Here is a 144179-nt window from a genome sequence, read left to right as displayed (position 1 = left end):
GCTAAGCCATGGGGCCGGCCCAAGAGAAACAGAAACTTAATTTTGTATGTATAGGAGCCCCAAATATATGAGGCTCAAAGAAGTGACCAAAGCAGGCAGCTTTTATACTTGTTAGACAAAGAAACAATAAATTTGTGAAAAACTGACAGGACAAAGACGTTGGGGCTTGGGGTAGTAAATTAATGAGGAAGTAACGAGATTTGTTTATATAGCCTTCTCGGCCTTGTATTCCCAATCTCTGGTGATAAGAGTGCCTTCTACCCTCCTGTCATGGGGAGGATACCTTCACATGGGAGATGTACTTCCTGCTTTCAGGGAGACGAATGAGGGTCAGAGTGTCCATCTTGTACTGGCTGTTTCTCAGTTAACTTTAATTCAAAATAATCAATATGCCAAAGTGGTATATTTTGGGGTGGCGTATTCTGCTCCCCTTCAGAAGGAAGGAAGGAAAGGAGGGAAGGAGGGAGAAGGAAGAGGAAGAAGGGAGGGAAGGAGGGATATGGGGTAGAATCCACAGGGTTTGAAGCCTGAACGGAGGTTAGTCAAATGCTGAGGATGAGGAAGAGCACCCCAGCAGAGAAACAGTAGCACAGGAGGCCAGGAGCAGCCGTGAGTCCTGGAAACAACGCCATTTAAAACTCCCGGTCACCTTTGCTCTAGCTCTACCGTAACTTGATTTCTCATATCACTGGTCCTGTGAAAGGGCCATCTAAGGGAACAGGAAAGGTGAATTCCCAAGGATAATTAGGGTATCAACCACAGAGTAATTTACTCAGTCCCTCGGGGTAGTTGCTTAGCATACACTGATTTCCCCAGCCTGATCCTCAGGGGTGGTTTCCACACCTGCAAAGCTACAGAACTGACCTAAGACCTTGGTGGCTCTAAAAGGGTCATGGTGCCTTGGGGACCCTACCTAGGTGTGGCTGGCCTCCATCTCAGATACCTCTGACCTCTTCCGTTTCAATGTAACAGGAGTCACGTCCAGAGAATTCCCTGAGAACACTCAGTACAATGCACTGCAGGGCCCAAAAGGAACAAGGTGTCCTTCCCAGGTAAGATTCGCTCCCTGCCCAGCAAAGACCCAGCCAATATCAGGGTTCCAGAATCTATTTTTGCTGCGAGGTAAACTCATCCTAGTAAACTGAAAGTCCCATGTCCTGGGAACTCCCTCCATCTCAAGCAAACCGGGACAGTTGGTTATCTGTCAGACAGGTTCTTCCTTTACAATGGGCCTCTTATCCTACTGTTCCCCAGACCTCACCTGGGCCTGCTCCAGAGTGTCTTCTGCCTCAAGCCCACCAGTCAGAATATGCAGATTGGCTCCTTCTGGGTCAGAAGAGGTGACAGCATGGGCTGGGTGGGTCACTGGGGACAGGGTTAGGATCAGAGGAGACCAGGAGATTGAGGAGAAGGGGTTCCCAAGGAACCTCAGCTGTTGGAGTTGGATCAAAGACTCTGGTCTTTTATCTAGAGTCTGTATGTGTTTCTGTGCATACAGTGAGGATTAAACAGTACCTGGTATCAGGAAAAGCTTTCAACATTTACAACGTTTGGAGATAAAGAAGAACTACTAAAGGGAAGCCTGCTTTAAACCCTATTTTCAAGTGGGCAGAATGTGAGTTATTAAAATATAAATAATAAAGAGGAGAGTAAAACTTCATTGGTCAGTATAAAGCAGCTGTAATAATTGTAGTAATTTATATCTAATTACCATGTGGCATAGTGATTACGAGGCATTATTGTGTCAAGTAAATCATACACTAAGATCTTTGTGATTAGGGTACTAAATTCTGCTCAGTCATGTGTGCTCTGGTATTTAGTTTTAAACCATTAAAGATAATTTAGGTTGGCCTAGTCTTGAGTTTTTTGCTGCAGGGAATACAGGGAGTTAAAAGGCAGGCGAACTTGTTACATTTGGTTTTGGAAGGACCAATCTAAAGATACTTTTTAAAAAAAAATTAGTGCCATCTTTATTTATAAAAGAATTCTCAGAAAAACTCAAAGCGCTTTGCAGATTTTAATCTAATTAATCCTTACTATGACCCCAGGAGGGAGTTCTTACACAATGGCCGTCATTGTTTAAAGCCACCAGTTGTCAGAGGCCACAAAAGAGTCACTTTGTCTGCAGTTGCTTCTCTGTCCTGGCTTTATTCATAAAATTTATAATGTTCTTTAAAATAAGTCTAGTATAAATATAAACTGACTATTAGTGTCTTAATAATCTCCATTCCTGGTGAGACACATTAATCTCACCACTAAGAATTTCTTAGAAATGACTTTATACACCAGCTTAAAGAAATAGAAATGTTTGTTAGAGGGGCATTCAAAGTTCTGGATGAACTCTCTACGATTAAAATATTTTCATATATTAATCCACACGTATTTACAGGGCTCCTGCTATGAGTTAGGTGCTATGAACACAAAGACAGCTTAGGATAGAAATAAAGTCGTCATAATAGTAATGTGTATGGTGGTGATCTAGAGGTCTGAGTCAGAACAAGTCGTTAATAAACCAGGGACTGGAGTTGCGCAATGCTAAGAAGGGACAGATACAAGAGGAGGATGCTTGACCACCAACATTTGCCTATACCCTTGGTTTGCATTTGGTTCAGGTGGCATGGTATTTATCTATTTATTTATGTATGTATGTATGTATGTATGTAACATTGGTTATAACATTATATAAATTTCAGGGACACATCATTATATTTCGATTTCTGTGTAGATTACACCATGTTCATCACCCAAAGACTAATTACCATCCATCAGGCATGGTCTTTAATAGCTCTCTTTAGTATGTGGGTAAGAGAATGCTTTCACATACAAAATCTCATTGGATATGAAATAGGTAGCACAAATATTATTTCCCACTTTTCACAGATAAGAAAATGAGCTCCACAATAGTAAAGCTGCTGGGATCATAGTGGATGGATGGTAAAATTAGAAGCTGAAGCAGGTTCTCCAAGTTCTCATGTGAGCTCTTGTCTAAGATGAAGCATTCCCAAAGCACTTCCAAAGTCCACTTTCCACCCTCATCTTCAAACTCGCCAAGTCCAGCCGCCACCTCTAGACTCTAGTGCCGGAGTGCTTATTCCTTAAACTCTGCCCCACGTGGGACCTCCTATTCCTCTGCACATCAGCCAGACATGGTTAGAGAAATCCACAGGAATGTTTATTTTAAAAACAAAGGGAAGACAAATACAAAGGTGTGAAAACAATGCAATTAATCGAGCGCAGGTTTCAGCTCACAGTTTGTTTTGCCCGGCAGGGTAGATGGCCAGAGATCCTCTCCTCTATCCCCTCGCTGTCCAAGTAGGCAACTTACCTGACCTTGGGTATGTCTCTTATCTATTTTGGGTCCTTCCTCTCCTCCCCTGGGGGGGTGTTAAAATGAATCTCCAGCCTCTCTGTTAGCAGAGTATTCATAGAAGGAAGAAGTGATTACACTCACCAGAGTTGTGTATCACATCACTAACCCTCGCCCGTCCACATCCAACAGCTTTCATCCCTTCCTGAAAAAATAAGGGAAGATATTCCAAAAGCATCCTACAGCAACCTCCTACAGCCACATACTCCAACGGAGAAAGGAGTTCTCAGGATGGGGAATATGCAGCATTTGAATCTGTCAACTAAGTAGCACCTTTTCCCGTATTTTGATTTAAACAACTTTCCCACTTTTTTTCCTTCACTTCCAAGGGGGATTTCACAGGATGATACGGAGGTCCCAAGGTGCTGGCAAATCTTTGATATGTGAAACAGGGGTCTCTCCTAGCACACCTCAAGGAGCTGGATGCATTTGTGCAATTCATTCCACTTGTGTGCAGAAAGAAACCAAGGGGACAGTGTAGAGTAATGGTTAAGAGCTGGAGCTCTGAAATCAAACTGCTCTGGAATGGAGTTCCTGCTCTCTTTGCCAGCTGTAGGACCCTGGCCAAGATAGTTACCCTCCCTGAGACTCCATGTCTTCATTTACTTAAAAAATAATAGCTGGCGTTGATTGAGCACACACTCTGTGCTAGGAACTATCTGTGCTAATTTTACACGATTTACATGCATTTTCGCATTTAATCCTTACCACAGCCCTGTGAAGTGGGGACTATTATCATCCCCATTTTATAGGTAAGAAAATTGAAGCACAAAGAGGTTAAATAGTTTGCCAGAGATTGTATGACTGTAAACGAAAACAGGATTCAAACACAGGCAGTCTTCCTCCAAGACCCATGCTTTGAATCGCTACCTTCTTCATAGTGATGTTGTAAGGATTAAACGAGCTCATGAAAGTCAGGTCCCCTGCATAGTGCCTGGCACTTCAACAAGCTTTAGGTAAATGTTAGCTGTAGCATTATTTTTAGCATTGTCATCTGTTCCAAGAGATATCTGGGCCAGGTTTTAACATAGGATATTTTGTGTCTAGTCCAGTTAACTGCCCCAAGGCATGTGTTTTGCAATTGACCTGAAAGGCCTCTGCTCCTACCTAAACAATCTGTGTACTATGGGTTACCTGGTTAAGAGATGGGCTAAATGGCTGGCAATCTGCCCATGTAAAAAAGTTCTTCATACTGGAAAGAAGTATGAAGTGTCTTATAAAAGAATGGCATACTGAGCAATAGCTAGCTGAACTGTAGGCAGTACCCAGATGATAAATGGATTATGTTTCAAAAGTTCATTTGTCTATTGTTATAAACTCTGAATCCATAGAAATAAGGTTGCAAATGGTGGTTACATTCCAAGACTATTCACAGAAGTCTATTTATTTAGCCCATTTTAAAGCTCAATGACAGAAATCAACCCTCTAGCCCAAGGGCAGGCCTAGGCACAAGAGCCCATGTGATAAAAGCAGTAGAAAAGTGTCTTTCCTGGTACAGAGGAAAGTTGATCTAGAGTGTATTTGTTATCTCTTGCTGTGTAAGAAATTGTCCCAAAACTTACCATATTAAGACAATAAACATTATTATCTCACAGTTTCTGTGGGTCATCTGGGAATAGCTTAGCTGGGTGGTTCTGCTCAGGATTTCTCATGAGGTCAAGGTCACCTCACCTAGGCTGCAGTCATTTGAATGCTTAACTGGGGCTGGAGATCCACTTTCAACATGACTCACTCACATGGCTATTGGCAGCAGGCCTCAGTTCTTCATCACATGGGCCCCACCATGTGGCTGCTTGAGTTCCTCATGACGTGGTAGCTCCGGCTTTTCCCAGTGCAAGTGATCCATGAGTGACAACAAGAAGGCAGCTGCAATGCCTTTTATGACCTACTCTTATAGGTCATACACTGTCACTTCTGTCATAGTCTATTCATTATAGGCCATATGCTATTCATTAGGAGCAGCTCACACTCAATAGGAGGGGGAATTAAGCGCCACCTCTTGATGGGAACTGTATCACAGAATTTGTGGACATATCTTAAAATCACCATATAGTTTTTGTTGTCCTCTCATCACTCTCTCCAGGTACCCAGTGACACAAAATAATAAAAATAAATCGAGATTCAGAACTGCAGTCCTTCCCAACAAAGCTTACTGTGAATACCCAAAACAATCCATGCTCTTGCCTCAACTTTTCTTGAAAACATCTATCCTCTTTCCTTAAATGGAATCTTATATGAAGAATTTATACTAAAGAGAGAGCAATCATATTCCCAAAATCTTTGCTTTATTCACTAGTATTTTTCATTAGTAAAATTTCAGGCAGTATAACAAACCGAAATGAAAAACAACAAACAACCTACTGGCAAACCAGGTGGATTAAAATATTTGAGGTTAGGAAAGCAACCCTCAGTAAGCTCTCTCTTTTCAGCTGATAATGACCTGAGTGCCCTGGTTACTGAATATTCTGGGTCTTGAGAACCATGGGATCCCTGATCTAGGTTTCCTAACCTGACTTCCCTGGCTGCAGCTCTGTAGGAATATGGTGGGCATTCAAAAGTGAGGGACTGCCCTGGAGTCCAAAAGCAATTGGTGCTCTAGTACCTGAGGTGTGCAAGATTCTCAAGTGATATCTTAATCTTCAGAGGAAAATGATGTTTCGTATGACTTTTTATTATATTCTTTTTGTGTTTTTTAACTTGAAATTTGGTAATCCACGTAGACTGTTGTCAAAATACAACATTTATATAAATTGGATAAATAGGAGTTTGCAGGCAATTCAACTCCAAGTATGAGCTAGGGACTTGATCTATGAGTTCTCCTGAGTGGTGTTGTTTTAAATCTCATTTGAGTCTTAAACCCATTAGAGAATATGATGAAAGCTAAAGAACTTATTCAAGAAAACACATATACCCACAAAATTTTGCACATAAATTTAAGGCCTCCTGAATCCCCTAAAACCTATCCAGGGAATCTGGATTAAGAATCTCTAAGACTTTCACGGGAGAAGGGGTGGGGGGAAGCTTACTGCCATTCCATTTTGCCATTAAAATTTAGATCCTAATCAGAAGCTACTATTCAGAACTTAATTCTTTTTAAATTTTTTGTGCTTGTTGTTGCTGTTAGCACCAAAGGCCAGAAAAGAAACCTCTAGTAGATTTTCTGTGGTTGCGGTTAGTGCATATCGTAAATACCTTGGAGGCAAAAGGAACGTGGCAGTGAGCACAAAAAGGAAACACATTTGCTGAAAAACAATAGTAATTATAAAGCAGGACACAGAACTGCTGAGGACCATAAGCCCTGCCCTCTCCAAGTGGACCTGACCGTGCAGCAAATTTTGCCAACTTGCCAGAGAGGCAGCAACTGCTTCGCTTCCCACTTGGCAAGAAAGCGCTAAATTCGTTTTCTTCCGAGCATCCGCAACCAAGATCCCAACCCAACATTCCCGCGGCCTTCCGTCGGTGGAGCAAACTCCCGGCAGCAACGCCCAGCCCCGGGCGGGATCGTTCGAATTTGCCCACTTCGCCCGCGGACCCCGGCTCCATCCCCACATGCCTCCCAGCCTGGGGAAGAGGAAGGGGAAGGGCCGAGCCGGAGAGTGGGGCTTGGTCTGTGAGTGTCCCTCGGCAGAGCCGGGTGCGCGGGGCCGGGCAGCCAGGACCTGGGCGAAGGGCGGGGGTCCCGGCGCGCGCCCCTGACCCGCCCCCCGCGGGCGCCCCAGCCTCGCGCTACGGGCCTGCGTGTCCTCGCGCCGACCCCTCCCTCGCGCGCCTCGCCCGCGGCCGCTCCGGCGCACGCGCGCGGCCTCGCGCAGGGCGGGGAGAGGCGGCGGCTGCGGGCCCCCGGCCGCGAAGCTGTCAGATCCGGGGAGCCCGGCTGCGGCTGCCGGCGCGGCAGGCGGGAGGACGGCCCAGCTCCCCGCCGCCCCGGGCCGAGCTGGGCGAGCCCGCCCGCCGAGCCGGCCGGGAGCGGGGAGATGAGCGGCGGCCCCGCGGCAGCGCCCCAGGCAGACGCGCCGCCCCCTCGCGGAGCCCCGGCGCCTCCGGGCCGGCCCTGCGCCCCCGCCGCCCGGGGCTTCGGAACTTGCGGGCACTGTTGGGGCGCGTTTAATTTATAACGTGCTTCGTGTTCCACAGGATGGGGAGGGACGCGCGGCAGTGTCATCGGGAACTGGCGGCCCGGTGAAGCAGGAGCCGCCGGCAGTCCGCCTGCACCCAGCCGTTCCGCGCCGCGGCCGCTCAGCCTCTGCCATGGCCGGATCCGGCGCGTGGAAGCGCCTCAAATCTCTGCTGAGGAAGGATGATGCGCCGCTGTTCTTAAATGACACCAGCGCCTTTGACTTCTCGGACGAGGTGGGGGACGAGGGGCTTTCTCGGTTTAACAAACTTCGAGTCGTGGTGGCCGATGATGGTTCTGAAACCCCGGAAAGGCCTATTAACGGGGCGCACCCGGCCCTCCAGGCCGACGACGACTCCTTACTGGACCAGGACCTTCCTTTGACCAACAGTCAGCTGAGTTTGAAGGTGGACCCCTGTGACAACTGCAGCAAACAGAGAGAGTTACTGAAGCAGAGAAAGGCGAAAACCAGATTGAGCATTGCTGCCGTTCTTTACTTGCTTTTCATGATTGGAGAACTTGTAGGTGAGTTGTGTTGCCAACTCACTTTCCGTTTACCTTGCCTGGAGAGCCTTTGTCAAGCTTTAGTTACACATGATTTGAGGTTTAAACTTTCTTTTCAGGAATCTTGCTATTTATCAAGATACTGATCTCGTGATGTGAAAAAGGCCTCATGGTTCCAAAGTGCAGATCAACCTAAGTAGGACATAAACTTCCAGAGATAACTTTGACTTTTTCTTCTAGTTCTCCAAACACTGTGTCACCTACTGTAAAGTTAAGGACATTATCTTCATTGTATATCATGTAACTTCCTCTTTTTAAAAAAAATTCTGATAAAACACCAGGTTAATTTTTGCAACGTTTAAAATAGTAAATTGTTCTAAAATTAATTAGAATCATAAAATTTTGCAGTATGAAGGGACCTTACGGAAAACCTGCTCCACTTTTTTTTTTCACACGTAGGGAATCGGAGGGCCCAGAGAGGTTAAATAAGTTATGAGGACACTTACCTGGTTAATGGAAAAGCCATATCTACAGTCTCAATCTCCTGCTTTTTTCCCTCTACATTTGACTTAAATGGTCTTTTTATACTATTTCCGTTTGTATTTATATCCAAGAGATTTGCCAAATTGAATACTACCAACTAACCTGAACGTTTTTCATTAAAAGGAGGATCTGAAAGGAACCAGAGGGCTCCCCTAGGGTATATGAACTTGGTTTTATTTTCTGTTTTTTAGTTATTCAAGTAGAACATTCTCACTATAATATACCTTCTTAGAGATTAATTTCACAGTCACATTAGCGTAACTGCTAACTTCTCTTAGGGACAGTTTACAAAGTGACATTAAAGCAGGGCGATTATTCTCCCATGTTGTCTCAATGATGAACCACGATGAGAACAGAGGTGGCAGTCTAGATTTAAGATGCTGGCTGGAGGTTATATGCAGGAAAATTATATACTTTTCCTACCTCATTTTACACCAGTGCTCCCTTCAGCCGTGCTGGCCTTCTTTCTCCCTACGACTCACAAAGCTCCTTGCTGCCCATAAGCCCTTCAACCTATCTGGTCCCTCTACCTCAGTAGCTTTCAAACTTTTTTGACCTCACAAAAGTAAGAATACACTTAGCATTGTGACTCGTGCAGGCATGCGTGCATATGTATGTACACACATATACACATATGTATGAATATATATATAACTAAAACAAAGTTTTATTTCATGCGATGTGTTCCAATATTTTTTCAATTGTAGTCCCAGCCTACTTAATTGGTTTCATGGTCCACAAATAGGTCGGGCCTGCAGTTTGAAAAACGCTGCTTTACATGGACTGCCTTTTCCCAAATCTCTTGACTGGTTTCTTGTCATTCATATGTCATCTCAAAAGATACCTCTGAGACTGACTAAAGTAAACCTCTCTTCCCTGTTTCTGCCCCAACTTTAAAAGCCCTCAGCATCTGAGATTATCTTGTTTGTATATTCACTTGTTTAATATCTGTCTTCCTCCACTGAAATTTAATAAGCTGAATTTCCAGCTTATTAGAACAATGACTGGCACAGAGTAGACACTCAGTAAATTTTTGTTGAATTAATTTTTGTTGTGTTAGAGAATTATAAATGCTTAGAGAATTATAAATGCTTAAGCTATAAACAAATTAAAAGATGGGAGTAAAGCTGTGGCCAGGTAAGACATCGTCTCAGCATACTAAGAGTCAATGATTTGCCCAGATTCACACAGCTAGAATATATAGTCATTCAGACTTTGTGATTCTTGAAGTTAATATTTAATATTTGAATTTAAAAATCACATTAAACACAATTTTCCCCCTTAAAATTAATTTAGAGTTTGTTTCGCCTAAGTAAAAATTGTTAAATACGATTGTCCTGACTTACCATTTTTGAAGTCTCTTATTTGGTAAATGTTGTTTTGTGAAAGCCACAATAAGTGTTCCTTTTCAAATATGAAAATCTTTTGTTAAACAATACAGAGATGCTAGTATGTAGGATAGGCATTAACAATACTATTCAGAATGTTATATAGAATTGTATACAGTAGAGCATTTATTAACGTACGTTCAAAGCACCTAGAAATAAAGCATCTTATGTAGGAAGTATGGAGTAATAAAAACATGAATTTAAAGATCTAAAAGAGGAAACTCGATTTTGAATCTTGGCTTTGCCACTAACTTGCTCATTATACAAGGTCCATTCTTATCTTCCTTCCACTCAGCAAGTATTTTTTGAGTACTTACTGTATGCCAAGCACTGTGCTACGTGTTCTCGATATATTATGGTGAACAAAACTGTTATGATCCCTAATATCGGAAGCATTTAATTTAATGAAAGAGACAGATGTTAAATAAACACAAGTAAATTTAAAATTCAAATGGTCTTAAGTGCAATGAAGAAAAAGAACAAGGTACTTATAAGACATAGTAACCAGTGAGACAAAGTTTATTTATGAGCCAGGTACAGTTAAACGGAAAAAAGATAGTAGGAGTTATTCAAGCAAAGGAAGTGGAGGAGTTTTCCAAGTGAAGAGAACATCATGTACGAAGGTCCTAAAACTTTTAGTTCTTTAAAAGGAACTAAAAAGAAGGCCAGTTTGGCTGGAATGTAGTGAGCAAGCAGGAAAGAGGCAGGGGGACCAGATCAGGCAGACCATATTATTATGAGTGTAGTTTTTATTGTAACTATGATGGGAAGCCAGTGAAGTCTTTTAAGCAGAGAGTGACATGATGGGCTTTAGGTTTTTAACAGATTACTCTGGTTCTTATGTGAAGAATGAATTGGAGGGTGCACGAATGGAAGCAAGTAAACTACTGCAGAGGTCCAGACAAGAAATGATTATGGCTTGGACTAGAGTGGATGGAGAAAAATGTAGTGATTGAGAAGCATTCCAGACGTAACATTGACAATATTGGCTAATGGTTTGGATGTAGGGGTTGATGGGAGAGCAGTGTCAGGAATGCTTCTGAAGTTTCTCACCTAAGCAGCTCAGTGTGTGGAAATATATGTCATTTATGAAGCAGGGAGAAAATACAGAGCAAGATTTAGGCATGGATCAAGGGTTGTTTTAGACGTATTATCATATGTATGTGAAATAGCCATGTAAAGATGTCTAGTGAGCTGTTACTTATGAATCTGTAGTTCAGAAGAGAGGCCAAGGGAGAGAGGTATACAGTATATAATGCCATAGGAATGGAAAAAAATCACCTTGAGAGCCCAAGTCTTGAGGAACTCCAACTTTAGAAGTCAGGCAGAAGGCAAACAGGTATCCCAGAATCTAAGAAAAGAGAGTATTTCAAAGTGGAAATAAATAAGTTGAAGCTGCTGAGAGGTCTAATAAGATGAGAACTAAAATATCCTTAGGATTTAGTAACAGAGTTATTGATTACTCTAACAACTGCATTTTTATTGTGAATGAAAAAGCTTGAAGAGTGAATGCAAACAGACTTCCAGGTAAAGATGGCAAATGAACTCATGCATCTAATTGTATTCTCTCCTAAAGCCTCTCTTAAACTAAAATAAAGGGATACATACATACAATAAAGGGATATACAGAGAGAGAATTTCGTAGTCACATTAGTGTATATATATATAGTCACAGTGTATATATAGTGTACCTGTATACATTCTCTATATTTGTGTGTGTGTGTGTATATATATATATATATATACACTCTCTCTATATATAAGTATATACTTATAGTGTGTATATATATAGTCTTCCTCCACACAGATGGGGAAATCTGGAGAGGAGACAATAGCAACACCAATTTGGAAAACTAGAAAGGAAACAGATAAAAGAGGTAACTGACTTAACTGTCCCAAGAAAGCCAACTCCTAAGCAAGCAGTGGAGAAAGCTAGGAACCAATCCAGGTCACACTAATGTGTCAGAAACACCTAGAAAACTTATTAAAACACAAATTGCTGGGCCAGAGTTTCTAATTAAGTAGGTCTGGGATAGAGCCTGAGAATTTGCATTTCTAACAAGTTCCAAGGAGATGATGATACTGCTAATCTGGGGATCACAACTGAGAACTACTGCATTAGAGATTCGTAAGTAGGCCCAGAATTGGTTGTACCAGGTACTCCTAGAAATGTGGGTAAAGAACAAGGCTAAAAGAAATAAAGCGAGTTAAGACCTTTTTAAGAGCCAGGCAGATATAATAGTATAATAATATAATTAGTATATAATATAGTATAGTATATTAATATAATAATTGGTATCCACACAGATAAGAGAGATCATGTATCCATGAAACAAGAATGGGCTGCTTTGAAAAATAAATTCACGGTAAAAAGGTTTTGAACAATAAAAACGTAAAAAAAAATTTTAAGCTCAATAGAAGATGAATTAGGTAATCTTTCACAGAGTAGAACAAGAGGATAGAAATGGAAAACAGAAGAAAAGAGACAAGAAAATTAGTATATCAGTTCAAACTCCAAATAATAGGAGTTTGAGGAATAGAGAAAACAGAAGGAAAGAAATCATCAACAACATAGTTTAAGAAATTTCCCCAGAACTGAAGGGTATACATTTCCAGGTTGAAAGAGTTAAGAAAAGCCTAGCAAATTGGGTGAAAATAAATCCACACCAAGGTACATAATAGTAAAATTTCAGAATACAGGAAACACATTGTTATCTGTTCCCTCAGGCAGCTGCAGTGTTAAACAATTGCCTTGGATTGTTTTTGACCAACACTCCCTGGGGTTTGCATAGGGTGGAGCTCCAAGTCAAGTCAAAGAAAAACAGCTTTGCAAGTTTGGTCTTCCAGGGAACTACCAGACAGGTCAAATAATAGCAGTAATCTGGGAATGGAGCTTTCAAAGAGTTCCAACCCCAGTCTGTCCCTCGCAGGGGCTGTCAGGCTGAGGTTTTCACTGTGATTGCTGTTTGTTGGTCTTCAAGGCTACTGCTGAGCTGGAGAGGGGGAGATATGTATAAGGCAAGTTAAAATGCCACAGAGCTCATTGTTCTTACCAAGATTCAGCCGTTTTCCTTGAATAAATGCTACCTGTATCAGCCTTTGGTTAATTTGCAGGGTTCTGAAAAAGCTGACTTAATTTTTGCGCGTGTTCTCATTGCTTTTATGGAGGAGATGATTTTCAGAGGTCCTTTCTCTGCTATTTTTGCTGATCCTCTGGCTCTTTAAATTTAGATTAATTTGAATAAAATTCAATTCCTCAGTTGCACTAGCCATATTTCTAATGCTCAAAAGCTACCTGTGACTAGTGGCTACTTGATTGGATAGTGCAGATAGAACATTTCCATCATCTCAGAAAGTTCTGTTGAACAGTGCAGCTTTAAGGTATTATCCTCATTTATAGATGAGTAAACTGAGGCTCAAAAAAGTCAAGTAACTTGCTCAGGGTCTTGAGATTCCAAAGCCCCATGTTATTAACCACCAAGCTGTATTTTGTCTCAGTGATTTCCAGCTTTTTCATGTCTGGGAATACATGAAAAATGCTATTTCTATAGAGCACCCTGGAATAAATGGATGTGACTACAAGATCACCTGCTCCAGTTCTCCTGCTGCTCTTGGCTCTGAACACCCATCACAGGAATAGGGGGATCAACAGCTCAGCACAGTTATGTGTCACAATCCCCTGATCATGAAGTTCTGCTGTAGAATATAACAGTGATGCCCAAAGTGTGGTTCCAAGACCAGAAACATCAGCATCACTTAGAAACATGTTAGAAATGTAGATTCTCAGACCCCATCCAGACCTACTGAATTAGAAATTCTGGGAGTGGAGTCAAGCAATCTAGTTTAACAAACCTTCCAGGTGATTCTGATACACATAAAAGTTTGAATACTCTGAATTGTATTATAAAAAGCTTATTCAATGAATGGTGCTAGGAAAATTGGTTGTATAATGCAATAACATATATATATATACACACACACAAATATGTGAAATATATTTTATATAAAATGCCTGGAAAATCAATATAAAAAATTGTATTCTAAATACCATTTTTTATCCCTCTATTAGGAGACATTACTATCTATATCCAAATGAATCAGTTAAATTTTTATCTTTTGTTTTGAACTAATGTACATTTTAGGAGTTTCTTCAGTTTAATTTTATGTGCAAACCCTCCCAAACAAGTGAATACTTACCTTTTCTTCAGCTTTATTGTAATATTTAGATATTGTGGTTATTAATTTCACTGTCTAATAGTAGAATTAGGAGGTTGAGTAAAAGCTGCCCCTTATGTGTTATGTGGGCGGCTTATGTGTTAGCCCCTAATTTAGTGTTTCTTAACTTTTAAGGTCATTGACTGCTTGGAGAATCTGTCACAGAAATGGACATTCTCACCTGAAAAATATACACATATTTAAGGTTTTGCATAAAATTTCAGGATACCTTGATTTAATTGTAATAGGATAAAGATTTAGGTAAAAGCTCATGTTTTGTAGGATGTTACGTATTTTTGGTTTGATTGCTTACATTTTTATTTTAATTAACTTAGTTCTTCTTACCTCTCACCTTTACTCTAAGGCGGATACATTGCAAATAGCCTAGCAATTATGACCGATGCCCTTCACATGTTGACTGACCTAAGTGCCATCATACTGACCCTGCTTGCCTTGTGGCTGTCTTCAAAATCACCAACCAAAAGATTCACCTTTGGATTTCATCGCTTAGGTAAGTAATGGGAGTTTCTTTTGGTTTATAAAATTTTATAGTAGAACTATAATGAACTATAACCTTTGATTAACTGAAATCTTCCTGGTAATAGCCTGTTTGAACAAAGCAAGTGAAGACAGATGAACAACGCTTATTCAGATATGTATCTTCCAGGGTACAGTGTGCTAACCAGTTCACACACATAAAATTATATGGTAATCATTAATCTTCAGATGTTGTTCCCTATGTCTTTTTGAAGACGTTATCAGAAAAAAGTTTACCTTCAGCTTATTGAACCACGCAAAACCACATGAGTTTAATTCGCTAATGAGCATTAACTTGTTTCTTCAAGTATTCCAACTGAAGCTACGGTAGCCCAGATTTTAAGCATTACTATAAGATGTATAATATATACAGTGTGGCTGACCTTCCTTGTGGCCATTGTGTCAACATAATTCTGTGAATGCTGAGAAAGATTCTTTGCTTGACCAAACTTTAGTCAGTCTCCTGAACCTTCTCCCAAGCCCATCTGTGCATTTCCTCGTAAAATCTAGTTTTAGCAAGAACCCTGCTAAGCCAATTTAACAGAACCCCCCTCTCCATATCTGACGGGTTATTCCCCAGGTGATGTCTCAGCACCCTGGCCTATCTTCAGCAAGAATTCTACTAGGTCAATTTAGCCAGAATCCCCCTTACCCTTGATGTTTCCTCTTAGTAATTTTCCATCCACTGACCCCCACGCTGCTCCTTGGCTGTAAATTCCCAGTTGCCTATGCAGTATTCAGAATTGAGCCCAATCTCTGTCTCCCACTGTAAAATTCCGTTGCAGTGGTCTCTATACCTACCTTGATAGCTTCTTCCTCTTGAATAAAGTCGTCTTTACTGTTTTAACAAGTGTCACTGAGGTTTTTTTCTTTAACAATGCATACATTTTTATTTTCCTATTTTGAACAAATATTAATGTTCAATTAAGAGAAGTTAAAGTCATACATTGTTATCCACACAACTCTGCTTCTTGCTGTGTTACTGTTTTTAAATTTTTACTTATTTTTAAAATATGTATGAAACCGTTACTTGAACTATTGTTTGAAGTGCCACATGACCAGCTGTCATTTGCTTAGAACCCAAAAGTTGACATTTAGGTAGCTTCAGAAAAACCTGTCTTAACCAGAATTAACATCTTGGTTTATTTTTTAGAGATACTGAAATTCTTGGCTAATATATCAATTAGTTTCTCCCCTTCTTTGTTACTTTTTAGCCTAATCTTAACACAGCAGCTAGGTCTTCTAAAATTTAGTCACTGGGTCTTCTAGTGTAAAACTTGACATTGTACCTGAATGGCTATATTGCAAGTAGCTATCCAGGTCATCAGTTGGGAAATTATCTGGCATCCCCACCCCTCAGTACTCTGAGCTACTGCACAAGAGAGCTAAAGCCCTGAGTGAGGTTGTTTCCTATTATTTGTTGAGCCACTGCATAATGCATTTGGATGTGTTCCTGAAAGAAACCCCACTGCTTTACAACATATTATACATTCATTTGTTTACTGATTGCCTTGGGGTTTTTTATTTTTTTATTTTTTATTTATTTTTTGTGTGTGTGTGAGGAAGATCAGCCCTGAGCTAACATCCATGCCAATCCTCCTCTTTTTGCTGAGAAAGACTGGCCCTGGGCTAACATCTGTGCCCATCTTCCTCCACTTTACATGGGATGCTGCCACAGCATGGCCTGACAAGCGGTGCGTCGGTGCGCGCCTGGGATCCGAACCTGGGCCTCCAGCAGCGGAGCACACGCACTTAACCGCTACGCCACAGGGCCGGCCCCTGCCTTGGAGTTTTTTAAACAACTTCAAAATTATTTTCAAACTTCAATCTTTTGTGATTTAAACACCTGCAGTTTAAGATCTAAGACTTAAACAAAGCATCATGGAATGGAGATTTTTACCTTCTAACACTATTTGAGAGAGTGCATTTCATTTAGTCCTGTGGTTCTTAATCTCCTGTAGGTCTTAGGTCCCTTGGAATTCTAATGAAAACAGTAGAACTCTCCCTCTAGAAACATGCAATAACAGAACATAGAAAGTCCTACATATAATAAGTTAAGAACCCATAATCATGACAATTCTATTAAATATTAAACAAACCTTAGTATTTATCTAGATAGTCACTTTGTTTCTTCATAAATAACAAGTACTGTGAAAAGATGAGAGAATATAGAACTGTCTGGTTCTATTATGTCTCTGCAAGTTTCTATAGAAAATCTAATCTTTTCCTTTCCTTAAAAGCACTAAGTTCAAGATATCTAAGACTAGATATCAGCATTTGACTCCTGTTTCTCCTGAGAGTCCATTGAAATAAAAAGCACCAAAACAACAAAGAGAAACAAATGGGTCACCAATTACAAATTTTTAGAAATTTCTGGAAGTTGGAAAGTAGTTGGAGGTGGGTTGAAGGAAGAAACTGCAAGAATTTGCAGTTGCAAATTTGCTGAAGCCAAGAAGCTGCAACCTAGAGTACCGTGAGCTAGGAAGTGGATCAGCCCAACAGATTTCCAAAGACTCAGGGACAGAGATGAGCAGAAGTGAGAATTGGCGCTGAAAACAAGGAAGATTAATTGAGTGACTATAAATGGCAACTGCTCCCACTAGTCCACCATGCCCCCACCTTCCTTCCTACCCCACCTCTACTTGGGCAGCCTGCATTTTCCTCCATGTAAAACACCAGATAGTCCTTCTAGAAAGAAATTGAATGAAACATTTGGGGAAAGCTGAGGCTTCTAGTGTGGATGTTGATGCTCCAGAATAAGTCTTCATACAAGAATTCAGGGTTCTGCAGCCTTAGAGCTTGGTCCCCCACGTACTCACCCTAAAGTAATGCACTTGTCCTTGTCTGCCCTGCCCTACACCCCTTATACACCAACCATTTTAATTAGTTTATGGCTTATCCTTCCGGCATTTCCTTTTTGCAAACGACAGTTTCCATATCCTTCTGCCCTAAATGTGAATGGACAACCAAGGATCTTTCAGCAAATGAGGAAAACCAGCAGCATGAAAGAAAATGACCAAAACTAAACTAACAGAAAAATTAGTCCTAGAGGAAAAAAAGGTGACTTAAGGAACAGAAGAAAATGTTTTAAATTATCATATTAATATATTCAGAATAATGTAACTAAAATATTTTGAAGGAGAAAATTACAAGAAAAAGCTCTTGGAAACTGAAATATTGCTGAAGTTAAAAAAATTTTTTTTCAATAGAAAGACTACAGAATATAATCAAGAAAGTCTCCTAGGATATAGAATAAAAAGTTAAAAACAGGAGGAAGAAGTTGAAAACTATAAAAGAATAATCTAGGAGGTCCAAAGTTGCACTATTAAATCGGAAATAGAGAATTTAAAAAATAGAAGGGAATGACTGCTTAATGGGGATGGGGTTTCTTTTTGGGGCATGATGAGCATGTCCTGGAATTAGATAGTGGTGATTGTTGCACAACCTTGCATGTACACTAAAAGCCACTGAACTGCACATTTTAAAATTGTTAAAATGGCGAATTTTTTGTTGTATGAATTTTAGCTAAATTTTTAAAAGTTATCTAAAAAAATAAAAGGAAGAGAATTGTTAAGGTCTAGGTAAATGAGTATTTCCTAGAGCTAAGGAGGGACTCAAGCCTTCACACTAGGCAGGCCTTTTGGGATCTTCTTTTTCTTCTTTTGTATTCCAAAATCCTATTAGGATATATCTAGATATAGAACTTATTTCACTTATTCTGCTCTTTGAAGTAATAGTGGAAATAATGGAAGAAAACTTATAGTGACTTGGGGAGAACTAAAAAGACAACAAAGATATGTAGAATTGAATAAAGCTATAAACCAAAGCAATAGCTGTCCTTGTGTTCCACAAAATACCACTGCTTCATGAGTAATCTCTCCAAGTTCTGTGGGGGAAAGTGTGTTTACATTGGACACATTTAAATAACGTGGCACTGGTGACATCTAATACCAAGACTTGGGGATTCATGTCCTAAAGAACATTGCAGAAGGAATCCCTCTAAGACACTTCTGGTTTGTTACTGTTAATTTTGTTTTGATGGCATGCGGAGTAGGACAGGGGTTGGTTTTTCCTTTGTTTATTTTTTAAATATGTAAAACATAGGTTGCAAAAGTAAAAAAAAATTTTTAAAAGAAAAGATTTACTCAGAGCACTCTTTCTTTCATTCTGTCCCCTCCAACCCATCCTCCCTCCCACTCCTTATTTGTAATATTTTAGCTAGTTTCTGGGCTATCCTGCCAGCATTTCCTTTTGAAAATATAAGGAAATACATTTATATGTTCATATCCTGCTCCCTGCCACCCTTTCTTATGCCAAAGGCAGCATAGTTAACACCCAGTTCTAAACCTGGAGGTGTGTGTCTGTGAATGATAGTCAGATATTAGTATCATTCCCTAAATTTATTTCCTTTTTGTGTTCTCATAGCGCTTTGTACATACCTAATAGCATTTATCACATTTTTATAGCTATTTTTATGAAACTGTGTCTCCTTCTAGACCATGAATTAAGTAGGGACAGGAACAGGTAATATTACACTCTATGTGTCTGGACTAATAAATGCTATATAAGAGATTATTAATCAAATTGTTGCATATTCAGGCTGAGTAAATAAGAATATGAAAACTGTGATAATTTATTATAGCTCTTGATCCTCAAGTCATTTGTGTTTGGGGTAAATTAAACCAATTTCCAAGCTGGGAATAAAGGTATTTTTGAAATTTTGGGACTAAAATATTTGGGTCTTGAAAACATTTATCTGTATTCTGAAACTGTGGTCATGTTCACAGACTAGACTATAAAAATTTATTTGATCCATAACATAGCTGGGTAGCCTGACTCATAGGTCCTTTTGGGTACAGAAAGAAATCAGAAGGGAGTTTCTTCTTCCTTTTCTCTGTCAGGAGCTCGTCCATTTGTTTGTTTTGGTACTTTCAGTTTTAGAGTTTTGTCAGATGATTTTAAGTTCAAATCTGAGATCTGCAGTTTTACTAGCTATATGACCTTTTGGAGAGGGATTTAATCCCTCTAAGTACGAGTTTCCTCTGTAAAACAGGGATGATACTTCTTGTATTGCAGAATTGTAAAAAATACGTAAGGTAAGGTGGTAAGGTACAAGTACGTAACACAGTCCCTGGCACAGGGAAAATTCCCAGTAAAAGTTAGTTCAAGCCTTCTTTTCCTTCCCTCTTCTACCTGCCAGTATATCATCTTGCCCGGATTTCTCATATCTCTCCAAATGGTCCATTCTCCAAAATTGCCTACCTTCCCTTCTCCCCCAGTCGGAATTCTTACTCTCTCAGCCTAACTGCCTCAGCTAGGTAGTGGGAGAAAAGTAAGATGATTCACCCTGATAATTAAATAACAGTTTTTAAAGATGTGCTTTTTAACTCAGGTCTTTGGTAACATTTTTGGCAATATAACAAAATTTATTTTAGCAAAAATCATTCAGTCAAGGTGAGAGAAGGGTGGTTTTAGATTTGAGGGGTGAGCCCAGGTGGCTGTCCCAGGGGTCAGGCCCATTCTGTTGGTACTTTCCTTTCCTTTGTGGGAACTCACAGATTGTGTAAAATCATTCAGATTTTTCTTTTCCTTTTCTTGCTTTCTTTATTACTTTACAGTGAGCTACAATGGCAGCTCTTTTGTGGGAAGAGGGAGAGCAGGGTAGGAGCCGTATGTGAGTTATTTTTAAATGCCTGGATTTATTTGACTGTGGGTATGGCATCTTATTCTGGAAGTTAATAAAACTTAAAACTTAATAAAACCACACTGTAGGAGAAATCCCACAAATCCTTAGGAGGAATAGCAGGATCTCGCAGACAAAGGGGACACATGCTATTCTCAAGAGAACAGCCCCCATCCCCCTGCTTGCTCTCCACTTTTATTCTTCTCTGTGGATGGTGAAGCATAATTGACCTAATTTATATGGCTTTTCTTCCAGTTCTTGAGCTGAAGAGGCTGCATGGATTAGATAAAGATAGTGATCATGTGAAAGGACTGTAGTAAGCAGAGGTGTCTGCATTTGAGATAAAAAACAAGATGTACACTTTGGTAATCAAACCATCAGCCTAGGTTCGTGGCAAAGCGACAGTGCAGAAGTCTTTGTAGCAGTGTGTAGTTCAGACCTTGGCAGCTCTGGCTAGATGATGGTTGTCCTGAGGTAGTATATCGTTATAATGCTAATTCTATGTAGTCTGTTATTTTATCCCCGATGCTAAAGGAGCAGAAAGTATTCAGCTAAAAACATCTCTTCCCTCGTACATGCAGCCAAAAAAAATCTCATCTCCCGAGTTAGTGATTCATTTTAACAACTTCCTCCCACCCCTGACAAGAGTTACACCTATTAATTATTCACATTTTAGTGAGAACTAATTCATATCACATGAACATCTATAGGAAAAGAATAGCTACTTCCTAGAAATGGGACTTTTTTACTGAAGCAGAGGAAGACATGAGTGAGGCCAAGGATGGATAGCCAAAAGTCAGCTTGAGAGTACTGGGGTTAGAAGGCAGGAAATAGGAGATTATTTAGAATAGGAGGTGAGAGGATCCAAGACAAACTTTGCAGTTTAGCTTGGCATTCTGGTGGCAACAGTGGGTCACTGAGAATCCTATATGATGTGTTTTTTTTTTTTTTTTTGAGGTAACATTGGTTTATAACATTATATAAATTTCAGGTGTACATCATTATATTTCCATTTCTGTGGAGACCACCTCATGTTCACCACCCAAAGACTAATTACCATCCATCACTGTACACATGTGCCCTGTCACCCCTTTCACCCTCCTCTCTCCCCCTTCCCCCCCTGGTAACCACCAATCTAATTTCTGTATCTATGTGTGTGTGTGTTGTTGTTGTTGCTATTGTTTTATCTTCTACTTATGAGTAAGATCATACAGTATTTGACTTTCTCTGTCTGACTTTTTTCACTTAGCACAATACCCTCAAGGTCCATCCATGTTGCAAATGGCAAGATTTCATCTTTTTTATGGCTGAGTAGTATTCCATTGTGCATATATACCACATCATCTTCTATCCATGCATCCCTTGATGGGCACTTAGGTTGTTTCCAAGCCTTGGCTATTGTCAATAATGCCACAATGAACAAAGGGGTGCATATGTCTTTACGCATTCATGTTTTCATGTTCGATGGAATAGCTAGATCATATGGTAGTTCTATTCTTAATTTTTGAAGAGTCTCCATATTGTTTTCCAAAGTGGCTGCCCCAGTTTACATTCCCACCAGCAATGTATGAAAATTTCCTTTTCTCTACATCCTCTCCCACACTAGTTATTTCTTGTCTTGTTAATTATAGCCATTCTGACGAGCATGAGGTGATATCTCATTGTAGTTTTGATTTGCATTTCCCTAATAATTAGTGATGTTGAACATCTTTTCATGTGCCTGATGGCCATCTGTATAACTTCTTTGGAAAAATGTCTGTTCCGATCTTTTGCCCATTTTTTAATTAGGTTATTTGTTTCTTTATTGTTGAGATGTGTGAGTTCTTTATGCATTTTGAATATTAACCCCTTATCAGCTATATGGTTTGCAAATACCCTCTCCCAGTTGTTAGGTTGTCTTTTCGTTTTGTTGATGGTTTCCTTTGCTGTGCAGAAGCTTTTTAGTTTGATGTAGTCCCATTTGTTTATTTTTTCTTTTGTATGATGTCTTGAGCCTGAGTGCAGTAGGGTTGTCTGCAACTGAGTTGAAACACAAATACTAGTTTGGAAGTCCTAGGAAAATCGAGTACAGCCACGGATTTTCCTTCTATTTCCTTCCTATCTTCTATAAGAAGAAGGTAGAAAAGAGAAACAGCATGAAAGGAAGTAGAAGAAAGAATGTATCTCCACTCTTCTTTCCATATTCGTTTTTATAGACCTCTGAAACCTGTCTTTAGATGTTTGCTATATATAATTCTTTGAGGCAATAGAAAGACAAGTGTTATATAATTTAAGAGAAATATACTCATTATTGCATCATAGCATTAGCAAAGTTAACAGTTATGATAGGCCAGTACATCTAGGCAGCACTCATGAAAAAGCCAATTTGCTTGGGTTGAGTGTGGTTTACACAGTTGAAGCAAATTGTTACTCATTCACCAAATAGGTACTCAATATACTCAATAGTTACCTTTGAATGAATGAATAATAGTATAGGGTGGGGAGACAGGCAGTAAATATGTACACAAACACAACATCATCGTAAATTGTGTTAAATGCTACAAAGAGAAAGAACAAGGTACTATGATAGAGAATAACAGAGGAGGACAGAGAAGGACTCAGTGTTTTTCAAATGAACCTTGAAAACCTCTAATTTTGGCAATTTATACATGTGTTAAAATGTGCAGTAAACGTTTTTCATATTTTATAGTGCTATCAAAACTAGATGATCATCTATGTTTTCTCCCATTTAATTTTTTTCTTACCATTTATGAGCCATTCAAACCAAAACTGTTTATTCTCTGTGTGTGGAATTCAGGGTGTGTTTTGGTCTTTATTAGATCATTGACCATAAACATTTGTTTATATTTCAACTGAATGAAAAGACCCACGTGATGTTATAACAAAAAACACATATTCACTCATCTTACTCTCTCCACCAATGCTACAGTTCAGCCAGGTGGAGTGATTTCATTATTTGTGTGTAAAGTAGCAAGATGTGTTAGAACTACTATCATAATAGGTTTTCTAGAATTTCCATAAAAATCTCTTTCGAGAGTTTTTCATTTATGCCAGATATCCATTTAGTCAAGTTTATCTAAAGCTAACGGGGTAGTAACTTTCACAGAAATCTAGAGTTTCAATTGTGCAAGTTCCTGGGTCTCCTGTAGAAAATGAAAAATCCATATATTACACAATCCTTTTGTCTTGAAAACCTTTATTGTATATTATGTGACTGGAGACCAACCCAGAGCAAGAAGGAGAAGACTAGAGCAAATCATAATTTGCTTGTTGATTGAAAGCTTCCCCCTCTTTTAAATGTTTGGGAAGAAAACATCTTGCCTATTTTATCTGCATTCCATCATGTTAAAAATACTATGAAAAAAATGTTTTAAACACTAATTAGTCCTATTCATGATATTTCACCAAAGTGTAATTTATTCACAATGAAAAAGCTCTTTGTTCTTTTTGTCAGAATAAATGATCATAATCTTACTATAAGGATTTTTAGCTGTATAGTATTATCTGTGCCTTATACTTTTCAACTATAAATCTCGGCCCTAAAAATCTGCTTAAAATTTTGGGTTTTTTTTCTTTTGCATTTATCAGTATTCTGTCAAGAAGATGTTTTGACAGGTGATTATAATAAAAAATAACAGATGGGGGCCAGCCCGCTGGCGCAAGCAGCTAAGTGCATGCGCTCCGCTGCGGCGGCCCGGGGTTCGCCAGTTCGGATCCTGGGCGTGCACAGATGCACAGCTTGTCAAGCCATGCTCTGGTGGCGTCCCATATAAAGTAGAGGAAGATGGGCATGGATTTTAGCCCAGGGCCAGTCTTCCTCAGCAAAAAAAGAGGAGGATTGGCAGATGTTAGCTCAGGGCTGATTTTCCTGACAAAAAAAATAAAAATAAAAAATAACAGATGAATGTCTTTGCTTTTCACCAAGGGAACTTGATATGAGGCACATTCCTTATTAATTGCTGGAAAAGGACTATCATTGATAGCTGTATCCTAATATGTCATTTTGGGAATTTCTAGGAATCAGCTGAATTCCATTACTCTTGGCTGTGGGCAGGCATTGGGGTGAAATGCTATGCTACTCACCTGGGTGAAAAACGTGGCGTGGGAAACCGAGTTTTCAGCTGCAGGCCTCAGAAGCCTGGTGGGCCTTCTGTGGATGGGAATCCTTTCTGCCAAGGAACCCTGTTTATGTTTTACTTTGACTTTCATTTTACTTTATTTTGAATGTGGTTTTGCCTTATCTGAGAGTTCACAAAAAGGAAATTTTAAGTGTTCAGGAAAATTATCACTGGGATGTGGGGTTGCCACATTTAGCATGCACGTACACAAACACATACACACTGTTACAGGATGCCCGATATGTCTGAAATATTGCGTGGGACATATTTATACTAAAAAAATTATTTGTTGTTTATCTGAAATGCAAATTTAACTTAGCATCCAGTATTTTATCTGGCAGACTTACTGGGGTAACTATATAATTTATCATCCAAACCAGGACACTTTTGAGAGTGAAATGGGGCACTTTTAATAACTATGCCAGGACAACAGGCATAGATTGGGACTATCCTGGGAAAACTGGAAAGTGTGGTCAACTTAATTATAGGGGATTTTGAAAGAATTTTTAATTGTTAGTTTTAGACTTTCATAAGCAATAACATCTGTCATTAACTTGTATAGCTATGAATCTTTATAAATGTAAAGTGTATTGCTTCATAATTTCATATTAAAAATTTAATTAAGGCACCTTAAAATGGTCGTGATCTAATTGCTAGCTTCAAGCTCGATACATGATTAAAGTTCTTTGTCTTTTTTTTTTTGGAAGAGTTTGAGAAGGATTGGTATTTTTAAAAACTAATTTTAAAGAGAATTAAAGTTCTCTTTCTTTGTGAGTAAAAGGAGGAGGCTACCACTAGTACATGAGATTTTACAGTTTAAATATTTTTTAATTATTTCTTTATATTATTTATATATATGTATTTTAGCATCAGCCAGTGCTGGTGGTCTAGTGGTTAAGATTCTGCACTCTCACTCCCACGGCCTGGGTTCATTTCCCTGTCAGGGAACCACACCACCCATCTGTCATCTGTTGGTTGTCATATTGTGGCCAATGCGTGTTGCTCTGAAGCTGAAAGCTACGCCACCCGGTATTTCAAATACCAGCAGGGTCACCCATGATGGACAGGTTTCAGTGGAGCTTCCAGATTAGGAAGAAGGACCTGGCTACCCACTTCCAAAAAAATTGGTCATGAGGACCCTGTGAATAGCAGCAGAGTATTGTCCGACAAAGTGAAGATAAGGGAATGGTGCAAAAAGACCGGGCAGGGTTCCTCCACTGTACACAGGCTCACTAAGAGCCAGAATTGACTCCATGGCGCTAACAACAATAAATTTTACCATCAGAAGTTATAACTTAAGAAATTCCATTTCATTTACTGTCTTATATTTGGCTTAATTCTCTTATAGCCTATTTACTTCTTGTTTTTTGGCATTTACTAAATAACCTATTATTCATATTTAGCTTAATCTTCTAAACTGTATAGCCTTTTATCTTCCCTTGCTCAACCTAACTTCATTCTGCAAATTCACCTGTAAATATTTGAGTACCTGCCACATGCCAGCAACTCTGCTGAGTGCTACAGTAATGTGACATGGAATAAGACTTGGTTGTATCCTCAAGGAGATTAGAGTCTGGACTGAATATCTCCAGAGCCTTGTACATTTCAGTTGGTCTTTTCTCTGTCTTCTTCAGCCCTTTGTCTCTTTGGAAGTATGATGATTAATATGTCAAGAATAGGTGTACCATGGTTTTGAATAGGAATTGTATGTTTTTGTATTATTCCAACATCTCTTCTGTTGGTTTTTTTTTTTTTTTTTTTTTTGGTGAGGAAGATTCACCCTGAGCTAATATCTGTTGGCAATCTTCCTCGTTTTTTTTTGCTTGAGGAAAATTAGCCCTGAGCTCACATCTGTGCCCATCTTCCTCTATTTTGTATGTGGGATGCCTCTACAGCATGGCTGATGAGTGGAGTAGGCCCACGCCAGGGATCCGAACCTGCGAACCTGGGCCGCCTAAGCGGAGCATACGGAACTTGAACCACTCAGCCATGGGGCCGGCCGCCAACATCTCTTCTGTTGATGCACAGGATTTTATTGGAGTTTTGGCTTCATTAATGAGATGGCTTCAGGAAACAGCTTATAACTGTTAGATAATTTTTCTGTGTTGTAATTTATGAGTTGGAATAAAAACGTATCAAAGTCCAATACAGTTGAACTGCCTGAAACCTTTGAGCAATGAGTCGACCGTGATAACAGTTTTCCAGATTGTTTTACCTTTTAACACTTAACAGAATTAATGTCTGGTTTCTCTAAAAGAAAAGTTTTCTTTAAAAGTATTTTCTTGCTTTTATTGTTTTGAGTGTCAACACTTGTTTAATATAATAATGTTAGTTAATTATTTAAAAATATACTTCACATTGCCCTATTTTTTATTTTGCAAAGATATAACATTATTTCTACTTTATACTCACATGTAGAAAATTCATATGGGATAAAAGCAAAAATAGTGCAGTCATTCCTGTCTCCTAGCCACCCATTCCCCTCCCCTGTTCTCCTGATAACCAGTTTTTTATCAGTATTTTGTAATCCTTCAAAGGTTGCATGTACAGATCATTATTTACATATTCCTTTTTTTTCTTTTCACACAAACGGTAACATACCATATACACTGTTGTGTACTTTGTTTTTTTCATGAAACACTGTATCTCAGAGATTATCAGAATATGAAGAGCCTTATTCTTTTTTGTGTGTGTGTGAGGAAGATCGGCCCTGAGCTAACATCTGCCAATCCTCCTCTTTTTGCTGAGGAAGATTGGCTGTGGGCTAACATCCATGCCTATCTTCCTCCACTTTATATGGGACGCCGCCACAGCATGGCTTGCCAAGCGGTGCGTCGGTGCACGCCCAGGATCCGAACCAGCGAACCCTGGCCTACCGCAGCGGAGCGCGTGCACTTAACCACTTGCACCACCAGGCCGGCCCCTCCTTATGCTTTTTTAACAGCTACATAGTATTCCATGTTACAAGGCCCCTACTAATCACTTTTTTCATTGTTTCTAGTCATTTGCTATTATATACAATGCTTGATGAATCGCTTCATAACATACCTCATTTTGCACACGTGCAACTCAATTGGCATGAGTACGCATATCATTACTAGGAGAGGAATTCCTAGGTCAAAGTGCATTCATGCATACTTGCATGCCTTAAAAAGTGTGTTTGTTTTTCTTTAGTCTAAAGGTAATACGTATTTGTGGTAAAAACTTAAAACATTTCAAATATTACTGAAAAAATTGAAGTGAAAAATAAATTCCCCAAGCTCCTAGTCCCACTTCCCAGAGATAACACTATCTTTCTTGTGATTATCAATTTGCCTGATTTTTGTTTTTCTTTTTTTTATATAAATGGCTGTATGGTATCCCCTTATATGTATATATCATAATTTACTCATTAAGTTCCTCATTGGTGGACATTTAAGATGTCTCCAGATCTTTGTTGATACTAAAGACAAAGCTATGGTGAAAAACCTTGTAGATATCTTTGCATACGTATGGATGTGTTTCTATCAGATAGATTCCTAAAATCAAGGAATATATGCATTTTAAATTTTGATTCGTTTTACTAATTGCTCTCCAAAAAGATAGTTCCAGTTGATACTTCCACCAATATATCCATGCTCTGGCTATTATCAAACTTTTTAATCTTTGCCAATTTAGTAAAGGACAAAAAGAAATCTTATTCTTATTTGAATTTCTTATTTTATGATTGATTTTGATAAATTGGCCATTTCTGTTTATTTTCTGTATATTACTATTTCTAAGTTTTTTACCCATTTTTCCTATGGGTTCACTTTGTTATTGATTTGTAAGTGTACTCTTCTATTAGGAAATTAGTCACGTATGTTACAAATATTTCTTCTCAGTTTTTCATTTTTTCCAATGGGTGTGGTCTGTAAATATACATAATTTCACCCTAAAGAGATGGGGGGGTGGAGTGGTGGGAGTGAATTAGTGGAGGATCCAGATCAAACTGCTAAACACTTTTTAAATAAGAAAAATAACATGACAAAAATGATATAGTGCTTTTATCTCCTTAGAGGAAAGAAGATATAAGATTGTACAATATTTAGTTTGTATGAAGTGTAATAACCATGCTGCTAATGTATTTGTTTTTTATATTTTCCCCTCCAGAGGTTTTGTCAGCTATGATTAGTGTGCTGTTGGTATATATACTTATGGGATTCCTCCTATATGAAGCTGTCCAAAGAACTATCCATATGAAATATGAAATAAATGGAGATATAATGCTCATTACCGCAGCTATTGGTGTTGCAGTTAACATAATGTAAGCTCTAATTTTTAAAAAAATTTTAATCAGCTTTATTTTTTAGAGCAGTTTTAGGTTCACAGCAAAATTAAGCAGAATGTACACAGATTTCCCATATATCCCCTGCCCCCACACATGCATCGCCTCCCCCATTATTAATATCACCACCACAGAGTGGTACATTTGTTCAATTGATGAACCCACATTGATATAACATTATCACACAGAGTCCGTAGTTTACGTTAGGGTTCACTCTTGGTGTTGTACATTCCATGGGTTTGGACAAATTTATGATGACATGTTTCCACCATTATAGTATCATAAATTCTATATTGTTTTCACAATATTTTCAAGTACTGTGAACTTAAAGACTATTGTACGTGCATTCAGTAATGTGCAGTGATATTTTATATATTTTTAAATTATATAGTACATTAGTTTTTCTTATAAATGTTAATAAAACGCTATTGGAATTATAAATTCTTCATTAGTTTGCTCAGGTATACTGAAGTTTGACTAACAATCAGGAATTTAAGTAGGACAGGTTTTTTTTTAATTTAACTTTTATAATACTTTTATGTTAACTAGATGTTTTTTAACTACCAACTTTTTTTCCTAAAAACTACCAAATTTTTAAGTTATATACTTAATCATTTGGATCAGGGGTCAGCAAACTTTTACTGTAAAGGCCCAGAGAGGGCCGGCCCCGTGGCTTAGCAGTTAAGTGTGCGCGCTCTGCTGCTGGCAGCCCGGGTTCGGATTCTGGGCGCGCACTGATGCACCGCTTCTCCGGCCACGCTGAGGCCGCGTCCCACATACAGCAACTAGAAGGATGTGCAACTATGACATACAACTATCTTCTGGGGCTTGGGGGAAAAAAAAATAAATAAAAGGCCCAGAGAGTAAATATTTTAGGCTTTGAGAGCCACACAGTCTCTTTTGCAGCTACTCAACTTGGCTGTTATAGAATAAAAGCAGCCACATTCAGTATGTAAACAAATGAGCATGGCTGTGTTCCAATAAAACTTTATTTACCAAGAAATGCAGTGGCCAAATATAGTCCACAGACCGTGGTCTGCCAATCCCTGCCCTAGGGGCTTCCATTCATACTTAGAATAAAATCAAGTAAAGTCCTTACCATAGCCTTTTTAATAACATCCTGTGTACCTCTGCAACTCATCTCCTAGCACTCTTGCTCATATTTTTCTAGCCACAATGGCTGTCTTGCTTTTTTTAACCACATGGAGCACATTTTCATCTCAGGGTCTTTGCCCTGGTATTCCTTCTGCCTAGAACCCTCTTCCACCAACACTCGCTTCCTGACTTCATTCAAGCCTCTGCTCAGATGGAATCTGAGGCTTTCTCTCACCACTCTCCCCATCACTCTCCATCCCCTTGCAATGCTTTACTTTTCTTCAAAGCATTTGCATTGACTGGCAGTACATTATGTATTTATTTGTTTACTTCTCTGCCTTCCCTACTAGAACATAAGCTCTGTGGGGGTAGGGATATGTCTGTCATATTCACTGTTTTGACTCCGGCACCTAGAACGGTATCAGACACATAATAGGTGCTCAAATATTTATTATGAGTTCCATGTTGCCTCAGTAGTGTCTGACTAGTAACAGTTTTGTCAATAAAATTAGGAAGAATAATAACGTTTTCTTTTATTTTTAACAGAATGGGGTTTCTGTTGAACCAGTCTGGTCACCATCACACCCATTCCCACTCCCTGCCTTCAGATTCTCCTACCACAGGTCCTAGGTTTGGACACAGCAATGGGCAGGATAGCCTGGCGGTGAGAGCTGCATTTGTACATGCCTTGGGGGATTTGGTGCAGAGTGTTGGTGTGCTAATAGCTGCATACATCATTCGATTCAAGGTAATATGATTGCTTGTTTTTCTGTTTTGAAACATATTTAATTTCAACATTAAAACTAACAGTGATGGTCTTTTATCAGTATCCTGTACACCAGTGCCAGTCCTTCATTTTGCCTTTCTGCAAGCTTAATTGAGCCATCAGTATAGCTCCTTTGTTAGCACAAAACACCATAGCATCACCTCATGGAGTAACTTATCTGTAGTTGGCTTGGGTAGTGCCTCCACTGGAGAACTCAGTTTTAAGCCTTGTCACTGAACTGCTAGGTACTGGAATGTGCACTGGACTAGAAATCCAGAGAGTGGGTGCTAGTCTTGGCTCTGCCATTAATGCTTCAACCTTGAGCAAGTACCCCAACTCTAAACTTGAATTTCCTCTTCTATAATATGAGAGGCTTAGACCAGATAGATGGCTGCTAAAGCTCCTTTTAGCTCTGATCTTCTATGGTTCTGGGTGAAAGATTTAGAGAAGGCACAGAGGAAAAAAGAGAAAAAGTGATTAAATTTCTGGAAATAGGTCCCACGAGGAGAGTCATTTAAACCATCTAGGAAGGAATGAAGACATTTCTCAATTGCAATATCCAAGTTTAAGGGTATTCTCCAGTCCTGCTAAAGAAAGCTACAGAATAGGAGACAGAGTATGCCATGCTTTGCTTTACAGTCTGTTTTATTTGTCTATATTTAATCACACAATTTTGATCTGTCATCTTTCAGCCAGAATACAAGATCGCTGATCCCATCTGTACATATGTATTTTCATTACTTGTGGCTTTTACAACATTTCGCATCATATGGGACACAGTAGTTATAATACTAGAAGGTAAGATCTCACTAATATCCCCATTGTGGGCTTATTACTTTCCTAAATCAGATTGGGGATGGGAGGGGGACACTCAAGGGTGGGAGCCATGTCTTTTCCTTTCTTTCTACCGATACTTATCAGGCTGTAGTAATACCACCTTACATGTATCTAACATATAAGAATCAATGCACTCTCCCATCTATTACTCGTTTGATCCTTATAATAGCTAAGAGAAGCAGGTAAGGCAGACATTATTATCCCCATTTATCCATAAGAAAATTGAGGTTCAGAGGCCTAACATACCTTGATTAGGGTCATGCTGCTAGTAAACTGTGGAGCTAGGACAAGAATGCAACTCTTTTGATTCTTAATGTAATTGTGTATTCCTTAACTTCCATTTAACTTGCTACTTTGTTATATTTTCAACATCCCTGCCTTACTGATATTATGTATAAGCATGTAAATATAAGTTCTCAACAGTAGGTTTATCGTCATTAGATGTTCCTTTCTTTTTTTCTTTTTCTTTTTTTGTCTATCCTAGCTTATTTGTTAGAAGTATTCTGGTTTGATTGACATTCCTTTTTAGTACAAATGAACATTTTTTTAAGTATTTATTAACCTCTTGTATATATCCTGCCAAAAGTGTGCATGGTTTATCTTAAAGTATTAATATATTTTAAAGTGTTTGTTTAAACTGAATTTGGTAAAGCCATTTGGTTTCTTTGAAAAAAATGTCCTATCAGTAATGTATAACTTTTTTCCCAAAATAAACTTTATTTATAAGTGATATATTCTGAACTAATAGGTGTGCCAAGCCATTTGAATGTAGACTATATCAAAGAAGCCTTGATGAAAATAGAAGATGTATATTCAGTGGAAGATTTAAATATCTGGTCTCTCACTTCAGGAAAACCTACTGCCATAGTACACATACAGCTAAGTATGTTGCTGATGGTAAATGCTGGGGTTGGTGGACTTCTAGCTTTGGAATTAAATCTGTGCTTATAATTAGGTAGGAAGACTTTTCTCCTGAAAGATTTGTTTTAAAGGAGGGGTGAGGCTATTCAAAAGGTGAATTGCAGGTCAGCATGGATAGCAGAGCGATAATTTTTGATCTCTTTGAGATAAGACATTACAGATTGATTTTTGCCTTCAAGTAAAAGGCATTAAGTATATTTACCATGTTTTTTCTACATAAGAAAAGCTAGACTCTATGTTTTTATTTCTTTTTTTTTTTTTTTGGGTGAGGAGATCAGCCCTGTGCTAACATCTGCCAATCCTCCTCTTTTTTTGCTGAGAAAGACTGGCCCAGGGCTAACATCCGTGCCCATCTTCCTCCACTTTATATGGGATGCCGGCACAGCATGGCTTGCGTACCCGGGATCCGAACTGGCAAACCCCGGGCCGCCGCAGCAGAGCGCGTGCACTTAACTGCTTGCACCACTGGGCCGGCCCCTATGTTTTTATTTCTTTAAATCATTTCACAGACTGTTGTTTTTTATTTTTTTAATCAAAATAATACACGCATGTGCATTTATTTAAAAAGCGCAAAAGACAAAAGACTTGTAATTGATGTCTAGTATTCTCTACCTAACAGTGGACTAAACAGATTGGAATAATGAGAAGTCATTCTGGCTTTGTAAACTGACATGCTTCTCTAACAGAATAGCTTCAAGAGGGTAGAAATCAAACTAATCTAAATATGCTTACAGCATATTAAGGTTGTTTTTTCCCTGTGTCTTACTCACTAACATGTAACCACGTGCAATGAATAGTAATGCTATTTTCTTGACATTGCAGTTCCTGGAAGTTCATCTAAATGGGAGGAAGTACAGTCCAAAGCAAAGCATTTATTATTGCACACATTTGGCATGTATAAATGTACCATTCAGCTTCAGAGTTACAGGCAAGAAGTGGACAGAACTTGTGCAAACTGTCAGAGTTCCAGCACCTAATTTGATGTTTGGGGGACTACTACCTTATTTCTCCTGCAGTCACAGACCTGAGAGCAATAAATGCACACCTAATGAGAAAATGGAATCCCTGACAGCTGTGTCCGTATCAAGCACTGGTCTCTTAAAAAGTCACTCCAGCCTGACAGTGCTGGTTTCTCTTTGATGGTAAAATGAGACTTCACCATGATTTTCAGATGAAGATGTTTCCAAAACACTGTTTACAGAATGAGACATGACTCTACAGATACCTCATGGAAGACAATCTAAGACCATACTTCATTAATTATGACAGAGTACAGATCTTAAAGGAGGCATCAAGAATTCAGTATTTGCATTTAAAAATCCTTTTTACTTAAAAGACCATTTTATATCAAGCCAGTGCTGGAAAACTGAATTTTTTTATTATGTAATCTTGACACCCAGCTTCTGGAATTTGACACCCAGCTCTCTTTTTTTACAGAAAATATTTCTCAACAGATTTCAGAAAGTACTAGTAATTATCCAGAGAGTGGAATAAGCATGTATTCCTAAGTGTTTGGAAATGTTTTATTTCAAAAATAAGTCTTAATGTTAGAGTTAATACTTTATAAACAACTTTTTCCAGATGTTACAGGGTTTTGAATCTCAAAGTTAGCATTTTTGGTTATTTGTAATCTTACCAGAACCAAATCTTTACATATTATGGTCACTGTCATTAAATTATTTAGGAAATATTTTCAATATTATTCTGAATGGCAGAAATTAATCTTAAACTCAAATTACTATATGATAATTTAAAACGAAATATAGAAGCGAGGATGGGGTGTGGACTTTCAAATTTAAGTCTTCCTGAAATCACTATCATTGCTCTTGGAATTATCTCTGCTTAAGAACAACAAGAGACTGCAAAGCGTAAACAGTGATCCTCTGTCCTTCTAAGAACTGCCTTACATTTTGTACAGAAAGTTTGCTTGGGACTTGCTTCCTGCCTTTGTACCAGTTAATCTGTGTGCCCTTTAAGGGTAAAGCTCTGGAGGGCTAAGGTTCAGTTTGTAATACCCACCTCTGACGTGTAGGTTGACCACATTCCTCCGGAGAGAATTTCTGTTTGATGATTTGGGTTAGGGATTCTCCATGGGCTCCAGAAACTCTTAAGATATCATTTTGAGGTTTTCCAATAATACTGTAGCAGAAATGCTCACAGGGATTGAGGGAAGATACTCCTCTGAGAAAACAACAATTTCAAGGGTTTTTGACTTTGTGTGTGTGTGTGTGTAAAGTGCTGGAATAGGGATGGACATTACATCTGTGTGGTAGGAAGGCTAAGCAAAAAGTTTCCAAACCGAAGGCAACCTAATTGGTAAGAGTTGTGTTAAAGAGGCAACTGTGAATCTTCATGTTTCATTTTGCAACTGTTCGTTTTGAGATCTTTATGGACATTTGGAGTCCATTTTCAACAGAGACAGTTTCTTATACCAAGAATGGATATGGTTCTTGGGTTCCTCAGAGAATCAGAGCAGAGTAACAACATACCAGACAAGTTGTGAATTGAAATTTTATATAGGCATGCAGATGACTTATAATATAAATGAAGAATAGGAAACACATTTTCATCTTTCTGCCAAGTTCCTCACTGTAAGTAAACCTAAGATAAAACCTGGATTTACCTAAACGATTGTTAAGAGTTCATGGTATCCAATAAAAGGGTTGATGAGGGTTAATGGTATCTAATAAAATCCAGTAAGTGTTTTTTGAATTGAAATTTTTACTTCATGGGATTCTTATTGTGAATCTACTTAAAACAATGATTTGAATTTTTCAAAAATTTCAGGAGCATATAAACTGTTTAAATCAAAATATTCTTAAATATAGAAGGCAAGTAAGAATAAATGAGAGGGATTTCAGTGGACATCTGGGCATTTATGGACTTTGGGTACCTAGCAAGAGAAAGAACTAGAATATGCATTATATGCTAATGAATTTTCCCATATTTGCAGTTCCCGGTATCTACTGAGCTTGTTTCTTGTAAACTTTATCTTAAACAGGTATATCTGACTTTTCATATTGACCTCTTCCTTGGAAAGTTATTTGATAAAACAGTCTAAAATCCATTCGAGGATTGAAAAGGATCCTTTTGTAAAATGCAGAAATACTGAAAACTTTTGTAAATCTTAATTATCATATTCTGCTTAAAATGAGAAGTATACATGAAGTTTCCTGTGCTTTGTTTTTTTGTAGCAAGAACTACAGATTTTGTACTTGTACTTCACTGGGTCTGTGAGATTTGAGAATTGATAGATTTAACTTTTTGTAACTTGACAAAACCCACAGAGAAGGACGTGAATGTAGCAGATATGACCAGGGACTGCACAGCTTCCGCTGAGCTACAACCACGAGTTACGCTCCTCACCCAGCTCTCAGAGAACGAGCTCCCCATTGTCCTGTGGAAAGCCGTGGCTGAGTTTGGATAAACACCTAGCATTGTTCATTTTGCACTGGGAAAACAGGTCACAGCATAACAAATGGGCAGTTCTTCAGTGCAATGTATTTTAATTACCGTTTGCAAATAATCAGTTACTTGTATACATAAACCTGTGTTTCACAATTCTGGCCAGATGCAGCCTTTTGATTTATTTTAGGAAAAGATCTATTGTTTCATTAATGACCATGCTGCCTTAGAAATATAATGTGGGGGATGTAGTTCAATAAGGCATATTTCAGAGGGCTTTGAAATGCAGAACTAGAAGCAACCGAATTCCTGCATACAGTGCCATTAGCTGCGCCTTGTGTAACATGAGCCCAGATCTTCACGACTTGCAGCTCCCATCGGTATTGTTTGCCAGATCACTAGATTCCTTATTTACTGTTTCCTCTTCAACTTTGGATGATTCATTTCCATTTTCTAAAACTAAGTGTCCTGCTCTTGGGAGTCTCTGTGTTCTGTTTCCGTCTCTTGAACCCAGGCGTCCTCACTGGCCGTGTTTGTCTGTAGTAGACTTTTCCCAGAATAGACATAGGTAAATCAGATACATGAGCTTCCCTTTCATTTTAATGTGAGGAAAAGCCTCACATTAATGTGAAGAAAGACACGTTTGTGTCTTTCAGAGACAAAGACCACTTATAAATGTGTTTCTAGGCGGGGAAGAACCTTTTTTTAACAGCTGATTGTTCCCTATCCAGATTTCTCTGCACACTGAACTTGAGAGAATAAATGTAGTAGAAACAGACTACTATGCAACCACAAGTGAAGCTCATTGCTAGTAAGGCTCTGGGTTTTGTTTCCTCAAACAACCACTCCCTCTGCTTTAGAAGAGATAATCATTCACTTCTGAAACAAGCACAATTAGCTAAATTTATATTCTTTTTATACATTTATATTAATAGGTTCACCATAACAAATAAGGTGTTCTTACAGAATTTGAGCCCCTTTGGAATAAGGTTTTAGGGAATTTTGCTGTTGCCTCTGCCTTACATAGAGTAAATTTAAAGTTACATAATGTGTTCCTAGATATAAGGTTAGTTCATTTGGTTCCGTGTGTCTTTGACCCAAGCTCAGCTCCTGAGCCAGGTGGGTATCAGTCACATGAGTAGTGACGCCTCGCTGTATGCTGTGTTGAGGGGAGGCAAGTCTGATCTCCAGATAAGTGATGAAGCTTAATATCTCTCGAACCAAAATGGCATTTGCAAAGCCTAACTACAGATTGTCGTGTGCATCCTGCCAGACAGGGCTTCAGATGTGTTTTACAGATCACCAGCCTGGGATATTGTTCGTGATGTTGAAGGAGCATGCAAATTGGAAAGAAGAAATTGTTGTGGGAGTTCCTCAGTATTGAACTGTGTGAGTGCATTCGGGACAGCCTGTCATGAATTCTCGCTTACCAAGGGTTTAACCTGTTCTTCTAATCATTGTGAGGACCAAGAAACATTTTGATTTTTGGTAAGATTGGAAAACATTTATGGAGACTTTCCCAGTTAAATCTATGACAGTGTCAATTTAAATACTGCAATTAAGTATATTCTGAAATAACTAACACAAAATTGAAATGTGCCAGTATGTCAGCTTTGCACCTGGAAGCTACTGTATATTTGGAAAGCTTATGCTTCTCTAAATAAATAGATGTTATTAAGTAAGCCATATCACAGTTTAAGAAATTGTATATACTTTTCCATATGCCCCTTCAGAAACCAGGTATTTTGCATATGATTGATTTTAGAAAGATTTTGAAGCTGGGGTTTGTCCATGTAATTTAAGATCATAGTATATGTATATGTACGTATTTGCAATTTTCAAATTGTAATTTCCTATACATTTATTAAATAAAGTATTGTTTTGCCATGTGGTTTATTAAAAAATGAGAATGTGCAGTCCCTTAAATTAAATTTCTGGATTTTTTAAATTAAGTAATAGTAGTAGGCCTTAGAACATAATCTCCTTAAAAGCATTGGAAAATAGATTATAACCTATCTAGTTTTATATCTCAGACTGTAATGTCCTCTTAGATGCCTAAGAAATAAACCTAAAAAAAATCTTCCAGATAGGATAAAAAGAGGCATTAAAAGAACTTTTATCTTTTTATATCAGTTACTTTTTTTTTTTTTTTGGCTTGAGGAAGATTCACCCTGAGCTAACATCTGTGCCAGTCTTCCTCTGTTTTGTATGTGGGTCGCCACCACAGCATGGCTGCTGACGAGTGGTGTAGTCTGCACCTAGGAACTGACCCCAGGCCGCCAAAGCAGAGCACACTGTACTTAACCACTAGGACACAGGGCCAGCCCCTATATCAGTTACTTTTACAGCCCCAGCCCCAGCAACAGTGGCAGAAAGGAGAGAAGCAGGCCCTGTGAAAGCAAGATTGGTGAGGACTATCATGAAGTCAGAATGATGACCTGGTGACTCTCCAACAGTATAGACCAGGGGTCAGCAAACTACCCTTCATGGGCCAAATCGAGCCTGCAGCCTGTTCTATGTGACCCAAAGAGCCGAGGATGGTTTTGACATTTTTAAATGGTTAAAAGAAATCAGAATAATGATGATATTTCATGATGTGCACTTTAAATTTCAGTGTCCATAAATAAAGTGTTTCTTGGACACAGCCACACCCATTCCATCATGTATTTATTATCTATGGCTGCTTTCATGCGGCAGTGGCAGAGTTGCATAGCTGTGACAAATATAAAATATTTACTATCTGTCCCTTTATAGGGAAAGTTTGCTGCCTCCTGGTATAACCTGTTGTACCATTTTAAGGTTATAACAGCACATATGGACACAGCAAACCCTTCTAGAGCCACCTGGAAGTTTCTGTGACTGCTCAGTCTGAGGGCTACCTGAGTGTCCAAAAGTTCTTTCCTCCCTTTACCTGTTTTCTTTTCTTTATCCCCCTTGGAGTTTGGGGCAGAAATACAGGAAAAGAGTAGCAAGATTTCACATATTACCTATGTGCCATATGCTCTATCCAACGTTCACTAGCAAAGCAATTTTCTACCCGGAACGCCAGGGTCAGCAGGGTCATTCAAGAATACTTTTCAACATTAAGCTCATTCCCTTGAATGAGCTTAATGGTCCATGTCAGATGCTAAAACAAATTCTAATTTGGGGTAACAGCCTTACAAGCTCCTGCTTATGTGAAACTTTCAGGTTTATTTAATATATTAGCAGAATAACATTTTTGGGCTATAATTCAATCCCAACTATGATCTGTTGTGATTGCTGTAAGCTATAAAATAGACTAAGCACGGATAGGAAGTATGAAGACTTATGACTAAATATCATCTCTACATAATCATGTGTTCAAGATTAGGAGGTTTAAAAATCCAGCCTCAGTGAACTATCACCAAGATCTCATCATTTTCAAGCAGCATTCTAGTTTAAGGCTCGCATGTGACTTACAGAACATGAACTGAAGTTTGGCCTGTGGGTATCACCCAATAAACACAAAGATTGTACTTTGGAAGTTACCAAATAGCTTCCATGTCTCCTGTCCTGGATTTTTCAAAAACTTGTTCTGGTTTGACTTGCAAATTCCTATTGTCACTGTTTCACTTGCCAATTTCTGCATATTGGTTTGTGGGTTTTTTGTTTTTTTCCTTTTTTAACACTTTCATTCACTTTAACAAAATGCTGACACTATGGAAAAAATGTGTTTGGGTTGGTTTTTCTCCAAAATATATTGACCTATTTCTTGGTAAGACAGGAGGATTTTTTTTTAATAGGAAGTTTTTAGAGACCTCGTGAAAGCAAGGCCAACCCCAGAGCAAGACAGACCACCTCTTGACTTTCCTAGGATTGACGATCTGACCCCATGCTCCTCGATCATCTTTCCCTCACTTCCTTTCAGTTCTTTCATTTACGTTGCAATGTAATCAGGGATATTTGCCCCTGAACAGTGGTTACAGTGAATGTTGGGCCTCAGTCAAGCAAGGCATGAAGAACTGGGGTGAAGATGAGAGTTTCCTGGACTTCCATAAATTAATCTATCATACTCACCCGTGAAGGCTATAGGGCAGATCCTTGTTCCAAAAGGCTCTTAACCAGTTACAGCTTGACTGAGTTGCATATTATCATAATGCAAGCCTATTCCATCCTCTCCCTTCTTTTTTGTGTAAGAATGTTTTCCAAAGTCCAGGATATTTTTAAAACCCCTCAAAGTGTTATAGCACTTACAGTGTTTTAACCATTCATATATATTTGGTTTTAGAACCATGATATTGATAATTGAAATACCATCTCATCATGATATTGAAATTGGGACATCTCAAAAAGTTGGTTCCATTGGTTGGAAATGGTTTTTTCCAAAGTAGACTGAGACTACTTCCAGATGCCATCCATTTGATAATCATTCAACCAAGAATTGCTCTTTGAAGGCCACCTCCCTCCACTGAACACGTTATGGCATAGAGCACAAAACTCTTATGTATTTTTAAAATCAAACAGGAAATGGGGACCAGCCCTGTGGCGTAGTGGTTAAGTTCGCACGCTCTGCTTCGGTGGACCGGGGTTCTCAGGTTCAGATCCTGGGCATGGACCTGCATAGCACTTATCAAGCCATGCTGTGGCAGGCATCCCACATAAAGTAGAGGAAGATGGGCACAGATGTTAGCCCAGGGCCAATCTTCCTCAGCAAAAAGAGGAGGATTGACAACAGATGTTAGCTCAGAGCTAATTTTCCTCACCAAAAAAAGAACCAAAACAAAACAGGAAATGAAACAATATTATTATGTCTTTGGAGAGCATCTTGGGCCACACCCTCATCCCTACAGACAGGAGATCACACTCCCATTAGGCATGGCTTGAGAAACTGGCCTGTGGGATAAAGTCCATCCTCTTGGCAATGACATACAAAATCCTTCTGATCTGGTGACTGCTTACTTCACCATCCACCTCTCCATCCTCTCCACCTGCACCAACCTACCTCCTGTGTATCAGCCATACCAAACCACAGTCAACCTTTAGTTAACAGGGGAAGTAATAACTGCTAACATTTATTGAGCACTTACTGCATTTCAGACACTGTGCTGTGCCCTTTATCTGTATTATTTAATCCTCATGATGGTACCTGGAAGAAGATTATAATCTTCATTTTGCAAATGAAGAAACTGAGATCAGGAAAAGTTGAGTGACTTGCCCAAAGTTAGATAGGTAGAGTTGTAAATGCAGGAATAGAAGGTTACAGATAACTCTTAAATATAACTAGTAATCATGTAATACAAAAGGGATGCAAGGTAGACTAATGAAATTAAAATCACAGCCAAGTATTAGATAATGGGTGTATAAAAGTTATGGAAGTATAACAGTTTAGGAGCACTCAACTTTATGTAACTACATGCATGCTTAGCAAAAAACTAGCCAAAAGTTTACCCTGTTTCTTAGTTGAGTTCTTGTTTTTTGAGGCACCAGAATGGCACTAAATCAGGTCTTTGCATGGTCCCCTCACTAGCCCTTCCTCTCTTCGTTCCTCAGCCCTCACAGCCGTGACTGAGAAGAGTCAGATCCAAGCCACAGGGGCTGGACTCCTCCTAGCCTTCCCTCTGTAGCCAGTCACTGCTTTGCAGCCAGGACAGTGCACTTCCCTGTCCACCCCTGGTCTTGTTTGTGGGGGAAGGGGCCTTTCCATGCTACAGTCAACATACCGTGGCACCTACTGGTCACAGCAGTCTCCCAAATCTCACATCAAGGCATGCATGGTTTATGGGGAGAAAAGGGAAGCTAAAGCAAGGAGAAGGGGCTGTGCCCACCACTGGGCCATCACCAAGCCAGGATGGAGACAAAGAAACGGCTCAGAAATGCTGCAGAGAGAATGTGAACCCATGGGAAATGATACAAAAGCACAAGCTTCCGGTAATTCATAGAAATTTCCAGGAAGGCATTGAACTTACCACAAGTCATGGAATTATGGGTTAGAGCTGATCTCATCTTGATTGGGAGTGGGTCAGATCTAGCTGATATCTGGGTTAGTTACTAGGTAGTTCCAAACCAAATAGATGCTTTCAGGGTGAGCTCACGCAGAGGCACAGACTCGGAGCAGCCTGCCTAGGTTTCCATCCCGGCTCTCCCTCCCTCACAGTGAGATCTGGGAGAAAGTTACTGAACTGCTCTGTGCCTCAGTTTCTCCATCTGCAAAATGCAGATAATAATTGTCCCTCCCTAAGGTGACTTTTATAAGGATTAAATGAGCTATATATTGAAAGTGCTGAGAACACACAAAACTCAAATGTCAGCTATCATTATTATTACAAGTTAATTTCTTCACAAATGCACTATTATTATTATTTTGACTAATTAAGCATTGCCAGTCTTGCAGCTCCCAGAAGAAGACAAACTTTCTTATCCTCTCCTCCTTTGTCCCCTTCTTTATCTGGAAGATCTTTTCCCCAACTTCTTTACGTCACACAACCCACCTCACCCTTAAAGACTCTCCTCAGTCATCATCTCCTCCAAGAAGCCTTCCTCGCCCTCCCTCTGTGAATTGGGCACCCTCCTTTGTGCTCACCTCCCTCATCTGGTCCCCGTGGAGAGCCACCCACTGTGTGAGTACCCATAAGCCCCTGGGGTGGGACCTAGATCTTCTCTTGAATCTCTAGTGTTAGAGACACAGGAAGGCTGTGTGAACGTTCCCATGGCTGGAAACTATACATTCATTAAATATCTATTTATGCACAGAAAAAAATTTTTTAAGGAGCCCTAAGAATCCCCACTGTCAATGCTCTAAGCTCTTTCCTATAATGTAACTGAAGCCCTATCATAAAACTGCTCTTCTGTAAAAATGTTCCAGATTAGCCATCCCCCCATTACAAAGAATTGGTTTTTTATACTTTGAGTCTGTGTAATTATACTACAGCTATGCAAGTATTTATGGTGGTTTTCTTAACTCTTTAAGATTACAACAGAAATTAGACACTTTTCTGAAATACCCCAGACAATTATGCAATTAATTGCAACTAAATTGGTGTTAACAGCCAGCAGTTGTTATCACTTATAGAGCCTGATAATCGCTTTCTCGGAGCCCAGTGGTAGCACTGAGCTGGGTCCTGTCAACTCTAGGCTTGCTGATGACAGCTTGTTTGTTTATATCCAAGACACTTTCTTTTTTAAAAGATGAATTAATAAAGTGACTATTTTCAGCTTGAAATTGGGGAACAGCTCACAATACTGTAAGCATAAGTGAGGCCATCCTGTTACACTAAATGGCCCCAGCCCCTCCTCTGTGTGACTACTCACTGCTCTGCACATACTCTAAAACATTTACATGCCCTCCTGATTTATGGCCTCTGCTTACGTATGTACTCCTTGATAGCTTGATAAATTAAAACTTTGTTCTATGAGTTTCTCTCCAGGAACAGGCTGACCACAGGTGGGAAACACACCTACAAGGTATCCATCACAGTTGACAGAAGAATGGAACAACGTGATGCCTGGAGCCCGTCATGCCTGGAGACCAACATCCCTGTACCCTCTCCTTACTGCCCATTTTCCCTATATAACTGCCTCAAGATTCTGTAATCCTTGAAGATGGGTTTTTTGAGATATTAGTCTGCCATCTTCCTGATATGCCGGCTAATGGAATTAAAACCTCCCTTCTCGATCCCTAACTCGTTGTGATTAATTGGCTCAGATCATGGCGAGCAGAGCAAGCCCATTGCTCGGTACCAATACTTTCAAGGTATTAATGGATTTTAAATCAGTAATCTCACTGTGTTAAAGCATGTAACCAAGTAGACGCAAGTGCACTGGATTAAGAGGCACAAGAACTGGTTCTGATCCCAGCTTTGCCGGCTGTGTCTTATTGGACAAGTTACTCTGCTTTGCTGGGCCTCAGTCTGGCTGTCTGTAGAGTAATAACAACAATTACAATAACAAACATGGATTGAATGTTCAGCACTGCACATGCTGGGCTCTGTTCTGAAAGCTTTTCAGGTATTTATTTTTTCTTATCCATTTCAGGTAGAGACATATTCATTTTTCATTTTCAGATATTAGCTGTTCTAAAGGCTTTTCAGGTATTTGGGAATCCTACCAAACAGCCCTTGGAGTTATTATTACCCCAGTTTTACAGATGAGGAAACTAAGACAGAGAGCAGTTAAGAAACAAATTATTGTCAAGCCTTTTAAAATGTTTAGTTTCGGGGCTGGCCCGGTGGCACAAGCGGTTAAGTGTGCGCGCTCCACTGCGGCGGCCCGGGGTTCACCTGTTCGGCTCCCGGGCACGCGCCAACGCACCGCTTGTCAGGCCATGCTGTGGCGGTGTCCCATATAAAGTGGAGGAAGATGGGCACGGATGTTAGCCCAGGGCCAGTCTTCTTCAGCAAAAAAAAAAAGAGGAGGATTGGCAGATGTTAGCACAGGGCTGATCTCCTCACAAAAAAAAAAAAAAAAAAAGTTTAGTTTCACTAATATTTAAAGAAATTTAAATTAGTCCACTTCTGCACTGTTCTGCAAATGTTAAACCAACAAGCTCTTAAAACCTTGTTTTAAAAATCTGCTGTTGGAAGACTTTGAGGAAATGGGCATTTTGGGTTGCTGAAATTGGTACAGTCTTTCTGGAAGGCACTCTGGCAAAGTTTGTAAAACAGGGCATTGAAATAGCTGTCCCCTTGCACCAAATTATTCCACTCGTGGAAATTTTCCCCATGGAAATAATTCAAGGGGGAAAAAAAGTTGAAACAAATGTTTGCATAGGGCAAGAACTCTCAGGGTGAAGAGAGGGGGACAGACCCCCCTAGTAGGGAGAGTCTGAATTTCCCAGAGATATTTTACAGCCTGCATCTGCTTTTCTCCTTTCCCGAGTTTCTGGTATCTTCTTTCCACCCTCAGGCCTATATTCTCTTGGTTAGGAATCCTACTCTACCCTTCCACCTTTAACTTTTTTATTTTTTAACTTTCTAACTGAAGTGTTACATGTATTTTTTTAAGTACTCAAATCAAAGATAAATTATCACAAAGTGAACACACCCATAGAACCACCCAGCTCAAGAAATATACCACCACCAGCCCCAGAAGACCTTCTCATGCCAGGTCCCAACCTCTGCCTCCATCCCCCACGCCTAAGATCACTATTAATCTGACATCTAACACGGTAAAATGTTTTGCCGGGTTTTGACCTTTACATAATTCCTATCACATAGTATGTGTTATTTTATGCCTAACTTCTTTTGCTCAACATTATGTCTGTAAAATTCATCTGTGATGTTGCTGTGTGTAAAGTTCCAGTTTTTTTGTTTGCTGGTTGGTTGGTTTGTTTTTTAATTTTGCCGTTAGTATCCCATTGCATTAACATACTACAATTTATTTATCCAGCCTATTTTTCATGGACATTTGAATTGTTTCCAGTTCTTGGCTATTACCAATAATGCTGTTATAAACAATTCTGTATGCCTTGTAGTGTACACGTGCACACACACGGGTATATACCAAGGAGTCAGGTTGCTATGTTATAGGGTATGTCTAGGTTCAACTTATTTTAGACAATGCTGAACAATTTTTCAAAGTTGTATCAGTTTGCACTCCCACCAGCAGTGTATGAGAGTACCAGTTACCCCACATTTTTGCCAACTTAGAACTGTCAGTCTTTTAATTTTAACCATTCTGGAGGATATGTGGTGGTACCTCGTTGTGGTTCTAATTTTTGTTTCCCTGATGCAAATTACAGTGAAGTGAAAGTACTCTCCCTAGTGGATGAAATCTAAATTACCTGGGAGTTGTGTTTTGTGTTTTGTGTTTTTTTAGAGTATTCAGGCTTCCACTGTACCTGGGCCTTCCTCCACCTCTCTTCCTCCCCCAAGAGTCTCTAAGAATAGAAAAGTTGACTGTCTTTCATAAATTCATTGTCCATTGGATAGCCTCTTTTACGAAGTGCCCCTTTAAGCTTCTTGCTCATTTTTCTATTTTTTATATTAACTTCTAAGAGTTCTTTATAGATTCTGACACAAACTGTTAGTTACACGTGTTGTTGCACACACCTTTTCCACTTTTAATTTTTAAATCATTTTCACCGGTAGAAACAGGAGGCTCAGGGCAAGTTCAATTTTGTCATACTCAGAAGTGACCAGTAGATGGCGCCCAAGCCTTGCGCCTGAGCCTTCCACGAGCAGTGCCTGAATTTCAGCTCAATCTCCCACAATATTTTACAAGTAAGCAACGTTCAAGAGTGAGAAATCATACTTGAAACCATTATGCAGCTAGATGGAATACAGCTAGAACTGGGTTTCTTGGTGGGAACAACACATTAGTCTTTTTTGCTCAGAATAAAGGAATAAAAATGTCCTTACCGCAAGGCAGGAAAGCCGGGGTGAGGCTGCCCTGAGGCGGGCGGGGCACCAAGCGGTGTCCCTGGCAATACCCTCTGGGAGTAACCTGCAGGCAGGTAAGAAAAGAGCATAACTACCATGCATGGCATTTGGACACCATTTCACTGTTTACAAAAGGCAGGTACCCTCTAGCACAGGGTCTACGAGGAGAGCAGAGCAGAGCAGGGGTTTGCTCAGGGGGTTATGGGTATTTTTCCACCTCCTTTCCCTTATTCCTCTTTATGATTTTGTTTTCATTAATCATATTTTGTGATTGCTTAAAACTGACTTGGTGGGCCTTGGAAACCTAGTGGGAAACCAGACCCACTCGCTGTGATGGAAGTGGTGTTCATAAGTGAAAATGTTTGAATTCCCACGCCTCCCGGGCGAGGAGCAGCCTGCCTCCCTCTGCCTCTCCTGCCCCTGCTCGGGGTGGATGTTCCCCTGAGCTGGCCCCCCACTCAGTCTTGGACAGACTTTCCATCCTTCTTGGTCCTTCCCAACCCCCTCCCCACTGAATGAATATATGAATGAATGAGTGACAAGGTCCTAGCCTTCCTGAGCTTAGAAATCAGGGCACATAAACCCCACACTCAAAGGAAAACCCCAAGAGAGAACATGGAAGCCCTAAGAGCAGAGGCTTCCATGCAACTCAGATAGGGAGCTGTGAGGGGCCTGGTGTGATGGGTTGGCTTGTGATCAGCTGTGATTATGAGCAAGAGGAAAGGAAAGTTGAGGGAAAGACATAAACCAGGGCCCAGGTGGTAAGAAGGTGACCCCTTTTCTCCGCCCTTCACAATGGCCCTCGGCAGGAACACTGCAACATCAAGCCAGAGAAACTACTCATTTCCTGGGGTAGCCAAGACAAGGTTTTTACCACTGTGGGTCACCACCTCTCTTGTCCCCAAGACCTAGCACAAAGACTGGCACATTGAGATTGTGTTGAATGAACTCATTGGTGCTTTTCATTCTCTTCTGTCCCATGTCTGTTCAGACCCAGCACGACCCGCCTGGCAGCCCATGCGAATAAAGAGAGGCTCAGAAAGCGGCTTGTTCTCTTTTGTTTTCTTCACTGGGGATGACTGAGCAAGCCCGCTTTCTGAGCAATGTGGAAGTTCCAACCCTTATCGGATTTCACAACTTCAAAGGCGAAGAATATTGCACCACTCAAACTTCCTGGCTCTGGGGGCTGCCAGGGTAGATGTGCAGAGGCTGGGACCAGGGCAGGCACAGGGCACACAGTTCCAGGCCAGGAAAGCGCATGTCTGCCTGGTGGGAAGGGGGGCCCAGGGCCAGGCTCTGCTCCTTTTCCTTTAGGAGGAGGAGAGTCTGACTATAAATGGGGATGCTGAGGCTTGCTGCCCATCGCCTGCCACCCTGACTGACAGTGCCCACGGCCGGGGCGGGGAGAGGCTGCCAGGCCAGAGTGTAAACCAGTGTAAACAGTGTCCCCTAAACTTTGGAATTTAGAGTCTCCCCCTTTTCTCCTGGCCCAGGTGGCATTCAGCGGTTTGCTGGAGCTAGCTCATACTGCTTGCAAGAGCTAATGGTTAACTTTTCAGGAATTTTGCAAACCAGTTGTTAAACAGCCATTATTTTAAAAATTAAATTATAAAACCTTACAAGAAAAGAAGTTGTATTTTAAAAAGCAAGAAATACTCGAAACTCATCACTTCCTAATTAGTTTACTACATTTTGTAATTATATATGCTCTTGAGGCTATCTACGCCTGTGTCTGTACGGCGGGAATATATGATAGTGTGCTATTGCACATCGCTTCCCAACCCTGCGTTCGGTGACATCATTGTTGGTAGCTCGAATTGGTCACGGTGGGGATATTCACACCACAGAAATCAATAAATGCCACCCATCAGGGCTTTTTGCCCTGAGCGTCTATCGTTACACGTTTGCTGGCATGCCACGGCACCTCACCCACAACTCGAAGAACCTGGGTGTGCAGTGGCTGGGAGGACCACCAGCCCTGGGTTTTCCACCCGCTGCTGCCAGCTCTGGACCTCTTCTGAGCCAGACCAGATGGAGGAGAGGGAAGGGGAAGCGGGGAGGAAGTGGGAGGAAACTGGAAACACCCTGGACTCCCCCTAGGGCACAGCCCGAGAGCCTGGCTCACTCTCGGGTGGGCAGGGCCATCTGGAGGAATTCCGGGGAGAAAAGCCGAGGGTGTGGAGGGCAACAAGCATAACAGAAAGGAAATCAGTACTGAGGTGAGGAGACAGTGTAGGCGTCCAGGAGGCCGGCCTGTGCAGCCACAGGGGAAATCACAGAATGTTGCATTCTTGTGACCACAAAAGGGAGGGGAGCCAAGGATATGCAGAAGCTGAACCCTGTGGAGTTGGGGTTCAGTGAAGGCTCTGCAGAGATGGTGCCTCTCCCCACCTATAACAGTGGGATAATAATGGGGAGGGTGGTGGGAACAGAGAGGAACTCCTGGGACTCCCAGTCCTGAGGAAGGAGCTCCTGGTGCTTCTCCATCCTCCCTGACTCCCTCCTCTGCCCCCTCCTTAAAAGTTCTTTTCTCCGGGGCACCCCAGCCCTCCTCTCCACATCCTGCCATACATTCGCCCTGTGTCTTCTCACTCACACCTAAGGCTTCCAGAACCTTCTGTCTCTGGAGACACTCCAATTTCTATCTCAAGCTGGATGTCCAAACTCATCACCTAGTCCTCCAGACCTGCCACTCCCACAGGCTCCCATCCCAGGGAGAGGCAGCATCAAGCGCCAGCTGCAAACCTAGAAGGCCTCCTTTGTCCAGTGACTCTCACAGCTCAGGGAAGCCCCCTCTGTCTCCTCCCCACATCCTTCCCCCTCCTCCACCCCGCCTCCCCGGCCTCTGACCACTGCTTCCCAAATTTAAATGACTTTTTCTTTCGTGTGCCCCATGCTGTGCAAGATGCCTGTGACACTGCAGTTATTAAATGATAATATCACCCACCCTTAAAGTCGTACGTACAACTTTCAGTCACAATTTCATCCATCAAACACCTACTGAGCAGATACCACATGCAGGGCTCTGTGCTGGGCACGAGGGATGCAAGGGCAACCAGGGCCCGGCCTGGGCCTCCAGGGCTCACACCTACTTAGGGCAGAGTCACACAAAGAGAGAATAAACCGTAACAATGCCCCAAGGTCAGGACAACGATGGATGTGCACACAGTCCTATGGGACCTTGGTGGTAAACCTGCCAAACCTAGGAGGCTGGCTGCCCTCCCTGCCACTTCAGTTCCCCTCACTCCTTCCACCCAGTCACTCCACAGGCCCCTGGAGCACGTCTCAAACCCTCAAATCTGTGCCGTCCCCTCGTCGCACAGCCACGGCTTGAGTTTCAGGTCACTACCCTTTGCCACCTGGACTCTGTCTGCAGCCATTACTCCAGACCGAAGCCAAAAAGGGATTCCTAGAGCACAAAGCTGAGCGAGTCCTTCCCCTATTTAAAAACTCCAGTGGCTCCCTGTTGCCCTCAGGATAATGTCCAAACTTGTTAGCATGGCTTCCCAGCCCTTTCTGGTCTAACCCACATTAACACCAGCATTATTTCTCATTTATTTGTCCACTTAGCACCAATTTAACTGAACACTTACTACGTGGTAGGTATTGTGCTGGAGACCGAAACCCCACAGAGAACATAACGCACACCATTCCCTCTCCTGGGGCTGTGGTCTAGCAGGGGACGCAGACAGTAAACAGACGCGTGTACAGATAGTTGATCATAACTGTGAAGACTGCAGAAGGAAACTTTCCTCGTCAGCTCCCTGCTCTGACCACAGTCAGCTCTGCGCTCAGCCGGCCTTCTCCCCTGCCTGGGCCGCTCTGGGTCCTGAGATGCCCTCTCCTTCAGCTGGCCAAATCTCTGTGGCCCTGCAGGTATCAGACCAAGGTTCCCTCCGCTGGGATCTTCCCTGAACCTCCTAGTGGGTCCATGGATCCTGCTGTCACCCCATGAGAACGCAGAGTCCAGGCCTTGTCCTCCAGGCCCAGCACAGGGCTGGCACCGTAAATCCTCAGTGTTTACTGGGTCCTCTTAATCCATGTGTGAGTATTTGCATTTTTAAAAAACTAGTTATAAAATTATTTACGTCGATTTCACATATTCAGAAAAGTCTGGAGCTGAGTGCTAATAAAGGTACAGAGAAATATTCCTAAAGCAGGATGCTTGTGAACCCGAGGCCTTTCTGGTGACTGTGACTAGGAGTGTGTGGTCTCCCGGAGGCCCCGGGGCCCGTGTGGTGTGGCTGCCGAGGTGAGGTGCCCCCAGCTGCGCTGCCATCTTTGCGGGGGCTGCCGTCTTTCGTCCAGGCTCTTGACCCAGAAGCCCCGGCTGACCTCCCACTGCCACCCGCCACCTTGCCCCCTGGAGCCCAGTATCTGCCCCCGGACTTAGCTCCTGTGGGCTGCACATTGCTGGGGAGAGAGAGGGGCAGCTGGGAAAAGAGGGGAACCCCCAAGGGGGCTGGAGCAGCTGGACCCTAGCTGCATCCTAAGGCAGCCTCACTGGACGTCGGGGCTCCCCTCTGCTGGGTCTGAGGAGGAACTCAGCTCCCCCACCTCCCCAAGTCCACGTATCCGCCCAGGCCTTGTGGCTGAGCAGGTCTAGGAGCAGCAGCGGTTGGGTGGGGAGGCAGCCTCGTCACCCACCCACTCTGGAAAGCCTCCTGTCCCCTCTAGAAGAGGCATTGTTCTGTCTGGGAGTCCCCACCCTCAGCAGCTTATCCACAAAACCCCACAAGCTCCCCTGAGCTTCCTCCTTCCTAGGAGTCATGGAGCTGGAGGGTCACCTGGTCCACCTCCCTCATTTTACGGCTGACGAATCTGAGGGTCTGGGAGGGAATTAAATACCCAAGGTACCACAGCCTGGCCGGCAGGTAAGGGCGGAGTCGTGCTTTAAACAAACAAACAGGAAAGGCAGTCACCTGAGCTCCTCCAGCCTGGGGGCCTTTCTGCTGAGCCCTGCTGCCTGCCTGTTTTGGGTAGGCCGCCCCAACTCTACCAGCTGGTTTGAACTGGAAAGATATGCCTCCAACAAATGAAACTCGTGGAAATCATCGCCACCCCCACCTACACCCTCCTCCACACCCACTCTCGTCCATCTGCCCTTCTGACCCAGAAGTAGGGGCAAAGCTTGACCCAAGCTGATAGGCCTCTCCCAGGCAGGGACCAGGAGAAGGGACAGCACAGTGCCTCCGAGTCAGGACTCACTTGGTAAGGAGTGGCTCCCAGGAGGGCCTTAAAGGAAACCAAGCACAGGTGTGCTCTGTTTACCTTCCTGGCTCACAAACACGACTGGGCTCTCCCTGCCTGACAGGTCAAAGCCCCAGCCTCTTAGCCCAGCCCTCGAGTCTCTCCCATTCAACCTGCCTGTCCAGCCTCATCTCCCACCACTCTGGAGCCCACGCTCTTTCCTGCCATGTCACACCGTCCTCGGACTGCACCACACCCCTGGGCCTCTCTGGCTTCGTAGGTGCTTTGTAGGTAGAGGGATCTGCCTCTAATGCCCTTCCCTGCTTCTCCATGTGGCAAGCACCTTCTCTTTTTTCTTTTTTTTTTGTGAGGAAGATCAGCCCTGAGCTAACATCCGTGCTAATCCTCCTCTTTTTGCTGAGGAAGACTGGCTCTGTGCTAACATCTATTGCCAATCCTCCTCCTTTTTTTTTCCCCAAAGCCCCAGTAGATAGTTGTATGTCATAGCTGCACATCCTTCTAGTTGCTGTATGTGGGACACGGCCTCAGCATGGCCGGAGAAGCTGTGCGTCGGTGTGCCCTGGGGATCCAAACCCCGACCGCCAGAAGTGGAGCGTGCACTTAACCACAAGCGCCTTCTCTTTAAGACCCAGCTCAAAGGTCATCTCCCATCCTCTGTGCAGATGTTTCCCCCTCCCCTCCTCCTCCTCCCCCTCCTCCCCTTCCTCCTCGGCGTGCCTGCAGAGCTTCCGTGCCAACTTTATAGCACAATAAAGAAAATACAAGGTCATGGATCTGTGTCCCCACTAGACCCTCAACTCCTCAGTGACAGCAGCAGTGTCTTTATCTTCAAATTCTTAGAGCCCAGCACATCGTAGACACTCAATAAAGGAATAAATTGCTAAACAAAATCAATACATGGACTCTGGATTTATTGCAGAGCTAAACTAGGAAGCAAGTCTTAACGTTACACAAGGATTACTTCCAACTCCTTTATTCAACAAACAATTCTCGAGTGCCGCTATGTGAAAAGCACTGGATAGACGACGAACTTGGAGCGCAGAGCTGGAGTGGACACAGGAGTCCACGTGTTGGAGGTACAGACAAGGCAGAGAAGCATCCGAGTTATAAAGAAATGGCTAGCACTGACCGACCGCTGCCGTCAGAAGCAGATTATCGCATTTAATCGGCCCTACAAGGTAGGCTCTTTACTATTCTTCTCATTTTACAGATGAGGATACTGAGGCTTCCAGAAATGGAAAGACTTGCGACAGCTCAACTAGTAAGTAATGGAGGCAGGATTTGAACCCAGGCTGCCCCCACTCTGCACAGGCTCAGACAGAAAGATCTGGCATAAGTATTTTATTTTCTTAATTATTGGCCCTCAACCTTGTCTGCACACTGCAAACACCTGGAGAGCTTTCAAAAGCACTGACGCCCACCTGGTCCCACCCCAGAGATTCAGATGGTGCAGCCTGGGCACAAGGGGCTCTCATGTGCAGCCGAGGCTGAGTACCCCAGCTGTAAATGGGGGAGCCTGGGGTCAAGTGTGTAAGGTGTGACCCACCTGCAGCCCAGACGCTCCCTGTTTCAGGTCCTGTTTGGGTAGATGTGGAGCTTTCCTGTCCCCTTGGGAGGGGCCTCAGACTGTGAGGGCAGGGCTGGCACTTCCTCCCTCACATTTTCTTGGTGTCTCACCAGCTGTGGATTTCCTGTGGCCTTCGAGTTGCCAAAGAACCTTATTGGGGAAATTCCGTGGTTTCCATGCAAGGAGGTGCGGGTTCTCCAGGATGCCACCCAGCTTTCAGTATGACAGAGCCAAGATCTGTGGGTCACAGTGGAGACAGCTGATGTGAGAACCCTGGGTGGGCAGGCTGTGAGCTGCAGACCTGACACCGCTAGGTGGGAAGAGACTGGACAAAACACCACACACTCCACAGATCGCAGTAGGCAGGCTCCATAGGGAAGAGGCAGCAGAGTGGGAAGAGGGGTCCTGGCTCCACCATCTGACTGCTGCCCTCGGCAGATGCCGGACCCCATGCACTCGCAGGCTCGGAGGGTCAGTGAGAATCCCCAGAGCCAGTGGAGGCTGCATGGCTGTAGCCAGCAAGGCTGGGTTTCCTCCTCTCAGGCCCAGGCAGTGACTCAGGGACAAGTATCAAAAGCAGACAGTGACCTCAACTCCCTTGCCTACTGGGGAGCATGACCTTGCCCCAGAGCCCTCTCAGGAGGCCAGAGAGCCCAGGGTCTAGTGGGACAATTTGGCAGCATGACATAACATATGTGGGGTACACAGAATACTGCCCTCATTAGCTGGGTGCCCTGAGCCCCCTGTTCCTCACAGAGGTGTTGTGAGCATCATTTCATCGAATCCTCACCAAAGTGCTCGAGGCAGGTGCCATCCCTGCCCAGCTTTCCAGATGCAGAGAGCTTGCAGCTTCTCCCAGATCACGCAGTCCCTCAGTCTGGGGGTGTCTGGGCGTCCAGGGTGAACGGACTTGTTCACCCTAGATCTCCCAATGACAAAACTTCCTGCCTCTCAAGTCCTAAGACTAGATGGTTCACGGACCGTCTGGCCATGAAGAGCCATCACTTAGGGTGGCCACGTCTGTTCTTCTAATCTTAGAGGCGAGGACGTGCCCTGTGGCTTCACCCCACCGTGACCACGTGGGAAACAGCTTCCTTCACAGGGAGGACAATGGGGTAAGACCCTAGAGTGGCCACAGTGGAGGGTGGGTCTCACCTCCAGCTTGTACTTACTTTTAAGGGCAGAGACCCTGTTTTCTTTACCTTTGTATAAGCCCCTCCCCATATTACCTAGTACAGTACATGGCATGTGGCAGATAATCCTTAAATGTTTTCTGAATGATTAAACCAAGTGACGAATCTTTTTGCCAAGACTCATGCCATAATTGATCTCCAGCATACTGAATCTCAAGGTTTTTAAGTATTCATTTATTCACAAATATATGTGATGAGTACCTACGATTCGCCAGGCACATGCCAGCTGCTAGTGATCCAATGGAGAGCAAAAAATAGCTCCTTGTGGAGCTCCAGTTTTGTCGGGGAAGGAATTAATTCATTTCCTAAATGCACATAAAATGACAGCTGTGATAAAGTTACTAAAGGAAAGGGCCACAGGACTACGGAAGTACAGTAAGAGGGCCTGCCTGAGGGGCAGGGAAGGCTTCTTTGAGGAAGAAGTTTGCACATCGAGCCACCCACCAACCCGTCCATTATGGACCATGTTCCAGAGTTTTTTCAGTAAGGTGCCCGACGCACGGTGGCTGCTTGAGTGGTTTCCCCCAAGGTCCCAGAGAGCAAGAGGAAAACCTGGATCTCCCAGCTGCCCAGTCCTCAATGCCACGCTCAAGCTTTTAGGTATAAGTGTTCCAGTCAAGAGGAAAGAGAATTTTTGTCTTTTCATGCAAAGCATGAAACTGAAACTGAACTCATCCTGGGTGTCTGAGGTTGTTTCCAGTAAGCAGTGAGCAAGGGAGAGAATGAGCCAATGCTCCAGGAACCCTGGGGACACACCCAGATTGCCCAACACTGCAGGGTACTGCAGCCCAGACACCTCTGCCTCTCCCTCAGCCGTGGGACCCTGAGGGGATGTCCTCCCCAGTGCCTGTTTCTCTGTAGCCAAAGATCTATAGGGGACAACCCGAGACATAACCTTCCCCAGGGTCAGATCAGGGCAAGGTCAAGGACAGGCCTGGAGGTGGGACCCTCGGACCAGCCGGAGGAGGCACACATACCAAACTGTCTATCAACAACCAGGAGATGGATGGTGACTGTTCCCTCTGAGGCTTTGCCTCTGAGCTGCCCTCATCCCTTCTCAGGGCTCTTAGTTCACAACAACAATCCTCCTGGCAGTGGACACGCACTGTCTCCCTCACTTGGGCTTCTTTCTGGCTTTCTGCTCAGTTCTCCTTGCTCTCTCCTGACTGGCATCTTTCCATCTCTACTTCCTCAGTAACTTGGGGTGCAAGTGGCCCTATGACGGCCTCTTAGCCCTGACTTTTCTCCTCAGGTATGAGCCTCTAACTCGTGTCTGTCTCTCACTTCAAGCTCCTGAGACAGACTTTTCAAGCCAAGGCCTCGTGGGGTCGTTGAGAAGGGGACTGAAAACACTGCAGGTCCTCTAAGAGCTAATCTCATCCCCTTCCGATCCTCTCTCCTTCCCACTGATCAAACTGTTCTCCCTTTTGGATGTAGAGATGGCTACTACATCATCACGAATTTTTCCTGACTCCATGGCTTGGAACATAAACTCCGTGCTCAGTTTCCCAAGCGTTGTCCTCCAAAGAAAAACCCTTTCTCTCCCAACATCCTGCACACACACGCATACTGGCTTTCAGGCTATAGTCTCAGCTATAGATTTTGGAGCCTCTATGTTGAAACTTCTTTGTTCTAGACCAGAGCTTCTCGAACGTTAGCTATGCATGATAACCTGAAGAGGTTATGTGTTAAAGCACAGCATCCCGGGCCTCCCCCAGAGATTCAGACCCAGTAGGTCGGGGTGTGGCCCCAGGATCTGCATCACTCCCAGGGAGTGCTGATGCTGCCAGTCCACCAGCTGCACCTGGGGTAGGACTGTTCTTGCATCTCAGTCCTCACCCTGAGGCAAGGAATGTTCCTGGCTTAAAGTTGGAGGGAAGAAGGGCAATGAGGAAATAATACAGGAATGAAATATCTCAGTGAAACGTTTCTAACTATTAACCTCCCTCACAGGTTTACCGCTGAGACAAATCCCCTTTGCAAAGCAAGCTTCTGAGAAGTTAGGAAACTTGCCCTCGTTCCCCAGGTCTTGACTGCCAGAGCCTGGAGTTGGGTGCTGACCTGTCTGCTTGCTCCCGGCCCACTGTGTCAACTGTGAAGCTGAATTAATGTAAGATTTGATTGTCATCAGCAGAACCACCACCATCTGTCCTGACATGGGTGGTCAGTAATGTCATCTCTACAGAGAAATGAAGATGTTCACAAATGGGTATGCACCTACCCACATGCCGGATAAATCCACGCTCCTCAGGTTACGGTGCCGGGATCTGTGTGACTGAATGGGCAGTCAGGGCAGCCTGCCTGGGAGAGGCATTCCCACCCTTGAGTCTTCCATGCCTGGCTTGACCCTGCTCTCCAGACAGCAAGAGTTCCACTGATGGCTCAGGACCAGTCTAGAACATTACTGACTGGGCAAGAATTCTCCACTAACCACCAAATGTTATAAGGAGCAGAAAGCTATAGCACAGTAACTCTCAAAGTGTGGTCCCCGGGCCAGCAGCATCAACCTCACCTGGGAACTTGTTAGAAACCCAAATACTTGTGTCCCACCCCAGAACCACTGAAGCAGAAATTGTAGGTTTTGGGCCAGCAATCCATGTTTTAACATGGCTTCCAGGAGATTCTGATGTACAGCTAAAGTTTGAGAACCACTGATCTACTGAAAGAATTAGCCAGATTTCTAGTGTGGTTTGGAAGGATTTGGTTCGGTGACATGGAGGTTCCTTGCACTCTGGGCGAGCCCTGACATATACCAGTGGTAGAGGAGTTGGTGAAGCATATACTAATCGAGCTGTGGAGTCAACTGTAACTTCTCCTGCCTCACTTGGTTACAGCCCTGCCCTGGAGAGGATAGGCTTGTTGCTATGGTAACCCTGACTGGGCCCTTCCTCTGTGGGTCGTCATATTTGCATCACTTAGACACTAGGTCAACCCAGTGTCCGGACTCCTCGCCCAGGTCTCTTCACGCCAGAGCCCAGGGAAGCCTATTTGTTGTCACAACAAGGACAGACTAAACCACAAGCCCTGGCCCCATTGGTCTCGTCAGTGTTTTTTACAACCTTTAGCAACTTTCAATTTTGTGTTTTTGGAAAAAAAGCAAATCAAATGAAATATATGGTGGAGGGAGGGATTACTGCATATGGTGGAAAATAATTATGCCAGCCTCTGTTATTTCTTGAGGTGAGACAGCAAGTAAATGTGGAACATACCATAAAATTCACCTTTTTTAAGTGTATAATTCAGTGGTTTTTAATTTAAAAAGTAAATGGCGCCATAAGAGAACTTTCTGGGGTGATAGAAATGTTCAGTAGCTTGTTTTGCATAATGGTTTCATGGGTGCATATAATTATCTTAACATTTCTAATTGAACAATTAAGACCTGTTCACTTTATTATATATTAACTGTACCTTGATTCAAAAAATAATTTTAAAAGTAAATGATGCCGCTTCAAAAATATCTGAAACGATTAGAATTTGAGCAATGTTTACTGGTTAACTCAATGAAGTTGTCTCCAAAATAACAAGCAAATGATAGATCACATTTGCTTTGTGGTATGAATCCATTTCTCAGTTCTGTTGACAAGGAGAATTCAGGAAGCAAAAGCATTATAAAATAAGTCAGGTTCACCTGCCTGGGGCAATATAGCCTTAACAAAACCAAGGAATGATATCAACTTCATGATTACACACAACACAATAAAGAAAAAATCACACACATTACTTGATATAAATACAAAAAAGTGGAGTTTAATTTTTTAAACAGTATATCCTCTCTCCAAATAAGCAGTATTTTATTATATATGTCATACTAGGTGAATGAGAAAGTTGGTTTTAGCATGTCTGCAAGAGTTATAAAATTTGGAGTTTTCATTAATTTTATTCTAATTTTCATTTTAAAGCTAAGTAGCTAAGTATATGCACACAGGCAAATGATGTAGCAAAACACTACCACAACAAAAACAAAAAGCCTTAGTTTCTAGAGAGCAATTATATAATTACCTGAGGCAGCTTTCTAAGCATGGGGAAAAGAATTATAAGGGATAATTACCAGAAAAATGAATTCCAACTCCTACTGCTATCTTAGGTACAAGCATTCACTTCACCCTCCTTCCTATTCCAACCACACACCACCACTTTTGAATGTGAGAATATATGTAATGTACTTGTGTGAATGTAGTGAGTATAAGGAGACATTTCTTTCTAAGGACATATTTATATGTTGTACAACATGTATATATATATGTAATTCTTTTTGGTACTATGTCTTTTCTGGATGTAAGGTCCTCTATGTGGGCATATACGCAGGAGTTCTTATCTTTGGCCAGGTATGTATGTAGGTGAGCGTGAAGGAGGGATGCATTTATCTGTGGGTGTGTTCGTGCTCCCGCAAAGGTTTATAATTGGTGCATTGTGAACCAAAGGTGGAGCAGTCACCAGAAGTAGGTATGTGTGAATTTCAAAGAGGCAATGTTCCCACTCAGGGAAGAATATAATTCTAAACACATTAAGAGCTTTCTACTTTATAGTGATAATCATTGTTTAAAAACAAAGAAGGGAACAGTTATTAAATGAGTCCAGGTTAAACACCACATTAGGTATTTTAGAACTATTATCTCACATAATCTTCACAACTAATCTAAGCAGGTACAAATTAACCCAATTTTATAGATGAGGAATCTGAGGCTTGTCCAAAGCCACAGAGGTAGTAAGTGGCAGAGCGGTCTGATTTCAGAGCCTGTAAGTTCATTCTCTACCACAAAGTCTCAACTAAAATGTGAATTTCCCCAAGAAAATAAAAAATGGTGAATGAGTATTTAATTAGACCTCACTCCAGTTTTTAGTGATACAAAATGTGACTTTAACTCTTTTATTCAGAAAACTTACATCTTATTTTTATGTGAGAGAATTATAGATGTTTGCTTAAGGCTCAAGGCTATAAAGTTGAAAGGACTCCAGGCTTGGGTTTAATTGCAAACTGGAACAATCTCCTGACAGGGCAGAGCTCTCCTTCGTCTCCGGGCTCCATGACACATCTCCTGGTTCTCCTTTCCTAACCATTTCTCTCATCCCCATCAGGGACCAGATCTTCTTCCCCTGCCCATGTGCTTCATGACAACGTTCCTCTCTGTTCAGTCTTCGTATCACTTTAGATGCCCTCTTCCCTCTGCCCTCCGTAGGCAATCTCATCCATGCCCTTGGTTTTACCACCCCATAAACTGTCTCCAGCTCACACCCCTTTGCAGTTCTCCAGAGGTAATTTACATAGATATCTCACTGAGCTCTCCAATGCAATTCTAAAGCCTAACTCATTTTTTTCCTATCTGCCCCTCCCTCGAACATTCCATTTTTTTCCTCCTGTATTCTCTGTCTTGGCACCACCACTCACCCAGCTACTCAGGTGAGAAATTTGGAGTCATTTTGGATATCCCCTGGCTACATCCAATAAGCCTTAAGGACCTCTCATCATTTGCTCTCAAATGTATCCTCTTTTTTTCAATTCCTTCCACCATTGCCTTGGTTGGTTATGGCCCTCACCAGCTGTAACCTGGGCCATTGGCAGCAGCTGGTCTCCCGCCTCCAACCAAAGTCCCCAACCAAAGATCCAGTGCACATCCCCACTTCTCCTTGCTACAGCCAATCCTCCATTAAGTAAACTGTATTATCTCAATTAAACAACCTAAAACCCTTTTCTGATTCCTTGGTACCTGCAGGATAATAACACAAAAGGTCCTATACATTCCACCTATCCTGCTTTACACTCCAATATTAAATTTCATGTTTCCATGGAAACTTCAAGTTTCCAGAAAATATGTTATTTTAACCCTTTATGCCTTAGGTCAATATGCACCTCTACTTCAATTGCCTTGCTGTCTTCTAATTATTGGTTTTTCAAGAAACTAGACTGATTAGTCTTTCAGGGATCCATCTTCTTGAGGAAGCTTTCCTTTGTACCGTGTGCTCTTTTCTGTCCTTGCTTTATCGTCCCTGTATTGCTTTGATTTGTTCATAAGTGTGTCTGCCTTTCCTATGTCAGATCCTCGAGGCCAGTACAATGTCCTCCACGTAGTGAATGCTCAATAATTGTACAACTTAAATATTTAAATTACATGAAAATGTCATTAATACATCTCAAATAAAAAAAGTTCAAAGTCCACATCCAAGAGAATCTTATCCGGATCAAACTCTGCAGAGACAGCAGTTCTACACAAGCTCCTTTGGAGTCATTCTCATGACCCCATATTTATCGAGGACTCAGTACAACACCTAACAACCAAATGCAACAAGTGGACGTTGGACTAGATTGTGGACCTAAAACTATAGCTATAAAGGACGTTACAACAAGAGAAAATGGAAATGGATCTGATGTTAGGTGATACTATTGAACAAATGTTAATTTTCTTAGGGATGATAATTGTATTACAGTCAGCTAGAAGGTCCTTTCTCTTAGGCATAAAAAGCTTTATGACATCCATAACTTATTTTCAAAGAGTTCATTTTAAAAGAACATAATATACCGAAAGATACAGCAAAGGTGGAAAAATGTTAATTGACAAAAAGCGTGAGCGTTCTTTGTACTAATTCTCTGTATATTTGAAAATTTTCAAAATAAAACATTGGGGAAAAATGCCAAGAACACAACCAAAAATAAAACTAATAAATCTTTTAAAATTTAAGTGTCAATATTTCTGTTGGCCTTTCTCCCTCCCAAATGTGCTACATGGTACCTTCCATGGCCACGATCACCCCTTAAAGCTACTGTATTTCAATCAGGTTTGTGTTTTAAAGTTGAAAGGCACAGTCATCCCTCACAAAACACTCTACAATTTGCTCTCCTAGTTGGCCAACTATCACGAGGCTGTTTTTTATTTGCCTAAATGGTATCATATTGCACTTTAAAAGCTTAAGCAAATAAAACTGTGCTCCCTAATTGGTACGTGTAATTCCTTGAGATCAAACATCAAAAATTTTCAATCTGGGAAACCCTGGGCAATAAGGAAGCAGCAGAGGTTGGCGGAAGTAGTCTTGCTTTAATCCTTTCAGAATTGCCGAGTCTCCAGCAAGAGCTAGTTATTTTTTATTGCCTTGAAGGTGACAAGAATTTAGCCCTTCTTTTAAATTTTCATAAAAATTAAAGAAATTAATAAAAAAGCATTTATTACCTTTATTTAAAAGAGTTAATAAACCTAGGTATATACCCAAGAGAATTGAAAATATATGGCTACACGAAAATTTGTACATGGCTGTTCACAGCAGCATTATTCATAATAGCCAAAAGGTGGAAACAATACAAATATCCACCAACCGATGGATAAAAATGTGTCCATCCATACAACAGACTACTAGTCATAAAAAGGAATGACATACTGATACCTGGCATAACATGGATGAATCTTGAAAACATCATGCTAAGTTAAAGGAGCCAGACACAAAGGCCACATAATGTATGATTCCATTTATATGAAATGTCCAGAATAGGCAAATCCATAAAGACAAAGTTTATTAGTGTTTGCTGGGGCTGGAAGCAGAGGGGTCAGGAAAGGGGGAATGAATGCTAATGGATACAGGGTTCTTTTTGGGGTGATGAAAATGTTCTGGAATGAGATGGTAGAAAAACATTGTGAACATACTAAAACTCACAGAATTGTGCACTTTAAATGGATGAATACTAAGGTATGTGAATTATATCTCAATTTTTTAAAAAAGTTAATGAAAAGCAATTTTCTACTTGGTCCCATTTTCAAGAACAATCAAGGGAGAGCCCAGGGGCATGCTGGGTTTGATTGCACCTTCAGTCTCTAAGTCACCACTGGTCAGAGTGACAAGGGACCCCAGACTCGGTAGGGTGCTCTCCATCCTCCCCTCCCCAACCCTCACAGGAGCACCATTGTCAGCCTTGGCATCTTTAGGGCCAATCTCAGCATGGCCCACATTCCTATTCACCACCAGAATCCCAGCACTTCCTCCAAGACCAATCCTCATGGAATCTCCTACCCCATCTCGTCTTCATTTTCCTCATTGTGCTTACCATATTTTATTTCTCCCTCCAGAATTTGGTTTTATCCATTGCTTTATCTCACCTGCACAAGAACAGTGCCTAGCTAACAGTAAGTGCCCAATAAATTTCTGGTGAATGAATAAACTTGGAAGAAAAGTTTATACAGAAATTTGCACCGGATATTTAAAAGATGAAGCTCCAGGCTTCAAAATGTGTTTTTTCCCCATAAAAAAAGACTTTCTTCTCCATTTAAATATGTATCTAATCTTTAAGAAATCTTGCACAAATGGTATTTTATTACAGACAATGTAATTTACAAATCATTATACATTTCAAGGAAAACATTCAGGCATCATAAACATAAAAATTTCAATATGCAAAATTCAAATTTACAACAAGAAAATAAACACAGAAACTTATTTTTGGACAATGTGATTATCGCTGCACTGTCTTTACAATTCCTTATCCTGAGTCCGAAAATGTAGGCAAGCCCTAAAAATGTAGCAGAAGCATTTCCGCACACTGGTATCCATAATCTAGTTTGTGCAGAAGTGTTTCCACTAGATTCATAGAGTACTCTTGGGAAGAAAGGGGCGAGGGCTGGTCATTTGGTCGCCCTTCGGACATTCTGCAACTCTTCAATGGGCTTCCATTCTTGGTTGATTGTTATAAGCTTAAAAAAAAAGGAAAATAAAAATGTTTGGCTAGGACCTATCCTTCATCCTCACATCCCCTTTTGGGATTTGTCCACATTCCCCTTTGGAAAAAGCATCACCATAGCATTTGTAGTCAAAGAATCACCTCTTCCCATCTCTAAAACATGCACAAAACAGTAATATGGGCTGGTTTCTATCACTCTAAAAAGCCCCTGGGTTCCTGAGTGTTATAGGATCAGAGAGAAAGGTCATATACATGTGCCCCATTTTCACTTAACAGGTTCTAGATTTTTTAATTTCCCAAGGTTTTATATGACCTATAAGTTCAAAAAAGTGTTTCAGCTCCTTATGAGTGGATGTATAATGCTTCTAGCACAGGACTTGGCACACAGTATGCTCTTGACAAAATTTCCTCATTGTAATTACTCAACGAAGGTACAAATGATCTATACACTAAGGGACAGGGAGAGAGCTGTGGACAGTCCCTGACTTCCCAAGAACTCACATTCAGAGATTCTCATTTATCCTCACAAGTTCTCTATTACCCCAGGACCTAGGAGATGTAGATAGTGAAGGACATTTAGGATCTTTAAAACTAAGTCAAACTGTGTTATTAGAAAGTTTTGTTAAAAAAAAATATACAGCTTTCCTGACAGACCTAAGTAGTATTCATTCCAACAGACTAAATGTTTCTTACTTCCAAAATATTTAAAATGTAAAACATCTTTGCAATAGTCTTAAAAGAATGAGTAGATATTAGCTAATTTTGCTTAAAGAGAATGTCATTCCTGTTTTCGGGAACTCCTATTATTTATCACAATAGACCTTATATCAACTTTAGATAAATAATGCATAAAAATGAGATAATGTGTTACAATAATGATAAAAGTTAATATTTGACTGCTTACTATGGGCCAGGCACTGTACTAATGGGCTCTACGTACTTGATCTTCTTTAATCCTCTTAATTCTGAGGTAGAGCCCTATTATTGTGCCTATTTTATAGATTCTGAGGGCCTCAGAGAGGCCAAATTGTCTAAAATCGCCTGTGAATAAGGGAACAAGGATTTGCACTAGATCTCTAAAACTCTACAGCACTCTCTCTAACACTAAACAGCACCCTAAACATGAAAGGTATTAAATCTATTTTGCTGACAAGGGTGCTAAAGCTCGAGCTAAATGTAAATCACTTTAAAATTTAGCAATACCTTTCCAGGTACACTAGGATCCACAGTTTCCCAAGGTTCTGGATTTCTTTTCCGATCAATGCTAAAAATAAAAGAAAGCTTATTAAACATTAAAGTAAGTGAATTTAAACCAACTCTGATACTGGGTCTATAGACATGCTAGAGACAGACCCAGACTGCCTACTTAGGCATTTATCTGTTAAGTGAAATTGATAGAGGACTCCTATCAATATTCTGTCAAGGAGCTTCACAGTTTGGCTCAAACATTAAGGACTAAGTCCTCTGCAGGGTAGGAGGTCGTATTCCTTTTATTGGGCCAAATTGGCGAATGTTCCCATAAGCCGAATAGCAATGCGGGTGGAAGGGCCAGGATAAGGATAAGCAAAAATGTTCTTGCCCTGGTTTCTGGGACCAGCAGAAGGGCTGGACTTGAACTTTGTAGGTGGTGAACTGCAGGGCCCTAGGGCCCTGTCAGAGCCTAGCTTTACTGCCCTCTCCAGCCCTGCACTGGGCCAAGATCAGGCTCAAGTTTTTCTCTTCCTCATCTTCAAGGATACATGGTATTTTACCTTCTTATACCCAGAGCTGAGATTAGGTTCACTGCAGACAACTGAATCTATAAACTCTACCGAATTAGGAAAGATCTTTCTAATAAACGGAAATTTAAAAATTTCATTAAAATGATGATTTAAGTTTGAGGATGTATATCCCAAAATACCATTTAAGTACTTTAAATTTCAAAGCTTAAAAAATCAAACTATGCTGCAGGAGAAGAGGAGGAGGGTCAGTGGAGGAAAGGATATTTAGATACACGAAACAAACTAATTTTATTAATATCATAATTTCATAGTCTTCTGATACCAGGATGCCTTCCAGCCCTGACACCAAGTTCACAATTTGACATTCTGATCCTGGGGGGGAACCAGGAAACTGATCTCATGCGTTTCATAAACTGAAGGCCAACCTAGCACAGCTACAAGCGTTTTTAGAAATGATGCCTACTTACATCACGTCGGTTTTTTTAAGGGAATACAAAGCAAAAGACACCGCTCCGGTCGCTGCCACGCTCATGAACGCCACCAAAGGGATAAGCTAACAGAGAACAAGTTGAGGGTAAATATTCCCATGTTTCAACGTGAAACATCTGAAATATAACAGAATTGCTATATACCATTTTATACTCTCTTCAAAATTTGCACCATCTGTCCATCTTTAAAAATCAATATTTTCAGTCAAGATTTTCAATTGTTTTAGAAACTTACTTCCTTCTTTTTCCTCAGGAGTTGGAAAAAGTTCATGATGACTTCACTGTAGAATACCAAATCTGGAATAAAAAAATCCAAGATATTGATCAAAACTTCAGACACTAGGACCCAACCTGGCGGGCGCCAGACCATCCCACGTTCCCCAAAAGCCAGCCTCGGGCCGGCTCCTGAGCGCCTTCGCCCGAGGGCAGCTCACCTGGGGGACGGGCGGAGGCGGGACACCGACGATGCTAACGCCCAGAGCAGAACGGAGCCTCGGTCGCCGCGCCTTATATACCAGCCACAACCGCTCCGGAAGGGCCGGGCCCGGGCGTTCTGGTCACGCGGGTGGGCCGGGGGCGTACGGGACCTGCCTGGCTCGCTTGCCCCGCTCGGCGCCCGGCTCCCGGGCGCCCCCTGCAGGACGCCGTGCCCACAGACGCTGCGCAGCCAAACGCGGGCGCCGGCGCCCCCTGCCGCTCGTCCCGATTGTTACCTGCAGCCCGGCGCCAGCCCAGGCTGGGCGTGGGCGCTCCGGGTCGCTCCCAGCCGTCCCCGGCGCCTGCAAGGGGTGGAACTGGGAACAAGGTGCAAACCAACCTCTCTCACAGGGAATCTGGAAAAGCAGCCGCAGAGCCGAGGGTCCCGGGGAGGCTCCCAGGTGCAGGCAGGTAAATTAGAATTAATCCAATCACATTAAAAGCTCCAAAATGTGATGTAGCGCACATATGGAGATAATTAAAATTAAATTCTAACGTTCCTTTCAGAATAACTCCTATGGTATCCTGATTATTTCCATTAAAAAAAATCAGGGGGGGTCGAGGGAGAAGAAACAAAAAGAATCAGCTGGAAAGGTTTCCAAGATTTCATCTATGAGACAGACGACCCCGCAGGCTGGCTTCGTCTTGAGGCCCCCTTTTAACTCGCCGCTTAGCGAGCAGCCTTGGCGTGCACAGAGCATGCAGGCGGCTGCAAAACCACGGAAATAACAACAACAATTCCATTAAATCAGGGGCCGTGTGCCAGAATCTTCTCGGCATTTTTGCAAGGTATGTTATTTAGGCTCAGAGATGCTCTGGTCACATAGCCAATAAGTGGCAGAGATGTAATCAAACCCAGGTCCGTCTTGCACTCAACTTCACTGTTCTTTCTGCATCCAGCTCTTAGCTACTGCAGTTAAGACAAGAGAGCGCAAGCTCAGTTATTTAAAAACAATTATTTTAAAACTGTTTGAAGTTCAAGCTATGAGTTAACGTTAAAACGGAAACATCTTAATGTTCCCTGAAAAGGGCCACACCCAGCTCTGTTTCAACCCCATTTTAGTTCTAGACATAGGCTCTGCATTCAAATAGACCTGAGTTCAGAGCCCACCCCTGCCAGGCCTTATGAGCTCACTGACTTGGAGGAAACTACTTAACGTTTATGAGTCTCGGTTTATATATCTGTAAAATGGGACAAACCTAGTTCAGGAGGGACTTGGAAAAAATGTGAGAATGTATGTATGTAAAGCACACGGCATTCTGCCTTGCCTGTAGTAGGCATTCAATAAATAGTAATTATTGTTTGCAAAGATTTGTTTTATATAAGGTAGATCATAAATGTAGCTTCTTGCCCACTTATTCTGGCAAGAGTTCTTAATGTGTAACCCCAGAGCAGTAACTGGAGACATTTGCCCATTGGTTAGATTCACATCAGATACTTCTAAGAAAATTCAACATTAATGCTCCATGGTTTGTATTGAATAGAAATAGAGAACCCTCTTAATGCTCCTTCTGCAGGATGTCTAAAGCCACTTTTGTCAGAAAGTTCTAAAAAAAGAAAAAACCTCATTTTGTTTTTCTAGGAAGGGCGAAAGGAAGAATGGAAGAAATCTTACAGGAAAGCATCATGGCCCACAAATTGAAATGTGTAGCCCCTGCGTAGTAATGACCTTAAACTCAGAGCCCTGCTTTACCGATGTCATTAGTCTAGGCATTCTTCTGGGAATGAGGGCCCGGTGAATTTAAAAGATTAATAAGACACAAGTCTCTTACTTCAAGATTCTTACTATTTAGTGCCCATTAATAACTCTCCCTCCCCACCCCTGACAGATAATTAATTCTGACTAAGGAGGTCTGAGAAAACTTATCAAAGGTGAGGGTATTTATTTGAATATACAAATAGACAAACCAACTGTAAAAATACATTTTGGGGGCAATTAGAGAAACTTAAATACAGACCAGGTATGAAATAATATTAAAGGAGTATTGTTAATTTTGTTAGGTGTAATAATGGTATTATGGTTATGTAAAGAGATTGTATATGGAAATAATTAAGGGAGAAATATGATGTCTGGGATTTACTTTAAAATACTTCAGTTAGGGGCTGGCCCAGTGGCATAGTGGTTGGGTTCGCATGCTCCACTTCAGTGGCCTGGGGTTCACGGGTTCGGATCCTGGGTGCAGACCTACACACTGCTTATCAAGCCATGCTCTGGCAGCATGCCACCTATGAAAAGTAGAGGAAGACTGGCACAGATGTTAGCTCAGGGCCAATCTTCCTCAAGCAAAAAAAAAAAAAAAAAAGAGAGGAAGATTGGCAACAGATGTTTGCTCAGTGCCAATCTTCCTCATCAAAAAAAAAAAAACCCTTCAGTTAAAAAACAAATGAAGCAAATTTAGCAAAATATTAATAATTATTCAATCTAGGTGATAGGTATGTGGGAGTTTGTTATTCTATGAATCTACTTTTATGTATGTTTGAAAATGTTCCTAATAGAACGTTTTAAAAATTCACAAGTAGTATATACAATTATAATGTGCCCATAGAACCTTTAAGATCTGCTTATTTCTATTTGCAGCCATGAGAATTAGACCCAGAAAGCCACACTTGCACCTCTTTCAGTTAATGCCCAGGTTTATTTAGCTTGTGGGAGATGCAAGGTCAACGTGTAGTTTGGTCTTTCCCAGGATGACTAGCAGGCACAGCTCCCACCCTTCAAACCCTAGCAGGCCCCAAAGGAACCCACTCAGGACACTTCCCAGCATCACCCTCTGTGGCTGTTCCAAAGCCAATAATCCCTTGGGGGAGCTTCCCTACCCCACCCTAATTGCCAGAAACTTCTAGAACTTTCTCTAGCTGCTGAAACTGAGGCTTGCAGAGGCATGGAGCCATGGCTGCTTAGTTCCCACTCCAGGAATTTAAACTTAGATTTTAACCAGGATTAAAATAGCTCAGGCTTTATAAGAAAAATAGCATATTCTTTTATTAAATATTTTTTGTTGAAATTCTTTCTGCCCATCCTTCAGTGGCTGCCTAGTTTATCAGGTTTAGCAAATCCTGGATTTGCTAAATTTTAGGTCTGAGGGTGTACTGTATTGTTTAAAGTTGTTAATATGGCTCAGAAAAGAGTTTGAGCTCAATGTACAGGGAAAACTGTTGACACTTCCCAGGTGCTTAGAAGCTGAAGTGTTTTAATTTTCTCACCAATTAAGAACACAGCTTTTGGAAGTTGCCCAGAGCAATCTTGAAATCACATAAAACTGAGTCAAAGAAATCTTTGATCTGACTTCATCATTTATTGAGTATTTCAGTGAGAGGAGACACATGGATTTTGTCCTCAAGCTTCCAATGTTCTGTTGAGAAGTTACAGTTACAATTTAAAAAGACATTTTCAAATAAAAACTCAGCCTCTAACCAAAGTATGGATACTAAATTTCCAGCCTGACCACTAGAAACTTTTTCTAGAAAAAAACAAGGAGCCCACAGCTAGCATCTGAGTTAAGGAGTTCAGGCCAGGGTGCCTGAGGCCTTGGGACGGCGAAGTCTACACAGCTGCCTTGTCTTATAAAATCAGTAACTGATAGAGAACATGAATGAAAACTGTCAGAATTCTAATAAGGTTTCTAGGTATTTTCCCTACTACTCAAAAGCGAAGAGTCAGTATGTTAGAATAATTTGAATTGAATTATATTTCGTATCTATAATTAAGACAAGTCTTTTCCTTACTTATTCCCAAGTAGTGAGGTTTTGCTTAATCAATAGTCCTGGCTCCAGTCAGCAATAGGAAACTTTCCAACAACTGCTTAACACTTACAACTTCCTGTATTTCCTGCACTGTGCTCTGATCGCACCCTGTACGTCTGTGGAAGCACATCTCCTGGTTGTGCTTAATTCACTGCATGGTTTGTCTGAGGTCCGTGCTCCCAGTTGCCCCATCAGTGCCGGGTCTGTCCCATCACTACACTCCAACACCTAGTATGGCACATTGTGAGTGAAGGCTCAGGAAGATGCTTAACCAGATATTGTTAGGTGAGAAACACAAGAGTTACAATACCCCGCTTTTATCGTTTTAAAAAATTATTTATACGTGTATAAGTACTGGAAAGTTCCATACCCAAGTGTTTTCTTTGTGTTTATCTGTATTTTCTAGCATTCTAATTACTTTTACTAATTACTTTTTAATCCTAATTACTTTTGTAATAAAGGAAAATAAAAATGTACATATAATCTGTCCTTAAAAAGTACTTACAGGGCCGGCCCGGTGGCGCAGGCGGTTAAGTGCGCGCGCTCCGCTGCGGCGGCCCGGGGTTCGCTGGTTCGGATCCTGGGCGCGCACCGAAGTACTGCTTGGTAAGCCATGCTGTGGCGGCGTCCCATATAAAGTGGAGGAAGATAGGCACCGATGTTAGCCCAGGGCCGTCTTCCTCAGCAAAAAAAGAGGAGGATTGGCGGATGTTAGCTCAGGGCTGATCTCCTCACAAAAAAAAAAAAAAAAAAAAAAAAAAAAAAGTACTTACAATTACAAAAGGAAAAATAGTAGCTATACAGTGGAGAAACTGGACAATACCATAAACAAGTGATCAAAACTAACGTCACCAATAATGTGCAGATGTCACGCACCGCCAGCTGCGATCTGAGGACGTGACGGCACTTCTGTAGCGCTCCACTGGTGATGCATAACCTGTATCTGTCACGATGAGACACCAGACAAACACAAATCAGGAGCCAATTGTTCCATAAAATACTAAGTCTGCCTCTAATGGGAAAAAAATTACTATTGGAACAATGGATGAAATTCATTGGATGACAGATTAGAATATAGGATCAATGTTAAATTTCCTGCAGTTGATAACTGCACAGTGGTCATATAAGAAAATAACCTTATTTGTAAGAAATATACACTGAAGTATTAAGGAGATAAAGGGGCATGGTGTATAAAAGCTATTCTTAAATAGTTCAGAAAAATACTGCATGTGTGTGGAGAGAGAAAGAAAGAGTGAAAGCAAATATGGCAAAATGTAAAAAACTGGTGAATCCGGGTTAAGAGTATATGAGTTCTTTGTACTATTCTTGCAACTTTTCTGTAAGTATGAAATTATTTCAAAATAAAGTTAAAAAAAGCAATCAGTCAAAACAAAACAAAATCACCACCACCCCCATTACAAAATCAACACACATACATACATTTTCTTCCTAAATTATGGTATTTTAATATATCTTTTAGAAATAAGATAAATCTTAGCTTATCAGGCACAAGTTTTTTATTTACAGGAAATAACACACACACAAACTCTCAAAGTGTGAAGTCACAAACTGAAGCGCAAATTCACATTTCAATTAATCCTTGAGCAGCTGTGTAAAGTAATTTTTAAATATCCTCTAAGTTAGAAAATCCTTGTTTCTGAAATAAGTTTTTATATAAAGTTAAATCCTTGTGACTTAAGGATGGTTTTACAGTCTTAAGTGATTTTAGAAAGTGCTCTTGTTTCACTGTGGTTGCTTCTAGTCCATTTTCTTGCAGAGCCAGCAAGGCAGCCTATAAGAGATAAACAATAGGAATTAATTTGCTTCATTTTTGTTTTATAATATATGGTAATAATTTAAAATACCAATGCAAAAATCTTAGTCTCACTTCATAGAATTCCAATATTCACGACACTGAAACCATTAAGCTAAAAAGTTAAACAAAGTGATTAAAAGTCCTCTTAGTAGACCATCTTTCCTTTTCTAATTGGGAAAAAAGAGACAGCAAGTTGCAGAATAATATATACATTATGAACCCATCTATATATATATATATATTTTTTTTTTTTTTTTTTTTTTTTTTTTGTGAGGAGATCAGCCCTGAGCTAACATCCGCCAATCCTCCTCTGAACCCATCTATATATTTTAAAGATGAGAGACTATCTTCCTGACCTCAGAGTGGAGTTTTTAAACAGGACACAGCACTGATCATAAATGAACAGATCAAACACATACTCTATGACCCAGTAATTCTCTTTGTAGGAATATACTATACGAAATAGACACATACATACGTATACCAAGAGACATGTACAAAATTGTTCATAGCAGCATAATTCATAATAGCAAAAAAGTAGTAACCCAAATGTTCAAAAATAAAAGATAAATGTGGTATATTCATATTCTAGAGTATCATAAAGTTATGGAAGTGAACAAACTAGTGCTACACACAAAACCATAGATGAATTTCACCAACAGTCTTGAGTTACAGAAGCAGACAGAAAAGTATACCGTATGGTTCCATTTATATAAAGTGCAAAAGCAGGCAAAACTAATCTCCAGTGCTGGAGGTCAGGGGCGTGGTCCCCTCTTAGGATAGAGACTGGGAAGGCCCAAGGGAAGCTTCTGGGGTGTTGATAATGTTCTTTCTTGACCCGAGTGGTGGTTATACGAGCGTGTTCACTTTATGTTAATTCAATGAACTGTATCTTTATAATTTGTGCATTTTTCTGAATGTTATATTTAATAAAAGTTTATGGAAAGGGAAAGACCTACAATGGCTTCTTTTGCCCTCAAAATAAAATCTAAATGCCATAAAGTGGCTTACAAGGACCTGTGTGATCTAGCCGTTAGACACCTCTTCAACAATGTCATGTCATTTCTTCCCTCCAATCTCTGCCTCAAACACTCCCCTTACCTCCCTTAGCCTGACTAACTCCCTAATCATCCTTCCAATTTCAGTTCACACATGCCTTCTCTCAGAAAGCCTTCTCTGACACTGTTAAGTCTGGATTGGTGTCCTTCCTAGGGGCTCCCACAGCACCCTAAACTTCCCCAACTCACGGTATATTTTCAACTGCCAATTCAGTATTACGATTTGCCTCTCTGTGCGCCCCACCATCAACCTGTAAGCTCTGTAAGGGAAGCGAAGAGGCCGCATCTGTCTCACCTTACATGGTGCTGGCCACATAGAAGTCTTTCAGTAAATACCACCCAGTGAATGAAGATCTGAATAAATGAAGAAATGTTTTGAACCATAGGTTTCTTCACTAATTAACTTACTTCTCTACAGAGGTTTCCAAGATCAGCTCCAGAGAAAAAACAGGTTTCTGCTGCTAGGTTTTCTAAGGAAACATCAGGCTCTATTGGCATATTTTTTGTACAGACTTTCAAAATAGAAAGCCTGCCCTGGAACAACAACAAAAATATGTTTATAACCTTATAACATTTATGTTTGACACAATGCTATATTCAACATTTCAAGTTAGAATTTCCTATCAAATTACAGCAAAAGTACATATATTTAAGATCAAACAGTAAGAAAGAATCGCTTCTTCTGAAGAGGTAAGAAAGAGTAACTTACCAAGGGCTCATATGACAATGGTAAAAATAATGACATCATGATAAACTTTTAATATTTATATAATTAATTTTTAAAATCACCAACCATAGATCTATCTCTTTAAGAGACATGATGAATCTCTCTTTTGGGTGCAAACAGAGCCATGAGACATGGTTTAAAAACAAATGCATGAATACCAAGTATCTTTTCTGACCACAACAGTATGAAACTAGAAATCAACTATAGGAAGAAAATCAGAAAATCCACGAATACGTGGAGATTAAACAAAATGCTACTGAACAATGACTGGGTCAATGAAGAAATCGAAGAAATCAAAGAAATCAAAAAATACCTGGAGACAAATGAAAATGAAAATACGACATGCCAGAATTTATGGGATACAGCAAAAGCGGTTCTAAGAGGGAAGTTTATAGCAATACAGGCCTATCTCAACAAATAAGAAAAATCTCAAATAAACAATCTAACAATGCACCTAAAGGCACTGGAAAAAGAACAACAAACAAAGCCCAAAATCAGTAGAAGAAGGGAAATAATAAAAATCAGAGCAGAAATAAATGAAATAGAGACTAAAAAAAATAGAAAAAATTAATAAAACCAAGAGCTGGTTCTTGGAAAAGATCAACAAAATTGACAAACCTTTAGCTAGACTCACCAAGAAAAAAAGAGAAGGCACAAATAAGTAAAATCAGAACTGAAAGGGGAGAAATTACAACAGAGACCTCAGAAATACAAAAGATTATAAGAGAATACTATGAAAAGCTATATGCCAACCAATTTGACAATCTGGAAGAAATGGATAAATTCTTAGAATCATACAACCTTCCAAAACTGGATCAAGAAGAAGTAGAGAATTTGAATAGACCAATCACCAGTAAGGAGATTGAAACAGTAATCAAAAACCTCCCCCAAAATAAAAGTCCAGGACCAGACGGCTTCGCTGGTGAATTCTACCAAACATTCAAAGAAGACTTAATACCTATCCTTCTCAAACTCTTCCAAAAAATTGAGGAGGGAGGGAAGCTCCCTAACTCATTCTACAAAGCCGACATTACCCTGATACCAAAACCAGAAAAGGACAACACAAAAAAAGAAAATTACAGGCCAATATCACTGATGAACATCAATGCAAAAATCCTCAACAAAATATTAGCAAATTGCATACAACAATACATTAAAAAGATTATACACCATGATCAAGTGGGATTTATTCCAGGTATGCAAGGATGGTTCAACATTCGCAAATCAATAAACGTAATACACCACATTAATAAAATGAAGAATAAAAATCACATGATCATCTCAATAGATGCAGAGAAAGCATTTGACAAGATACAGCATCCATTAATGATAAAAACTCTGAATAAAATGGGTATAGAAGGAAAGTACCTCAACATAATAAAGGCCATATATGAGAAACCCACAGCCAACATCATCCTCAATGGTGAAAAACTGAAACCTATCCCTGTAAGAACAGGAACAAGACAAGGATGCCCACTGTAACCACTCCTATTTAACATAGTACTGGAAGTCCTAGCCAGAGCAATCAGGCAAGAGAAAGAAATAAAAGGGATCCAAATTGGAAAGGAAGAAGTGTAACTGTCACTATTTGCAGATGACATGATTTTATACATAGAAAACCCTAAAGAATCCACCAGAAAACTTTTAGAAGTAATAAACAAATATGGTAAAGTTGCAGGATACAAAATCAACACACAAAAATCAGTTGCCTTTCTATACACTAACAACGAAGTAGCAGAAAGAGAAATTAAGAATACCATCCCATTTACAATTGCAACAAAAAGAATAAAATACCTAGGAATAAACTTAACCAAAGAGGTGAAAGATCTGTACACTGAAAACTATAAAACATTGCTGAAAGAAACTGAAGAAGACACAAAGAAAAGGAAAGATATTCCGTGCTCTTGGATTGGAAGAATTAACATAGTTAAGATGTCCATACTTCCCAAAGCAATCTATAGATTCAATGCAATCCCTATCAAAGTTCCAACAACATTTTTCACAGAAATAGAACAAAGAATCCTAAAATTTATATGGAACAACAAAAGACCCAGAATAGCTAAAGAAATCCTAAGAAAAAACAACAAAGCTGGAGGTATCACACTCCCTGATTTCAAAATATACTACAAAGCTATAGTAACCAAAACAGCATGGTACTGGCACAAAAACAGACACACAGATCAATGGAATAGAATCGAAAGCCCAGAAATAAACCCACACATCTATGGACAGCTAATCTTCGACAAAGGAGCCAAGAACATACAATGGAGAAAAGAAAGTCTCTTCAACAAATGGTGTTGGGAAAACTGGATAGCCACATGCAAAAAAATGAAAGTACACCCTTACCTTACACCATACACAAAAATTAACTCCAAAAGTATTAAAGACTTGAATGTAAGACCTGAAACTATGAAACTTCTAGAAGAAAACATAGGCAGTACGCTCTTCGACAACGGTCTTAGCAACATATTTTCAAGCACCATGTCTGAGTGGACAAGAGAAACAACAGAAAAAATAAACAAATGGGACTACATCAAACTAAAAAGCTTCTGCACAGCAAAGGAAACCATCAACAAAACGAAAAGACAACCTAATAATTGGGAGAAGATATTTGCAAACCATACATATGATAAGGGCTTAATCTCCAAAATATATGAAAGACTCATGCATCTCAACAACAAAAAAACTAACAACCCAATTAAAAAATGGGCAAAAGACTTCAACAGACATTTCTGCAAAGAAGATGTACAGATGGCGAACAGACACATGAAAAGATGTTCAACATCATTAACTATCAGGGAAATGCAAATCAAAACTACAATGAGATATCACCTCACGCCCGTCAGAATGGCTATAATCAACAAGACAGGAAACAACATGTGTTGGAGAGGATGTGGAGAGAAGGGAACTCTCATACACTGCTGGTGGGAGTGCAAACTGGTGCAGCCACTATGGAAAACAGTATGGAGAGTCCTCAAAAAATCAAGGATATAACTACCATATGATCCAGCTATTCCACTGCTGGGTATTTATCCAAAGAACTTGAAAACACCAATGTGTAAAGATACATGCACCCCTGTGTTCACTGCAGCATTATTCACAATAGCCAAGATTTGGAAGCAACCTAAGAGCCCATCAAGGGACGAATGGATAAAGAAGATGTGGTATATATACACACAATGGAATACTACTCAGCCATAAGAAACGATGAAATCCAGCCATTTGTGACAACATGGATGGACATTGAGGGTATTATGCAAAGTGAAATAAGTCACAGGGAGAAGGACAAATACCGTATGCTTTCCTTCATTAAGTAGTAGATAATAACAACAATAAACAAACACATAGAGACAGAGATTGGATTGGTGGTTACCAGAGAGGAAGTGGGGAGAGAGGAGGGCAAAAGGGATAATTTGGCACATGTGTGTGGTGATGGGTTGTAATTAGTATTTGGGTGGTGAACATGATGTAATCTATGCAGAAATAGAAGTATAATGATGTACACCTGAAATTTATACAATGTTATAAACCAGTTATAAACTGCAATAAACAAAAAATTTAAAAAAAAAATGCATGAATTATCAGACACAATTAAAAAACATAATAGACATTAAAAATGTTTTTTCATCCTTTCGAAACTTGATAAAAACCCAAGGAAGGAAAAAATTCGTTCTGTCTGTCTTTCACCATTCCCTGCCAGAGGCTCTGGATGTTAAGAGCAAAGGATTTACTGATTCTTTGGCTGTGGATACATTTTGTAATCTCTGTATCAGATTTCTCCACTGTAAAATAAGGATGCTGACCCAGATAATCTCCAAAACCCTTTTAACACGTCAGGATTCCTCCACTCTAGTTGCAAAATAATACTGAGTAGACTCAACAAACGCAGTGTTTTGAATCTGCTACAACACTGAAATAACTACCTTACTTTTAAGCTTATGTTTCTCTGAAAACAGGGCCGGAGTACCCAGCAAAAGCAGATCAAAATGATGATTTATGGGGACCAGACCAGTGGCACAGTGGCTAAGTTCACACGCTCCGCTTCCTTGGCCCGGGGTTCACAGGTTTGGATCCTGTGTGCAGAGCTACACACCGCTTATCAAGCCATGCTGTGGCAGGCGTCCCTCATATAAAGTAGAAGAAGATGAGCAGATGTTAGCCCAGCAAACATCTGCTCAGCAAAAAGAGGATTGGCAACAAATGGTAGCTCAAGCCTAATCTTCCTCACACACACACACACACACACACACACACACAAAAAAGATGATTTATGAAGTACCACCAGACAAGGAAGAATGCAGAACCCAGTGTAAGACACACACCATGGACACCCACATCCAGTTTGGGATTCAGTTCTGCCAGGATCCTTAGATCTCAGACAATGTTGTGTTGTTAAGAATGAGCACAGAGCAAATGCATGCAATAATTACCTTTTCATCTGGAGGCGGAATATAAATAATCTTATCTAATCTTCCAGGCCGTAACAAGGCATCATCTAACACGTCAGGTCTATTTGTTGCCGCAACAATCATGACATTTTGATTAAAAACTTCTTGTAACTCTAACTGAGGGAAAACACACAACACAAAGTTGTGTCAATAAATTGTTAATTAAATGTATCTTTTTTTTTAATAACAAATCTGAAGGCCCATTTATTTTTAAATAGGGATATCTTTTTCTTGGGACCGGAATGTTTATACTCCTATCCAGACCACCTTCTCAATATCAAGGTACCCCAGAAACAAATTATTAATCAAAGGCCTACTTTCTGCACATGGTGAAGGGAGTGGCAAGTCCTGAGGGACATCTCGCCATGTGAGAACCAATGAAAAGTTATACCTTTATACTCTCCTTATACCACAGCAGAGAACGTCTACCTGGTGACCTGAATGCACCTGAGCCCCAGTGAATGCCTACACCTTAAACGGACGATGTGAAAAAACAGCACATGACTAACATGGAGATGTATGGCTGTGAAAAGTCTTGGTTCGCATGTCCTTGAAGAGGGAGATTTACTTTACTTTTTATTTATTTTTCTTCCAGAGGCAGAAATATGACAATTAACATAACTTGCAGGTATGTAAATTCTGAATGAAGATAAGAAATATCTAGAAGCAGTCAGGCAAGGCCTTACACATGCTAAGCGTTCAAAATTGTTTGCTGAACTGAATAATCAGAGCAGTCCTTCAGTGATGTGCTCTCTCAAAGCAGTGAGTTCTCTCTATCTGCAAGGATTTTAGCAGAGGCTGGGTAACCACCTGTCAGATGCTGTAGAAGGAATTCCTGCATTATGAGGAGATTTGATTAGATAACCTCACGGGTCACTTTGAATTCTAGTGGCATATGTTCCTAAGGAGCTGTAAGACTCTCCTTCCATGGAATGATTTTAAAAATGGGAAACAAGTAAGAACAAGAAAAGAATAAAAGAAAAATTACTGTCAGGAATTATTTAAGGACACCAAACTCTACCTGGAGAAGGCTCAGAAGGGAGGAAGGGGACTTCCAAAGGTCATTCTAACTTCATTATAACCAAGGAAACCTACTCAAGAAAACTGGAAGTTCTCAATTACTAAGATTATTGGAAATAATCATCTGTTTTGTTTCATATAAAAAATTTTAGAAAGAAATGAACACTGGTTTTTCAGGATATAGAAATAAGAAGAAACTCCCTTCCCCATTAGCAATATGTAAAGTTATGTTTCTAAAACTTAGGAAAAATAAAATTCACATTCATATATATCTAATATAATTTATTATAAACTTTACCTCACCTTTCCAGCTAAATTACAATTTTTACCAGCTCTATAAAAATCCTAACAGGGTCAAATTGAAATTATATAATTCTTTCTATGAGATGAATCCAGCATAGGAAAAGCTAGTGCAGATGCATTCTATTTAATGTTGACCTGGATTTTGGGTGTATTCTGGCTAATAAATACCTCTTCATTTTTTTTCAGCTCCTTGTATTTACCCTGTTGATCTGATGTACTTCCTCTTCTCTCTACCGTCTTCAGTCCAACACCATCTAATTCGTTCAGGAGAACAGAAAGAAGACGCTCTTGAACATCATATCCTGTTTTGCTGATTGATCGAGAGCCCAAGATTGAATCAATTTCATCCAAAAACACAATTGCTGGAGTATTTGCTCTTGCTTGTCGAAATACCTTTTGTTAGGAAAATAGAAATATTAAAAAGCTATACTCTGTGCCTTTTCATGTCAATGTATGTTTTCTGCATTACTAATTATAAATTTAAAAATGTAAAAAGAAGAAATTCCAAATGTCTAAGAATTGGGGAATGAATAAATAAAACAAGAAACAACAGAGTCTTATGTAGGGATTAAAAATTATACTTTCGAAGAATATTTAATATTACGGAATTTTAAAAGTGATAATGTTAAGTTAAAAAAGTCACAATAAAGATATGTATATGTCCTGCCCAAGGAAACAGAAAGACAAAGGAAATTTACCAAAATGTTAACAGTAGGTAGAGGAATTATATAGGATTTCTTATTTATACTTTTCTATATTTTCTATAAATAAATATGTATAACTTTTCTAATAGGAAAAAAGCCACTTATTTTTAAAAAATAAGGTTTATCTTTACGGCATGAAATGAAAATTCAAAAGTAAACTTAACTACATGAGGAAAACAAACAAACCAACCTGAGACAAGACTTTTTCTGAATCTCCAACAAAAGGTGAAAAGAGATCAGCTCCGCTCACTGAAACAAAAGAGCAATGACAGCTTGTGGCCAGGGCCCTCACCAGGGTGGTTTTAGCACATCCAGGGGGACCATACAGGAGAACTCCCTTTGGTTGTGTCAGGCCCAGCCTAACAAATTCCCGAGGGAACTTCAGAGGCCATTCAATGCTCTACAAGTACACAAAAAGAGACAGTTGTTTTAGTATAACAACAAAACATCAAATAATTCAGTAAATGCATTTTTTCATTCAACAACTCTCAGGTACCTGTTAAGAGCTGGATGTGCAGTCCATTCTCCACACAGCAGCCAGTGATCTTATACCTGAGTCAGGTCACATCACTTCCTGCTTCAATGACTTCCCGTCAGAATTAGAATACAGCCCAAATCCAGACTCCTTACCTACCACTACTTACAGGCCTTACGTAACCTGACCATCACCCCAACACCCCAGTTCAGTCCCCTCTCAGGCTCTTTCCCTGCTCTTCTCTCTGCCTGAGCCCTCCCTCCAGATCTTTGTGTGGCTATCCCTCATTATTCAGGTCTCAGCTCAAATGTCATTTCCTTGGGGAGGTCTTCCTTAACCACTGTAGTTAAAGAAGACCCTCCTCCTCCTAGTCACTCTACGCTACTGCCCATCTTTTACTTTTGGAGCACTTATTCATTCACTCTCTGAAATTATTACTTTTCCATGTTGGGTTTGTCATTCTGCTCCTGCTAGAATGTAAGCAAAGTTCACTTCTAAATCCCCAGGACCTAGAATGACACCTTCACAAAATATACACTCAATAAATGATAACTGAATACTAAATAAAGCCTCCCTACTTCTGAAGTAGATGGTTTTGTTACCATCATAATTTAACAGATGCAGAGACTCAGGCTTAGAAAAGTTAAGTAACTTGCCAGGGTCATGTTGCTAGTGAGGTGGCAGAAAAAAGACTGACCCCAGGCACTGTCTTAACTACTGATATATTGCTTCTACAAAAGAGGGATAAGACAAGATCCCTACCCCTAAGGAACTGATATTTTAGTTGGAGAGACAGGCTTATAAACTAACAACCAGGTCAGAGAAGGGCACTCCACGGAGACGGAACAATACAACCAGAGACACATGAAACCGTCTAATTCATCCCCCAGCAGGAACAGAAAGCAATGGAGCAAAGAATGAAGTGGAGGTAGGAGTCAGATCACACTGGGCCTTGAAAGTTTTAGTCAATATTGAGGAAGCGGTATGTAGAACGGACTAGAAGGAAATAAAACTAGAGGAAGGGAAACCAGTTAGAAGCCTCTTACAATGATTCAGACTACAAAAATAATAAGGCAGTACAGATGGTATAGAAGGGATGGATTTGAAACATAAAATGTAATTGTATTTTACGCAGAGACTATGTTCTAAATCCAGAGGGGAAGCTGCACGTGTGTATGATGTGACTCGTGTTGAGAAGACAGGTTCCTGACTCAGGGGATGGGGCGGCTGGCTGTATTCACTGAAGGAGGGAACCCAGGTGCAGAGATGGAGCTGATTAGCTGAACTCTGGACATGCTGAGTTTGAGATCCCTGGGAGTTGTCCAGTAGACAGGCAGCTAAGTAGTTCTGATGATCAAAAGAACGATCGACACTGGATATAAAGATTTTTGAGTTAACAGTTTTCAGGGGACAGTTGAAGCATTGAGATCATAGACTTATTCAGAGAATGCAAAGAGGACTCCCAGGAGCTTGGAGCTCTAACATTTAAAGCAAGAGAGAGAAGTATTCAGAAAGGCAAGAAAGTTTAACATCTCAAAGCTAAAGAAAGAATGTTTCCAACAGGAAGGTGCAGCTAATCTCTCTCATGTATTTTGTGAAGATTAAATGAGACAATGCATGTAAAACATTAGGGCACATTATAAACGTGCTTATCCACGGACACAAGGATTATAGTGTTCAATGTAGATATAGCTCCTAGTTAAGACGAATAAATTGTAATTGATACTTATAAATCAGTCTTTTGTATGTGTGGTTAGAGATACCTAGTTCTTTACGGCAGGATCACCCAAACGTAAATTGGCAAAGTCAATTTCTGAAACTGAAATGCAGGTAAGAGGATCTGGAGAGTTGTGTCTCTCAACATCCACCATGAGAACCAGTACCAAGTAGCCATCCAGGCCATAGTGACTGTTTATTCTAATTTCGGGCTTTTACCAGACCCAAGGCAAAATCAGAATCAAAATCTACGAACTAAGAATTTGTATTTTGTACAGCCCACGAACTAAGAATCATTGTTACATTTTTAAATGCTAAAAAAAAAAAAAAGAATAATAATTTGTGACGTGATGAAAATTATACGATTTCAGTGTCCATAAATATATAAGCTCCATCAGAACACAAGTACTCATACGCGTTGTCTACACTGCTTTTGTGCTACGACGGCAGGGATGAGGGGTTGCAACAGAGACCATATGGCCCACAAACCCTAAAATATTTAGTATCTGGCCCTCTACAGAGAAAGTTTGCTAACTCCTGTTCTAGATTATAAGCTCTTTAAAGCAAAAAACAAACAAAAAGAGGATGAGGTTGGAAAAAATGAAAAATGGTATTTAATGTGTATACAAGTCCAGTTAAATAAGGGCTGAAAAGTGACCACTGGATTTACATGTTAGAATCCCATCAGTGAAGGCAGTAAGAACAGTTTCAGTGTAGCTTGTTTTCATCATAAATATACTACCCTTAAACTGTAATATTCTACTGGCTCAAGCAGACTCTCTATTTTACCTGTTTTAACTTCAGTTTTACATCTTCAAGGCCACCAATCTGCTCCCAGCCAACAGGCTTTATGTCCATTAGTCCAATGACACTTCGAAATGATGAAGGTTGAATCTTTTTAAAAGCGTCAAAAAAGTCTGTTTCATCAATCATCGGATTGTCCTGATTCTGAAGAAATACATCCAAAAAAAGTAAAATCAAACCAAAAGTTAGGTGGGCCTTTTTTTGTGGTACACAAGCAGGGTTACTTTTTTTTTGTAAATCCTCTTTTGAATTTGTAAATTTTGTTATCATTATAAAGAAATTTATACACATAGTACACAGAATTAAATGTCTCTCTCACCCAACTCCCACTAATAGTCATCCCCAGAGGATGTCAACCGTTTCCTGTGTATTCTTCCCATGTTTTATGACAATAAGCATATGTATACCCTTTCAAACAGATACACAGATGGGACGATACCGTACATATTAATTTGTATTTTTCACTTATCTTACAAATCTTTTCATGTCAACTAATATAGTTCTACCTCACTCTTTTTGATAATTGCATAACACAGTATTGTATGAGTGTACCATAATTTAACTACATCCTTCTGTTTAACCTTAGGTTGTTTCCAGTCTTTTTTTTTTTTTATTTATTTTTTCCCCAAAGCCCCAGTAGATAGTTGTATGTCATAGCTGCACGTCCTTCTAGTTGCTGTATGTGGGACGTGGCCTCAGCACGGCCGGAGAAGCAGTGCGTCGGTGCGCGCCCGGGATCCGAACCCGGGCCGCCAGTAGCGGAGCACGCGCACTTAACCACCAAGCCACGGGGCCGGCCCTCCAGTATTTTGAAATTAAACAAAGCTGCAACTGAAAGTCCTTGTGCACATGTTCAAGTATTTATATAATTTCCTCAAAGCAGAATTACTAGGTTTAAGAGTATGCACACTTAGAATTTTGACAGCTATTCTAAACTGTCCTCAAAGCTGCACCAATAACATGAAGCTGTTCTCCCTACACCTCTCTGACACTGGACATTACCAAACTTTTAAATTTCTGCCATTGCCATTGTGAGAGAGGAAATGATACTCATTACTGTGTTAATTAAATTTCTTCAATTAAGAGTGAGGTAGAGGGAATGACGGAATTAGAAAATCAGCTTTTTTGCAACCATCATAGTAAAGGCTGTTTGGGGCAAGAATCATCAATGGATGCTAATGTAGGGGAGGGAAAGCTTGCCGTGAAGCAGGATATTTGCACGATCTCAAAGGGTCTCCTCACAGATTTCTTATTAGTTGCAGAGAAAAACAACAGCTATATAGCAGATAACTGGACAAATCCTTGACTGGCTGATCACATCAGTCACCAATTAGAGGCATCACCAATGAGGGGCAGGAGGATATCTTGTGTCTCCACCTGTGACACCCTAAGAAGGACACACTATCACTCATGTAGTATTCCCAATAGGCATGCAAAACCTGAATCTGGCTATGAAGAAACATTAGACAAACCCAAATTGAGAGACATTCTATAAAATCACTGACCTGCATCCTTAAAAATGTCAATGTCTAATGTCTCACATACAAAAAAAAGCTATAGGAGTGTTCAAGATTAAAAGAAACTAAAAACTACACGCAACAATTATCCTGGACTAGATCCTGTACTGGAGGAAAAAAATGCTAAAAAGATTGAGACAATTCCCAAAATCAGAATATGTCTCAATTGTAGATTTGACAACATTTTGTATCAATGTTAAATTTCTTGAATATAATGATTATACATAACCATACTACGGTCATGTACGGGACCATAGTGTTCTTAGGAAATAGACATTAAAATATTAAGGGAGGGGCTGGCCCCGGTTAAGTTCGGTGCACTCTGCTTCCACAGCATGGTTTGCGGGTTCAGATCCCAGGCGTGGACCTACACCACTCGTCAGCCACACTGTGGCACCAACACACATACAAAATAGAGGAAGATTGGCACAGATGTTAGCTGAGGGCTAACATTCCTCAAGCAAAAAAATAGGAAGATTGGCAACAGATGTTAGCTCAGGGTGAATCTTCCTCAACAAATAAAAAGAAATATTAAGGGATAATGGATTATGATGTATGCAATCCATTCTCAAATAATTCAGAGAAATAAATAATGAGTATACATATACATACAGAGAGAGAAAGAAAGAGAATGATAGAGCTCATCTGGCAAAATGCTAAAAACTGGTGAACTTGGGTAAAGGACTTAGAGGGAGTTCTCTATCTTGCAACTCTCTTTGAAGTTTTAATTATTTCAAGATAAAAAATTTTAAAAAAGAAAAAGAACTGAAAGAGACTAATTTTTAAAGAAAGTAAAGATGAGGATTCTTCATGTTTATTGGCCACTTATAATCTTTTTACTATCAACTACCTGTTCATATCTTATTACCCATTTTCTCTTGGATTGCTGGTCTTATTGATTTGTGCGAGTTCTTTCTATATCAAGGAAATTGGTCTTTTTGTCATGGCTAAAAGTATTTTTCCCAGTCTGACTCATGTCTTACCTTTGCTTACAGTATTTTTTTGTTATTCCAAAATGGTCAAATTAGTAAATCATTTCCTTTTTGGCTACTGGGTTTTATGTTATGCTTAGAAAGGCTGTCTTCACTCTAAGATTCTATCTTCGAGAATTCTTGCAATTTCCTTGTTCATTCTAGTGAAGCAGATTTTTTGTTACAGTTAAAAACTCCCTATATTTCTATTTGTAATATCTGTATTATATATAAGTATTTGCCCTCTTATATCAAATTCTGAACATCTAGTTGTCCCAAAATTCCCACTTGCAATAACAAACTATTTTATTCCATTTATGTAAGATTATATAAGTGAATATATAGGTATAGAGCTATTCTGAACAGCGTAACTAAAAAATGTTAATAATTATAATCTCTGGGAGGTGAGATTTCAGGCAATTTTTACTTTCTTTATAATTTTTTATCTTGTATAATTTCTCACAAAGAACACTATTAAATAATTTTTTAAAATAGCTTTTTTTTTTTACTGGCTAGCAGTGTTAAATGTTGGGTACCTGAATACTAATTAACTTTTAGTAACTAACTAACTAACATTTGAAAATCCCATTTATACTTCAAGATCACTTGTGTGTACATTATTTCACTTGATTCTCATAATCCTTTCAGGCAGACAAAATTCTTTCCTCTCTGCGTGTATATGTTAAACTATATTTCTAATCCCTTAACAGGAACACTTCACAAAAAGTTGAACAAATTTTATTGTGTCCCTTGTCTGCCCTGGCACAGACAGAGGCAGCTGCCTGGAGGCGAGAGAAGAAAAAGATGGAGCCAGTACCTTCCCAGATGCCTGTGTCCCTTCTTCCTTTTTGCCTTTCTTCCTTCCACTTCCCCTGGTTGTTTATGAACTGAGCCACCACCTGTGGCAACTACGCCTGGGCAGGCCCCTCCTGAAGTAGCAGTGGGCTCCACCCTAGGAGACGGCAGCTGGCTGGTCCACCTAAGCCAAGGTGCTTAAGGTCAAACCTGGAACTTCAAAGCACAGGCAATCCTAAATGTAAATCTCCTTTCCCATCTCCTGGCATGCTTGTCCTCCCCTCAGAAGGCATATATTCTCACACCTTTACACATGGGACTTGTCATCAAATCTTCAAGCAGTTTTGGTTCTAAATCCAGAAGATGAGGACTTACAAGTTCACATAACTCCTTCCCCACCTTCGGGGTAAGAGCAAAAATAAAAAAAAGGAAATGAGGAAGGATGGAAATTATCTAGGTAAAAAGGTTTTCAAAAGTTAGCATGATAAATCATCCTTTTATAGTTTAAACAAACTCAAAATTGGGTCTTAGAAATTATAAGATCAAAGGACAACTTTAATGTTACAATAGAGATTAAAAACTTTGTCCCAGAATCCTCAGCATGCTGAAATTAATTTTTTTCTGAAAGAGTTTAGGGATTCAGGATTATGTGTTACATACAAACTGAACAGATTTTCCAATCCATAGTGTTGAAAACTATTATACTTAAGCTAATATCCTAAACATTTTTAAGAAAGGTGGTCATGAATTAAAGATGTGACTGTTAAAGACAAATTTAAATAAAATTCCAGGCATCCAAACTTCTCCTGGGTTAGAAAAGGTTATTTTCCCTACAAGATACTTATAATAACAAAGGGAAAAATAGTATCTTGACAATGTAGAAATATCAGAGATACCACCTTATCCAAGAAATCAAAGTTAACTTCACTAGTAACAGGACAGAGGTATCAACTGCTAGCTAAGAGATGCAATGATAAGAACACAGTATCATTTCTGTGACATTCCTGCCAAAAACGCAAAACCTGAATCAAATCATGAGGAAACATTAGTCAAACCCAAACTGTGAAATATTCTACAGAATAACTGCCTCGTACTCTTAAAAAGTTAAAGTCATAAAAGAAAGAATGAAAAGAAAGTCTTCTGAAAGACTCTAGAAGAATGGTTCTAGATTAAAGAAGATTAAGAAATCATGACAACTAAATGCAACGTGTAATCCTGCATTAGAAAATAATTTTTTCTTTTTTCCTTTTTAAATTTTTGATAAAAAAAAGGAAATCAGTGGGACAAATGGAGAGATTTGGATAAGGTCTACATTGATTAGGTAAAAGTCTCATGTCAGTGTTAACCTCATCTTGATAATTGCACTGTGGTTAAAGTCCTTGTTTTAGGAAACACACACTCAAGTTTTCAAGGCTAAAAGGGCATCATGGCTGCAGTATATTCTCAAATGTTTCAGAAAATACACACACACATATATAAACACACGTGAAGAGAGAATGATACAGCAAATGTGGTAAAATGTTACATTTGAAGAATCTGGGTGAAGGATACATAGAAATTCTTTGTATTATTTTGGCAACTTTTCTCTAAGTCTGAAACTGCTTCAAAATAAAACAAAATTCAAAAGAAATATGTTTGATTCTTCTGGAGCCACACTGTCTTTTTTCTGGCTGCTCTAGGCTTTAGCACTAGGGAATTACTATGAGACTGGGGGAAAATGCCCTGGGTAGACCTGCAGGACTCAGCCCTCCATCCCCACTTTCAGTCATATACTATCTATATGGAGCTGAGATGTAAAAATACACAGTCGTCCCTTGGTATCCGAGGGGGATTGGTTCCAGGACCACCGCAGATACCAAACTCCGAGGATGGTCAAGTCTCTTACTCGGCCCGGATAAGGGAACCCATACGCAGGTACAGAGGCCAACTGTACGTAAGGAAACAGCTGTGCAAAGTATCAAAAGTTCCAAGCAAATATACTTACCACTTTTTTATTCCCAAATTAATTTGTTACATTAATAAAATGTTTAATGTAGATGGTCATAAATCAATACTTTTACCTTCTCACTATGAAGCAGAGCGTGCACGGCAGCCTCCCTACAGAGTGCGGTCAGGTCAGCGCCAACATAGCCAACTGTCATTTCTGCAAGGAGGCTCAAATTGACTTGACTGGAGATGGGCATCTTCGAGGTAATCACTTGTAGAATCTCCTTTCTTTGTTTAAGTGTGGGAGTCCCAATGACAACCTATACACAAAGCAAAAAAAGAAAAATTAAAGTTTACAGTTTAAAGTATTACTTTTTATCCTCACAAACATGTATAATATTTAGTGAACAAATCTGCAACTATTACTAAGTAGTCTTAAGCATGCTTAGATTCTGAACATGTGAATATCCTAATTTTCCAGAGGAGTAACACTGGCTAGAAAGTTGCACAATGAAAATTATATGTCATTTAATAAGTTTTTATTTGTCATTTTTGAGACCCTAGCAAGTTCTAGGAGCCAAGGATACAATAGCAAACCAGATAATCTAGGTCCCTGCCCTTTCAGAGCTTATTCAGGTGACAGGTACTAGAGGGTGCAAGGAAGAAATCCATTCAAGCTCTGAACAGATTAGGCTAAAAGCAGGCAATTATCTTCTCTTTTTAAAATCCTACCACAAAGTTCAAACATCACTTAAATTAACCACTATTCAAACTATTTAATAGAAATCAATAATCAAGTTAGGACTGAAGCTTATAAAACAGGACAGCTTTGAATACTCAACCTTCCTGGCAACTCAGTGAGCAATTGTGGGTACTTTCTCCACTGCGGGATGGGATGCTGGCATCCTGACAAGGAATGAATAAATCCAGAAGAACTAATGTCTGCTCTGATTAGTTCTTCCCTGCCTTCTCCCTTTTTATTTCAACAGTTACTTCTTGAGGCTGTCCCTCTAAATTCTCATTCCAAATCCGTAAGAGTTTAATACACATGTAGCAGACCTAGTCCCTTAAAGATTAACATTACTGATAACAGTACTCATCCTCAGGAACTGAAAGACAAAACTAATCCCTAATGGCCACTTTGCTTCTCAGGACAATTTGACTCTAGGGAAAAACAGGTCCCGGCTCAAAGATCATATATGGACAGAGAAATGTGTTCTCTGCGTTACAAAGACCCCCACTCCAGCCTCACCGACTCTCAACCAGGGCCAGAAGAGGCCGAGGATCCAGAGGCAAAGGGCTAACCGACCGGGCCTATTTACCTCTCGGTCAAATCTCCCAGGTCTGCGCAGCGCTGGGTCAAGCGCATCCGGCCGGTTGGTGGATCCCACCACCACCACCTCGCGGTCTCCACCGATGCCGTCTAGCAGCGTCAACACCTGGGCCACCACGCGGCTCTCGGGGGCTCGGTGTGGGCCGCCCCGCCGGGGACACAGGGCGTCGACCTCGTCCAGGAAGAGGAGGGTGGGCCCGCGGCTGGCCAGCTCCCGGGCGCGCTGGAAGACCCGCCGCACGTTCTCCTCGGTCTCGCCGGGCCGGGCGCCCTGCAGCGCGGGGGCGCTCACGGCCAGCAGCTCGGCGCCCGCCTCCCGGACCACGGCCCGCACCAGCTGGGTCTTGCCCACTCCGGGGGGGCCCGCCAGCAGCACCCCGCGCGGCACTGCGAGCCCCAGCGCGGCCACGGCGCGCGGGTAGCGGAGCGGCAGGCGGAGGAGCTCCCGCAGCGAGTCGGCCGCCTCCGAAAGGCCCCCCAAGGGCACCTCGGGCTGCGGCTCCGCCTCTGCCGGAGGCTCCTCGCCGAGACCGATACGGGTGCGAGGGGTGACCAGCCCGGCCGGCTCCGGGCTGGGCGTCCCGCTGACGATGTGCAGGGCGGCCACCGGGCCGGGGGCGCCCGGCGGAGCGGCCACCACGTGGCCCCGGGAGACCGGTCGGTTCCTCAGCAGCTCCTGCGCCGCCTCCAGCACCGCGGCTGGATTCGGGGCACCGGGCGCCCCCGCCCGCTCGCGCAACACCGGCCACACGGTGAGGCGCTGAAGGGGCGGGCAGGGCACCAGGCGGAGGCAGCTCAGGCTGAGACTCCCCCGGGACCCCGGCGCCCCCACCGCCGCCCCGCGGCTCGCGCACTGCGGGTCCAGTTGCACAAAGCCGTCCGCTCCGTCCCGCCGCGGCCAGGCGGTACAGAGGCAGGAGCCGCCGTCAGGCAGCGAGATCTTCACCGCCGAGCCCAAGTGCGCGCCCAAAGCGCGGAGGGCGCTCGGGCCCAGGCGACAGCGCTGCGTGCCCCGGTCCCTGGCGTCTAACGGTAGCAGCTTTAAGAGCGGCCCTTCGGGAGAGGGACCTGAGTCCGGAGCCATTGCACACGGAGGAAGCGAGGCCAAGCAAAGTGCGGTAGGAATTCCACTCGGGCCGGAAAAGCCTGTACACCGCGCTTCTCGGCCGGAAGAAGGTGACGCGCATGCGCCAGAGAAGACACTCAGTTGCTAGGAGGCCGAAAGGGCCAATCGGAAAGTTAGACAATGCTTCGGCCTCGGGTCTATAGACAACGCTTCGGCCTCGGGTCTAGTTTGTTGTGGTGTCCGGTTTGATGAAATGCAGTCGCCCGTTCCAGAGCTTAACGGACAGGGTCTTTGTTACAGGTGTGTGGGAGGCAGCGTAAGCTAACTTCACTGGGTCATTAAGCATGTACCTTGGTGGCTTGGGGAGTCACGGGCATAGCGTACTCTTGCTCTGGCTCTCGGACTCGAGCATCACCACCTGCGCCTTTGGAGTATCAGCATAGAGACTGTGCTATTTTATGAAGAAACCTCGACTGTCCCCATGGGTACAGTATTTTGGAGTGCTTTGGTGCTAATGTCTTAGGTGACTTGGAGTAACTGAGAAATACAGCCTTGGCGCCTTCCATAACCTGGGCTCCAACCTGTTTGGAAGGTCCATGCGTGCCCTTCGTATAGAAAAGCACCAACAGCGCAAGAAAGAAGTACAGTGTAGCATTTAAGTCCCTTGGAGAGGAGAGAGAAGGAAAATCAGACCATCTAATGTATTTGTAGCACAGTACATTCTGTTCAGATTCCTGATTTACTCCTTTGAATGTTCTTTGACGTCTTAATCATAACCTTTTCTGTTCATGTGATAAATGCTTATTGCTTGTTTGAGGCACAGCAGTACTAAGTCCTGTATTAGAGATGATGCTTGTCTACATTATTAAGATTACTGCCTGCTGTTCTCTTTCCACCTTTCCTTTCCTCTCCCCGCAGGGAATTTCCTCTATATCAGCTGGAATACATTTCCTATCCTTTTTAATTCTGCTTATCAAAAAGATTGCTGATTCCATGAACTGAAAAGTACCAATTAAAACACCAAAATGTTGAACCACAAGAGGGAGTCCAGAACCAGATAAGCCCGAAGGTCGCAGGATTGTTGAATTTGAAGTGTTCTCAACTATGGCTTCTACTAGGTTTTCCCAAGATTCACACCCAGGTGGATGAAATTGTCTGTTGTCTATATAGTTACTTATTTTTACATGATTTCTACATGCCTCAGACCATTTTCAAACCTCACTTTCCAAGTTATAATTTAATTGCTGTATTAAATATCAAAATGAGACTGTCCCCAAACCCAAAATTTAGTGGTGGATCAAAATCCAAACAAACTGAATTTATCTTGCTATATAGCCTAGAAATAACTCTAGCTTTGAGTTGTTTCAAATAGTCTTGCTAAAGGAAATCTTTTGTGAGATTTTCCTGAAGAGATGCATTTAACAAGTAGTTTCTCTTGATTTCAGTTGCTACTTTCAAGGTTACAATCTGTCTAATGATAAATTAACTATAAACATTCTTAATTAGCAACAAATCTGATATTCAAAAGAAATAGTTGGAACGTGTTTCTTTTTTAGAATAATGATTGCACCTTATTTGTGTGCTTTCAGCATCAATAATATTACGTATTAAGTATATTTCAGGGTGTGAAACATACCATAATTGTGAAAAATCTAAAGAAAATGGTTAAGCCAGTAGCATGAGTCATCTATAGATCCATGAATGCTAATTTTTCTTATGTTTCCATTTTAATATTATGTTCAACCCTAATATATTTGAACAGTAGCAATGATTATGAGTTGTAATGGATAAGTATAGAGATTCCTTTAACTACACTTGAAAAGGCATGATTTGTAGCTGCTTTCATCTCAGCATATTCATGCAGATATATGAAGTGACCTATTTCCACAGATACCTAATATACCAAACAGATTTTCTTATTTTAATGTATATAATGAAAACTCTCTAAAATAGGACATCATTAAAATTGTTCTTTAAATTTTTCCACCCTTAGTCTTTCTCATATATCAAAGCTAGAATTATTCTTTAGAAGATACAGAGTCAGGGGAAGGGGGGTGAGTAGAGCCATCAGAAATCTTTGCTGGACTACAAATGACCTGCAGACAATAGTTCACAGAACACCACTGTCCAAGTCTGTCCTTGCAGATTTTCAGGAAACTGCTTATTTCATCATTTTTTAGAAGTTAAATCTAAGATAATTATTGCCAATGATGTTGGTTCAAACTGTTGAATAATAAGTGATCATATTCATGTATTTATTAAGCAAATATTTATTGAACATATACTTTGTGCTACTTAGTAGTAGTACCAGAGGCTGAGTATATGGTGGCAAAAAAAGGAATCCGTACCTTCTCCAAGTTTATAGTCTAGTGGGGAAGTCAGGCATTAAAGGACACAACAAATGAATAAACCGTAAGTGAATAAAATTAAAGATGATGAAAACTGTTGTGAAGGAAAATAAACAGAAAAGGGCTACTTTACACAGAAAGCAGAGAAGGCCTCTCTGAGGAAGTAACATTTAACCTGAAACCTGAAGGATGAGAAGGAGCCAGGCAGAAGAATTGGGGATGGAGTGGGGGGAGGGGGGAACCAGTCAGAAGGAAAGGCCTTTGCCAGTGCCCTGAAGGTGGAAAATGCTTGCTGTGTTTAAGAAATTAAAAGAAGCCTAGTTTTGTCTTTACCATATCTTTGGCACTTATGTTCTATTTTTTTCGAATTGTCTTACATATGGATGGGTATTTTGTTACTGTGAGTAGGTAGTAAGTAGTTTAAGGGTAGAAACTAGTTTTAAAAATATGTATCTATGGGGGCTGGCCCCGTGGCGTGGCAGTTAAGTGTGTGCGCTCCGCTGCTGGCTGCCGGGTTCGGATCTGGCACGCACCAACGCACCACTTGTCAGGCCATGCTGTGGCAGCCTCCCATATAAAGTGGAGGAAGATCAGCACAGATGTCAGCCCAGGACCAGTCTTCCTCAGCAAAAAAAAAAAAAAAAATAGGATTGGCATGGATGTTAGCTCAGGGCTGATCTTCCCCACACACACTCAAAAATATATCTATGGTATACTTCACAGGAATTGAGTAGTGTGCTGGAATCTAGGTGTGCTCAGTAAATACTTGTTGAATTGAGTTTCTTTGAAATTAGGGAATAGAGTCTGGTGACCTATGCTATGTGGGTTAGATCTTGTTCTATCCAGACACATTTAGACACTAGTCAGGGCAAACTCAGGTAGACCTCAAGGGTAATCTTCAAGGAGGATGTCCCTGCTCCTGACTGAGGCCACCGCTCCTGCCACTTCTATCATTCATCTCTCCTTCTTTTGACATTTTTTAAAATTTCAGTAAATCAATCATTATAATCGTCTGTTAAAATTCAGGATTGTCGCCACAATCATTGCTAATGTTCAATGTATCTTAAGGTTGAATATAACGTGCAGTTGGAAACCCATGTGCTTCTGACTTGTCTAAACATTCATCTTCCCTTTTCTCTACTATCAAGTGGAATCCTTACCACTTTTATTGGATTATTGCAACAGCCTCCTAACTAAACTCCATCTCTCCAGCCCCTCCTTACGTTGCCACTATATTAATCTAGCTAGGAAACTGCTGTACTTTGTCTGGTTTGGGGGTTATATCTATCTTAATAAATCCTAGATCTTTCAAACACTCAGACTTGTCTAAGAGTGCACCCAATGTTATGTAAGATCTGATCTTAGAGACTGAGCCAGAAAGAAGTCCAGCATACAGGAATAGGGAAGACACCATCTGAAAATGTTTTATTCTTGATGACTTCCACGAAAGTTTATAAACTTTGATGAAGTTTAGTAAACTTTATTTTAAAAGTCTATTTTTGAACACTTTAAAGTTGATAAACTGTCCTTGACCTGTTTCCCCCTCCAAGATAAGTGTTTCTGCCCTGGGTTTCCTCAATACCCTAGGCATGCCTCTTAGAGCGATTATCATACTGTATCACAGCTGTGGTCTCCTTGTCAGTCTAAACTCTTTAAGGACAGAAAATAGGTCTTGCTCTTCTCTGGATGCTGTGTGCCTGCCGCAGAGCCTGAAGCATGTAGGTGTAAAATAAAGATCTGTTGAATGAATGAATGAGTAGTGGCAAGGCTGGATTGGTAAAATAGGACTCAGTTGTGGAAAGCCTTGAAGGCCATTTCATGTGTCCGTTCTGTGTGCCAGGCAATGTGCTAAGAAATGGGCGGGAATGACATCCAAAGCACCATAAGGGAGAAGAGGACAGAGTTATAGTATTCATTCCCCCAAGTAAACTCTTTACTCCAGTCCATTCTTTTATAAATCCGCAACATAAATCCAACTTTCTCTGCATCTTTGGTTCAAATTGTTCTTGCCTTAGTCTGAGGTCCTGTAGCACTACCCATACATATATGTATCTAGTTACATTCAGTTTGTATTGTTAGGCAATTATTTAATGTGACTTTGTATCATCTCTCCAGTGAGATCTTTAAGGGATTTGGGAATTCGTACTACTCTTTTCTAATGTTTTATTTTTGCTCCCCATCCCCAACATTGAGCAAAATGCTAGATGCTTAATAATTAAATATGTGTGTTCCCTCAATTACTAGATTTGGTTTGAATTTGGGAGAATGAGCTTGAAGAATCTCAGAAAATCTGGTTTGAGTGTTATACCGAGATATATTCGGTTTGAGAATTCTAGTTTATCATAATAAATCCTAGAGCTTTCACACTCTCAAACTTGGCTAGGAGTTAACCTAATATTAAATAAGATCTAGTCTTGGGAACTGAGCCAGAAACAAGGCCAGTCTACAGAAATAGGGAAGACACTATCTGAAAATAGTTTATTTATAGTAATTCACAAATGTCTACCTCATCAAAATTTCCTCTAGTCCTTTGCTACACCCCATCCAAGAATGGAATGAAATCTTTACTTTCTATTTTCCAAAGCACCAAGATCAGGCAGAGGAGACGGAAATATCTTTGCTGCATCATTATATCTCATTGATTGACAAGATCTTGCTGGAAGAGTACAAACCCTGAGAGAGAGAGATCTCATAACCTTTTGGCCTCAAATTAGGAGGACTGACTCCAGAAGAAATTGATCCACTGGCTTCCAAGCAGCAAACCTGAAGATCAAGGGAGGAAGATACACATTCTGAATCTTCTCAAGCAGATAGGGAAATTTCTTCAGAATAATCACATTGTTCACATTATCCTCGGTACTGAATACTTCATTTGTCTGTCGAAATGAAGGTCATTGTTTCCCTCCCACATCCAAAAATGTGTGGGAGTGGCCATGAATGCCTAGGCATTTTCTTTGGGAAATTTCTTTCCGTGTTGCTCTGCTACTCCCAGACCTCCAAACTTTTCTGACTTCAAGTAAACTCAATGTTTCATTACCATGAAGCAGTGTCTGACCCACTTCGGTGCCACTGGGATAGATTCTAGGCAAACATACTACCTCCAGACAGAATTTATGGATTCCTCTGGCTTTCCTCAGCATGTAACCTGCAACCCTTATAATACATGGCTTCATTCTGCTTTGAATGAGCTAGTTGTTTTCCTGTCTGTCTTCCCTCTACTCCCTTCTGATTTGAAGAGTTGACAGTGTGTGTTAGTCATCTTTAATCTTTCGTTCTACCTTCTCCCAACGGGAGCTAGCTACTGACTTGCTGTGTGGCCTTGAGCAATCTATTTAACCTTTCTGAGCCTGATTCTTGTAATTTATAAAATGGATTATTGTGAGGATTAAGTGACATACTATTACATTAATTATAATTACTATTGCCTACCTTATAAGGATATTATGAGATAATTTATGGAAATTTCTTTGGAAAATTAGAAAGCTCTGTTGATATGTAATATAAAGCTCTACTAAACAGTAATAGCTATACGTATAGAGTGCCAGGCACAATTATAAGTGCTTTACATGAATGATCTCATTTAATCCTCCCAATAATCTTGGGAGGTTGGAATTATTATTTCTAATTTAAAGATAAGGAACTGAGGCACAGAAAGGTTAAGCAACTTCCCCAAGGTCACACAGCTCGCGTAAGCGGCAGAGCTGGGATTCAAAACTAGGTGGTCTGGCTGGCTCCAAAGATCCCCCTCTGAACCACTACACTCTGGTATGCTATAATCAAATTGGGGTTTACAGACTAGGTTCACTAGTAACTTAATAGTTACATGACCTTAGGCAAAGCTTAAAATTCTAAACCTAATCTTCATCATTTGTAAAATGGATAAAAGTAATTCCTATCTCATAGATTCATTTACTCAACAAATATTTATTGAGCTCTTATTGTTTGCTATATGCTGGGCATACTGCAGTATCATGATGATTAAATTCACATAAAACACTTTGCATACTGCCAGGCACATATTAAGTGGTCAATGTTAATTATTATTAACAATAATAAGCCAATAACTTCTCTGATACATATTTCCTATCACTCAGCTAGGGATTATGTTCTATTATCACCATATAGCCATTTTCTACTGGTCCCCTAATTCCATTTGAAACACTTCTGTGGCACTGTTCTATAGAATATTGCCTTGCTATCATAGCAAAAGCAAACAAAGCACAACAAAACACAACAATACAAGTATCTCTCAGAGCTAAACAGACAAAGTGCTTTAAATGGCTGCTTTCTGATACATAGCTAAGGTCAGGCAAGGCACGCAAAATATGCTTACTATCAAGGAACATGAAATACATTCAGTGAATGTGAAGATAGGAAGATGATCAAATATAATGCTTTCAGGAAACGCATGACGAGATCATCTTGGGAAATGAAATGACCACACGTTCCATCTCCGGTGACATATTAAGAGCCCAGCAACACTTCTCAGAATCCAGATAGGAATGGATGGCCTGCTGTGCTCTGCTGTGCTCTCCTGCACTGTGCTTTGGTGCTCTCAGGGTCCATCCTGTGCTTGCCTTACCCACATTCTGTGAGACTCAGCAGTATTTGCTGGATTGCCTAAGAGACTATACCTCCCTAGATTGCTGTCAATCAAATGAAATGATGTATGTGAAATCACTTTGAAATACTACACACACACACACACACACACACACAAAGAGTGAAGAGTTTTATACAAGAGTGTTGTAGTCATGTGCAGAGAATACTCAATGTAGGAAGCAGATGTGGAAAGTACTGTCTTCCCCATTTCTGAATTTGCTTTCAGCATCTTTTTCCTTCTTAATGTGACCAAGTTTGCCTTCCTTTCCTGGCTAGTTCCCCTTCTCACTATTTTAGTTCCTAATGATAATAATAACAAGAGCTAACTTGTAGGGAGTGGCATTTTAAGTGCTTTGCATGTATTCATTTAATCATCATAACAATTCTATGAGCTCTGTACTAGTGTAATCCCTGTTACACTTGAGAAAGCTGAGATACAGAGGGGTTAAATAACTTCATAAGGTCCCACAGCCAGTAAGTGGTAGAGTCAGGCTTCAAACCTTGCAGTATAGCTCTGGAGCCAACGCTCTTTACTACCATGTTGCACTGCAGCTCCCTCTGCCATAGTGGCTGCCACGATCTTAGATACATATTTACCAAGCTAAAAGTTTTCAGGCAGCAGTCAGCATTTTTCCTCTTTACCTTTTATAATTCATTCAATAAAAGTAGAATCTTTATTTTTTTTGTCTAAAATGGACTCTAATATAATATTGGTCACCCAGTTATGATAAATTCAGCATCTTAGTGACAAGAGATTCTCACATATTGAGGTATATGGGATAACTATTCAGGTTCAAAACTGGTTCGGCTTGAACTAAAAAGCCTGACTTATGGCCTATCAGACACACGTTATACACCTGCTTAACTATTAAAGTGAAGAATACACTCTCTTAAGATAAGAATTCATACTTCCCTCCTACATCCTATTGGTAAGGCCCAGATTAGTCCCTTTTCTGACGTCACAGTCAAGTTGACCTGCTAATTTGCAACTGGATACCTCTGAAATTTTGATGAAAATGCTTCCTGCATGTGTTTAATGTATGTTCTTTGTTCTAAAAAGATATAAGACTGTACTGAAAACCATTGTGGGAGATCAAAATTTGGCCACCCTGAAATATATCTCTTTACCTTGATTGTTTTCTCTGAAGGCTGTTCTATTCTACTTGCATTTGTGGGAGATCAAAATTTGGCCACCCTGAAATATATCTCTTTACCTTGATTGTTTTCTCTGAAGGACATTTGACCTCCCCCACTAACTGCCTAAAGAATTTGACATGATGGCTCCTTCCTGGAACAGATCTTCCATCTGATGGCTGTAATATAATGTAAAATAGATGTTACAATAGGAAAGGCACCAACAAGCCCATCTTATCAGAAATTCTGTCTCTCTGGCCACATTCTCTGGATGGCCCTGCGAGGAGTTGCCAGACAAACATTTACATTTATAAGGGAAATCTCCATTTGTAAAGGTATCTCCCTCTCTGTTTGGAGAAGAGAGGGGGATGAGCTCATTTCTAGTGACTTATCAATGTGGAAGGTGATGACTTAAATCTGCATAATAACCTTACTCTTGTTTACTGTGCTTTAGTGGTAATCTCCTGTAACTGACCCCCCCCCAACATCCTCCTTTGTCATTAGCTGAACATGGTATTTAAGACGAGAATTTCTGCTATTGTGTTGAGAAACGCAGTGTCCCTGCTTTCTCCCATGTATACATGTTATTAAACTTGGTATTATTTTCTCCTGCTAACCTGTCTTGTTGATTATTTGGCCAGCCAGAAGAACCTTAAGGGAAAGGGCAGAGGGAGATTAGCCCTCTTCCCCCGACACCATGCTTCTCTAGAACGCTTTCTAAGGCCTTCCCGGGTTATAATCCTCACTCTGGCTCAAGTAAACTCACCTTATTTCTCTTACCTATAGAATGGTTATTGGTTATTTTTCGTCAACATTTCTTGGCGTAGTCGGCAGGATTTCAGAGAAACCAGAGACCACCTGGAATCTACACTGAACCAGCATTCAGGCCCATTGAGACTTGCCCCACCCCCGATCATTGCATTCTTCAGGTGACCATAATTTATGCTATAACTTTGATTTTTAGTCATTATCTGAGGAAAAGGAGAATTTAACAATAACTCTTACTGTAATATTGACTAAACCACTAGCCAGCTTACAACCACAAACATATCTATTCAAGAAATGAGGTAAAAATCTCAGCTATTTTTCCTCTGATGATTAGTTGATATAAGATAACATTCAAGCTGATATTTACTTAAGGGTTAGGCATAAAGTTGGCAGAATTGGCTTTATTAATGGCATTACAAACAAGGATGAGCATTGTTTGGAAATGTATGCAAAATATCTTTCTGAGACATCAGAATGGAGTGGTGAAAAAATAGGACTTGAAAGAAACCTTGATATTAACTAGTTTGTACAGTTAGGCCTGGAGAGGTTAAGTGACTTGTCCAAGTAGTTAATGTTATCCAAGTGGTGAATGGTTGAGCAGGGGCTAGAATTCAGGTCTCTGTCTCAGCATGCATAGTGTTCTTTTCTCAACACTGCATTTCTCACTAGAACTCAGACAGGCCGCTATCACACATACAGTGATCTGAAACACTTCTCACAGTCAAGAAACCCTTCATGAGTTGCCCTAATAAAGATACTACATTTCATTCAGGAATCATAATTTCATCATGTATTTAAATAAGTAGATTCCGTATGTCATATTAGCTTAATTTGAAAGCAGCTGAGTTTGACTGCTGTGTTAGATCTTGAAGAACAGACAAAACCACCTTCTGCTTGTGAGAAAATAGTAGAAGCAATCAGATTAAATGTACATTAGTGCTGTCCTAAAATCCTCAAATGTAACTTTAGGATAAGAAGCCTTAAGTTCTAGAAGTGGATCTTCTGTCCACAAAGCTGATCTTTACATAAAACTAGCTTATTGTCTTTTTGATGTGGTCTAGGTACTACTTTTCAACATCAAAGGAACCACAGTGTCGAGGAAATGTTTGCCTCAAGAGTAGTTCTCTCAAGGAAGAGAATTCTCTTTCCTTCCTTTGGCTTATATTAGAAAAATAAGTTATTTGTTTTTGTCACTTAGCTCCTTTTTCTAAGCTTTGACTGTACTTTGTGAATGTTCCATGTCTGTTCAAAGCTCTTTGTGCCATGAGAGAACAGCTCTGTCCTGTCCCAGGAGCTCCCTGGCCTCGTAAAGCTCTGTCAACAGCCAGGCTACAAAGTTCTGTATGTGGGATTCCCTGGGTCCTTGCTACTCAAAGAGTGATCTATGAACCAGCAGCATTGGCATCACCTGAGAGGTTGTTAGAAATGCAGAATCTTGGGCCTGAATGAGAATCTGCCCTTTAACAACCTCCCCAAGTGATTCGTATGTGCTGTCCTGGATGCTTTTACGTGAACACCTATTCCTTCTCTGTGTTCTAGAAGTAAGGCTGAGACTACTGTATCCCCACCCCAAGGTAAAAACCTTATGTTGAAAACAAGAAGTCTTTGGTTATTTGGGGACATAACTTTATTAATTTTATCTGATGGTTATTAAATTTGGATTGGAAGAAACTTTAGCGGTCATCAAGTTCAACTATCATGATTGATGTGAATTTCAGTATAATGATCAATTTTTGTAAAAAGATTAAATTGTGTTCAGGATATTCTGTTCAAGAAGGTAAAATCATATGATACATCTTAGGCAATCATAAGAACGGGAGAAATTTATACATTAAAAAGACTTTTGGTGGTTAAAGGTATAAACTTCAGTTATCTGGAAAGTTTATTGATATGAAATGTCTCAGCCATAGTGGTGTCCCCCAAAGAGATATTTAGGTCTTAAATTCATATTCTAACACCATATGCTTATTTTACATCTGCCAAAACTTACTGTCTTATACAATTATAATTTTAGTTGAACTTCCCACAGATCAAGAAACTGCCATTATCTATTAAACTAAAATTTCTACAAATAAAGAGAGGAGAAGAGATAAATTTCCCTTACAAAAGAATTCCAAATAATATATGAAGATAAACCTCTCTCCCCTTCTAGGCTGGTCTTAGTGACTCACTTCCAAAGAATAGAGAATGGAAAGGAAAAATACTAACTTTACAATGGAGAAAGCTGTCAAATACCACCTTAACCAAATGATTGGGGTTAACATCACCAGTGATACCACGGGGATATCATTTACCTCATGAAACAATGTGGTGAGAAGGGCACTTCACATTTGTGCTATTCTTTCCAAAAACCCGTAACCCCAGTCTAATTACAAGGAAAACATGAGACAAACCCAATTTGAGGGACAATCTACAAAAACCCAACCAGTACTCCTCAAAACTGTCACGGTCATGAAAAACAAAGATTAAGAAACTGTCACAGATGAAAGGAGACCAGAGACATGACAAAATGTAGCACGGTATCCTGGGTCGGATCCTGGAATTGAAAAAGGACATTAGTGGAAAAACTGGTGAAATCTGAATAAAGTCTGGAGTTTAGTCAATAGTAATGCACAGTGCTAGTTCCTTAGTTTTGGCAAATGTACTGTGGTAATGTAAGATGATAACATTATGGTAAACTGAAACTAGGTGACAGGTATATAGGGACCCTGTACTATCTTTGTAGTTTTACTATAAATCTAAAACCTATAATGGAAAGTAAAAATAAAATTTCCCACAAACTTATGAAAATAGTTTTAGCATAGTAAAGTAAGATTTCTCTGATACATAGCTTCCACAAGTTTAGAGAGCAGACTTGTATAAAACACCTACCTATAATATCCACACTTAAAAGCCTTCTTGAAGCCTGGAGCACCATTTTGCTAAACCTGGAAGTTAAAGGTTTACAGATTTGAATTCCCAGAATGTAAAATCAAAGTCCATTTTGCTAAAGCTCATTTAACTCTTGAAAAGAGAATTGCACTGAGGGGTGCTCTCAGCAATGTTTGATGAATTTGGATGGGTCATTTCCCCTTTCTGAGCCATGGTTATCTCATCTACAAAATGACGTCCCTCCCACTTCTAAAATTCTGTAAACATGCCTCTCTCAAATGTTTAAAACATTGTTTTAAAGTGTGGTATCAATTCTGAGGAAAAATATTAACATTTGATTAGGCAGTTAATTCCACAAACATAATTAAGTGGCAGTCACTGGGCTAGGTACAAGAGCTACAGCCCTTGCCCTCCAGCGGTCTCCGTCTGGTGAAAGACACAGGTCTGTAAACAAGCTGTTGCAGCCATGTGATAAGTGCTGCAAAAGAGGTATTAACAAGGCACGCTGGTGCACAGGGAGGAACTGCTTCTCTCTGCCTATGGAGGACAGAGAAGGCTTTGGACCTAAGAAACTAGGAAGACCATGAAATATTACTATTTGATCTAACCAGAGTCAGTGAAGAATCAGTCCTATAGTAGTAACCATTTATTTTAATTGTCTATGTATGAAAATTTGGGATTATTGGATTTTCCCAGCCATAAATTGGCTGCTGAGTCAGAGATTTGGTTGCTACAGAGCTGGGCCAGAAATGCACAAGGGTCTCACGTTACAGATGCACTCTTGGGAAGGTTGATATGCGTGAAATCTGGCCTCTGAGGTGACTTAATTGCTGTCACATGAACAACATAACTTTCTAGAAAAGGCCATGTGTTGGCTGTCATATTCTGTCATTTCTAAATCAGGCCTTCATAAAAAATTCACGCCTCTCAGATCATTTCATTTCCATCTTACAGCTGAATATTTGTGGCTCAGGCCCTGCGATCCTCAAGTCTTAGTATATAGTTTTGCTTTAAATGCTGAGTAGCACGGTGGAAACAAATTTAGAGTTCCTAAGCAAAAGTTCAAAATTGCCTCCTACTTAGATTGGATCCTAAGCTTGCAAATTCTAAATAACTCTGTTTGGGCAGACTTTTCTTTAGTGGGGAGAACATGACTATCAGGGAAGTTTTGCCACTTAAGTGATCTTGTGAGGCGGGGAGTACTTTCTCCTGGGATGTTGCCCAAGCCAAGTAGGAATACCAGAGAGGAGTACAGAAAACTGGCAAATGTTGTTTCTCCATTTCCCAAGGCCCAACTAGGGAAGTGCCTTTTGCTGGGAGTGATAATTCTGGAAAATTCCTCAAGTGAGACAGACAGGAGTGAAATAGCAAGCACAGACCTGAGAGAGCTGGGCAAAGTGCACAAGAGACAGACAGAAGTGCCTCCCCACACTAATCTCCCTGTCCTGCCAGATCAGCCATGTGTGTGGACATGAGAGGAGCCAGGTGGCTGGGGGAGGTTTTCTCCCAGAGCAGTGTCCACAGTTTTCTTGGGGCAGAGCTTTAAGGGAAAACATTTGTGACAATAAGAGAGCTCTTTCTCAGCATACACAGAACCCTTTGCTTCTTAAAAAAATGGCATTTATGGGGTTTTTTTTCTGATTATAAATGTAATAATGGCTCATAGAGAAAACTGAACAAGTTGCAGAAAAGCATAAAGAAGAATATAAAGAATACCTGTTATATCTTTTTTTATTTTTTAAATTTTTTTGTGAGGAAGATCAGCCCTGAGCTAACATCCATGCTAATCCTCCTCTTTTTGCTGAGGAAGACCGGCTCTGAGCTAACATCTATTGCTAATCCTCCTCCTTTTTTTTCCCCAAAGCCCCAGTAGATAGTTGTACGTCATAGCTGCACATCCTTCTAGTTGCTGTATGTGGGACACGGCCTCAGCGTGGCCGGAGAAGTGGTGCATCTGTGCGCGCCCAGAATCCGAACCCGGGCCGCCAGTAGCAGAGCGCGCGCACTTAACTGCTAAGCGACGGGGCTGGCCCCCCATTATATCTTTATCCAAAAATAGTCATTATTAAAATTTTGGTGAATTTCTTCCCAGGATTTTATATGCATACATATTCAACATAGTTAAGAGAATACTATAGGTACTGGTTCATATTCAGTTCTTCTTCTTTTAATATCATGGCATAAGAATCATCCTAGGTTATTAAAACTCTTTGTAAACATCCTTCTTAGTGGATGCATTTTTATCCTATGATGAAATTTATTTATTCTAAATCCTAAATTTATTCAGTCACTTAAGAAATGTTCATTAAGAAAAATTTATTTATTCATTAAAGAGCCAGACACTCTGCCAAATGCTGAATGTGTTGTAATTTCCTTAACCATTCTCTAGTTGTTGGTCATTTGGTCTATTTTTTTATTTCATAGCATTTTTTTTCTTAGGATCTAGGCCAAAAATGAAAATAGAGAGTCAGTTTGAAGAAGAGGGTTGAAAAAATATTGGGAGAAGAATTTGTGCTGAAAGAATGAGATGAGGGAGATGGTCCGACAATAGCTGCTTTCCCACCACTAAGGCATCCAAAGGATATTTCCTACAAAACCAGGAGTTATTTATGGGCAAAGGAATCTTTGTGGCACTGACACTATGTAATGCTGGTGATTTACTAACTTCTGCCTCATTTCTGGAATTGGCCAATATGCCTTCCTCACTCTTGGATGCTGACTAGATGTGGCCTACCCCTGGCAAGCACTGGTGGCTGTTGGGGTAGGAAAGGAAAGTGCCAACTTAGGGAGAAATGTGAGACACAGCTTTTTCAGCAGGGCCGGTGAAGCTATTTTAGCCCCTGCTAAGAGTCTTAAAGTTGGACTCAACTGTAAGTGAATATATAGTCTTTTTCCAGAACCATTCTAGTGGGACAGACCCTTCTGGAGCATCCTTCCCCTTCCTAATGTTCTTCCTTCTCTGACTGCAGTGCAGGGGGCAACAGCTACACCTTTGCTACAATACCTTCCATGCCTCTGCGGAGTTCTCAATCAAGCGCCTAAGCCATTCCCGCACTTGTTTAGAGGCCTCATATTATGTTCTAGTCTTTCTCTATCTTCAGCATTCAACTATAACTGACCAACAGAAATTCAGTTCGTCAAAGACTCATTACCACACTATCTTTATAGATATAGTATTATCCTGAGAAGGGCAATTTTCTGATAAATGGCTCCCAGAAGAAACACCCAGAGATACCCTGAAGGATAAATTCAAGCCTGTGACACAACATGAAGCTTACAGGAGAGGATCTAATATTGGAAGTAGTTGGACTACATATATACTTTGCATTATGCCATAGATATTTCCCCGAGAATTTGTGAGAAAATCCAGAGGTGTGGAAGTTAAGGGCACAGGCTTTGGAGTCTTGGAGGTCTGGATGTGAATTTGGCTCTGTCAGCCACTTGGCAGCTGTTTGACTTTGGACGATTTATTTAACCTATCTAAGGCTCAGTTTCTTCATCTAAATGAGATTATTATAAGAATACCTCCTCATACGTGAGTAAATCAGAACATGTGAAGCTCTTATCTGGCACATGGTAAGCACTCAGTAAATAGTAGCTATTGTTGCTAAGTAGAGTGGAAGTGATTTTTAAATTAATTAAAGTCAACAAATATTAATTGAGCACTGTTATGGGGCAGGGCCCTGAGATAGAGGTCCCCCCCCCCCATATACTTTATCTTTTATGTAAACTGAGTTTCTCTGTATGGGTTCATTTATATTAAAACAGTAACTACCTTTTTCAAGGCAGTGGAATTGATTTGTTACATTGTCTACTAACTACTAAGGCTCAAAGCTCTCCAAAAGATAGGAATATGGATGATAATGTCTCTTACAAGCCCATTGTTTAGTTCTTTAAAAGTGAACTGTATTTACTACTTATTTCTCGACTCTAAAAGAGAAATTTTTGGGCCGGCCCCGTGGCTTAGCGGTTAAGTGCGCGCGCTCCACTGCTGGCGGCCCCAGTTCGGATCCCGGGCGTGCACCAAGGCACCGCTTCTCCAGCCATGCTGAGGCCGCGTCCCACATGCAGCAACTAGAAGGACATGCAACTATGACGTACAACTATCTACGGGGGCTTTGTGGGGGGGAAAAAAAGGAGGAGGATTGGCAATAGATGTTAGCTCAGACCCGGTCTTCCTCAGCAAAAAGAGGAGGATTAGCATGGATGTTAGCTCAGGGCTGATCTTCCTCACAAAAAAAAATAAAATAAAATAATAATAAATAAATAAAATAAATAAATAAAAGAGAAATTTCCTTTCAATCATTTAGCTCTGAGGTTACCTTTCATAATTTTTTAAAGGTAAAAGGGTGTTTTTAACCCCAGAGTCCTATATGTTATATTTAAGGAAAGGTTCTCCCTTTGTATTTTTAAAAAGCTATTAATTTTGCCTTACTTGAAAGAAGGATGTTAGTTCCTGTAAATGGGCATCAGTTCCTCCCTAAATAAAGGTATTTCAATTTTTACTTGTCCTAAGACTGAGGTGACCCAAAGAAGATATACACATGCCCAATAAGCACATGAAAAGATGATCAACATTCTTAGTCATTAGGGAAATGCATATTAAAACAACAATGAGATATAATGTCACATCCACTGGATGGCTATAAGCAAAATGATGGACATACAAGTGTTGGCTAGGATGTGGAAAAATTGGAACTCCCACACATTGCTGGTGGGAATGTAAAACTGGTGCAGCCACTTTGGAAAACAGTTTGCCAGTTCCTCAGAATGTTAAACATGGAGTTATCATACAATGCAGCAATTCCACTCCTAGGAATATATCCACGAAAAATGAGAACATACATACACACAAAAACTTGTACATGAACATTCATAACAGCATTATTCATAAGGGCCCAAAATGAAAACAATATAAGTGTCTATCAGCTGATGAATAGATAAACAAAATGTGGTATCTCTATATAATGGAACATTATTTGGCCTTAAAAAGCAATGAAGTACTGATACATGCTACAATACGGATGAACCTTGAAGACATTATGCTAGGTGAATGAAGCCAGACGCAAAAGACCACATATTGTATGGTTCCATTTATATGAAATGTTCAGAATAGGCAAATCAATAGATAAAAAGTAGATTAGAGTTTGCCAGGGGCTGGGAGGAGGAGGAGGAAGGAGTGCCTGCTAACGGCTACAGGATTCTTTTGGAGATGATGAAAATGTACTGGAATTAGATGGTGGTGATAGACGCACAACTCTATGAATATACTAAAAACTGCTGACTTGTACTCTTTAAAAGAGTGAACTTTATCTTATGTGAATTATATCTCAATAAAGCTGTTATTTGGGCCAGCCCTACTGGCCTAGTGGTTAAGTTTGGTGCACTCCGCTTTGGCAGCCCAGGTTCTGTTCCTGGGCATGGACCTACACCACTTGTCTGTCAGTGGCCATGCTGTGGCAGCGGCTCACATACAAAAAGAGGAAGATTGGCAGTGGATGTTAGTTCAGGGTGAATCTTCCTCAGCAAAAATAAATAGATAAATAAATTTGTTTTTGTTTTTGTTTTTTTAAAAAAAAAGGCTGGGGTGAGACTGGAGCAGATGCAGTTGTTTTTCCATTAACAAAAATTTTCTGCCATATACTCGTGATATCAAGACATTATCAGATGTGATGGCCTTTGCCTTTTAGTTTAACTTTACTTAGGACCTAAAAGAGGAGAATAGTGTCTACGGCTTTTAAATTCCATAAGGGTATCTGAAGACTGAGGTGAAAGAAATAAGAAGGTTCCTTGGAGAAGACTCAATTTTCTTAAAGTCAGATCAGTTTGAGTGCCGACTTAAACTGAGATTATTTTAAATACTTGGAGAAAGGTGTGTTTAACTTAATTGGAGCTACTGTTTTCCAGTTGTCATCTGATGAAAGAGTCCACGTCACTGAGAAAAGATGGGCAGTAATAACGCAGCTATTGACAACTAATAAAAATCCTACAAGGATCTCTAACAGGTCAGTGCAGAGGCTGCTTTCATAAGATTTTGTGGCTCATTAAACATGGAGGACTAGATTAGGGGGAGGAGACAAAGATGCCTGAGAGTTTCAAGCCTAAATAACTAGAAAAGGATGGAACCATTGACAAGAGGTAGGAGAAAAGGGTGGTGGAGTTCCACTGCAGGCAGACTGAGTTTGAGGTGCTGACAAAACACCAGCATAGAAACATAGCATTTTTAGAGCTGTAAGGGACCTTAGAGATTATCTAGTGACCAGTGCCTTTACCTTCAAATGTGAAATCTCAGGCTGAGTGAGGGGCAGTGACTTGCCCAAGGTATAGCAGAAAATTGGTATCCAGGCTCCTAGGCTAACATTCTCATCTGCAAGTAGTTGGAAATGTAGATCGGCCACCCAGGAGAGAAAGTGGTGCTAGAAGTACTAGGACGTCATCTGAGTTGTGGGGTAGTTGAAGTCATGTGAGAGGATTTCCAGACACATAAAGGATGCTGAAACCAAAGACTGCAAGATAGATATTAAAGAGGGAGGTTGGGTTATTCCAGCCTGGGCTTTCAGAGCAGCACTTCCTTCATTGAACGACTGATTGAGGGCCTGTGTTGTGTTAGGCACTGTGCTCAGGCTACAGTGGTGGCTGAACCAGGCTCCCTGCCCTTTTGGAGCCGACAGCCTGGTGAGAGAAAAGCAGATGAGCAGGCAATTCCAGGACAGTATGATAGGTGCTGTGAGCCAGGAGAACAGTATTGTGGGAGCAAGCCAGTCCCACAGCATATGTCCAGAAACTGGATTTCATCAGTTTACCCAGAATTGATGAGGCAGGCAGGAAATGAAGAGCATTAAGAAAGGGAACATACTTTGAGAGCAAAGACTCAGCTACACCGACCAAACTCACCAGACTGTGAAGGATAAGCTAGAATACTGATTTAATATTTTATCACAAGGACTCTATCTTTCCAGCCACCACATCATTTGTGCTCAGCCTGCAGGGTAACCCCTTCCCCATGCCGAGGTTCTCAGGAATGGGAAGGTTGCTTGGTGAGCTCAGAAGCTGGAGAAGGTGAATATTCTTGAAGAATATTTCCTCAAAGCCCATGAAATTATTCTTGTCCTCAATAGGTTTCACCTTTCCAGGAACCAGAATATTCTGGTTCCACCCGCAGAGAGAGCTGATGAATAGACTCGGATAGACTGTGCACTCCAGCTTCCTTTTTAGAAAACTCCATTTTGACAGTCACACCTCTGTAAATGTATTCTTTTAAATGTTTGTTTGTTTAGTAGGTAATTCATTCACATGTTCAAAATTCAAAAGTACAATAGGGTATACAGTGAAAAATCTCCCTCTTGCCCCTGTCCCCCAGTCACCCAGATCCTCACCTCAGGGGTAATTTACATTATCAGTGCCTTGTGTATCCTTCCAGAAATATTTTATTAATGCAGTCCAAATAATACTTTTTTTTTTCCTGAGGAAGATTCGCCCTGAACTAACATCTGTTGCCAATCTTCCTCTGTTTTTTATGTGAGCTGCCACCACAGCATGGCCACTGTCAGAAGAGTGGTGTAGGTCCAGCCTTGGAACCAAACCCAGGCCACTGAAATGGAGTGCTCTGAACTTAACCACTAGGCCGCCAGGGCTGTCTCCAAATAATGCTTTTTAAAAAATTGCATCTTGGGGCCAGCCCCTAATGGTTAAGTTCAGCATGCTCCACTTTGGTGGCCTGGGTTCTGTTCCCAGGCACAGACCTACACCACTCACCTGTGGCCATGCTGTGGCAGCGACCCACATATAAAATAGAGAAAGACTGGCACAGAAAGACTGGCACAGATATTAGCTCAAGGCGAATCTTCCTCAGCCAAAAAAAAAAAAAAAAAGAGGGGCTGGTCCAGTGGCATAGCGGTTAAGTTCACGTGCTCCACAGCAGCAGCCCGGGGATCGCAGGTTCAGATCCCAGGCGCAGACCAGCGCACTGCTTGTCAAGTCATGCTGTGGCAGCATCCCATATAACATAGAAGAAGATGGGCATGGATATTAGCCAAGGGCCAGTCTTCCTCAGCAAAAAGAGGGGGATTGGCATCATATGTTAGCTCAGGGCTAATCTTCCTCACATAAAAAAAAGAGAGAGAGGGGGGAAAAACTGCGTCTTTCTTTAACTACATTCCGCTCATGAGAATATACTTTAGTCATCTTGTTTGAACTTGAGTAATCCATTATTTTTTCTGATTCAATTTGAGAGATATCCTGTCCCCTAAACTATAGGTACAAATGTCTGTTAGAATGGATGGCTTCTGCAGATAGCCAGTCTCATCCATTGTGTGTGTGTATGTGTGTGTGTGTTACCAGTTTCAGGGAGCAGCTGAATCTCTAAGTTCTAGGAACACATTACAATTGCCTCCTATGTACAGATTCTCATGTCAACAATGATAGTGAAATAATGAATTCTTACAACAGGCTCTTTTGTTGTTCATTTTGTTGACCCAATGACTTTACTAGCTTTTTGTTTTATTTTAATCTCAGGACACATTTCAAAAACTCTGTACTTTGTTGGTTGGAACCAGGTAGAGTGGGCATATCCCCAAAGCAACAGTGATGAGGGAGAAACTGGAGAGCAGAATCATTTGCCATGCTTCTGACGTGTTTTCTATTCTTTGTCCTTTACCCCCACACTACCCTAAATTATGCCTCTAGATTAACCTATAAGAGTAAACTACTATCAGACTTAAATATGCATAACCATTAATTATGAGACCCCCAGGATCCTAAAATTATTGGTTCAATAAAAGTTATTGGTGTTACACTAACGTATTGCCATTGAGGGAGAAGAAGGCAAGAGTTCACAGTCTATTCTATTTCTTCTGAAAAAAGCAGCAACTGAAGGCCAAGGAATTGCCAGGTATCACCATGGATACTTTGCAGAGTTGGCCCAATATTAGACAAAGCAATATGGAAGACTTGTGCTTCTAATTGATGAAGTCAATCTAAAAATCATCACAGAATTTTTTTCAAGGGTAAAAAATAAATAGGAAAGGAAAAAGGGGGGTGCAGAAAGTGCTTTGATTTGCTTTTATAGCAGTATGATTGGTTTGGGTAGCTCTGTCCACATACTTCCCCTGGATTCCAGGAGATAAGGGTATGCTCTATGGCTATAATAAGAGTTTTTCTTTACATAAAACTTAATGACACCCTGGCCTCATTATCTCCAGGCACTCCCCATTTTTATATCTGCAAAATTAAAATAGTGTCTATAATGAATAACATGAGGATGTCCTCATATCTCAGACAGAAATGATATAGGGTAATGTCAATACCATGTGTGATGTGTACTTACTGTACTCTTAAATTCCTTTAGTGAGGAGGAGCACACTCCTTTTAGGTTCTGGCCACCCTAAAAACACGGAGAGAATTAGACCTTAGAGGTGGCTGCATTTAATTGTTGAGAGAAGGTAGTTTTTAAATTTTGAGAAATGATTTCCCAAAGCTTTCACTAGAAGTGTGACACCTTCATTTGAAAGGTGGAGGAATTTGGTTCCAGGTCACACATCAAGTTAGTAGCAGAGCTAAGATATGAACCAAGACTTACTGACTCCTTTCACCATATTATCACATTTGGAGGCCTCCTTGTTGTTCGAGCTGGTAAAATATTACCTCATATTCATATAGCTCTTAGTGGCACACCAGGTTCTGCAGGTACAATCTCTCCTTTTGGCGCCTCAACGACCCTGTGTGCTAGGGACAATAAATGCAACTGTTCTCCCTTTGAGGATAAGAAGATTGCAGCTCAAGAAGACACATAGTAGCCTATACCAGAGTCAAGACTAGAAACCTGTTCTCCCGGCTCCCTCTCCGCTACACCGTCCTGCCTGTCTGGCCTTGCATCAATGAACTCTGGAAACCAAGTTTGAGACACCAGAATTAAAAAGACAGCTCATTAAAAATAAACAGTTACATATTTTGTAGGTACAAAAACGAAGTACTCAAATCTTGCTGCCCCCTCTCCTGCTAGGAACTTAAACATTAAACTGAGTTCTCTAGTTTTGCACAAACCCGCGGCAGTTAAGACTTTGCTCTGTTAGGGAACTACTTTTCTAATAAATGCATCCTAATCAAATTGAAACAAAAATTTAAATACATGAAATGCAAGGGAAGAAACTGTAGTCCTCCTTTATTTCTGGCCCACATTTGTCTCTATTCTCATGATTGAGTTTCTCAAGCCAGGGGCACATGGCCAAAGACTGTTTGAAACCCCAAGTACTCCAAAGAAGGGCTAACCGGCTAGTGGGTGGAAAGCGCAGCACCCCGGGGGACGGATGACCTGAATTCCAGACTTAGGCGTCTCCAGTCTCAAACCCGTGTTACCCTAAGAAGCCACCTAAATTTTAGGTGGTTTCGTTCACTGTAAAATGAGGGCACTGAGTCAGTGCACAAAGATGAATTTAAACGTGTGACTGTACCCACGTTTAGCATACTTAAATCCATAAATGTCAATTTAAAGCAATATATGTATATACTATTAAGTTGACTTCGTCAGCAGTCGCGTCCTCCGCCCCCTCCCTGAGGCACCGGTGGGTCTCCTCCGGCCCACGCGGGCCAGGCTCCGCGCAGCGCAGCAGAAGCCAGTCGGTGGACTCACAAGCTAAAGAAGGGCCAGCACCGGGCACTGGACCCCGCGCCCGGGGCGGTCCCTCACGCTTCCTAACTCGAGGCGGCCCTCCCACTTGTTCCCGGCAGCCAATGGGCGCGCGGGGCGCGGCCGGGGCGGAGCGAGGCTACAAAAGGCGGCTCGCGGCGCGCCCCGACACCCCGCTGCAGGCGCGCGTTCCGGAGGCTCGGGAGCACGCAACAGAGCGCCAGGAACATTCCGCTCGTGGACCAGCCGGGTGCGGGCGATGCTGCGGGTGCGGTGTCTGCGCGGCGGGAGCCGCGGCGCTGAAGCGGTGCACTACCTAGGGTCTCGGGTGCGTGCGCCCGCCGGCCTCCTCCGGCGACTTCATGCTTTCCCCGTCTCGTTCCCTCGCTTTCTCCGGCAGGAATGGCAAGACAGTGTCCCTTCTGGTCCCCCTAGGAAGCTCGGCTTCAAGAGCCTTTGCTGGCTGCCGGGAGCTTGGCCATGTCTCCGGGGAGGGGGGCATGCTTTGGGGCCACACCCCGTGGGTACGGTTGCTCTCTGCGCTTCTCTGGCCGCGGCGGCCATCAGCACGGGGGGCACCACCCTCCCCCGCCGGACCTCTGTTCACTCCACGGAGCTTCCGGCATGGAGTGAGGGGGTAGGGGCGACAAGTAACACCACTTAGCAAAAGGGTGGCGTTATTGGGGTTCATTGCCCGGGGTGGGCATAGAATTGGTCATGCGTGTGGGGTGGACGGACGGGGTTGGGCATGCAAAGTGGGAATCGGGGACCGACAGGGAGCGGGCAGGCCCTCTCCAAGTGTAACGTGGAGTCCTGAGCCACGAGAGGAGTTGGAGCGAGTTTGGTCTGTACCCAGAGTTTCTGCCTGGTCCCCGCCCCCCGCTTCCCTGGTATGTAAGCATGCGCCTGCAGACCCTCCCTAGCTCCCAGGACAGGAATAGCAGGGCAGTTTGGCTCCCTCCAGCAATTGGTTCCAGAACAGCTGGCACTATCCCTCTTGCTTTGGTCCGTACCCTGCCTCCTTTCTAAGGCTTTTAACAGAGTAGGATAAAGATTGGGGGGGTTGAGGTTTGCCCAGTGGATGAGCACTGGGCACTCCGCTCTAGATTTTTATAGTCCCTGCTTTTTCAAAAGGCTTTTTTTGAAGTTCTTAGATCTCCTTTCTAGTTGTTTAAATTGTGCCTGAGTTAATCCTTGTCTTGGCTGGGGTACTGTGGACCATTTGTAAAATGGAGCAGATGGCGCTTGGTCACTCTCAGAATTGAAGTGCCAAAGAATGTGAAGTGTGTGTCAGCGACGAAAAAATTTTGGTTTGAAGCTGATTATTCTGAAAGATAAGGTCCTTTACAAATGGTTCCGCATTTTCGTTTGGGCAAAAAAAAAGCCTAATGTTGGTAACCTTTGATACTGAAGGGGAAAGGCGGCCCCCTCCCCCAGCATAACTTGGCAGGGAGACATGGAACAGCTTTCTGTGGTTATCTGGAAAGAGAGTGACCCATCATCTGCGGAAGAGTTGATTAAAGCTTGGTTGCAGAAAACCATTCTGAGATATAAATGGGGGTATATGTTCATTGGGGACAACATCCTCTGAGGAGCTTTAAAGAGTTGCACCAATTAACATACTAGATAAAAAGATAATGTATAAGTAAACAAGAAGGTAAAACTCACTTGTCACCCCACTACCCACCTATACACTAACATCTTGGTTTACATTCTCCTAAAGGATTTTAAATTCTGAGTATGTTGTCCTGGGTTTTCATCCCACCTCTACTTCCTCCTCCCCCCAAATACTGTACAGGACTACACAGTAATCTTTTCTTTGTTCTTGGAAGCTTGGAAGAATCTTAACAGGATGGGTGCAGCGAACTTTCCAGAGCACCCAGGCAGCTACGGCTTCCTCCCGGAATTCCCGTGCAGCTGATGACAAGGCCACTGATGATCTTCCCAAAGACTGCCCTGTCTCCTCTTACAATGAATGGGACCCGTTAGAAGAGGTGATCGTGGGCAGAGCAGAAAACGCCTGTGTTCCCCCATTCACCGTGGAGGTGAAGGTAAAGTAAAGCAAGGCTATTCACGTGTGTGAAGCAGGTTCACGCCTCGCCTCCTGCAGTCGGCCTTGTGCTCCCACTCTGCTCTGTAACAGCCGTCACTTTACTTACTCCGGACCTCCCAAGTCCAGTGATTGATTTTAAGTTATCTTACTTGAAATCTCTGTAGTACTGGACACCGTTTATGCAAAGGATAACTCCTTCCTTTGGATTCTGAGAGACTTGTCTGGGGATATTAGTTCTTTCACTGTTCCTCACATCTTCCTGCACTGTCTGTGGTGTTGGGGTTGAACAGAATTTCACTTTTGGCCCTCTTCTCTTAGCTGTTGTCACAGCTTCAGATCCCACCGCCACTCTGGTCCACGTCTCTCTCCTGAACTCTGTCCAGATCAACATGTTAAACTCCTTACTGGGTGTTGCCACGGGACCTCAAGTGTGGCACATCTTGAGTTCAGCTGCCAGCCACTGCTAAACTGGACCCTTCTTTCTTCCTTCCTCCCTTTCAGTTTTTGGCATTCCTATTTACTCAAACGAAAACATCAATGAATCATCTTTTATTTCTCCTTCAGCCACATCCCTTCTCTAAGATGGAACAAGTCTTTTGCCACAATGAACCTTGCCTCCATCCCTCTGCCACTACCTTAGGTCAGAATCTCATCTGCCTGGACTATTGCAGTTAACTCCTAACTAGTCTCCCCCATTCACTGTTCTCTCCAAACCACCTTCCAGCTTTTATCAGAGTGATTTTTTTTAACCCAAAATTGGATCATGTTACTCATCCTGCTCCTCTCACTCCTCTGTTTTCTAACCCCTAACCTCTTACTGCTTAGGATTCCTCATGGCACTGAAGATCCTTCATAATCTGGCCCTTCTCTGCCTTGCCAGGACTCCCCATTTCAATCATTGGATCATCTTAGAGGTGTGTTAATATGGCAAGTTAGCAGATGTTCATTCCTGTTTGAGTCCCTCTAACCTCTAATGTTCCACCTTGGTTTTCAGCAGCCTTTATAGGATAACCAGGTAGGCAGCCAAGCTAGACTACTCACTGTTCCCGAAACAAGTCTCATGCCTTTGCTCCCACCTAGATCTCTTCCACCTGTCTTCCTGCACCCTTCTTGTCTGCAGTTTAAACCTACCACCTAGCTCCAGTGGAACGTTCCACAAAGCCTTACAGGATTTCCCTAGCAACAAGTAATATCTCCGTTTTTTAACCTCCTAGAATTCTTCATCTGTAATATTATGGCCAGGGCCTCTGTGAGCTGCTCTTCAGGTTGTATACAGCATAAGGGTCCCAAATCTAAGGGAGTACCATCCACACTGTAGACACAGCCTAAGCTTCCATTAATGATGGGTTACAAATATATCTTCAATGTACTTAAATTCTTCCTGAATATTTACATTTTTATTTGTAATGTGGATTGAGGAAGTAAGTTTCGTTACATCATCCTCAGAAATGTTGCCTACCTTGTACCAGGGCTCCACAGGTATTAGCACAAAAGATCTTTTTTTTCTGTTTGGAGAGATGCGATGTTCACATAGAAACAAAGACTAATACTAAGTATCTTATGCCAACTAGTTGGCAAGGCAGTTGAATTGAAGTGCCAGGAGAGCTAAGGAAAAAGCAATGACCAAGTGCTGGATAGTTAGGAAGTCTTCAGGAATAAAATGATTCTTGAGTTAGACCTTGAAGACAGGATAATAGGAAAATTAATAACTTCTAATTGTTCTGAAACTACCTTTGGTTCTGATATTTGAAATTTGATGATTAGATTAATTTATATACCATCCACATGTTTTAAAAAGGCATGATCTTTTTAAGTCTTTTCTTGAAATGAAGTCTCATCTCCTAACCATTTTAACTAGGTGAAAGTAAATTTCAAATTCAGGCAATAATTTATCTTTCTACTCGTCTTTAAAATTATTGACTTTTATACCATGTGATCTTATGGAATCAGAATTCTCAGACATTATTTTGAGTTCTTTGTCACTTGATTTATGACTTTAAACTTTGTAATTTCATAGGCTTGTGGAAAGTATACCAGACTGAAGTCAGGAGACCAGGATTGAATTAGGTATATGATGAAAACTTGACAGCTAGTCTCAGTTAATCAGATGTTTCATCTTGGGCAATATTCTATGAATTTCTGGGCCTCAATAAAAAGAAGATATTAAGAGGTTTGCTATCTACCTAACAAGATTAAATATGAAAGTAAAAGGTTACATGTTAAGTATGTTAAAGGACAAAACCACAACTCATTGTAGTTGTATGGATCCTGTTTGCCAATTACATTGCAAAGCTACATCGAGGGTGTAATGATGGTAGACATTAGTTGCATCAGCAGTATTGATTTCATTCATTCATCTGATTATTTCTGCTTTATGCCACATACTAAACTATGTATTGAGGGAGAGTAAAGTCAATCTAAGACATGCATGGCCCCTGGAAGGAAAGGCCTTACCGTCTAGTTGGAGAAAAATGACACAGATGTATTAATCAGTTTGGAAACAATGAAAGATAAAATAATATAGTAAACTATTTATAGGCAAATAGAGCATAAGATATGTTGGAAGATATAAGTGCTAGAGAAATTTTATGGGAATGAGGAACATCATTGTCAGGAAGCAGAATTTTTAAAAGCTATGTGGCTTTTTATTCTGCTAAACATAGTGAATATTTTCCGTCAAATATGTGCTTCTTTTTGCTTTTGTCTTTTTTTAATGACGCCCTTGATAAAGGACCTTTTATAAAATAGAAAGTCAGTCAAGGTTAATGTAATATAAGTATGCAGCTGGATAAATAAGAAGTTTATATTGATATTTCCTAGCCTCCCAAAGACAGTATTTAAAATTCACTTGGCAAACCCCACGAAAGATTTTAGGCTCCGAAAGACTATAAAGTTTCTAGGAATGCAGCCATATCTCTGCAACAGATTTTTAAAAACATCATATGCTCAGCATTTAATATAGTGTTTTTTTTCTTGCAGATACTTGGTAAATAATTTCTAACTCATTTAGCACAGTTATAAAGAAAGTGTAAGTAATTTCCAACTATCTCTTGGAAAATGTCATGTGCCCTAATCATTTGGACTTTGTCCAACCTTAGCAGAGTATGGGCTATACAAGGAAACTCACACTTGTTCAAATAACTCTTTTCTCCCAGGAAAGTTTACTTTATATTTATCAAGGCAAGCTTCACTCTGCACAGATAGTCACACAGGATACTTTGGGATGTGTCTGGCAAGACAGCATGGCTGTGCATCTCCTGTAATCCAGTGTTAAATTTTCAAAGGCTTCTTGTCCCTTCGTGGACTGTAAGAGATGTGCCTGGCATGAGAAGGAGGAAGTGGTGAATGGATGAGTAGTACCGGGATGTGTCTGAGAGGAATATAAAGACGCATTATTATCCTCTCCTTCTGGTTGCTGCTGCAGGACTTCCTGGGAGTAGAAAACAGTGGAATGCTTTCGTTTTGTTTTGTGTTTTAGAAGAGTGGATTGATCTTAAAAAGTACTCAGGTTTTTAATGTTGATCATATTTTTCATGGGCCAGAAATTGAGCCTGTTGTTTGCCTATAGATCTTCAGAAGTAAAGCAACTAATAATTTAGACAGAGGTCGGCAGACTTTTTCTGTATGGGTCCAGATAATAAATATTTCAGGCTTTACAGACCATAGGTCTGTCTCTACCACAACTACTCAGCTGTTCATCTCTGCCATTGTAGTGTAAAAGCAGCCAAGGACAATATGTAAATGGATGAGTGTATCTCTGTTCCCATAAAACTTTATTAACAAAAACAGGCAGTGGGCCAGATTTGGCCCATGGGCTTTCAGTTTGCCAACCCCTGTTTTAGAGCTTCCCTGGCATCCTTCGTGTTTGTTAAAGATCTGTTTTTCAGATTCTTATCTCTTCTCCAGCAGGCTCAGCCCCAACCTAACTGATGCGAACCTAGATATTAAACTAATAAGAGTCAGGTCTGCTTCCACATGCTTGTTATTTTTCAGGCTGAGGTGAAAATGGAAGTAGAGACAGAAAATATGGAAAAGACATTGTCTTTGACATTAAAGAGCTAGACATCTAGACACACTTTATCTCGTTACCCAGTTTTCCTCTTCTTTATAGCACTTACCACTATCTGAACTTGTCTGATTTGTGTTGGAAACTTTTATCTGACATGATCAGGACTGGTAGTTGATCAGTTAATCAATGAGATAAGGAAATATTTTTTAAAATACCTACTTTAAACATTTTTTTAAAACTTAAAAAATATAAATGTACATTGCTTTACCAATCTTTTGTTGAAGGCCCAAGGCTTTTTCTTAGCGTTTGGATCTTCTGATCGGAATTCTGCTTCATCTGCCTTAATAAATTACATCCATATGTATCACCTGTATCTCCCAATGTGTTTCTTTAAATTGACTGAGTACTTAGGCACATGCAAAACAGTCCAAATGAAGAATCTTTCTAGATTTTTACTTTTGAAAACCAAAATTTTACAGTTGTGGTACCTACCCTAATTCAGCAGTAATTTTTAGCAAATTAACTGAGCCTCTTTAAAGCGTTCCACTTTTTTCCATTCAGTTGTCTTTTAAAATACGTATAACCTGTGGACACTTTCTAAATGTTAAACTTTTTTCCAGCTACTAAAAATTTGTGGAGTCGTTTATCAGATCACTTTCTTTTATGACAAAAGGACCTGAAGCGGTATGAGAGCTCGGATGGACTGGGGAGAGGAGAGTGTGGTTGGGGTGAGACACCTTGGCGGGGAAGGGTAGGAAGCACCAAAGCCAGACTTGCACTGTGGCTCAATTTTGCCAAGTGGTAATTCTGATGAATGGGAAAGTCAATAATGGGTTTTTAAGAAAAAGAAAGCATATTTGAGAGTATATCCTTAACCTTTAAGGAGGCAGTGTCCTATTTTCCCACAAAATATCTTGAAGTACTGTTTTCTAGACAGAATTCTGGGATGCATGGATAGCCTCTGGTTTTACCTTAGTATAGGTGTGCTTTTATTCTCTTATGCTATTTTGTTTGTTCTCTTATTTGATTTCATTGAGATTGTCCAGCGGGCGCACCCGTGTCCTGTTTTGTCTATGAAGTATGCAAAAACTGGCCCAAGAGAGTCCAAGCCTGTCTGAGGGCAGATAAGCTGTGAGTGGTAGGGTGTGAGATCTCAGGCAGAAGGAACAAAAGGTCTCAAAACATCAAGGGGATTTAGAGTTCTTCATTCAACAGACATTGAGTGTCTTCCCAGAGAGGCAGTGTGCTCGCTGCTGGGGGTCAGCACTGGACAAGACATGGTCTTAGGCCCAATTCTGTGGTTATACAAATCACTGTTCACCGCCTCTGAACCTGTCATGAGTCATATTTTTCTCCTATAAGTATTTTACTTACTTTCTTCTGCTTCTAGGCCAACACATATGAAAAGTACTGGCCATTTTACCAGAAGCATGGAGGCCACTATTTTCCCAAAGATCATTTGAAAAAGGCTGTTGCTGAAATTGAAGAAATGTGCAATATTTTAAAAATGGAGGGAGTGACAGTGAGGAGGCCTGACCCCATTGATTGGTCATTGAAGTATAAAACTCCTGATTTTGAGTCTACGGGTAAGTGATGTCAGATATCTAAACTACTAGTCTTAATTTTTAATTTCTTTTTTAATGTGTAAGGAGGAGGCTCTGATAATTTCTCAGAGATCCTTTTGTTTTCATAATCCTTCAAAACTTTAAAGATTATTTAGGAACAGATTGGTTCTTTTTGATATGATTAAGTTGTACATATTCTAAACTCCACTGTAAATCAAAATCTCCTGGAAAGAAGTAGTTTTTCTAAACTTTATGGTCATTTCCCTATATTTGAACAGAGGATTCCATTTAATTTTCCTCAAAAGCAGAAGTTAAGAGGGGAACAGAAACATTTCCATTTTATTTTTAACTGACGTTGCTACACGATCGTTCTTGTGCTTGAGGTCAGTGTTCTAATTTATAGTTCTAGAAGCTATCCTTGGCCCAATTTCTATCTCGTGGAACTGATATTCCCTGAAAAACTTGTTTCTGTGTAGCAAGAAAGGAGCTTACAAAAGGTGAAAACTTTGTGGTTGAAGATCTCTTTGAACCATGACTTCATTGCTTTATTCTTTTTTCTTTTTTTTTTTCTTTTTTGGCTTGGCTTCACCATCGCCACACAAAATTCATGTTAACAATCTAGTATGTATCATTCCATATTTTTTACCATTTGCATATAATTATATACATACACACATGTACAGGTTTTCTGTAATTTTTTTTTTTACCAAAAAGTGGGATCATATTATATAGACTTTTCTGTCTTGGAAATTAGCATTACTGAGGTTGTTGTGGAACTTTTTGTTTTGACAGGTTTATATGGTGCGATGCCTCGAGACATCCTGTTAGTTGTGGGAAATGAGATAATCGAGGCTCCCATGGCGTGGCGGGCTCGCTTCTTTGAGTACCGCGCATACCGATCAATTATCAAAGACTACTTCCACCGTGGTGCCAAGTGGACAACGGCTCCTAAGCCCACAATGGCTGATGAGCTGTATGACCAGGTGAGTCCCTAATTATAGGCAAGCTTATTAGTAACTTTTCTAAATAATCCACAGAGTGTAAGATAGAGATTCACTAATACCTTGTATTTATTATGCATATCAGAAACTGAGAGCATCACCTACTTTTAAAAAGATTGTTTTATGGTGAAAATGAGTAAATGATATCATGATAATAATAGTAATAGTAATAACAATAGCTGACATTTATTTGGTGCTTACCATGTGCCAGGCCTTGGGCTAAGTGCTTTATTACATCCTCAGTCCTGTTTATTCTTCACAACAACCCCATGAAGGGATAGCATCATTCTATTACAGGGAGGAAAAGTTGCCCAAAGGCACACAGCTATTCAGTGGTGGAGACAGAAAGTCATTAGGCTGAACTCCATTCTCTTCTTCTAGAAAAGGAATTTAGTCTACGGGCCAAATTCACAGTAAAAGGAAGTATATGTCTCTTATTAGATCACCTGCTATTTGATTATTTATAAAAAGAATCAAAAAAATCAAAATTTGTTGTAGGAGTCTGAGGATAGAAACGAGTAATGACATTATTCCACCACACCCAATCAAATTTGGCAGGGGCTGCATGGCATCTCATTTTATGGTATGAGTTAGGCTCAGGACCAAATTTCTTGTCTAAAAGAACAGAAGGATTTCATCCCATTGACTTTCAATGTTGTAGATAGCTACATAAATCAATGTATGGGTCATGGAATATTTTCAGAATCATTACTGCCTCTGTACCACTTGCTTCTAAGTATCAGGAAATTACTGTCATGTCTAGGTTTTTCATTTTTCATTGTTGGTTTGTTTGTTTTGGTTTGGTTAGCATGGACCTACATCTTCCCCATGCAGGTTTATTCTAGAACAGGATAGTAGTATTTTGGGAAATGATGATGTTGAACTAATTTTCTTAGTAATGAATGCCCTATAAATACTTTCCTCATGAACCAATGCATCATGTGTGTGCATTCTTGTTCCAATTAGGATTACCCCATCCGTTCTGTAGAAGACAGACACAAATTGGCTGCTCAGGGAAAATTTGTGACGACTGAGTTCGAGCCATGCTTTGATGCTGCTGACTTCATTCGAGCTGGAAGAGATATCTTTGTACAGAGAAGCCAGGTTGATAAAGGCTGCCTGTGAAATTTCACACTCTATTATATTTTTTAATTCCAAATTAAAATATTTTTATCCTAAATATTTTTAGGTATCTAAACATAGAACCAAATCTTTATAGATTTATGTCTTCCTTTTATTCTCAGGTTACAAACTACTTGGGCATTGAATGGATGCGTAGGCATCTTGCTCCAGACTACAAAGTACACATCATCTCCTTTAAAGATCCCAATCCAATGCATATTGATGCCACCTTCAATATCATTGGACCAGGTCTTGTGCTTTCCAACCCTGACCGACCATGTCACCAGGTAAGGGAGTTCTCAGGACTCTTGGAAAACAATAGCATCTAGCAACTGATGCCACTTTTATTTTAAGCATTTCCATGGTTCCTAATGGTTCTAAGTGACAAATTCAGCAATGCTCACCATTATTATGATCAAACATTGGATTGTTAATGGTGTATTTATTACAAGATGTCCAACACTCACAAATATATGTTGTAACCCTGATAATTAGTATAGAGTCATCAGACTTTGCCTGTTGTTGTCAAAGGCTCAAGTTAATGCGTTAGTGTGTGCTTTTATCAAACAGAGTGGCATTGTCTCATAATTTTCAGCCAAGGTTCCACAGCAGCTGAATTATGCAAACACCATGATCTCTGCATGTCTAGGGCAGTGCCACTGGGCAGTGGGTATTTTATTCCGTCTCCAGTAGGTCGGGCCCCTCTCTGCCAGCCCCACGCTGCAGGGAGGAGCAGCGCCGCTGCACTACAGCTGGTCCATCCCCATCACCTGCAGTCTCCTACTACCGCCCGCTGCCCCCTACTTCTGTTTGGGCAGAGTGATTTTGTGTTATTTGCTAGGCTGCAGTAATCTTTTTAAAATCACTATTTTACCATATCACTATTTATTTCTATCCCATATATTTAGACCCAATGACCAAGATTACTTATTCATTTCATTTTAATATAATTTCTTGATATACTAAGTGGGTATGTGAACATAGGGATGGCTGAGTTACAGTAGGTCACTAAGAACAATTATGGTTCTTTAGGAGTACATCCTTAACATTTGTCTTTGTACCCTGGTCATAGACACAAAATGATGGATTATGAAGCAGATGGACTATGGATTTGATATAGTCACATTTTTGTTTTCTTATAACTAATTAGTTAGGAAATATTTTCATTTTCTTTAATGATAATTTCTCAAGGAAAGTACGTTTGGTATTTTAAAATCTCTGAGACCTGAGAAAAGTAGGAGAATATCTTTAAAAGCTTTAACATTTCTGTTACTTTTTAACTTCAATCTGGTAATCCGGAGATTTTATGTATATTTTTAATTAGGATTCAGACAAAATCGTCCAAATGTTTTGAAAATTTCATTTCATTTTATTTTGACAGTTGAGAAGACAGCTTCTCAAAAAGAATTATTAATCAGAAGGGCTATCAGAGATCAAGAATGATAAGAACAGTATATGTAGATTTAAGCCTGTTTGGGTTTTTTGGGGTTTTTTTGGTCTTGCAGATTGATCTTTTCAAGAAAGCAGGATGGACCATAGTTACTCCTCCACTACCAGTCATCCCAGATGGTATGTATACTTTTATATACTCATAGACTAAAATGATGACTTCAGTGACCGAGGGTCTTTCACCTACAGATAGCAGCCCAAATTTTAGCAATTTAGAGAAAATATTTCTCTGGTAGGGAATAAACTGGCACTTCGGACTTATGGGTACTAGAACAAGGCTGGACTTGTGTTCACAACCTCTCCTTCCATAGAAAATGAGAGTGAAAAGATGGGAAAAATCAGTATAAAATGATATCGTATAAAGCAAGAAAGGACTTTTTAAAGAAAACAAGGTGAAATTCAAATGTGCAATGAGTATAGATTGATTCATAACATTTATAGATAAATTGTGTTAAGATTAAAGTAAAATTTTACAAGGGAAAGTGAACTACTGAAAGAATTGAGCTGTCACTCTAATAGTATTCTTTGCTTTCACATTCTTGCTTTAAACAACAGTGATAGCAGACATGACTTAACAGTTGTTGCTGTTTTTAGATCACCCGCTCTGGATGTCATCCAAATGGCTTTCCATGAATGTCTTAATGCTAGATGAAAAGCGTGTTATGGTGGATGCCAATGAAGTCCCGATTCAAAAGATGTTTGAAAAGCTGGGTATGTACAATAAATAAAACATGTTGTCATACGAGAATATATCAAATGAGAATAACTGAAGAAATGACATGCTAGGTCTGATGTATGATGTATCTAATTCAATTTCCATTCCTTTTAGAGATACCAAGTTATTATTTTGTAGATGCACAATATTTTTGTTTTCAACAATCATAACCTCAAAAGGTTGGAGATGCATCCCAGGCTCCTCAGACATCCCCTTAGCAATAAGTTTATCAATCTTCTATGACCTCTCTAACCTCCTGGTGCCCACGTGTGAAGAACTACCCCTTTACAGATCAGCATATAGAGTAATCAGCCCTTCCCCAAATAGGAAATTGTTGAGGGTCCTTTAAAAGTAATTTAATTGTCATTATATATTTTAAAGGATTTATAAGGGTCCAGATATAGAAGTGAGTTATTTGTGTGATAAGCACAATGAACAAAGTAATGAAATGCAGTAGAGGGTGTCAGTAAGTCATTCAGCTTTGAACTAAGAAGCAGAACTGGTTTTTACTTGGGTGGGAGTTTGCTTATCCTGATATTCAAAATTTAGACCAGTTATTCTAGTATTATTGAGAAAAGTGTTGAAAAAAGGGATTTTCATGTGGCTATTATATAGAGTACAGAAGTGGGTCTATTTGTCACTCTCAACATACTTGACATATCCTAAGTGCCAAGTAAAGCCAGGTAGTGCTTTGTTGAAATTGAGTCATGTTTTGATTTATGTCTTATATATCAGGTAGGCTGCTCAGAAGAAATTATTTGACCCTTTGACACATCCCTCCTTAATGTAGTATCAGTTTAAAAGGATTGGCCTGTCAGTTTTACATTGACCCCTCACACTATGCCACTTTTTTTCTGGCTTTCATTCAATAACCCAATTGCTTGGGTTCAGTTTCTTTGTCCATTAAGATTTTATTGTTTCTCAACTTAAAATATTATTAAGTGCCAAATATCTGATTTATAATTTTATTTTTAATAAAGTCATTTTAGACACAGAGAATTTGTTAAGCAAACTTGATCAAGTAACTGAATTCTCTCCAATTCAGGATTAATATGGCTCTAGCCATCTGAATAAGATAGATACGTCTGTCTAGCAGGAAACATATGCTCATATTTAAAAGTCCACTCCTTATCCCAAGCCCTCTCCTTACCCCTGGCCAAAACCTATTCCTACTCTTCAAAGCCCTGCTCAGTTGCACTTTCTCAGGAGTCTTTCCTGATGGCTCCTGCTGCCTTCCCCTCCCTAACTATACCAATGGACACTTCAGTGACTCTGTATTTCCCTCAAAATATTGAGTTCCTTGAGGGAGGAGAACAGATTTTCTTTTTAAAACCCCATTATGCCAAACATAACAGATTCTTCCTAAATACCTTTGGTTGATTGAGCCGTACACATCAAAGCCATGCCAGTACAAATGGTGCCAGATTCGTTGTCTGAGTAGCTTTGGTAGCTGTATGACCATACAACCCAGATACTAACATATGAGCTCTATTCCACTGTCTCCTTAAGGTGGCCTGGTAAAGTTAATTGTGTCAGGTAAACTCTGCTCATATGTGAGTAGGTAAAGTCAACTTTTCAGGTTGGCTAAATTATACTTTTCCTACTAAATTGACATGGTAAAATTAGAAACAGTCTGATAAAATAGTTTTAAAGCATAATTCTAAAAGGTCTTGAAATTTTAGTTCTTTATCGTTTTTAAACATTTGACAGATACATCTGCTCATCCAGCCTGTTAGCTTGTGAATTGTCAATAGAACAAAATAGACTTCAGAGTCTGCTGACTTTTTGATGAAGGTTTTATATTAGCAGTGGAATAGATCAGATGAAATATAATTGGTGAAAGTAAAATTGAAAGACTATTCTGGGTTGGGGTAGACTTAAGGGTTAGAACTTCAGGATTCCTTCCCATCTTTAGGCCTCCTTTCTATAAGAGAATCTCCATGTGAGTCCATCTAACTGACCACGTCTCTCTCTTTCAATACAGATATCAGTACCATTAAGGTTAACATTCGGAACGCCAATTCCCTGGGAGGAGGCTTCCACTGCTGGACCTGCGATGTCCGGCGCCGAGGCACCCTACAGTCCTACTTTGACTGAGCAGGCCTGATGGGGCTTGTTGCTTGGCCTCAAATAAACCTAGGAAGCATAGGGATAAGGTTCATTCTCTCGCTTTAAAAAGTGCATGAACTGTAGTGCTTTAAACAATCATATCCTTAATAGGGGTCTTAAGCCTGGCTTATTTTTATTACTTTTCTTTGATATAAGGAAAATAACTTGTGCTAGGTCTTACTCTCCACTCCTAAATTTATTTACTATTTTGCTTCAAGTGTAAAAATTTGGTGACAAAAATTAGTCATTTGAGTAACTTGGCCACTAATATTTAACCATCTACCTCTGTTTTTAATTTTCTTTCCAAAAGGCAGCTTGAAATGTTGGTCCTAATCTTCATTTTTTTTTTTCTTTTTTCTAGACTTGTGAATGTTTGTATCACTTCTTTTTTCTAAATGAGAAAAAGACTTAGAATGTACTCAAATCTTATAATTGTCTCTTTTTCTAATAAGGATTTTGATAACTTTTTAAAAAAATAACCTAGACTATGCAAACATTTAAGTGAATTTTCCATGAATGGTCTTAATATTCTCATCTCAACATTGGTGATATTTGCTACTAAAAACCTTTTCATACAACTTACCTCATTTCAAGTGATTTATTTTGATGTCTTTTTCTTCTCTGTCCAAAACTTTACAGAAATGTTTAGTGCAATAGGATATATCTATCAGTTCCCATCCTTAAATTTTGATGTTCAGTATCTAATGGATACATTGCATCTTCAGTAATCTAAGATGTGTTTACAGATGTGCAAATTATTTAAAACACATATTTTAAAAGCGTTAAAAAAAACTAATGGAGGTAAAACCTACATGTGATGTGAAATAATTTTAATGTTGGATACTGCACATGGATTTTTATTCTAATAAACTTTTATGTTACAGAATGGATTTTATTAGAGTTTGGCATCAGTCTAATTATTTTAAGCATAAGTAAATTATAGGAATGTAGCTCTTGGGACAGAATTCTAATGCTCTCAAATAATCACTGTATTCATCCCTAGTAGATAAAAATTTAAAGCTAATACATGTATTCAGAAATGTTTAGCAGAGTCAGATTTTATTATTAATTAATTCACTCATTCAAAAATATCTGAATGTCTTTTGAATCTAAGGGACTAATCCTAGGCCCCAGAAAAGGAAAAGAGCCTCCATTCTCAAGATGCTAAATGTGTTGACTCATGAAAAATCTGGAGGGTGGGGGAGATGTACTTTGAAGTGAGTCCTAAGTTTCGACCACGCCTTGCCAACACCTTTGACTCCTTTGTATCCTGGTGTCCCCTTTCGTCTGCCACAGAAACCAGTTCCACACTTGGACTGAATCCTGCTTAAGAAATCTATACAATCGTGTGGATTGGTGCACACTTAACGGTATATATTCCCAGGCCTAACTACTACTCAGCAATTCTGTTACAAACCCTCCACATTCTCCTCAGTGGCTATTCCAAACCTTCACTGTGTTCTCTTATCTGATCATATTGTTTCATTTTTCACAGAGGAGATAGAGGCCATCAGGTGTCACTTCCTTCAGCTTTTCTGCTCCAATCCCCTATAGATTTATCTGCATTTGCATTCTCTGGTTAACGTTCTTTCTCCCTTTCCTTTACTAGTAGCTAAGCTTCTAAAGAGAAAAGTCAGGTCTTCATCTCATCACTTGCCTTTACTTCTCAACCCCCTATAAAGAGACACTTCTCTCACTGCTACAGGAAGAGGCGAGTCTTCTGACCAGCTCCAAGCCACACGACTGTCCTTGGATTCTACTCTTCCTCTCCTTTTTCAGGAACTCGCTACATCAGTTATCATCTTTCTTATAACTCCAGCCTGTGTGTGTTTTCTCTCAGCACATAGTCATCTTCAAAATAACGTTCAAAACAAAAACTACTCCTCTGGCAACTTCATTTTCCTTTAGAGCTAAGCTTCCAGAAAGAATATGTATACTATTCCACTTTTTCACCTTTTATTTACTCCTCAGTCTCCTGCTATCTGATTTCTGCCTTATCACTGCAAGGTACTAATGGTATCCCTGGCCTGACCTCTCAAGTGTCATTTCCAGTGGAGACTGTTCAGGTCTCACTGACCATTCCTTTGAATGTCTCTCCTCTTTTGGGTTTCTGTGATCTCACTTTCTCTCATCTCTTCTTACTGATTTTCAAGCTCCTTCACTAAATTGTCTTCTTCCTGCCCTTAAGAGGTGGATGTTCACCGGTCCTGTCCTTGGGCCTTCTCTCCTAGATCTTCCTGGCTGATCTCATCTGTGCACAGGTCTTCTCGTTCCGCATATCCACTAATAACTCCCAGGGGCTATGTGGGAGGGGACGCCCTATGCCTAGACCTTCTAGTCTAGACCTTATCCTGAGCTCCAGGTCCTGTTCCCAACTCTCTGTGGACATTATCGGGATGTGCAGAGGCATCGCAGGCTCAACACAATATCACAATTGACTCAGTTGACCAAGCCATCCTGGACTCTTCCCTCTTCCCCATCTCATCTCATTCCTTCCATTGGCCTTTTGCATTGTTATTAAATAAAACAATTATTTCAACAAACATATCTCAATCGAATGACTTAATAAAGTCTCTATTCTTAGATCCTCTGACACTGCTTGTGGGTTGCTCTCTTGTCAAGGTTGTGGAGGAAAATAGAAGCAGCCTAGGCTCCAACACACAGTTGCTATCAGGTGTCTTCTATCCGTCATTCACCGCTTCTGCAACCCAGTGACTTCTCTGTGATCTGTAGCAGGCAGAAGGCTCACCATCTGCTGCTACAGATGTCAGGTTTCCAGATCAAATGCCAACAACTTTGGATTACCACTCTTCCTAGGGAACACCAACCCCCTTTGTAACTCATTGTCTAAAGGAAACAGCTATGCACATTAGGAAAACCTATTGTCATCAAAAATAAAATTTCAGGGGCCGGCCCCCTGGCATAGCAGTTAAGTGCACGCGCTCCACTGCTGGCAGCCTGCGTTCAGATCCCGGGCGCGCACCGACGCGCTGCTTGTCAGACCATGCTGTGGCAGCATCCCACATAAAGTGGAGGAAGATCGGCACCGATGTTAGCTCAGGGCCAGTCTTCCTCAGCAAAAAGAGGAGGATTGGCATGGATGTTAGCTCAGGGCTGATCTCCCTCACAAAAACAAACAAATAAATAAAATTTCAAATAAAAATATCTAATATTGACATTGTAGGGCAGGTCTCGTTCCTAGTAAAAAGCATGATATTCCTTTCTGGAGTAGGCTTTCCAAAATAAAGCTTATGGATCTGACTCCTATAGTGTGTTAACTTGTAACTACTTGTAATGCCACCCAATAGTACAGGAGAATGTGAAAATACACTACCTTAGATTTTTTTGGTCAACTTTTGGACGCATAGGATTTTTTTTTTGAGAAATTAGAATAACATAAAAAATACTCAGATTCCGTTCAGTGCATAACAGTGACGGTAAAATGAGGTTTGATTGCTAAAGACTCATAGGACTCATGCTAAAGACTCAAATGACAATGCTTATAAATCTACAGTTTATTGCAGGAAAAGGACACAGTATAACACAGTATAGCAGCAGCATTAAAGTAAGGATATGTATCTCAGCCAAAGGCTGCTTCACGGCAAAATGTCCAGGGCAGCTGAGCTCAAGCTCCATTTGTTATCCCTCTGTAAGGGCCCTCTAGACACACTTTCTCTCTCAGATCGGGAACTACCAATGTGGGCATGGACCATCTCAGAACCAGGGAGCCCAAGATGGAGTCTCGACCAGGGTTTCTCATCCGCTGTTGGTCACGTTGGGCATATGCTTGCTATGTAACTAGCGCCAATGACAGAATCCTCTGGACATCTCAGACCAGGTGCAAATCATCAATTTCACTGTTGTCAATAAACAATGCCAACAGCTTGCTCTGAAACTCCTCCTACCCATGGTTACAAAGCAGCACAGATAATCAGTAGACTTTACGCCTGGACCAGGGGTCGGTGTCATGTGGCTACATTTCTTATTTTAGTAAAACAGCTCAGGCCAATTTCAGGCCTGCAGGAATTAACCCTCACAGCACATCTATCCACCTGATCCACCGTCCAGGCCTTTTTACGACAAAATGATCACTCTCAGTTTGAGAGCCGTTACTTGCCTGACAATATCATATAATCAAATAGGCAATCAAAATGTACATGCAGATTCCACACATTTGTAATAACCCATGAGGGGCTGGTATGGATATAAACAGATAGCTGAACCATCCAAAAATTCCAGCATAAACTTTCTCATATTTTTGAACTAACTTTACAATTTGTCTACCTGTTCTACAGCCGTCAGTATTTTATGGTAGGTGTCTGTTGAGGGATTAAGGAACTGTAATGGACCTATCATTGCTCAGGTCAAAATTTTCTTCGGGCCAATTCTCCTTCACAAGGATAACATCCTAAGGGCATTTTAATTCAATCTTGCAGCACATTTGATCATCAAAATCAGTATCATAAGTTTTATTAACTTCTACAATATTAATTTTACCTAATTATCTAGTGGGGAACTACCTTTAATTCCCCTCAAGTTAGGTTGCAAGACATGATGCTGAAACTTTGTGGACCAGCCCTTCAATCACTTATTACCCCTCATTTTTAAAAGCAGATGTTTTGTCTATTCCAATTTTCTATTAACCCATGACTTTGAGGGTGAGCAGTAAAATGATAATCGAACATGATGTTTCTTTGCCCGTTGTTTCACGGTGTAGGCGGTAAAGCGAGTGTCTTGATGAAATCCTGGTTACATCTGATGAAATGTAACCAGGAAAGCCAAACTGAATCAGTGTGTTTATATATATATATAGTTGTTGTCCTTTGATAGTATTAGCAACATTGGCTTTAGCCATTGGTATGGGAAGCCAAACCTAGAATATGTCCTGCCAATATTTAAGTCTCCCAAATGACAGATAAAGGGACAGTAATTTACCTGCCAGCTTTATGATGGACCTTTTCTCCTGGGAATACTTCCCTGAAGAACTGAAAATTCTGCCTTTCTTGTTGGCAAATAGGGCGGATTTTATTATGAGTTTGAGCATCAGCAGGGGCCAAATAACAGCTGGCAAATCCTCCTCAGGAGACTCTACAGTCAGTCCTAGGGGAGAAGAAGCTAGTTGCTTGTGAATACAATGAGTTCCTCCCAGGAGACTCCCAGTAGCGTGCTCACATATATACCATTTCTGTTTTAGGATGGAACTTCTTTGGGCATTGTCCTCCTTGTTGGAATGCTTTTCTAACATCACCCATCATATGTTGGGTATTTCAGGCCTGAATATAATCTTATACAAAATCGTCCCATTTGCAACTGCGTGGATGGACCTTGAGGGCATGATGTTAAGCTAAATAAACCAGAGAGAGAAAGACAAACACCGCATGATTTCACTCATATGTGGAAGATAAACAAACACATGTACAAAGAGAAGAGATTAGTGGTTACCATAGAGGAAGGGGGTTGGGTGAAAAGGGTAAATGGGCACATATATATGGTAACGGACAAAAATTAGACTATTGGTGGTGAGCACGATGCAGTCTATACAGAAACTGATACATGATAATGTACGCCTAAAATTTCACAATGTTATAAACCATTATGACCTCAATAAAATAATTTAAAAATATATATATAATCTTAAATCCTTCAGTTATTGGGACTGTTTCATAAACACTCAATAACAAGCCTGTAACTGTCTTCCAAAGGAGTGTACTAGAGAGGAGCATTTGGTACTTTTCTAGTTCAAAAGCCCAAAGGTCACCATTGAGCAGCGGCTATGGGCTTTTGCCAGAGACTTCAGTTGGCATGAGTGCAGGCAGCCAACACTTGTAACTTTATTTCATCATTAGGGTCATATGGTCCTAATGATATAATTTGGGCTACAGCCTTCTGCAGTTCCAAGAAGCCTTGTTGCTGTTTAGATCCTTAATCAAATATAGCCTTTTTATGGATTTAAACTAACAGTATCCCTAAGTGAGGGACATGATAGTCCCAAAAGCCAAATAGGCCCATTAGGTATTGAGTCCCTAGTTTAGTCTGAGAGGTGGGAAGCAATAACAATTTATTCCGTGTTGTCTGCAGTATGCCATATGTTGCTCCAGCTCATGGAATACCCCCAAATTTCACAGTCTATGTGGGGCCCTGGATTGTTTTGGAGTTAATCAATCACCCCCATTCAGTCATATCATTTACTCTTTTAGCTCAAGCCTCAGTTTTGGAGATAATCATAATATCATCAACATAGTGCATTAGAACAAGTCCAGTTGTGTTAGATCTAGGTCCCACCTGCAGACTGTGGCAACACATGGGAGAGTTCAAATATCCTGAGGTGATACAGTAAATGCATATTACAGACCACAACACGTGAATGCAAATTGTTGTTGCCTCTCCCTGGTGACTGATACTGAGAACAACACATTTTCTGTGAGATTCTGTGGGGTGAATTGGCTCACTTCTTATTGTCTATCTCTGTAGACACTGGTCTCTGCTTTCTGTACCCTGCTATCTAAATCAGAAATCACTCCTCCGTCAGCTATCTTGTCTCCCAAAACTTTCTGGGCAGCTCTCATTTACTGTTCCTTCTTTTCCTTTCTCTTAGTCCCTGGGGGTTTTTACCCTGTTATCCTGCTACTATCATTTTAGGGCAGTTTCTGGGGAAAGTGAAGATAAATGGTTATGTGTCATCCACCTCAGTCCCTAATTGTGTGGAAGTCTTTAGACAGTTAATTCTACATAGCATGATAAAGGAGGAAATTGAGGGAGTGCCCACAAAATCCTTGTGAGATTTTATAGGAAGTTGGGGGGACCTACAATTTTGTCTCTTCAAACTCCTAGGATGTAAAAATCCCAAGGCTGGAGAAGAGTGAGGTAAGTGAAGGAATCACCTTGGGCGCAAAATTTAGGGGGACCCAAACACTGACTAATCCATATAAATAATACTTTAATGCAATATTATTTATTAACAGTAATTAAAATTAATCCATGATGAACAAAATATCAAATTTTAAAATCAAGACAGCATCAGTGTTACTGATGTTTCTTTTGCCTCAGGCTCCAATGTGGCTGAGCATGACACGGGTTGCATTCAAGGAATGAAGAGGAAGTGGAAGTAAACCAGGCTTTTCACTGTCTGCAGCCCAGCTTCAAATTATCTGGGGAGCTCAGAGACTCTCTAGCCTGGAATTGGATTAAGATGATACCTAATTGCTGGCACTCCCAGGTGCTTGAAAAAAGCAATCAAAATTCTTCTTTGAAGAAATATAATATCCATCTAGGCTTCAAATTATTTCTAAAAATAGAATTTTATATACAAAGTCCCACACTGAACCAAAGATAGACAGATGCAGGAGGAGAAAAGAGCCCTTCAGCAAAACAACATTCGACAGAAACATATCCACAGGGACTCCACATATCAGATTGTCAGACACAGACTGTAAAGTGTCATCCCACAAAGAGACTCCATACCCATTAGCAGGCACTCCACATTTCTCTCCCAAGCCCTAGGCCATTACTAATCTTCTGTCTCTATGGATTTGTCTATTCTGGACATTTCACATAAATGAAATCATACAATATGTGGTCTTTTGCGATGGGCTTCTTTCACTTAGTAAATTTCAAGATTTACGCATTTTGTAGCTCATATCAGTACTTCATTCCTTCTTATGGCTGAACAAAATTCCCTTGTATGGATATTCCACATTTTATGGATTATGTGGGTTATTTCTACTTTGGGACAATTATGAATAATACTACTATGAACGTTTGTGTAAAAGTTTTTGTGTGGATGTATGCTTTCTTTCCTCTTGGGTGTAGGAGTGGAATTGCTGCGTCATAATGGTAACTCCAGGTATTACTTATGGGAAAAAAAAGTTACATTAAAAAACTAATAAGAATAAAAATAAACCCACTAATACACCAAGTCAGTGCATGATTTGTATGATTCACTTGTACAATTGTTTGTATGATTGTATTATGGTTAAAAAAAGGCAATGAAAATGACCTAAGGGAAAAAGTGGCTCCCACGTGAAGATAGACTAAATAGATTAGAACTCAGTCTAGAAGGAGGAAAGCTGAGGAAGTTACAAAATCATAATTATTGAAGTTACAAAATCATGACCAATTGGTTAACTTCCAATTTATTTAACAATTTTCAAAACACCTCAGTAAGAGTACAATCTTGATTTTAAATAAGATAGTTTAAGAACCTAATAACAAAGTAACATAGGAAGCATGAACTCTGTTTTTTTTTTTTTACAAAAAAAAATAGTGAACATATATAATATTAACACCAGTTATTGAGAACCTATCATATACTAGGCATCATACTGGGTATAAAACATACTTTATCTCATTTGACCTTTTTAATAAACTTCAATATAGGTATTATTTTCCTTATCAAAAAAGAAAGAGAAAAAAAAGATTAAGTGCTCACGTTCAAATCTCTCCTATTTTAACAAAAAATTCTCTCTTAAACCACATCATCACCCAGCTAGCTCTCATTTCTTTCTCCCTTTTCAAAGCAAAATTTCATGAAAGGATTGCTTATATTTCCCATATCTATTTTCTTTTCTTTCTTTTTTTTTTTTTTTGTGAGGAAGATCAGCCCTGAGCTAATATCCATGCCAATCCTCCTCTTTTTTTGCTGAGGAAGACTGGCCCTGGGCTAACATCCATGCCCATCTTCCTCCACTTTATATGGGATGGTGCCACAGCATGGCCTGACAAGGGGTGCATCCCCGGCCACCAGCAGTGGAGCGCACGCACTTAACCACTAAGCCACAGCGCCGGCCCCTCCCATATCTACTTTCTTACCATTCACTCCAATCCATTTATATCTGAAATTTGCCCTACAACATTGTCAGAAACTGCTTCTGTAACCAGACTCAACGGGTTTGTCTCTTGGTGAGAGCAGAGCCCAAAAGCACAACCAAGGCAGAAGTAGGTGAAGAAAAGGTTTATTGCTTGCACAAGCAATGGAGAACACCAGGAATATCTCCCAAAAGTAGTGTGTCTCCGAGCTCAGTGCTGGTGGAGACTTTATACACAAGAGAGAAGATAACAGGTTTATTTGTAACACCTGTAATAACAACTGTGCTCATTCAGAGTGCATACGTAGCAGGTAAACATACTACTACATACATCTACTACATACATCGCATGACCTGAAAATGGCTACTTGGACCCTTCCAGAGGAGGAGAATTTAAGATGCTAATAAGTTTAAGATAACTTGAGGACGTTTGGAGCTGGAACATTTTGCAGGGGTCTTGCTGCAAATGTGAGTTTCTCTGCAAGATAGCAATATCTGCAAAATGGGGACATCAATTTCTGCAAAATTGAACACATAGTTTCTTCTTTTTTGAAAAACATTTGACAGACCATATTAGTTTTTTATCAGATCCTCAGTAAACTTTTCTTTGCCTGGTTCCCTGGGCACACTTCCTCTGAGTTCATCAAAGAACTGAGAGTCCTAGTGGCTATTTTCCAGTCTTTCTCTTAAAACACTCTTCCCTTGGTTCATCCTCTAGAGCAGGGTTCAGCAAATTACGGCCTGCAGACCCAATCTGGACTGCCACGTGTTTTTAACATCTTGTTAGCTAAAAATGGTTTTTGCATTCTTTAATAGTTGGAAAAAAAACCCAAAAGAATAATATTTCATGACAGATTACATGTGAAGATTACATGAAATTCACATTTCAGTGTCCATAAATAATGCTTTACTGGGACACAGATGCATTTATTCATTTACATATTCTCTATGGTTGCTTTAGCGCTACAACGGCAGAGTTGAGCAGTTGAGACAGAGTCCTTACGTGGTGCTATCATTGCTTCACACTGCTGCTCGAGCACTATCAATCACATTGACACAGTTATAACTTGACAGATCACACTGACAGTTATAACTTGACAGTGTTTCAACTGCCTTATGTATCACTGTATCTGCGATACTTTATTTTTATTGCCAGTGCATACCCATCATGTCAAAACAAAAAAAGTGGACTTCAAATGTCATGCTTTTAAGGCACAGTGGAGTGTGGATTACTTTGATCAAATTAGATGGCAAAGCATTGTGTTTATTATACAATGACATTTTAGCTGTGCTGAAAGAATATATGTTGACATTACTAAACTAAGCACTGATCATAATATTCCCAATTCACAGCAGAGCAACTGTCAGAAAAATCAGAAAATTTAAAATGGACTATCTCATCACAGCAAAATTTCTTCACAAAAATGAAAATAAGGCTGTGACAAAAGTAAGTTTCCTACTGGCTCATTTGGTAGCCAAGCCAGGAAAGCCGTTGACTGACAGTGAGTTAATTAAATCATGTTTGATTGCAGCAGCTGAAGAAATGGGTCCAGAAAAACAGACTTGTTTAATACTATGTATTAGCTATTTGGTGTGAAGAGTTGCTCTAAGAGTTGAGGACATGAGGAGCAACATCAACAGTCAATTAAACAAGAAGGCAGATGATTTGGAGTAGTTTTCCTTGGATTTGATGGGTCAGCAGATGTTACCAATACTGTTCAGTTGTTGATTATTTGAGGAATCAATGCTGAGTTTAAAATGACTGATGAATTGTCTGACATAACCTCCCACAGACCAGTCCAATGGCTTGGCAATGGTAAAGTTTTTATTGCAATTTTTTGAGCTCAAGCTGAGATTGAAATTTTTTTAAAGAGAACTGCCCTCAGCTACTATTATCGAACACTGAAGAGCTTTGAAAATTAGCTTTTGCCACAGACTTGATAATGTTTCTTAATAAATTCAACCTAAAATCACAAGGCAAAACAGTGTTTATGTGCAAAAGTTATAGTGTGGTAAAGTCATATCAATGACAACTAATGCTGTTTCAATCACAAGTCATATCAAGTTGTTTTATACACAGATTTATTTTCTGAGCTTGAACTACAGTTCCAGCGGTGTTTTTCCCACCTTGATGCACGTACAAAGGAAACTTCCACATTTTAAAATCCATTTAACTGCAATTTAGGAATTTCTACTTAATCTTCAACTGAAAGTGATTAATCTGCAATGTAATGACAGGCAAAAAGTCAACTATCAAGAGAAGAGTCTAATACAACTTTTTCTCTTCCTAGTCATTTAATCATTACAGGAGAAAGTCATCAAGTTTTCCTGATTTTCTTCTCTATTGTTTTTTTCTGATTCTCTTTATGCTGGAATTGATCCTTCTCTTCTTATATTGTCTCAGAAAATGTTTAAACGTAATAAAACACTTTACTGTGCGTGAGAACCACCTGAAAGTCTTGTTACACTGCAGATTCCCGAGCCCTACAACCAGAGATTCTGATTGAGTAGGTGTCTCAGACCATTTTAAAAGAAATACTGACATAGAATATACCCCATTCCAACTCGCTTTATAATTTTTAGGTACAGGTTTTATCTTTTTGGTAAACTTCTTGAAGTCAGGGACCATTTTTAAAAATTAATTTCTGACTCCTCTTTGCTAAGTTACACTTAATAGGTATTCCATAGATGTACAATAGTTATTGAATAAATGAACCTGGATTAATGTCATGACAGTTTTATCCAGATAAATAGCATTGCCCCCAGTAGGGTTTCATGAGGTGGGCATGATATACTTATTTTTTCATAATTGCTGATAATTACACTTTGATCAGTACCTATAAAATGAATAAAATTCTCAACATTTAAGAGCAGGGGCAGAGAGCCTCTAAGAAAAAAACTCCTGGAATGGGTCCTTTCTTCACAAACCTCTCCTCTCCCCCTGCTCCAATGTCCAAAGTTAGGAGGAAAGATAAGAAAAGAGTGATGAATTCAGTGGCTGGGTCAAAGAATGAAAAACAAAATGGAGAAAAAAGAGGGAGGGAAACCAAAATAATTATCTATTGCACTCTCCTCCAAGCCAGGAAATTCATGCCCTAATACATGCTAACATGGAGAGGGATCAACTTGAAGCCCTACACGTATCACACCGCGGGAGCATTTCTCACCTTTCCTCCTCTCGCCGATACGCACATGCGCAAAAAAGGCTTCAGGTTTGTTCTGATCTCAAGCAGGGGCGTTCTTCTTCTTGCAGTAGTGTAACTGGGGTTATACATATTATATCTCTATATATCATGACTGCAGCATTATTACTGGGGTTCTCAAAGCTCTAGGATAACAATGGCACATTTTCAAAGAGTGTTAATTTTATTCAAGGATTTGGAGGAAAATTGTTTCAAATTTTTGCCCCTTAAAAGGGTTTTGTGACACATGTGCAAATAAAATCAGCAAAATTCCGCTTTTCCACGTTAAACTTGTGTTTTTCTTGGATGCATACTGTAGAGTAGAAAATTTAATGTGTAGAGAGTGATGGAAAACTGACATTTTTTGGTGTAATCAGGAAACGCCTTGCTATTAGCTTTGGAGTCTCTTTAAGTGAATGCAAGATGCCATATGAGGCAGGAACAAATTTGGTGGAGGGCCATGGTCCATGTGGTTTGTGCTTTGACCAGAGTAGACAAACTGGAACATGTGACTTCTCAGGGGGTCCAAGAAGGCCGAAATATCTACTGTACAATAGATACTTATGTCCGCCTACGAATAGTCTATCACTTTATAAATCAACGTGATTATACTTGGATTGCACACAAAGCCATTGGCTCCTGCAAATCAATTCAATTTCCTGACATAATTGCCCTTAATCAAATGTTTTGGTATACTGAAATATTTATGGATAAAATAATAATACGGGATGGGGGAAGTGGACTGGGGTAAGGCTTCAAACTCAAGGTTGACTTGTTTTTCGTTAGCAAGAAAAAAGATGTGACAACAAAAGGCAAAAACCAGGATAGTTTGTCTAAACTGTTCATCTTAATAAAGAAAGCCTCACTCAGTTTTCTTATTTAATAGTTTTTGGTTTGTTTGTTTTAAGTCTGAACAATTTCAGAAAATAATTGCAATGCAAAACTGTTAATGTCTTTTTTTCTGTACATCAATAAAACTGCTATAATAAAAATGAAGACTGAGAGTTAGATGAAAATCATGAGGAATACATCATTTGAGATTCTTGATTCATTTAAGTATAGTGAAAGTTATAGCTTTAGTAAAATAGAAAACATCATTAGTCATCTTTCTTCAACATAAAAGTGCTCTGATGAGAATTCTGCAGAAACAGTGAAGGAGGCTGACCAGATCAGAGACCACATCATGTGACGCTGGTTACTTGGCCTGTAAGCAGGATGATGCAACTATCCAAATTTTCTTTCACAGGAACCTAAAACTATTGCACCCTAACTTTCTCTCTGGCAGCAGTTTAAGAACATTTCCTCAACATTTACCCTTTTATAGCTCATGAAGCAGTGAAACACTGTTGCCATGCTATTAGTATATTTTTGTGGGTCTGGGTTCTAGGGACACTGAGACTCTAGAGTCATCGCCAAGATGATGACTTTGATACTGGGTCAGCTGCCTTCAGTTCAGCCCAGTTTTCTGACATGGACAGAATCCATGAAAAGCAGCTTCTTCATTGAATCAATGAGATAAGTAGGACACTCTTTCCCCCCAAATGATAATTTAAAACATTATAATTTATTAAATATAATATATTAAATATAACATTTAATTTAAATATTAAATACACTTTAATATGTTTTAAAATGGTATTATTATGGTATAAAATGTAAAATTCATATGGATTTTAATATTTAAAAAGGAGGGGCCAGCCTGGTGTCATAGTGGTTAAGTTCACGTGCTCTGCTTCAGTGGCCCAGGGTTCCCCAGTTTGGATCCAGGGTGCTGACCTACGCACCACTTATCGAGCCACGTTGAGGTGGTGTCCCACATAGAAGAACTAGAAGAATGTACAACTAGGATATGCAACTGTGTACTGGGGCTTTGGGGAGGAAAAAAAAGGAAGATTGGCAACAGATGTTAGCTTAGGGCCACACTTCCTCAAAAATATATATATATTTAAAAAGGAGACTTCAAAGAAATTTTATGATTTCATTGGCCCTGCCCCAGTACTCTTCAGCTTACACATTTGCTCTCCTCTCCTAGTAGGGGTAATTGATGGAAAATATTGAAAAGTCCTGATTGACTTGGTTTTCTTTTTTTAAGGAGAGGTTTAGAAGGTATGAATTATTTAAAGCTTCTCTAAACTATACCTAGGGGAGAAATTTTTTTCAGTTATTTAAAAATCAGATGAATAGAATATTTTTACATAAACAGCAGTTTTATTATTTTCTGATACTATAGGGCAGTAATTCAAAGTAGGCTAAGAAAGCATTGCCTAAGAAAGAACCTCCTAATGGAGAAAAAATGAGTTGATTTGATATAAGCAAGCACGAGCTTACCACAAGTCATTACTTAAATTGAAATTTATTATTTGCATATACATCGAAGATAATGCTTGAAACCTTTCTAAAAACTAAGTCAAATTTCCCCAGGGCCAGCCCAGTGGAGTAGTGGTTAAGTGTGCACACTCTGCTTTGGAAACCCAGGGTTTGCAGGTTCGGATCCCGGACAAGGACCTACACACCGCTTATCGAGCCATGCTGTGGCAGGTATCCCACATATAAAATAGAGGGAGATGGGGACAGCTGTTAGCTCAGGGCCAATCTTCCTCAGGAAAAAGAGGAGGATTGGCAATGGATGTTAGCCCAGGGCTAATCTTCCTCAACAACAACAAAAAAAGGATTTCCCATATAATTATGTAAACAGCCTTAATTTTCTATGAAAACAATTATCTCTGAAGTAAAAGAGGAAATTTTGATTTTCTCCCTTCAAATGCTCACAAATGGTAATATCTGTTTTAGTGCATTGAAAGATGCACAAAATGATGTCTGAGTGGTATTTGTGCGGATGCCCAGAAAAATGTATCCTTGGGTCAAAGCTGAGACACTGAGGTCAGCATTTTCATCCACACACCCTGTCCTTGGGCTCCAGGATACAGAGATTGTGGCTTTCAAATGAGCTTCACAAACTCTTTCCACTCTGTCCCTACAGAAACTATTTCCATAACCAGAATTGCTAGCATTCATTGTGCATAGAATGAGAACAAACTTTGGCACAAGGTTAGAATGTCTTTCAGTTCTGTGAGACCTTCTGAGAGTTGCCCCAGCAATTCACCCCTCTCTCCGATACAGCAACATTTTTTTTCTCTTTATCAGACATTTCTATTAGTATACAATTATGGTACTCTTCTTCCACTTAAAAAAAACAAAAACAACCACCACTCTTGACCTTACTTCCCCCTCTAGCTTACTGCTCTATTTCTGTTCTTTCTGCAGAAAAACTCCTCAAAGTAATCATCTATCTTCCTTCTCTGTAATTGCTCTCCCATTTTTTCTGAACCCACTCACTCAGGCATCTACCCCCACCTCTCCACATAAATTGCTCTTGTTACAGTTACTAATGTCTTCCACATTGTAAAATCCAAGGCAAATCTTTATCCTCACTGGACCTATCAGCAGTGTTCTCAACACGATCATGTTTTTTTTCCTTCCTCGAAACAGTTTCTTCCTCTGGCTTTCAGGATACCACACTCTCCTGGCTCTCCTCTCTCCTCAGTGGCTGCTATTCCGCAGTCTCTTTGGATGGCTCCTCCTGTCTCTCTGGCTTTAAACACAGGAGTGCTCCACGGCTCAGTCTTGGCTCTTTGTCTTAACCTCTATCTACATTTTCTCCCTTGGGAATCTCATTCAGTCTTGCGTACATAGATGAATTCCAAATTTGTATTTCCAGCCCTGACTTGTCTGCACTCATGTATTCAACTGCCTACTCAGCTTCTCTACTTGGATGTCTAATAGGCATCTCAATTTCCACATGTTCCAAACTGAACTCCTCATCCTCACCCCAAAACTTGCTTATCCCTGAGTGTGGCTCTGTTTATCTAGTTAAGGTAATTCCATCCTTCCAATGGCTCAGGCTAAAAACTTTGGACCCATCCTTGACTCCTGTCTTTCTTTTGAATAAAATGCTGAAGGAAAAAGTCGAAGTCTGCTTTTAATATAATGCTTAAAGACAAAGGGCCAGAATTCTCACCACTGTCTAAAAATTGCAAAAGGGTACCACCATGTCTTCCTCTCTGGAAATGCCAGGCTTCCAACCACCAGCTATAATCACCCTTTGGACAGACAAGGAAACTTCTATTCAGACCTACAACTTTTCCTACTAACTGGGTAACAAATAGTCAAATTTGTTCCAGTAGGAAGAAGGAAGGAAAAACAACACAAGGCTGGACAATACATTTCCTTTTACACACACTACTTATATACATCCAAATACTTTCACACGTGGTTCTTTTATTCTCTCCTCTCAAATGGTCAACTTCCCCACAAAGTGCTAAGGGGGAACTCTGTGGCCCTGGAGACACCTAACTCTGGAAAAATTCTTTGCAGTGCACATGCTTGTCACAGTTGCTGCTGGATGATTGTATTGAAGAAAGAAACAGAGTTGGCTTTGACTCCTCTGGGGCCACAGAGGATTCCTAAGAAATGATGGTAATGGCAAACATAGATTCTACATTCCACCTGTGGCAGCTAAGTCCCTCTGGGAGTTTTTTAAACAGTAAGATGTATCTTCTGCTTTTTCAAAATCAGCCCCTCTGTAATTTCTTTGAAGACATGAGATGTGTTTTCTACTTTTTTTTTTTTTTTTTTTTGACCACTCCAAAGAGCCTGAGTAAGGTGCTTTGCATATGATGGATACTCAAAAAAAATGTTGCTGATTGTTCTGAACTTTTTCTCCCACTTGGGAACTGGGTGTGTTCCTTTTTAATCTTTAAGGACTAAGTCATATTTCTATGTGTTTGTTTCACCCAGACTCAAAGAAGCACCTACTTTCCACACAAGGAGGTAAAGATACACAAGCCCCAGTGGAGAAGGCATTCATGACAGTCTTGGAAAGTCACTCTTCCAGTAGGACACCACTGAGGTTCAGGCAATGAGGGAGACTAGGAGAAAGGAACTTGAGAGAGCCATGTGTTCTACACTCTACCAGCTTATTAGGGGAAATCCTAAAAGGATTCTTAATTTATACTATTAACGGCTCTACTTCCTCCCTTGCAAACTGGCATTTGTACTCTGTCATCACTCTTACCATCAATTTTGCAGTCTTTTGTGTTTTAAATTCATTCAGATACCCTTCTTCTTCCCCATCCATAATCCATCAAATATAATTAATTATATTCTGTAAAAACGGAAATGAACATTACGTAATAGATTTCCTCAAAGACTTAAAATATTTTTAAGAGCTCCATCTGAAAAAATAGTGACAAAGAAGTATGAAGAAATCACCCTGGATTTATGTTTTAACTTTACTTTATATTGAACGTAATTTTGAAATGTTATTTTCTAGAAAAGATAAATAAATGATAAGGTTCTTTGGGGAAAAAAAAGAAGTTGTGCAATAGAAATGTGTTAGCGCTGTTACTAAGGAAACCCAGGAACCCATGAAGAAATGCTTGCAAATAAATGCAAGTAATTGATGCAAATTAGAAGTGCAATTCTGGCTTCAAAAAAAAAATGCTAAAAGTAAAGATACAGGAATACAGGCTGGCCCAGTAGCGTAGTGGTTAAGTTCGTGCACTCTGCTTCGGCAGCCTGGGGTTTGCAGGTTCGGATCCCAGGCGTGGACTAATGCACCGCTCATCAAGCCATGCTGTGGAGGCATCCCATGTACAAAATAGAGGAAGATGGGCATGGATGTTAGCTCAGGGCCAAGCTTCCTCACAAAGAAAAAAAAAAGAGGTATATCTCTTTTTTCCCCTCAGTTTTATTGAGATGTAATTGACATATAATATTGTGTTAATTTAAGGTGTGTAACATAATGATTTGATATATGTATATATTGCAAGATGATTACCACAATAAGTTTAGTTAACATCCATCACCTCACATAGTTACAAATTTTTTTTATGATTAGAATTTTTAAGATCTACTCTCTTAGCAATTTTCAAATATACCATACAGTATT

The 144179-nt window shown here is 40.4% G+C and overlaps 4 protein-coding genes and 1 long non-coding RNA gene across 7 annotated transcripts; 2 read left to right on the top strand and 3 right to left on the bottom strand.

Annotated features, from left to right (window-relative positions):
- The first annotated feature begins 6733 nt into the window (after positions 1 to 6733).
- On the top strand, positions 6734 to 37710 carry SLC30A4 (solute carrier family 30 member 4). The gene is made up of 8 exons (XM_058541509.1): positions 6734 to 6977; positions 7502 to 8006; positions 14496 to 14642; positions 28601 to 28754; positions 30417 to 30618; positions 31329 to 31434; positions 32222 to 32356; positions 33217 to 37710. Exons 2-8 carry the CDS (start codon positions 7616 to 7618, stop codon positions 33369 to 33371), a joined length of 1290 nt encoding a protein of 429 aa, XP_058397492.1. The 5' UTR covers positions 6734 to 6977; positions 7502 to 7615; the 3' UTR covers positions 33372 to 37710.
- Positions 7847 to 46200, bottom strand: LOC131406048 (uncharacterized). The gene is made up of 3 exons (XR_009220047.1): positions 46116 to 46200; positions 11198 to 11267; positions 7847 to 7905 (listed from the first exon to the last, which is right to left on the bottom strand). It is a non-coding gene; the product is annotated as an uncharacterized LOC131406048 (long non-coding RNA).
- A 16179-nt stretch (positions 46201 to 62379) lies between these two features.
- Positions 62380 to 65533, bottom strand: C5H15orf48 (chromosome 5 C15orf48 homolog). The gene is made up of 5 exons (XM_058541508.1): positions 65407 to 65533; positions 65208 to 65269; positions 64952 to 65037; positions 63967 to 64027; positions 62380 to 62776 (listed from the first exon to the last, which is right to left on the bottom strand). The coding sequence occupies exons 2-5, from the start codon at positions 65241 to 65243 to the stop codon at positions 62708 to 62710; spliced, it is 252 nt and encodes an 83-aa protein (XP_058397491.1). The 5' UTR covers positions 65244 to 65269; positions 65407 to 65533; the 3' UTR covers positions 62380 to 62707.
- Positions 65534 to 69965: 4432 nt separating this feature from the next.
- Positions 69966 to 89956, bottom strand: AFG2B (AFG2 AAA ATPase homolog B). Of its 3 annotated transcripts, none has more exons than XM_058541505.1 (8): positions 88797 to 89956; positions 87609 to 87794; positions 82251 to 82409; positions 79461 to 79670; positions 78735 to 78959; positions 77226 to 77360; positions 72477 to 72602; positions 69966 to 70986 (listed from the first exon to the last, which is right to left on the bottom strand). In XM_058541505.1, the coding sequence occupies exons 1-8, from the start codon at positions 89889 to 89891 to the stop codon at positions 70819 to 70821; spliced, it is 2304 nt and encodes a 767-aa protein (XP_058397488.1). In that variant the 5' UTR covers positions 89892 to 89956; the 3' UTR covers positions 69966 to 70818. The 3 variants fall into 3 exon arrangements, with proteins under 3 accessions (XP_058397488.1, XP_058397489.1, XP_058397490.1); XM_058541506.1 differs by having other exon boundaries at positions 77226 to 77356; positions 78767 to 78959; XM_058541507.1 differs by lacking the exons at positions 69966 to 70986; positions 72477 to 72602 and having other exon boundaries at positions 77263 to 77360; positions 78767 to 78959.
- A 22447-nt stretch (positions 89957 to 112403) lies between these two features.
- On the top strand, positions 112404 to 127133 carry GATM (glycine amidinotransferase). The gene is made up of 9 exons (XM_058541503.1): positions 112404 to 112548; positions 114053 to 114271; positions 119673 to 119868; positions 120640 to 120830; positions 121815 to 121952; positions 122093 to 122257; positions 123476 to 123539; positions 124014 to 124130; positions 126119 to 127133. The coding sequence occupies exons 1-9, from the start codon at positions 112480 to 112482 to the stop codon at positions 126229 to 126231; spliced, it is 1272 nt and encodes a 423-aa protein (XP_058397486.1). The 5' UTR covers positions 112404 to 112479; the 3' UTR covers positions 126232 to 127133.
- Positions 127134 to 144179: the final 17046 nt, after the last annotated feature.

Source organism: Diceros bicornis, chromosome 5, assembly GCF_020826845.1.
Source record: "Diceros bicornis minor isolate mBicDic1 chromosome 5, mDicBic1.mat.cur, whole genome shotgun sequence".
Taxonomy (NCBI): Eukaryota; Metazoa; Chordata; class Mammalia; order Perissodactyla; family Rhinocerotidae; genus Diceros; species Diceros bicornis.
Note: the sequence above shows the minus strand (reverse complement) of the source record. Positions and strands in the feature narration are given on the sequence as shown.

Coding starts and splice junctions, on each gene's coding strand:
- C5H15orf48 (XM_058541508.1), bottom strand. CDS start 65,243: ATGAACTTTTTCCAACTCCTGAGGAAAAAGAAGGAA. Junction 65,038..65,207: donor TCCTGAGGAAAAAGAAGGAA/GTAAGTTTCTAA, acceptor GTTCTCTGTTAG/CTTATCCCTTTGGTGGCGTT. Junction 62,777..63,966: donor ATCCTAGTGTACCTGGAAAG/GTATTGCTAAAT, acceptor TTTTTTTTTAAG/CTTATAACAATCAACCAAGA.
- AFG2B (XM_058541505.1), bottom strand. CDS start 89,891: ATGGCTCCGGACTCAGGTCCCTCTCCCGAAGGGCCGCTCTTAAAGCTG. Junction 82,410..87,608: donor CTCTGCTTCATAGTGAGAAG/GTAAAAGTATTG, acceptor GTATTTCTTCAG/AATCAGGACAATCCGATGAT. Junction 78,960..79,460: donor CAGAAAAAGTCTTGTCTCAG/GTTGGTTTGTTT, acceptor TCCTAACAAAAG/GTATTTCGACAAGCAAGAGC.
- GATM (XM_058541503.1), top strand. CDS start 112,480: ATGCTGCGGGTGCGGTGTCTGCGCGGCGGGAGCCGCGGCGCTGAAGCG. Junction 114,272..119,672: donor CATTCACCGTGGAGGTGAAG/GTAAAGTAAAGC, acceptor TTCTGCTTCTAG/GCCAACACATATGAAAAGTA. Junction 119,869..120,639: donor TCCTGATTTTGAGTCTACGG/GTAAGTGATGTC, acceptor TTGTTTTGACAG/GTTTATATGGTGCGATGCCT.
- SLC30A4 (XM_058541509.1), top strand. CDS start 7,616: ATGGCCGGATCCGGCGCGTGGAAGCGCCTCAAATCTCTGCTGAGGAAG. Junction 14,643..28,600: donor CTTTGGATTTCATCGCTTAG/GTAAGTAATGGG, acceptor TTTCCCCTCCAG/AGGTTTTGTCAGCTATGATT. Junction 28,755..30,416: donor GGTGTTGCAGTTAACATAAT/GTAAGCTCTAAT, acceptor TATTTTTAACAG/AATGGGGTTTCTGTTGAACC.